The 144179-nt window shown below is 37.6% G+C and overlaps 3 protein-coding genes across 9 annotated transcripts in view; 1 reads left to right on the top strand and 2 right to left on the bottom strand.

The window, feature by feature from the left end:
* Window positions 1–35224, bottom strand: part of VPS37A (VPS37A subunit of ESCRT-I) — a 43572-nt gene extending 8348 nt beyond the window's left edge. The window contains exons 1-9 of one of the 7 annotated variants that reach the window (XM_064585615.1): window positions 34798–35224; window positions 14671–14745; window positions 12684–12798; window positions 11769–11869; window positions 4683–4908; window positions 3093–3163; window positions 357–484; window positions 218–258; window positions 72–140 (exon numbers count right to left, since the gene is read on the bottom strand). In XM_064585615.1, the coding sequence (XP_064441685.1) occupies window positions 72–140; window positions 218–258; window positions 357–484; window positions 3093–3163; window positions 4683–4908; window positions 11769–11869; window positions 12684–12798; window positions 14671–14745; window positions 34798–34922 (951 nt within the window). In that variant the 5' untranslated portion in view covers window positions 34923–35224. Of the gene's footprint in view, window positions 1–71; window positions 141–217; window positions 277–356; window positions 485–3092; window positions 3164–4682; window positions 4909–11768; window positions 11870–12683; window positions 12799–14670; window positions 14746–34797 lie in introns of all 7 variants that reach the window. The other 6 variants (XM_064585613.1, XM_064585612.1, XM_064585610.1 and 3 more) reach the window with 6 other exon arrangements.
* Window positions 35225–35290: 66 nt separating this feature from the next.
* On the top strand, window positions 35291–54156 carry CNOT7 (CCR4-NOT transcription complex subunit 7). Its single transcript, XM_045879732.3, has 7 exons — window positions 35291–35471; window positions 36946–37160; window positions 39069–39262; window positions 45364–45525; window positions 48336–48480; window positions 50785–50895; window positions 52481–54156. Exons 2-7 carry the CDS (start codon window positions 37044–37046, stop codon window positions 52607–52609), a joined length of 858 nt encoding a protein of 285 aa, XP_045735688.1. The 5' UTR covers window positions 35291–35471; window positions 36946–37043; the 3' UTR covers window positions 52610–54156.
* A 5369-nt stretch (window positions 54157–59525) lies between these two features.
* On the bottom strand, window positions 59526–136245 carry ZDHHC2 (zinc finger DHHC-type palmitoyltransferase 2). The gene is made up of 13 exons (XM_045879735.3): window positions 135900–136245; window positions 107324–107350; window positions 106124–106218; window positions 96886–97006; window positions 90510–90579; window positions 89742–89774; window positions 83594–83714; window positions 81271–81403; window positions 75708–75834; window positions 74907–74999; window positions 71163–71275; window positions 62712–62786; window positions 59526–60308 (listed from the first exon to the last, which is right to left on the bottom strand). The coding sequence occupies exons 1-12, from the start codon at window positions 136024–136026 to the stop codon at window positions 62746–62748; spliced, it is 1101 nt and encodes a 366-aa protein (XP_045735691.1). The 5' UTR covers window positions 136027–136245; the 3' UTR covers window positions 59526–60308; window positions 62712–62745.
* Between the last annotated feature and the right edge of the window lie 7934 nt (window positions 136246–144179).

Here is a 144179-nt window from a genome sequence, read left to right as displayed (position 1 = left end):
AATCTTTAAAAAATAAAAAAACAAAAAATAAATAAATAAAAATTCTTATGGTAAAGAGCTAAACATCTTACCTCACTAAGTTCATGTTGCCTTTGCATCTTCTTTTCAAAAGTAGATTTCAGCTGTGTAAGCAATTCATACTAATAGATAAAATAAAAATGTTATTTTATTATATTTTTAAATTGTATGGATTTCTTCAAAATGATAACTAACTCACCTTATCTAAAACAGTTTGCCTTTTGGCTTCCAAGCTGGGCTCTAAAAGGAGATTTTTTCCTGTAAGATAAATTTCTGGTTTATTTCTAGATAAACATCATATTTTTCTTAGGAAATTTAAGAAGTAAGGAAAGACATACTTGCTAGCTCTTCAATACTTTTTACTAAGTCATCTTTGTCAGTAATAATCTGTTTTAGTTGGGGCAAAGTCAGAAACTGTTCTAGTAATATCTCCTCTTGTTCATTCATATCTGTAAGCTGTGACACACTAGAAACACAACAGAAAAGTTAATGAATATCAGTCACTAATTTTTCTCCATGATGATATTCAGGTTTTCCATTTTATTCAGTTGATATGGCTCTAAATAATTTTTGAACTATCATTTATATATCTATATCTATATATAACACACACACATACATAAGGAGGCAAATTATAACCTTAAAAGCAATAAAACATCAACCACAGTGGAACATAAAGTGGTCTGAAAGTAGCATCCAATCATGATAGGATTATGAAGACTAGGGTTCATGAACAATCACAACAATGTTAACCTCTGTGTCTATTTAGCTAATAGGTGTGTGGCTGTCACAATAAAAGGTATATATATGGATATGTGTGTGTACAGATAGTCATAAAATATTTAAGGAAAAGCAATCATGGAGGGCTAAACCAAAGCCAAAAATCAATATCCACAGGGTGAAAGAGGAAACTGGATGGGTGGGATAGAAATGGAAGCTAAACCTTACTGAACATATCTATTAGTTTTGACTACCGATCCATACAAAAGCATCATATGTTTAAAAAAATTTAATTAAAAAAAAAGCAGTCTCTAAAATTCAGAGTAAATGGAAATAAACAAGCACTGGTTTTTTTCTAAGTTACATATCCTCCAGAGAAGTAGTATTCAGACTTTAAAAAACAGTATTTGGCTGTACATGTCAGGTGTGACAGAACCAAAACACAAAAGAAATATAAAAAACAAAACAAAAACAAACGCTTATCTTGAATTCAATAATCATAGCAATAATATTGATATTGTAATTTTGAAAAAGAACAAGTGTCTTTCAGAGAAATGACTTCAGGCCAGGGAAAAGAAATTTCATGATGGCATCTTTGTTTTGTCAGAAAGGCTATAGAAGCCAATGTGAAGAGTTTGTTAGGGACTCAAGATAGAACTGTTTAAGCATCAAGAAGAATAATGACTGCAATATACTGAAACACATCAAATATATTTTTTAAAAAATTTATGAGTTCTTAACAACACAGAAACAACTATAAAAATAAACACAGAAAACCTTGCCTATCAAAAACTTTGGAGCTTGTTTGTGCATTAACTCATTATTCTGAAAACTGAAAAACAAAAAACAAAAAACAAGGATTTATCTTTCCATTCCTATATGAAGTGTATTTCAATAAAACTAAATAGTTGATACAAAAGTTCTTTTCACAGAATTCTGCTTAATTCCGGCAGTAATAATCACATTTGCAATCCTTAATGAAATAATGGATAGCCAATGATTTCAGGGGTTTCATCTGTTTCAATCTTAATGTCACTAAAAATAGGGCAACCAGACATCACTGTTGCCTTATGTGATGTAATAAGTATGCACTAATTACAATGTAAGTATTCTTGACCAAAGAATTGAACCTATTTTTTTTTCAGCATTGAGATATAATTGACATATAACACATAACATCGCGTAGGTTTACGGTGTGCAGCTCAATGATTCGATAAAACTGAACCTAACTCTAATTAAAACTCTAGATCTAGCCACCAAGAGAAAGAAATATAGGAAAGAGAAGAACATCTTCAATGGTACTACAAGGATGCAATCAGGCAAAAACAGGATATAGAAAATTCTCCAAGACAACCATTTTCCTCAGTAAATGTGTAATAATATAGTGTGCATAATATAACATGTATAATAGTATAATGTGACATTTTCATAATAATTTTTTTTTAAAAGAAGGAAGGAATAAAAAAAAGAATCCTTTATAACACTGAACAATAATAGTACCTACTTTCTGGGGTTGCTGCAAGCATAACATGTATGTGATATATTGTAAACCTTCATTGACTATTATTAGAAAATAATGAATCACTACTTCCTAAAAATGATTATAAAACACTGGGTCAGTTAAGGTAAATTTTTTTTTTTTTAACTGTAGGATTTCTCATAGGTATTTGGCTGTATATCCCTGGTGGGATATATCCCAGAGACAAGAATTACAAAAAAAATTTTTTAATTACACTCAGAAGTCTTAGTAAAAACAGCCTTATGAGTATTATAAACCTTCAGTGGGGTATAAAGGATGCAATGCTTCCCAAAGTTGAGTGGCCATAAAACAATTTTTTCATGAAGCAACTTAGAGAAGCAGTGTTCTACGAAAGACAGTACTTTAATACTACAGACTTATGTGTTATCAGTTTGAATACAATTTGGCTCTGTAAAAACACTGTGATTTTTCTTTATGAGAACATTAATGTGTTCCTCTATGTACAAAGTTCTACCTACAAAAGGATAAATGAAAAAGTCTAAAATAAGCCAAAAAATATTTTAAATCACCAGGGATGATGTATTGAGAAATAATTTTCACAATAATGTAAGCCTCAAGAGAGAACAACATTGTTATCCTGGTAACTATTATATCATTTCCAGCATCTAGAAAAATCCCTAGGTACATACTCACTCAATAAATACAAACTACAAGACAGAAAGCTGATTTGTATAACTAAAACAGCCACAGTATAGAAATAGTGAGGATTTAAAAAATCATTTTCTTTAATACAGGTATGAAAATGATGATCTGGTTTGTATTTATCATTGTCAAAGAGATAATGAATACTGACATTACTCTCCAAGTTTTTTACCTTAGTTCTGAGAGTTCTGGAAATGTATCAGGGATATCTGGCATCTTGTAACCAAAACCATCTTGGCTTATCTAAAGAGAAGTATGAAATGGTAATTAAGTTTTAGCCATCTTTTTGACTGCTCCTATTTACTTATAAATGTAATTTTTAATGTACTACATCCCATGTTTCATTATCACCTTCATCTTTGTACTTTACATTGTCCTTATTCTCCCCTTCTTTCTTTACTCTTATTTTTTTCAGTGTACTTTATACATAGAGGATTAAATTTTTTTTTTTTTTTTGGGGGGGTGAGGATCATGTGAGTACCTGTGCTAACCTCTTTCTTGGGCAAGTATATATTAAATAAAACGCTTAAGTGTATCTGTGACTAATGTAGAGAATCATCTGTGGATTTCATTGATACATATGAATACATTTGCCTCAAATAAAAGATACTAAATATAAAAAAAAATGTAGTAAGTTGCAAAAGTCTGAATAGTTACATAACTAAGTCTGACAAGACAGTAGGGTAGATAAGGAATAGGTAATCCATTGTTTTATAAACGACTTTTTAAAACAGAGGATCCTTGAAAACATCTCTTGTAACTTTGTTTATCCTACTAATTGTAATTAATATTGTTCATGATATTCACAGTATTTGTTCATAATATTTCTTACTAAAATGATGAATGGTATTAGAAAAACAAACTCCACTTGGGCCTAATCTAAATTATTACAAACACTAAAATTAGTAAAGTTGGATATAATAAGGTTTATAATATTTGAGTATTACTGTGGGTGATACTCACTTAAGGTTAAAATGGAGGTTTTAAAATCATTTTATGTTTTATTCATAAAGTAGTAGTCTCTCAGTAACATCCCACAGGGCAATAGTTACCAGTTTATTTAAGAACATACAATTTTTTTTTAAAATCAATGAGACACTTGAAGCTCTTGGCATGGTAGAGAGCAGATCCTCCACAATCTGATACCTACTTCTCTTACGTGATCACTTTTTGTGCCTCTGCCTATTTCCTATACGACAGTCAGAGAGATCTATTAAAGGCAGTTTCACAAAAAATGCGATTTGGTTTACGTTTCTGCAACTTTGTCAATAATATTGCCTCTTTATGGAAAGCTTTATATAACCCTTTTCATCCTGACAAATTCATTACCACCTATCAAAATCTGGCCTTAAACATAAACAAATAAATTAATTTATCTGCTCATTTTAAGTGAGCACCTACTGTATGTATCAGGTGTGCTCTGAGGCACTAAGGATAAAGTGGTGAAAAAGCAGAGACACATTTTTTATAAAAGCATCCCTTCTGGTCTACCTCAGTTCCTGGGAGCACTGACCGTTTCCTCAACTGTCTTCACCATGAACTCTAGACTCTCTCTTCTACTCCATTGGAAGTTATTCTTACTTGCAATTATTTGATAATTTGCTGGTCTCCTCTGAGTTTGTTACTTGAGTTGAAAATGTGATTTAATCTTTTTATCTTTTGTGACTTACTTAGTGGCTGGCACAAGAAGGCAGATAATAAATATTTGTCAATTGGATGAGTTTTCAAGGATATAGAAATACAGAAAACTGAAGATACCCACCGGTGCTGAAGTGTCTGTTGTAGGAACAGGTAACGGCAGATTTGAAAGGACACCGAAAGAAGGAGCAGCGGGTTTGGCTGGTGTGTAACTTGTTGTTGAAGAAGAAATAGTGTCAGCAACAGACAAAGAAGTGATAGTCCTGTTAGCTTCTTGTGGGGGATATGGAGGAAGAAATGGGAAACCCTGGGATGCATAAGGAGGCATCCCACCTGGATTACTGTAGAGGCTAAAGAAAAAGAAAAAAACATTAGATTAGACTTTAGGGGTAAACCTATAAAATTATTCCCAAATGGTTCTAAATAACAATGGTCATGACAAAGAGACAGAATCTTGTTATTATAATCATATAATTGAATTAAATATTCTACAAATTGATAATGACCCCACTCCCCCCAAACAGAAGTGTGGTTTCCATGAAAAAAGAAAATGTTTTAGAAAACATATAATTCAACTAGTCAGAGTAGAAGTGAATAGACAGGCTCTTTTTCAGTTTTGAGCATTCCATTAGCATCAATCACTGTCTTCATAAAGAGAACGGAGAACATTTAACCCAGAAAATGTATTCAAGACAGGTTGTTTAAATAGTAGCTCTCACTTTATCTGGAAAAATATAAGTCAAAGTCATGACTGCGTTTCTAAAAGATTTTAAAGGAAAATACTTAAAAGTATAGAAGAACTGCTAAAAATGTTAAAATATAAAAAAGTACATATAAAAAAACAAGTATATAGATTAGAAAAAGTTGTACAGCAGCATGTACTTGGGATTGAATTAGAGAGCAATATTTATTTTTTGCAGTGTAAAAATATCTGGGTCCTGGTTCAAGATGACAATCAAGCAAGACCTTGAAATCACCTCCTCCCATGAACACACTAAATCTGCAGGAATATGGAACAATTTCCTCAAAAAAAAAGCCCTAAAATTTAGTTGTACAACTCCTACAAATCAAGCCAATATGAAAAAATCTTGAAGCAAGTAGGAAAGCCTGAGACACAATCTCAGTGTAAACCGAAACCTCAACAGAGACCTATAATCAGGAGAAAATGCAAAACCTGAAGCTTCTTCCTGAAGAGCAAGAGTTTGAACCCCACACTGAGCAGTCCATCTTTTAAGCCCTGCATCTCAAAGAACAGCCCCCAAAACATCTAGCTTTGGAAACCAAAGGACCTACCCCAGGACCCAGCACAGAAGCAGTCGATTGAGAGGCACCCAGATTTTAGGTGTAAGGGTCTCATTTCCTAATCTTAAAGTGTCCTCTTGAGGGACAGGTACCTAATTTAACCCCCATCCAGGGACCCCCTGGGATTTGCTCTAGGGACAAAGGGTGGTAGGTGCTCTCTTCATGTTCTCCCTGTCACACTCCAGAGCACCGATATCTCTTGGAAGGAAGCTCTCTTGCACATATGGTGCTTAGTTTTTATGTCTGGTGCCCCAGTTTTGGTGGCTGCCATCCACAAGATACCCATTGACTGCATGGCTCTGGAGGCTGAGGGCTTGCATTCCTGGGTCCCATGCGACTGTAAAACAATAAGAGAGTCAGTTGTTGGCAGGCTACCACCCCCAGGGCGCTGCACAGACAGCAGCTCGAACACACCCCTAGTCTTCCTGTGAAAGAGTCTAATAAACAGGTCTGAAAGCTTTGGCTTGATGAGAAGGCTTCTGGTTTGGCATACAACCAGGGGCTTACAGAGGCACTCCCAGGAAACGTAGGTTGGTGGATGCCATCTCTGCACACTCCCTCAGTCTTACTCCAGCTCACAAGTATCTCCCAGAAAGAAGCTTATACAATCATCTGGGCCCCAATTTTGCAATTGTACCCAGGGACCAGACCTCCAGATCTCTGGTGGCCAGCACGGCTTACACTTGCAGCCCCACAGACTATATATATTTGCATACTTTAAAAGCTGCTACCTGAGGGTCTGGCTGAAGGTTTGGCTTCTATTCAGCCTGAATCCAGGTGCTGGCTGAGGTCTTCTCAGGTCCTGGTGCACCCTCAAATACTGGGAGCTATTAAAAATATAATAGGGTCCTGGGACAATACACGATTTTAGAGACAATCAAGAGGTAGGGCAGGACTGAATGATAAGGTTCATCTCCTGGTCCAGTCCTCAAGACTGGGAGAGGTGGCTGCTTCATCTTATGCATAGAAACCAACATAGTCAAGGAAAATGAAGAAGAAGACAAATACGTTCCAAACAAACAAAAACCTCAGGGGGGAAAATGTAATAAAATGGAAATAAGTAATTTACCTGATAAGAGTTCAAAGTATTATACACTTAATGAACTTGGGGGAAGAATGGATGAACAAACACAGTAAGAACTTCAACAAAGAGATAAAAAATTTAAGTACCAAACAGAAGTCACAGAGGTTAAAAAAAAAAAATACACTAGAAGATTTCAAAAGCAGACTAAATGAAGCAGAAGAAATGAGGAGTATACTCAAAAATAGGGCAGAGAAACTCACCCAATCAGAGCAGCAAAAAGAAAAAAAAAAAGATGCTCCCTGATTTGAAAGTATATTACAATGTTATAGTAGTCAAAACAGAATATTATTGGCATAAAACTATATACAAATAGATCGATGGAACTGAATACAGAACCCAGAAATAAACCTATGCATATATTGTAGCCAAGAATATACAATGGGGAAAGGATAGGCTCTTCAATAAACAGTACTGGGGAAAATGGATGGCCACATGCAAAAGAATGAAATTACCATTTCTTTACATCATACACAAAAATTAATTCAAAGTGGATTAAAGACTTAAATTTAAGACCAGAAACCATTAAACTCCCAGAAGAAAACACAAGGAGTAAGATTCTTGAAATTGGTCTTGGTGATGATTTTTTTGCATCTGATACCAATAGCAAAGGCAACAAAAGCAAATAAACAAGTGGGACTCTATCAAACTAAAAAACTTCTGCACAGCAAAGTAAACTATCCACAAAACAAAAAGGCACCTTACTAAATGGGAGAAGATATTTGCAAATAATATATCTGATAATCAGGAGTTAGTATCCAAACTATGTAAAGAAATCCTACAATAGCGAAACACAATCCAGTTAAAAAATGGGCAGGGAATATTAATAAATATTTTTTACAAGATAACATACAGATGGCCAAGAGATACATAAAAAGATGTGCAACATCACTAATCATCATGAAAACGCAGATCAAAACCACAATGAATTATCACCTGACACCTGTTAGAATAGCCATCACTAAGAAGACAAGAAATAAGTGTTGTGGAGGATGTGGAGAACAGGAAACCCTTGTGTACTCTTGGTGGGAATATAAATTGGTGCAGCCACTATGGAAAATAGTATGGAGGGTCCTCAAAAAAATCAAAATAGAATTACCATATGATCCAGCAATTCTACTTCTGGAGATTTATCCAAAAAACTGAAAACAGTAATTCAAAAAAATTAATGGTGACTCTGTCTGGGCTCCTATGTAGTCTCAGGATAGGGTAGTTACTAGAAAGACACACCGACGAAGGGCTGGAACTATTAGCTGCACCCACCAACCTCAGGGAATGAGGGGCTGCAAACTAAGTTCTATGAAAACTCTTGAACAATGAGGTCTGACAAACTTCCTTGTTGGTGAATGCATCCACATGGTGGGAGGATGGTGCACCCCGGCCCACGGGGACAGAAGCGCCTGCATTCGGGGCTCTTCTAGTCCTTGCCCTGTGCATTGCTTCACATGGCTCTTCATCTGTATCCTTCATAATGCCCATTTATAATAAACTGGTAAACATAAATAAATATTTCTCTAAGTTTTGTGAGCAGCTCCAACACATTAATGGAACCTGTGAGGGGAGGCATCATGGGAACCTCTGATTTTATAGTCAGTTGGTCAGAAGCACGTGAACAACCTGTGGATTTGACTGGTGTTTAAAGTGGAGCAGTCTTCTGAGACTGAGCCTTTAACTTGTGGGATCTGTCACTACCTTCAGATAGAGAGCATCAGAATTGAATTATATCTATAGGAAACCTGGACACTGTCTGCTGAGAACCGGAGAATTACTTGGTGGTGTGGAAAACACACATATCAGAGTACTGAAATATGTTCCAAAATATATAAAGCTTGAACAATTTTTAAACTGGAGTATTATTATTTTATTTAATTACATAAATTTACATAAGTTGAAATTATGTTGGAAAACAATTTTATGGATTTTGAAACTAAAGTTCATATGGAAAATTATACAAAGAAAAGTATCTGATGGAGAGTTAAGAAGAGAATAACTGTGCCATCTGGTAAAACAAATTATAAAACCTTTATAATTTAAAAAAAAAAAAGAAAAGCAACTTTTTTTTAGAGCAAATAGTGGTAAATGGATATGCAGATCAATGGAACTGAATATAAAATCCAGAAAAAGCCCGAAACACATAAGGGAATAAGGATATAAGACAGATGTGAAATAAATGGAAAAAAAGATCAGTCAATAAACAGTGTTGGGACAGCTGGAAAAAAATGAATTGGAGACAGATCATTATATTCATAACATGATAAAAACTAAATTCATCAAAGATTTAAATGCTTCGAACTAAATCTTACAAGAACTAGAAGAAATCATTGGGAAATAATTACCGTGGGGTGGGAAAGGACTTTCTGTGATCCCAAATTCCAAAGTCATAAGAGAAAATGATTAATTGCTTGACATTAAGAAAGAACAAAAACAAAAACCTATATGACAAAGCCCATTATAAATAAGACAAATAAACTGGGGGAAAACATTTAAAACTCATATCACAGACACAGGGGTAATTTGTCTAATACATAAAAAGTTCCTACAAATTGATAAAAAGACTAACAACTCAATAGCAAAATGAAAAACAGGATAGAAGACTCAGGTTACAGAAAAATAAAGAAAAACATCTCCAAATCATAGGAAAAGATACTCAACTTCATTGTCAGTAAGATAAATACAACTAAAATTATACTAACATATCATGTTCTACTTATAAATTGGCAAAGATCCATTCCAATAATATACTGTATCGGCAAAGAATATGGGAAAGTAAGCATTGTGCATAGTGGTAGAAATTGGTGCAACTTACTCTGTAGGGCAATTTTGCAGTATTTGTCAAAACTACAAATGTGCATGCCACTATGAGAATGTATCTATGAAATATATTCACATTTGGCTAGAATATTATTTTTAAGGTTATTTGCTGCAGTGCTGAGGGTAAAGAAAGGTGGGCCTTTTAGGAAAGAGTGGAAACAACAAAAATATCCATCAGCACGAGTCCTGTTAAATAAATTACACTACATCTATAAAACAAGTACTTTGTGGTCATAAAGAAGAATAAGGAAATGCTTTATGTACCAAAATGGAAAACTATTCAAACTATACCATTTAGTGAAAAAAAAAGGGGGGGGAGGGGAATGGTATGTTACAGTTTGTGTAAAAAAGGAGGAATAAAATACTCCATGTACATATTTCTTTGTAAGTCATAAAACATCTTGGAAATTCTATGCATATTCACCCAAATGAAAAACTCTGGATACAAGCAAGAAGAAAAACTAGGTTGTAAGGGAGAAGACAGTGGAAGGAAGACTTTTTACTCCATATCCCTTTATATTTTTTGAATTTTGATTCAAGTAAATATATGATCACTGAAAAAATTAAGTTTTCCAGTTTAGCTTATTTATTTAAAAAAATGGCTCATCTTTATGTTAAAAAATTAAAACTTTTATCTAAAGGTATGTCAGTGACATAAATATAAATATAACAAGTTATTTGGAAACAATATGACCAACATGAGAGAGTATTTGTATTATAAGTCTTTATTGTGAACCAATTTTTATTTAGACCTCAGTAGCAGATACAACCTATTAAATAATCTAAGGAATGCATCAAACCTGCATTTTAATAACCTGCACTTTATCACAGAACTTATTTGAAATGAGAATAAGTAAACTTACTGGCTTTTATTTTCAAATAAGGTGAATGAACTTATATCCAACCCTGCCCTGACAGAAAAACAGGATATACAGTTTTTAGATGAAGGATATTAGGAGGCTTATAACTCCAGTACAAAGACACAAGAGAGGAAAGATGAAGGCTGGGGCTGATGCACCTAATGACCTGGATAATCTAGCTAAGCAGATTTTCAGGCAGTGTTCAAAATGCTGCCTGACTCCTGAGCAAGAGCAACTTCTTGGAAATTAAGTAGGAGGACTAGGATATAAAGCCAAGAAGTATTCTGAGAAAAGGAAATAAAAAGACCAACAAGAAGCTGCATCATCATTAAATTTCAGAATACCAAAAATTTTTTCTAAAATTTACAAAGGATCAGAAATCAAAATGGCATTGGACACTTTGCAATAGAAGCCATATAGACAATATAGCAACACCTTCAAAATTCTGAGTAGAAAAGCACTTCGACTTAGATGCTAATGCAAAAAGTGGAACAAAAACAAGTTATCTCCAGTAGTCCCTAAACAAACTGCAGATTCACAAGGAAAATACATGTCGTCAAGGTCAGATGACATGAAAAAATCTGAAAGATATTTTTCAGAGCTGCTAAAAGATGTGGAAAATTAAAAAGATAAAACCACCAATGGAAAAATGGAAGTAATTATTAACTCCAGAAAAAGCAAAAAATTATACCGTAAAGGAAATGTAATCATGACAAAGTCCTTGATTCAGCAATGGGGAATATTTACAGAATCGAAGTGATGAAAATACCAAAAATGAATTTAAGTAAAGATCATGATATCAATCACTGAGAGAATGAGGGGAAAGGAACATTAATGAAAGATAATGGTAACTAAACTCCTCATCAATCATAACAGGAGGTTGGAATATAATACCTAAAATTAAAGAACCAAGACTATGTATATATTATGTTTAAATTATTCAGAAAGATGAAGGTAAATATTGGAAAAGCAACTGAAAAAGAAAACACAGCTGCCTCTGAAAAGTATGAGTGTATCTGTATGAAGGTAGGAATGTGGAATGAAGAGAACTGCCTTTTAACATCATTCGAAAATTTAAACTCTATTATGATTACTTTGATAAAAAGAAGTAAAAATAAATTTATACAAACATTTTTTGGGGTATAAATATACTTACTATGGAAATGCTGTTGAAGAAGGAGCTAAAACTGGAGGATTCTTCCAAAACTCATCCAACAGACTCTGAATAATTTTTCCAAGATCTGAGTGCATTGTAAACTAAAAGTAAGAGTAATACAGGATGATCAAAATCACTTTCAGAATAAGTCTTACTAGGATCATGTCACTGTAAAACTTAATCTTAAATCTACTTCTGCACATCAAGAACTAAATGAAAAACAAAGGATACTGTGCCAAATGACAAGATTAGCAATCTACAACTTAAAATATTTTTCTATAGACTCAATACCATAAATCAGTTAAAAATCTATTTAACCAATAATGGAGCTAAAACATTTCCACATTTAAAAAAATAATTTGAGGGGTGCCCGGGTGGCTCAGTCGTTAGGCGTCTGCCTTTGGCTCAGGTCAAGATCCCAGGGTCCTGGGATCGAACCCCACATCAGGCTCCCTGCTCGGCGGGGGACCTGCTTCTCCCTCTCCCACTCCCCCTGCATGTGTTCCTGCTCTCACTCTCTCTCTGTCAAATAAATAAATAAATCTAAAAATAATAATAATAATTTGAAGGTTCTAAGGTAAATACTGAGAATACGTTTAAGTTATAGTGCTTCAACCTTCATAGTAATCAATCATTTATGTATCCTAAGAACTTTAAGGCATATTTGAATTTTATCCCCTCCTAACAACTATGGAAAATATACTGTGAACCAAAGTTCTAACATCAACAGGTCCTCATCACAGAAAAACAAATAACCTTCAAATCAGTATTATCTATTGGATATAGTGACCTTTTTTTTGGGAAAATTACTTATTCCAAATGAGATTTCAAATGCATTTTAGATTTCTAAAATATGTAGTAATAAAGTAATACACCTGTTATACTACTTTGAAATAAATTATACTATATACATACATTGTTTACTAATGGAGAGGTAACATATACCCCTTGTTTATCCATTAAGTGATGTCGTATTGGTGGATAAACACTGATCACTGGTTTTTCCTGAGGAAACTGTGGAGGGAGCAATCTGTTAAATGTAGAACAGATGGAAAAAACACAAGTGTTATATAGTCATAATTCTAAAACAAAGTTAAAAGCAAATTAAATTTTCATGCTTTCATTCAGAGTAATTATTCACAGTAGTAAGTGCTCTGTTATGGTTGTTGATCGAAAATACACAAAAGGATATACTTTAGCAACAACATTATAAAGCAATTCAATTCAGTAAAACTTTACTATAGAATATGGATACCCTGAGTTATAAGATATTCTTCACACCATCTCAGTTAATTGCTTTCAAACTCAATATACTAAGCTATGTAAAATCTCAGATAAAATCAGATCAGGTATTTGTAACAGGTGACCCATAGTAACCAGTCTGACTATTGGACCACAGGTTCTGGCCATATAATTTTCTTGTGGTTTTCCTACTTATGAAATGCTGCCAAGAATTATTACACCATCTACTGAATTTTTGAAGAGTGTGTAGATAAAAGCAAAAGCACTATGATTAAAACATTGTAGCTGTCATTATGCCTTGGTTCTATAGGGCTCTAATGGTCCCCATTAACACAACTCTCCCAAGTCTGTCAATCACATGGTTTCAAGTAAAGAACAGTAAATTCTCAATACAAGAAGAAAAAAAAGAGGTGAAAATCTTAACCTTTATGAACTACCACAAATTTAAAACTCAGGATTGAAGTCTTAAATGGATCTTACTGGATATGGAACTCTGATTCCTAAATCTCTCTAAACTCAGAAGAATATGACCCTTTAAAACTGTCTCTCTGTTCCTGTTGGCTCTGAAAACGATTTGTTTGGCAGCACGGTCACGAAGAGAACTGGGTCTTTTTGGCTTCTCCTACTTAGCCCTACCTAGGGCATTTGATGGAGATAAAACTACTTCATTTATATAGCTAAAGATGTTAGCCTAGTTTGGTAAAAAAAAAAAACAACGATTGGCCTTTGGAGCCCAACCAATCTGGGTTTGTATCCTGACTATGCTATTCACTACGTGTGTGTCTGTAATTTACCCAGTTTGTAGCCCTGCTGTGAGGATTCACAAAGCTCCTATATCAAGATAACACAGCATAATGCCCGGCACTATTATACATTCACACTTTCATTCACTTGTTCAACTAGGATTTAATAAGGCCTTCTCTGTGCAGGCATTATGCTAGACAATGAGAATATGAAGATGAATAAGCCATGGTTCCTGTCTTCAAGTTAGGTGTTTCTTATCACACCCGAACACCTACTCTAGCACACAGCTACCTAATGCAATTTGAGGTAATAACTTAATACTTTCATGCTAAAGACTAATAATAATTACACTTAGAATTAAATGGGTACTTCCGCAATCACTTTGTCCAATCTTTCCTCTTAAATAACCTCCTGATTATAGTTTTTAACTTAATTTTTTTCTTTAATTAGTAGATCAAATTCAGCCCTGAACTTTCTGGTTGATACAGTATATCTGTTGCTGAAGACTAGAATATTTTCACTTGTTTCTAATGCAGGGGTAAATATATCTCTAATAGTTTTCCATACATGATCCCTTTGACTGTCATCATTTTCAGCCTTTCTTTTAGCCTACCTCCAACTAAGACTTCATGCAAATCAATAAAAACAATGACGGTACTAAATATTATCATTACATCTTTATATTGCATTTCTTCTTGTATAACAGCTTCTTTCTTACAGCAATACACTTTACCATGTCTTTAAAAAATTTTTGTTTCACGAAATTATGTGACTTTGATAATTTATAGTTACTAGAAAAGTAATATTTTAAATATGTTCACTTTAAACAATTTACTTCTAATAACTAAGAAACAAAATAATGAAAAGATTTTTAAAAGTACTAGTACATAAAAATATAGGATACAATCCTACTCACATGTTAATATTAATTGTCAGGTTGTTTACGGTGAACGGCAACCTGTATTCCACATCTTTCTGTATTTCAGCTATACTGTAGGAGAAAATTTGAGAGAAAAAGTCACTTGAAGTTATAAAACCATTAATGTTAAAAAGAATGTTAAATGTTTTTAGAGCCTACTAAAACTATTAATTTTAATCACCCAATCTAGATAGCCAATATAACTTGTATCTTGAGGGAAAAATTATCATAGAGAGATTTATCAAATCAGGCAATAATATTCTGATATCCAAGTGCGTGTGTGTTGGGGGAAGGTGGTAGAGTGGGGATAGATGTTGAGGTAAAATGGCAAAGAAAAACTCTCGTATTAATGCTAGGTTGATTTACTATCACTTTACCTAATTCAACATTAGTAGAAGCAATTGTTATCCCTCTGGTTAATACAAGTCAGCAAGACATCTAGGTTCTGATTAGAACACTGCCACTACCCAGCTATATAGACAGCTAGGCAGGTCTGGGTCTTAATAAGTTAAACTTAAAAGCCTGGATGAGATGTCTCCTACAGTTTTATGACAGAGACTGCTGGCTGCTTTCCAGAGACAAATAACCTCCCCTTCTTCCTCAGTAAGAAAAGTCTGATTCTACTCTGAGTAGCAATGACCTAGCCTTTTTTGCACCTAGCTGTTGCTATAGACTTACGTTCTAGCCAATAAGATAGATATAGGGAGGCTGTGGGATAGAATTACTAGGAAAGCAACTAGAAGGGGGCACAAAAAACTAGTATGAGTCCTCCTCTCCTGCCTCTACCTGATAGCTGCACTTCTAGCAGCCATCCTGGACCATGAGTGATCCTGAGAATGAAAGTCATACACTAGAGAGAGCTAAGCAGAAAGAAAGCAGCAGCCTGGGTCTTTAATGACTATGGAATTGTCAAACTGAATTTCCTTTCTGTCAGAGAAAAAAAGTTCTGCTTAACTCACTATTTTGGGAGTCTTGGCTAGTAGCAGCTGAATATAATTGCCAACTAACAGAATTTCCTTGTATTTTAACATTCTACATTTAGAATTTACTTTATTGTCAATTGCAGGGATACATTAGTACAATTATAATCTAGCAACCAAATCTTTTGGGGGCTCACTTCAAATTCTAATGAACATTCACAGTATTTCCAAAGGGAAAAATGTTAAGTAGTATTCCTGATTTAAGGTTGAGAAGAACTTTAATATTCAAAAAGACATGAAACTTTTTCAAGCATGAATACTGTTGGAAGATCTAGTGTTTACATAATAATTAACTTTTCGTTCTTTTGGTTGCTTCAACTACTGCTCTGTACTGACATCCCATGGAATGGGGTTAGTATGGAGATGAAGAAACAGCTGAGAACAGACTCAAAAAGATACTCAATATTAGGACTTCCATAGTTTTATAGAAGTTTTCTCTGGGGTTCAGTTTTGGACTAGAATACTGACAACCTCCTCAGTTGTAGGAACACCATATAATCAATTAAATGGCTTAAGGTTTCTATTCCTTTATATTATTTTAGGACTCTAAGGTGTAACTGTTTCAAGGGAATACTGGTCACACATGCATCCATCAGTTCTAAGCTAAATAGAACATCTTCATGATTAAAAGAATTTTATGACCTCCTAAGTCAGGCTTCCTGGGTTCAAATTCTCCCTCTAAGCCATTTATTTATGTGATCATATATGCAAATTACTTAACCTAAGCCTTATCTCTCAAATGGAAAACAGGGATGTTAACAATAGCTATCTACCTAAAACAATTGTTAAGATTAAATGAGAGAATACTCGTAAAGCCCTCCGCAAAATGCCATAATAATTGTTCAATACATGTTAGCTATTATCAAAAATGCATTTTGAACATGCATCTAAGTTGAAGCCTGTCTAAATTTGTAGTACCAAAGTTTTAACTCAGTTTTTTAGTGTATTTTTATAGAAAACAAAGTGAATTCGACTAAAATAATTTTTACTTAAATCATTGTCTAGAAGTGGTTTCATTGTCTCTACAATTAGAGTGTTGACATTTATTAGGTTTTGACAAGTTTCCTTCACAAATGAAGTATGATAAATAACTGAAAGCAATACTTGCAGTATTAGTGAGAGGTGAACTCTCGTTAACAAATTCCAGTACAAGTTAGTCATGGCAATTGTTGGAGTCAGGCCATGCTACTGAAATATGAAGTGCAATATATGGCACTTCAGCATCTTGAATACTTTCAGCTGAAGGAGTCTGAGAAAAGAGGAGAAGCAGGAAGGTTACTCTAACCTCCTCTCCGCCTCATACTTCTTCCCTGAAACAAATCATAAAATCCTCATGTGAAATATGCCCTCCTCATACCAAGTAGCATCTTTACCTCAAAGACAAAGGGACACCAAGAAGAATAGTAAGAACCCTTGATCATTACAATTACCTTATATTCCTTAACCCATCATATTCTTCCATGACTGTACACTTTTCATCAAACCTAGCACAAAAAAACTCAGGTCTAACTATTTCTTTGGATCTTTGCTTCCTTAAGTCATCCATCTCATGTAAAACTTACATTAAATAAGCTTGTATGATTTTCTCCTGTTAATCTATCAGTTTACTTAATTAAAACAAAAACTAATCCCTGAATATTCACAATGTGATTTTGAATTTTTTGCTATTTTAAAACTTTTATTTATTTTTTATTTTTATTTTTCGAAGATTTTATTTATTTATTTGACAGAGAGAGCAGGAGAGCAGAGGCAGGGGGAGTGGCAGAGAGAGAGGGAGAGGGAGAAGCAGGCTGGCTCCCCCCGCTGAGCAGGGAGCCTGATGTGGGGCTCCATCCCAGTACCCTGGGATCATGACCTGAGCCGAAGGCAGTCGCTTAACCACCTGAGCCACCCAGGCGCCCCTATTTTAAATAACTTTTAAAAAACTTATTCTAGGGGCGCCTGGGTAGCTCTGTTGGTTAAACACCCAACCCTTGATTTTTGCTCAGGTCATGATCTCAGGGTTGTGACATCCAGCCCCACATGGGGCCCCGCACTCATTGTAGAGCCTATTGGAGATTCTCTCCCTCTCCTTCTGCCCCTCAACCCCGCTCATGCATGCTCTCTCTAAATAAATAAATACATATATATATATACATATATATATAATACTTTAAAAAAACACAACAACTTATCTAAAAATGATTTATTCTCATCGAGGGGAAAAAAAAACAAGCAATGAAGAAAAAGTCAAGTGACTAAAAAAGATCAATTCAAGATACTGATAGCATGCATTTCCCAGTGTTGGGTAAATCAAGGAATGTTTATAGGTGAACCTTGCAAATAAAGGATTCAGATGCTTCAATAAAGATGGTAGATCGAGTTTAGACAACTTCCCTTCCCCACCTAAATCTCTAGGAAATATCGCAAAAGACTAAACAACCAAATCTGTAACAGTGCTGGAAAGCAAAGAGTAAGCAGACAAACTCTAAGGAACCTCTAAAAGATAAAAAAAAGATGGGAATAGACTTAAGGAAAAGGGTGATAAGGAAAAAAGGAAAGAAAAAGAAAGTAAACACAGGAACTAATGACAACCCAAAACATTAGATTAATGCCAAGTAGGAGCAGTTTGAAGGTCCTCGAAGCCCTTGAAGGAAGTCAATCCACACCAACAGTGTGGAAGGCTGGGCAGAAGCATTTCTCAGGGTAATGAATGGGAAGACGTGTGCAACAGCAGGTAGGATAGAGCACTCTCCTCTTTTCCCTGCTTGTTCCAAACCAACAGATGGCACTAGTATCTGTACCAGAAGAACACACTGGGTAGCCTTGAAAGGAGCAGAGACTTAGGAAGCTACTGACTTCCATGGAGCCTCTGTTTCCAGGAGACAACTATCAGCTTGTCCCATATTGGAACAAATCATTCTTTTTCATTTGTCACCAGAGGCAGACTATGATAAAGACTATGATAAAGCTAAATATCCACCAATAAATAGAGCTACATATCCACCAACAAGTTAACAAGGAATTTCAAACACAGACATGAACACATCAAAGAAGTGTGAACAAAGCAAAACCAAGCAAGGCAGCCACTAAACTCAAGCAGCCCAACACACAAAAACTTAAGCTAACAGAGTTAATTGAGAAGACTCTAAATTTGTGTAATTAATATCCTCAGAGAAACAAAATAGCACTTGCATTCACACACACACAGTTGATATGAAAATGAAAAATTAAGACACTGGAAATTTAAAATAAATAGCTCAAATAAATGGTTTGGTGCTCTGTTTGGAAAATGTTTCATACTATATATTCTTTTCTTGGAGAATACTGATGCATTTTAGCATATTAAAGGCTTTGGGAAATTCTAAAGCACTTAATTTTTGTTTTTGTTTTTTTATCTGTTTGACATGGACCATGTATTTCACAGTATTCTTTGAACACTGTTGTGGGGAACACAGGATAATGAAACAGATGTGCAAAGGGCCATAGGAACAGAGAAGAAAGCACCTAACCTCAACAAGAGTGGTGGTGGGGTCTTCCAGGAAATAAAATAATATCTGAACTACATTTAAAAGTCAAGTAAGAGTCAACATGCAGGAAACAGAAATCAGCAAAATAAAGCAGACATTCTACACAGAAGAAACACCATGGGAAAAATTTCAGATATGAAATAACACTGGGTCTCTTAAAGTCTCCATATCCTTTGCCATTAAAAACTTGGGATGGGAGGGATGGGGTGGCTGGGTGATAGACATTGGGGAGGGTATGTGCTATGGTGAGCACTGTGAATTGTGTAAGACTGATAAATCACAGACCTGTACCTCTGAAACAAATCATACATTACATGTTAAAAAAAAAAGATAGTAGGAAGGGAAAAATGAAGGGGGATATCAGAGGGGGAGACGAACCATGAGAAACTATGGACTCTGAGAAACAAACTGAGGGTTCTAGAGGGGAGGGGGTGGGGGATGGGTTAGCCTGGTGATGGGTATTAAAGAGGGCACGTTCTGCATGGAGCACTGGGTGTTATACGCAAACAATGAATCATGGAACACTCCATCAAAAACTAATGATGTAACGTATGGTGATTAACATAACATAATAATAACAAAACAAAACAAACAAAACAAAACAAAAAAAACCCTTCACATCCTCACTGTCTTGTTAAAAAGAAAAACAGAAGCCCAAAATGGAGACACTTAGGCCAAGTCACTACACTGGGGCTTAATACCTAACCTAACTGCAACCTCCTTAGAAATGTAGTCTTAACCAGCCCGTCAGGAATTTTCAGAACAGCACTAAAAAAGGTGATCTGTCACATGGGTCTTCTCCATCCACAGCCCATCCCCCCCATGTGGTAACCCACCTAATTAGACCCCCTACCCTTTACCCCTAGGGAAAGGTGACCCTGGCTGGTACAATCCTTTCTTTTATTTTGCTAATAACTTCCTTGCTCCACCAATCCTTCCTATAAAAATCTTACATTACAAAACAACTATTGGGAACTCCCATTACTCGCTAGATGGGATGCTACCCAATTCATGAATCATTTAATGAAGCCAACTACATCTTCAAAATTTACTTGGTTTTGTTTTTTAACAGATTTGGTGACAGCAATAGGATCTGAAGTGAATTTCTAAAGGCCTTCGGGGATAAAGAGAAACACAGACATGGCACTCTGTGAACCCTTTTGAGTTCACTGTTTTGCCATTCATTTCCAAGGACCTTTGGTGAGCTCCTCTGGGTCTGAGCTCCACTCTCTTGCATTTGAGCTTGGATCAAATTGGTTTTCCAATCCAGGGTTAATGAGTCAGTCTACATAGACAAGAGGCTCTAACAGAGCTCAAGTCCTTTGCCCTTGGTTCAGTTTACAATTCCACACTGGAATCCCTTCTCCAGTTGTAGTCTGCAGTCTCCCTGACCGGCATTTGCTGGTTTAGTACTTTCCCTAGTTCCAATCCACAGTCTCCATCTACTAGAGTCTGCTGGTCAGCTTACGTTGGTGGCCACTGGCCGGAGTTGGAATGGATCTGACTTAAGAACCAGACCGGGTCTGGGAACAGACTGGGTCTGATCTGAGTTGGACTGGGTCTGATCTGAGTTGGACTGGGTCCAGTGTGAGGACTGTGGTATTGTTTTAAATAAAGGCTAATTGATAATGTAAGTCTCAGGAGTAAGAAATAAGGCTGCAAACACTGGTGGGCATGGGTCAAGCATTTAAATTCAAAGGCTATTAGAGCACTTGCTACCTCTAGAAGATTTCTGTGATAATAATGTATAATAAGTTGGTCACATTAATGGGTTAGATTGACACCAGGTCACCCACCAACTGTGCAATGAGGTACACTGCAAAACACCCCACAATTCCCAACATCATCGTATGCCCCTCTTAGTTATTAATCTGACTCTAAGAAACCCAGAGGCCTAGCTAAAAAAAAAGGGGGGTTGGGGGGAGGATCCTTCATATCCAGAGTTGAACAGGCCACCTTCTGGCATACCTGCTTACTTTATGTCTAAAAACTATAGTCCCAGAAGTCACAAGTATTTAAACAGCAAGATCTTACTAAAATCAACCTAGAATTACAACGGCCATTATGGTAAATGCTCTAATTAGAGAAATAATTTAAGAAGTATACTTGAAAGCAAGGGTTCTTAAACAGAATGGGATACCTATTTTATTTGGTATGCAGAAGTAACCAAAAGGTTTCAAAATTCCAAAGTTTCATTATTCAAAAGGACAAAAAGACAATGAAAAAGAAAGGTACCTAAAACAAAAGACTAAGACTAACATATAAGACTGCATTAATTCCTACTGCTCTCCTCTCTCTTTTATTTGGGTACTCTTTCTAGTAATCCTCTATGTGAATTGTCTTTTGACTCTGAAGAGACTATTAGTTACCTTTTTTTAATTATGTTATGTTAATCACCATACATCATTAGTTTTTTTTTTAAAAGATTTTATTTATTTATTTGAGAGAGTGAGAGAGAGAAAGAGCACAAGAGGGGGAGCGGGAGAGGGAGAAGCAGACTCCCTGCTGAGCAGGGAGCCCGATGCAGGACTCGATCCCGGGACTCCAGGATCATGACCTGAGCCGAAGGCAGTCGCTTAACCAACTGAGCCACCCAGGCGCCCACATCATTAGTTTTTGATGTAGTGTTCCATGATTCATTGTTTGCATATAACACCCAGTGCTCCATGCAGAACGTGCCCTCCTTAATACCCATCACCAGGCTAACCCATCCCCCGACTCCCCTCCTCTCTAGAACCCTCAGTTACCTTTTAAGATAAAGACCACCATAGGCTGCAGGCAATCCCCTACAGGTATCTTTTACTCCTGGGTTAAAGGCCAAACTACCAGCCATAGTTAAATAATTTCTTAAACCCACAGAGGATTCTCAAAAGGTTTTATAAATAAATTACCTCCTGAGCCCAATACAGAGGAAAAAAAAAAAAATTCCCTTCCTTTCCAAATCCAGAACTGTTGATTATCGATCCTGTCTCCCAGGTATAGCTACTGCCTTCTTGATTGTCTTTTTTTTTTTTTTTTAAAGATTTTATTTATTTATTTGACAGACACAGCAAGAGAGGGAACACAAGCAGGGGGAGTGGGAGAGGAAGAAGCAGGCTTCCTGCAGAGCAGGGAGCCCGATGCGGGGCTCGATCCTAGGACCCTGGGATCATGACCTGAGCCGAAGGCAGACGCTTAACGACTGAGCCACCCAGGTGCCCCTTGATTGTCTTGTTTTATGTTCTAAGAATTTGGCTTGGCTTTCTGCCTGCCTGGGACAGGCAGGTTTTGTTTAGCTAAATTTGGGAGTGACTCTAGATCTTATAAAAATATTATCTTTTGCACCCTCTCTGAGGATGCTGCTAGGGTCCATGAGGTTGTTTAAAACTGCCAGATACATTTACTCTATGTCCTGGCTGAGACCTGACAAGATACTTGAAAGGATTTACTAACTCTGTAATCAGAAATCTGGCCAAATTAGAAGCTCATATTCAGAGCCTGAAAAGTTTTTTTTTGAGATTTCTCTCCTAAGCTAAATGTACCCAGATGGGGTAAAACACATAGGTGGATGGGTGTGAGTGTCTTTGATACCATTTAGGCAGCAACTTAATTCTTTGAGGAATTAAAAACAGCTACATCTGTTTTATAAATATGTTATCACCTTATACCTGTCAGAATGGCTAAAATCAAAAAGACAAGAAATAAGTACTGGTGAGGATGTGGAGAAAAAGGAACTCTCATGCACTGCTGGTGGGAATGTAAATTGGTACAGCCATTGTGGAAACCAGTGTGGAGGTTCCTCAAAAAAGTAAAAACAGGAATCCTATTTGATCCAATAATTCCACTACTAGGTATTTATCCAAAGAAAACAAAACACTAATTTGAAAAGATACATGCACCCCTATTTATTGAAGCATTATTTACAGTAGCCAAGATATGGAAGCAACCTAAGTGTCCATCAGTAGACAAATGGATAAAGGAGATACGGTAACATATGCAACAGAATATTACTCAGCTATAAAAAAGGATTAGTTCTTGCCATTTGAGACAACATGGATGGACCGAGAGGCTATTATGGTAAATGAAGTCAAATTGAAAAAAATAAATGCCATATGATTTCACTCATATGTAGAACCTACCAAAAAAAATGAATAAACATACAAAAAGCAGAATCAGACCTTTAAATACACAGAAATAATGGCTGCCAGATGGAAGGAGGGTGGTGGTTATGTGTAAAATGCAGGAAGGGGAGTGGGAGATTCAGGCTTCCAGTTATGGAACGACTAAGTCATGGGAATAAAAGGCACAGCACAGGAAATATTGTCAATGATACTGTAATAAGTGTTATATGGTGACAGATGGTAGCTTCACTTGCAGTGAGCACAGCATAAGGTATAGAGAAGCTGACTCATCATGTTGTAGATCTGAAACTAATGTAACACTGTGGGTCAACTATACTAAAAGAAAACTTTAAGTGTAAAAGTTCAAACTTTCATATTATATTAAAACTTAGTTCTAAAATTAAAAAGTAATACAGAAAAACTTAGATGCAGCTTCTTTTATAACTAGTGAGTTTTGTGTTTCTGTACCGAATTCATGGCAGCAATTTAAAGCTATAACCTATGAGGTCTCTATCTGTGTCTGTATGTTTATGTGTGCCTCTCTATATAGTAAATGTATAGTATTTTCTACCTCCAGATGGTATTCTTAAAATTAATTTGTAAATTTAGTTGGCTTAAAGATCTATTTAACTGGCTTAGGGAAAATTAACTGCTTATATAAATTCTCAGAAATATAACAAAAACACCCACATGTTTTTCAAGTACTGGGATAATCTTCTAGTAAATTAAATCTAGTTTAAATTCATTGGTTTAATTAAAACAGGCATGTCTTTAGAGTTATCAACATTGAATATAATGCAGATAAACAAATTTCATTCTGCCTGAATTTACTAGTTTAATTACATCTGTTATAATTTGTCAGCAAAAGTAACTTAGAATCATGGCTGATTCTGTCTAACGTCTCATAAAGTTTTGTGGGTAATCTAAACATGATTGTTGGAGCAAATGATTTAGATATAAGTGGGATAAGAATTTACAGATAAGCTTTTTAGCAATTGTATTTTATGGTATATGTGCTTAAAAAATTTTTCCAAATCTCCTTAGCTTGAAATTTTAGGAGTCTTGCTAAATTAAATTAAATGATGGAAATGTGGGTGCCTGAATGGCTCAGTGGTGGGTTAAGTGACTGCCTTCAGCTCAGGTCATGATCCCACATCCCCACATCAGGCTCCTGGCTTGGCAGGAGTCTGTTTCTTCCTCTGATCCGCCCTCCTCTCCTCTCTGGCACTCTCTCACACTCTCTCTCTCAAACAAATATAGTAATATAAAAAATAAAATCTTTAAATGATGGAAATGTATTGAATATTTAGACCATTTTCAAGCAAGATAAAATACTGTTATTGAACATAGGCTTATTTATTTTGGTTTATTACAGAGAAGCTGAAAGATATTTAGGTTGTTAATTCTACACTGGAAAACTGAAAAAAGCATATGTTTCTAGAAATTATGAAATGTATTCATAATGTGTCAATCTAAAAAATGCTGGTATTACAGTTCACTACTCTTCTTAGTTTTCACTAGAAATGAAGATTTCTAAGGGTTAAGAATTCTAATTAATGTTATTACAACTACTGCAAGTAAAGGAAACAACTTTGTATGTAAAGAAAGTAAAATGTGTGTTTTTGGTACGAGAAGGAATAAGGAATGGAGATGCATTTTCTCGTTGAGGGGGAAAAAAAAGTAATTTTGTCCTAAAGTGAGACTGGTTGTTTAAAGAAAAAGAACAGAACAAAATCTGAATGTGAAAAACAAAAAACAAACTTGCAAAGTTTGTTAAAAATGCATCTTTGGAAAGGTCAGAACTAAGATTAAAATGAATAAGTTTTAATACCAAAAGTAAGCTGGTACAAAAGCAGAATTTTATTTCCTCTGTTAAAAGGACAAAGGTTTTTTTTTTGGACTTGGGGTCTGCTTTTGATAAGATTGTTGAAGTAGCTTTATTTTTTAAGTTTCATAATGATCTGTGATCTTATTTAGGCAAACTTTAAAACCTGTTTTTGATATTTTTGACAAAGTTCCCAAAACTAAATTCTAAATGAAATTTTTTTGACCTGTAAGACATTTTGGAGTGCTTCCAAAAGTGTCCCTGGAACATTCCAAAAAAATTGTTAAACTAATTAGGCTTATTTGATATATTAAATTACTTGGGAAGCATCGTCAAGTAAGAAGTAATACTATGTCTTCCTCATATTGTAATTGTTAAGACTGTGGCTATATGTGCATAAAGTTCATTTTACTTCTACAAAAACTGGCCCCACATTGCCAGATTTTTGCCATCCTGATGTCCTTGTAACAAGGCAACAGTTTGCTCCTGAATCAGAGAAATTAAGATTGGTCAGTAATGGCTGTAAGATAAATGAACAGTTGGGGCTATGGGAAACCAAAGATGGCTGCTTGGTAATTCTCAACTCGCGGGCAAACCCCATTTTTCAGTTTTTGCATTCCTTCACTCACCACAGTGCATTTAAGATGACTAAAATTGTGAATTAACACTGATGGGGATGATTTCTACCAGTCAGGTCCATAATCCTGGAAAAATAATTTTTGTCCCAAGAGGCCGCAGATCTCTCTCTGGACTCTTTGGACACCTGCAGCTGGATTTCATTCAACTGCCTCTCAGTGTGGGTGATCAATACGTTCTTGTTACTGTATGTATGGGTTAAAGCCTTCCCCTGTTGCAAGGCTAATGCCCTCCCAGTGGCAAAGAAAAAAGGGAATGTTTCCCAGTTAGGGTATACTTTCCACAATATCCAGTCAGTGATCAAGGCACCCACTTCACTGGACAAATTATTCAAGCCTTCATGAAAACTCTGCAAACTTCCTGGAATAATCACAATCTCTATCACCTTGAACCAGACAAGGTCAAGAGAACTAATGAGATCCTTAAACTTAAAATTTCCAAACTTGAAACTACTGGACCTCCCTGACCTAATGTATTGCCTTTGATCTTGTAGACTATTCACAGTATCCCATTTGGAAAACACACTCACTCCACACAAGATAGTTACTGGCAGACCAACGCCTATTGGTATATAACCTTCTGTTGATCCTGTGTCTCATGCTAGTATGACCAATGACTATAAATGTCTAATGTCTTATGCTCAAGCCTATCATCAACAGGCTAAAAAATCCTTCCCAGGTCCCAATTCTCTGGTTATAGTCTAGGGCCTGGTGACAGAGTATTCTGAAACCAGTATTAGAGGAAGACAGCACTTGTCTTGTTGGAAGGATCCTTACTAAAGTGCTCCTGACCACTGCTCCAGACCTCTGAATCAAACTGACAAGGAGTAGCTGACATTGAGGTAGACTGTTTCTAAAATTACAAGACAACAAATCAAGGCTTCATACTTTAACTAAACATGAAACCATGAAACCTCTTCTTTTTTTGTATCCTTTATTCTGGCATTTGCTTGCAAAGATAACACCTTCATCTTTATCTCCCTGGCCATTGCTAAAGGGAGTAACCTCTGGAATGTAGAGAAGACTTTTATTTCAGGCTAGCATTTCACAAGCAAAATAAGACATCTCAATGGTTGACTCTCCTGAGTTTCCACTGTTAAGTTAGAAAGGACCTACCAGGAGGCTTTCATGATTTAGCGTTCACTCCTTTTGGCAGGTCCTTACCACCCTGGCTAGGCATAAAGGTAAATGAGATTATGATCAGGAACTTCTTAATTCCTGAAATTGCAGAATCCACTGCTAAAGCAATAGCTGTCCAGTAAAAACCCTTACATTCTCTGGCTAAAGTTCTTCCCCCCCCCCCCCCCCCAAAGTTCTTGACAATAGGATAGCCCATGATTATCTTTTAGCTGAGTAAGGTTATCTGCTGTGAACAACATCACCTGCTGTTTGCCTGTGGATTAATACTTCTGGGGTAGTTGAAACTCAACTGTATAAAAACCACTGAGCAAACCACTTGCCTTAAAAGAGTGACTCCTTCAACAGGGTCTTTCTTTGACTGGTTTGGGTCTTAGGGACCATGGCTCCAAAGTGCACTCCAAAAACTGGGAATTATCCTGTTTAGGGTTATCATAAAAATCTCTCTAGTGCACCGTATCCTTTCAAAAGCTTTAAATGTGTATTTGCAGCTGCTAACTACCAAGTGGATGATCTCCGAGACCAGAACCTTACAGTCAAAGTGAAGAGGATAATCCACTTCTGTGACCTGTGAACACTGTAGGCAGATATGGCTAAAAGTCCCCAGAAAAAGAAAGATGAGGCATAGCTTTGGGGACACAACAAAAGTCATTTTAGGCCCCCAGCTATTTTTATGACCTATGCCCCATCAACTGGCTCTACGTGACCAAGAGCACTTCTTGCAGAACTGCCTAGAAGCCACTGGAATTGCAAAGGAATGCAAAAGCCTCAGGAGTTAAGGATTTTAAGGAAACAAAAAGGAATGCAAAAAGCAACATTCTCTACCAGGCCAGGAAATAGCCCAACCATATCAGAGACAATAAATCAATGGTAAAACTCCCAGTGCTGGTTCAAAAGTGAAAGTTGACCTAAAGTGCATTCTTAAGTCTTTTCTTTTTTTGCAGGATTTGCCTCCTCCAGCCCCTCCCCCCCCCACCCCCGCACTCAGACAAGGGACTAACTGGAGCCAGAGAATTAATGATGCTGACCCTTGCTGGCCCTACTAACTTCAATCAACTAGGAACTTGGACTCTGTCAACTTAGGATGACTTTTGCCCTAATTCGGTACTGAACTCTCTCCTTTAACAAGTCCCTCCACCAATATGCATGTACCCTTAGCTTAAAACTTCCCTAATTTTGTTGTTCGTAGAGACACTGCTTTGAGAAACCCCAGTGTTTTCCTTACCTGTTGCAAGTAAAATTCTTCCTTTTCCACTCTTTGGCATGGTTGTGTCTTTTGACGATGCCCACCAAGAGGTGAACCCAGTTTTGGGTTACAATATCAAGGTGTTAAGCAAAAAAGTCATGACCTATGGATGTCATAAAAAGGAACAACAAAAACTTGGATTCAGAGCCACAGCTGAGAGTGGTGCTAATTCCTTAAATTTTGACCACATCTCTTAGTTAAGCTGAGAGTCTGATCAAAAGGGGAGTAATTGTTAAAAAGAAAACCAAAAGGCCAAAATGGAGCTTCTGATGCCAAGTCACCTTGCCTCCAGAAAATTCCTGATCAGCACCAATGAAGTAATCTGTCATATGGGCCCTCTCCATCCCCCAAAAGGAAAAGAAATAATCCAATAAAACTCCTTGCCCTTCCCCCAAGGGAGGGTGACTTTACCTGGAACAAAGAACAGTTCTTTCCTTTTGCTAATAACTTCCTTGCCCCACTCTCTTTCCTCAAAAACCTTCCATTTCGCACAACTCCTTGGAGCTCCCCTCTACTTGCTAGATGTGAGGCCGCCCAACTCATGAATCATTAAATAAAGCCAACTAGATCTTCAAATTTAACTGCTGAATTTTGTTTTTTAACAGCCTGTTGACACTTTCCATTAGTCGCATCACCATCTTCTGTGAAAACCAGGCCATTAAGCTAAGGAGGCTGGGCTTTTCTGGACAAGAGCTAAGACACTACTGAAAGGAATACACGGTCATATCTGAATTTTAGAATGATTACTCTGGTGGCCATGTGGAAAAAAAAATTAAGACTGAAGGCAGAGAAAATAGAGCCCAGTGGGAGTAGGGATGGACTGAGTGGAAACAGGATGACCAGGTTTTTGGCTCAGGTAGCAGACAGCAGATGGCTTGGAAGGAGTTAAGGGACAGGAGGGGAAGAGTACATGTGGCTGGATTAAACTAGCAATGGAGAAATGACCGCTTGTGTGGTTAATTCTTTTAAGCAAGTATGGACTGATACTACTAAGGGGAAAATTAACGAGAGAGAGTACTTGAGCTGTTATGATCTACACAGGAAAAATTTTCTTAAATGGTTAATATGACATGTCATACTCTGCAATTGTAATTTTTAATTACAGGTTATAAATGGACTATATGATTTAATGTATCAAATTAAGATCCACTTAATTATGGGACTGTTTGACATACATAATTTTAAAGTTCATTCCAAGAGCGCAATGTCCCTTTATAGAGTCACAGTGTTGACATTTTGTAGATTTCTATAGCTTCAACAAGCACAGCAACTTCTTGTAGGATTTTTTATTGCAACAAGCTAAGGTGATTTCCTTCCACAAAGAAGTTTTACTCTCAAATACCTATAAAAGATAACATACTGTTGTTTGTAGCACAAAAGGGAGTAACCGCAAACTGGGAAAATGGAGAAAGGAAAGCCCAGTAAATGAAGCAGCTACTTTTCAGTCAAAGCAAATGTTGCTTTGTGGAGTAACTGTTGTCAGATCTTCCACATATTTCTATTTTAAAAGAAAAGTTGCAGGGGGCAGTGGCTATATGGAAAATCTCTAAACCTGCTACTTAATTTTGTAGTGAATCTAAAACTGCTCTAAAGTCTTGTTCTTTTTCAAAGTTGAAAATTTGGATATTTTAATGAAAAATCCCAAAGTATAAACGCCAGCAATGGATCCATATTTTAAAAAATATGTAATATTGAACAGGTTAAAACACATACACATATCTTCTCATTGCAAATTTGTTGTTACCATCTTTGTGTATGAGTCCTTTTGAGCCAACAATAAAATCTATAGAAAAAAAATTATGGAATTTAAGCTTACTCAGAAACCCATGAGTTTAGAGGAGAAAGTTTTATTAACTGTGAACAAGGTGTTAAACTTAACAGCTATACGGTAGACAACTATACAGTAGCAGACTCTCCAAGGAAGTTATAAGGCTAAAGGTTTGGGCAATCAGAATGAATAATGGTATCCAGGGACTGGCAGCAAAAGAAAAATCCAAAACAATTTTTAAAGACTATGCAGATTGGCACCATTATTTTTAAGAAACAAAAATAACTGCTATTTACCAAGTACCTACTAGTTTCTTTACATGTATTATATCTAAAATCCTTCAAAGCAGGTACATTTCATTTGTGAGGAGACTAGCTGAAATGGACTTGCTTACTGAATGGCAAGTCAGAAGTATTCCTGCCAGAGGCAAATGAGCTGTAGGTGAGCTTGTGAGGGATTCACAAACAATAAGCTGGGCAGAAGCATGCAGGCTAAGAGGCAAAGGTTCCATGCATATTGATTCTATGCAGTGGAAAGAAGGCATATAATTTGTCATATGCTTACTATGTGCCAGGTACTCTAATAAATGCTCATAAATATCACTCAAATATTAAAAATCTTTCATGATAGGAATCACAATTCCTGAATTTACAAATGGGAACTGGAGGCTCAGAGAAGTTGAGTAACTTGCCAAAGGTCACATTGCTATCCTGTGTTGGAGCCAAATTAGAATCCAGGTCAGATGAGAGACGATGGACTCTGAAAAACAAACTGAGGGTTCTAGAGGGGAGGGGGGTGGGAGGAGGGGTTAGCCTGGTGGTGGGTATTGAGGAGGGCACATTCTCCATGGAGCACTGGGTGTTATGCACAAACAACGAATCATGGAACACTACATCTAAAACTAATGATGTAATGTAGGGGATTAACATAAGAATTAAAAAAAAAAAATAGAATCCAGGTCAGTCTGATTACAAAGCTTTCATTCACCTAGGTCATGTTGCTTTTCCTAAGGGCAATAATTTTTTGCTGACTTCCATTTATGTTGCTCAAATTCATTTTGTCTTTTATCTCTAAGAGAGTGCTCACATCCAGGAACCTGAGGAAGCAACACAAACTTTCACAGTTGGGCAGGGCAATAAGAGATCAGGCAATTGATCCTCTTACTTCAAGGGTCCTAGCCTAAGGCGTATTAAGGTTATGTTGCCCTGCCAGTTAATGGTACAGCAGTGTCTCCTAACTTCTGGTTCAGAGCCTCTTTCATTAAGACAATTCATGGAGACTATTCATTGTAATAGAGTGAAAGAGAAAAGAGCAATTCTGACAAACATAATAACTCCCAAATTAGATTTCCTTATTATATATAAAATAAAAATAGCACAGAATTACTATGTAATTATTAAAATGAATGCAGAAGTCCTTTACTTGAGAGAGCTGATACCCCTAAGTAAAATGCAATAAAGATTACTATTTGTAAAACTTTGAATTTACATAGTTAATTACCATTCCCAACACAGCTCCAGGTTACTGTTTTAGAGCTAAGGAAATAAAAGAAGCTAATTAACTTAAATATTGTTAAGAGAGAAGCCAGGATAGTTAGAATGGTTAACTGTTAAGAACATCAGTTTTTAGTATTTTCTGATTGTAGTACAATGCAGGGAAATAATTAACAGCTTCACTTCTGAAGAATCTTTAAATATTGGAATAAGTGAGTATCACTTGGGATATTTTCAATTGCAAGTAATTGAAAACCCAGGTTCAAAGTGGCTTAAACAGCAGTGAGGGGTTACTAAACTTAAAAAGGACTAAGTCCAGAGGCATCAAAGGTTCCAAGGCTGGTTAATTCAATTTCACATCATTATCATGGACATTCCATCATTCTACTCTACCACATTCAGTAGTCAGCCTGTTTTTCATGATCCAAGCCGTTCCAGATGGCCCATGTAATAATATCCAAAACATAAGAATTTCCTTTCGAACATCTCTATTATTCAAAAAATGTTTTGAGCAGCTCCCCAGCAGATTTCTCCTCCAACTCCCATTGAAGAAGCTTAGGTCAAGAGTCCCTCTTCCACGATAACTGGCAGTGAATGATTGCCATAAACAATCGTTATTTGAGCTCGGCCTCCCTCAGGTATATCATTCTGCATACTGGGAACCCAGATAAAAACTGTTCTTTCAAGAGTCAGGGAAAATGGATTTGGGTGGGAAAGCAAGAGTGTCCTTCAAAGTGAACTTCTTTAGGAAGCAGAAGAAACAACAGAACTAATTCTACTCCTGCCCACAAAGACAGGAATGTTAGTGGTAAATTGAATATTGTGATAACTGTTATTCAGAAGGTGGAATATATTCCTTGAGCCTAGTCTACATAACTTCCAGTTTCCATTTTCATAGTAGACAAACATGTTATGCTTTGGTTAAAACTTTTGTTTGTCATCTATGACAGTTTCCCATTTGCCCTGCCTACCAGTAAGATTAACATGAGGAAATACACATAAAATTCAGCTAACCTTTAGGAGAGGCCTGATAAAGATGAGGTAAGAATTTCTTAAGGTAACTAGAAAAGGAGTTTACATTTATTTAAGGAAGGGACTCACACAGACTAGTTCCTAAATGGAATTTTTTGAATTATAAGGAGTTAAAAAAGGTAAGAATTGGAAGGTATAAGAGAGAATAGGGTTACCGAGGAGGGCAGAATTTGAATACTTTCCTTGTTAAGGAAGAGCTGTTGACCTTATATCTGAAGAAGGGATAGAGTATGAAACATCAGGGAAGTGGGCCCCATGCAACAAGATACGGATATTCATAATTTAGGAAATTTTTATATTATTCATTAAAATATCATCTGAAACATTCTTTCAACTTTTGCAGAATGCACCTTCAAAATCACCAATCACAGTGTCTTACTGCACAACAATCTTTAAGTGTAAGTTATAGTACTGAAATTTGGCTACCCAAGCAACGTATTATCATATACTGCATACATAGATCATTTTTACCAGCTACCTTTAAAATGTATGTCATGAGTTCAAATGGTGGATTTAACAAGAATAGATGGATGACACTTTTTTCTGGCATCGTACCATTCCTTGAAAACTGAAAGTATATGACCTAACTGTCTCCAAAAGTATCCAAGTATAGTTTATAAATGTGAAATATTTCAATAAAATAAAACTACAAGTATTTTTATAAAAAAACTTTAAAGCTTAAGCCAATTCCAGAACTTCTTAGATTAGCAATTCTTGTTTTAGGATGTCACCTTATTTGGGAGGTCAAAAAAACACACAAGAAATTTCAGATTAGTCACTTCCCTCATTTACTAACCTTAGCAGTAAGAAGCTTTAGAGTATTTAAGAAGTTCAACTCCAATCTTAAAGAATAAAAATTTGCCAGCAGTGAGAATATTTAACAGGATATACTAAAGGCTTAAAAGCAATTAATTCCAAAGGTGTGGTTCTAAAAAGTATTCTGGTTATACTAGTACTAGTACAGTATATAAACAATCTTCCAAGCTGATACCTTCTCTAAGGAGACAAACTTTTGTTATGCTTGTTCAAAATGAGTCAACTTATTTTATAAGCATATCTTGTAAGAGTAGCTCTTACAGGTTAGTACAGAACATTATTTAGAAAAAAACTGACTTGGAAAAAAAAAAGGAAAAGAGTAAGATTGACTTGAAGAACTCTGTGAACTCAATTTTCCAGAAAGAAAGCCATCATTAAAACAAATAGCATGCCACTCTTCTGTTAAATACCATAAATTTTCAGCTTTTGAAAGTTCTGAACAAGCAGAATTGAGACAAAGAATCAAGAAACATCTGAAGTTCAATCAGCAATAGCCCTTGTTTTAGCCATACTAACTTTGCAGTGAATTTTTCTTTTAACAACATATTTAATTTAAAACTACTCTACACTGTAACTTACTTGCTTGGGAAAAATTATTAAAAGTAACAGATAAAATGCTCCCCAATAGTTCATTCAACAGGAATTAAAGTCTCATAATATATGTTTTTGAAATGTATGAAAAGTCTATTTAAAAAAAGAGGGTTGACTGATGTTGGCATCTTTACAAAGACATGCTGTGACACTGTTAAGAAAATAAACTTGCACAATCCATAAAAGGAGGCAGTTCTAATTTTTGTAAACCATTAGAAGCCACAAAGATTTGCAATATAAAAGGCTGAAGTTTACAGTAAATAATTTGAAATAATTTGAATTGCAACATATTTCTAACCTGACCATGCTGAAAATGAACAACTCGTAAGAAGACAACAGATTAACATGAATATAAGGCAATTCTCGAGTGTGGGAATAAGAATAATAAAATGAGATGCAGAGACTAGTAGTTTGCCAGATTGGGACGAGGCTGCTGAAACCGGGTAAATCTTAAAAGACTTAAGAAGATTGAGTATGTCACTCCCAACCAAAAAGAATTCACTGATAAAACCTCTGGCTTCTCTTTCATGTTACAACAACCCCCCCCCCCCCCAATTTTACACTCTGTGAAACCTGGAGTTCACTCTTTACGATTCTTTTTAGCCAAGTACAGTACTTTAACAATTCTGCTAACGTGGCAATCAGATGGGCAAAGGGAAAGGCTAGTGAGGAAGCAGAGCAAAGCAAGGGCTACTGGATACAGACCCTAAGACAGATTACAGCCAGAAGTGATGTGTCAGGAGGGATGAACAACTCAGAATTGGAAGAGCTGAGCCGTGGTGAGGCAGGAGGGAGGGAGGGAGAAAGGATCCGGAGAAAAATCCAGAACATGGGTCAGAGATAGAAGAGCAAGCGTGTGACCCAAGACGAAGGGAGGTATGTCAAAAGGAGGCAGCTGGCGGGCAGCAGGCCTGAGGAGCTATGCGAGGCTACGACCGGCCCACCCTCCCGCCCTACTTTTTCCTCCGGTCGGAGAGGCAGCGACCAGTCACCTGGAGTGTGAATTCCGGAGGGACTCTATGAGGCGCTGCTTCTGCTGTTGGAGGCTGGTGAGGCCACCGGGGGACCCAGCTGCGGAGGAGGAGGCGCTCTTGGTCAGGGGAAAGAGCCAGCTCATCCTCCACGGGTCCCCGGGCCCGAGGCCCTGGAAGGCTCTGGCCTGCTTCTCCCAGCTGCTCAACCCGGCAGTTCCCCAGCGACAGGAAGAGCAGTCCGAGACGCCAGGGTCCCAAGTGCTGGGGGGCGGCGTCTTCTCTAAGCAAGCCCGGCTGAGGGGTCCTTGGGTCCTGGGCGAAACACTATGACTGTGCGCAGCTAGAGAGAGGAAAGTAGCCGCCCGGGACGGGGAGCTCTACCTTCACGGTCCCGACGCCCAAACCAGTCAGCGCGGTAGCCTGACAGCCAAACGCTCCACCACCCCCGCTTCCGTCACCTGCGTGCTCCGCCCCCTCTGCGTGTCGCGTCATCACCTAGCGCCCCCGCCAGGACGTGCGAGAAGCGACGGCGCAGCACGGTGCGGCGCAGCCCCGGCTCCCCTTTCCCTTTTGCTGGGAGTGAGGTGTCTATGGGGCTCCCGCTGCTGCCGCCGCTACCGCCACCGCCACCGCCGCTGGTTGCTGTCTCTATGGCGAGGAGGAAGAGGAGGAGCGCGGGCTCAGCGACACAAGTAGATCTTCCGTCTGCCGGGGGGAGGGGCGGGTTGGGGAAGTAGAAAGGGGGCGGGAACGATGAACCTCAGAGGGTGAGCGATGGCGCCAGCTGGAACGCGGCTGGCGGAGGAAGAGCTCGACGGCGGGTGGAGGGGGGCAGGGTAACGGGCTGAGGGTATGTCAAGGGGGTGGCGCGGGCTGATGACGTAAAGGCTTTGTACCTGGGGCTTCGACGTTGTTGGACGGAAATTGGGAGTGGAGGGCGGTGGCCTAGATCCTCAGCTCCTCGTATTTCTTCTTGCAGCAGTGCTTGGGAGTCAGTCTGGCCCCAGTAAATGGTTATCAAGCACCTTCACGCTGGCCCTTTGCCGGGGAAGAGAGTTATCTATGACTTGAGTGGCTCTGTTTTGTCTTCGCTTTTTTGGGAGCCTGCAGTACGGAGATTGTATCTCTAGTAATGAGAAGGCCTCTGGTGCCTCGTCGGGGCTTCTGGAATTGTAGTAGAGAGAGAGGTGGAAAAAGCAATGTTAAGCTACAGGGTCTTTCTAAAGTGTGTGTGTGTGTGTGTGTGTGTGTGTGTGTGTGTGTATAGCGGAGTGGGGAGGGTAATAAGGGAGGGGTTCCCTAGATCTTTGGTTTCTGTTCTTGGAGGACTTGAGGTTACATTTGTGACTGAAGTGCTTGGGGGGGTATCATAATTCCCTTTTTTACCCTTGTTAGGATTCTTTCAAACTGAAAAATGAAGGAGCATTTGGAATTTTTCTGTCCAAGAATCAAAATGTTGGTCTGTACTCTTTATGTGGCATGATACTCTGTTTATGGACCAGAAGCAATAGATGTATGTTTATGCTCAGGTTTTTAGGAAATTAGAAATAGTTTGAAATGCTTACACCCTATTGCTTCCTTTCTCCCTTCTGCAGTTATGGACATTCAGTTTCTGTGGCTGTTACTTATTTTTCAGAAAGAGCTTTTTCTGGTTTTTTGTTGTTGTTGTTGTTGTTGGTTTACTAAAAAGTCCCTTCTAATCGGACTTGAATAAATGCTACTGAAGTAGATTTTGTAATCAAATCAGATTTTGAATGTTCTGTTAATGAGTAAAAGCAAACATTACCTTTGTCCTAATAATATCTGATCCCGTCACATTATATCACTATTTAACTTTTCATTTTCTATGTGGAAATAGATGTCTTTATAAAGTTCTTTTTGGAGAGTGAGTTGCATTCAGAGTAATCTTTAATGTTAAATTTTTAAAAAATGATTAGTATGTACACATAAAAAACACTGTTTTTACTTAACATTGATATTAGAACCAGAAAACTTATGTTGCAGTTCTTTTTTCCCTACTGATTAGATGTGTGATTTTAGACAAGTCATTTCCCAAACTGATTTTCTTACAAATCAAGGATTTTGAATAAATAATCTTTTAGGTTTGTATCAACTCAATTCTTCTATGATTCATATTTCTATTATCACTGGCTTTTATTTTGACAGGTACAAAAATAAAGGATAAAGTATTTTATGAAACAAACAAATCTTCAATCAAGTATAACATTTTGATGCTTGGCATCTAGACTTCTTGTGCCCTCACTATGCCAGCAGCAACTGTAGATCATAGCCAAAGAATTTGTGAAGTTTGGGCTTGCAACCTGGATGAAGAGATGAAGAAAATTCGTCAAGTTATCAGAAAATATAATTACGTTGCTATGGTATGCCTATCATCAAATCCTTAAGATGCTTCTGATAAAAGAGGAAGAGGGATTTTTTTTTTTTTTTAAGAGGAAGAGGGATTTTAAAAGTCTTGAATTCAGTCCATTTGGTTACTACTGTAGAGATTAATTTAATTATAAAAAGAAAATTTTGTCAGTGTCCTCCAACCAGAGACCACCAGGAACACTCCTGCAGTGTGACAAATTGGGTTTATTACTCATTGGAGGGAGGGAAAAGGCATACCACTGGAACCATGGGGCATTTGAGTAAGAGTGTTAGAAAGGACTTTTAGGATTTGAGCTTCTGTCAGGTGGTTTTAGGGAGGGATTAAGGAGGCAGTGCCTTGCTCTGAATTGGATGCTGTTGAGAAGGGTGGTAATTCTATAACAGGGTATCTTAATAAGTCTTGAATGAGAGAAAACTGGAATGAGACTAAAGCTATAAAGAAGCAACGGTTACTTAACATTAGCCAAGATAGAAGGATGTTTGGTCATTTTTGTGGTTTGGGCAATGTTTATGTTTTTGTCTATGCTCAGTCACGATTACAGAGTGGTTTTGTCTGATGTTGAAGTGTGAAACTGTTCATACTCAACAACAGAAGAACATTAGAACCTAGCTGTGAGTGCCAAGTTAGCTCCCAGCAACACTTAAGGCTTAACTGATAATACCAGATGAGCACACAGAAGCTAGGGAGCTCCTGCATGTCTTTCTCAAAAAAAAAAAAAAATCAGATCTCCCAGTGGAACATTGTTAATCTGCAGGTTTTTTGTCGTTTGTTTTAATCATCAGTGGAGTTGGATGAACACACTGTGCTGTTAAGCATCTCTGCTTTTGCATTTAGTATTCAATCTACCTAGGCCATCTATTCAGTTAATTATTTTGCTGCTTTATCTGCTGTACTTTGTACATCTATTATAGTTACCGTATTGTTTTCCATATTGTAAGTTCCGCTAAGCAAGGGGTTAGTGCCTTAGTCATCCTTTCTCTCCCACAACACACCTAGCATAACACAAAATATCCAGTAAAGTGGTTGTTGAGTTGGACTGACTTTAGAGTTTTAATTTCTTTACTGTTTCATAGTGATTTGGTATTCAGATTTTGTTCTTAGCTTCCCAGTTTGAATTTTAAAATTAAAGTGATATAGTATCATTTCCTCAGTATTTTTAATGCAAATAAATAAATGTACTTCTGTGGGGAGGGGCAGGTTGGTGAAAATATGAATATTCGAGTGTACATAGATAACCTATTTATAAAGGTATACTTACCCATAATTAGAATTGAAGTTGTTTTTTATCCCACAAAAATACATAGTGATCATTTCTCAGATGATAAGGAGTGACATTATAGACATGATAACGTTCTTCAGGAATAAGTGGGTATCATGTAATTTTTGATGACATATTTTCTCTAAAGTATAGAGAGAGTGCTATTTTAGCCCAAGAAATTAAGAGAGTTTTGATATTTAGAAAAACCTTGCCTCAGAAGTGCTTGGAAAGTATGATGCATTTTCCATTCCTTTTAACCAGTTCTTCATTTGTTTTAACACTGGCATACGGTTAGCATAGTTTCACATACCCTTTGAGAAACATGAATTTATGATTTTTTTCCCTTCCTTGGGAATAGAGTACTTGGTGCATTTATCATTCATGTCTTCTACATAATAATTTTTTACTGACACAGTATTTAAAGTAAGAAAAAGTCATTAAGTTTGTAGAGTTTTATTTTATGGATCTAAAAAGTAACGCTCTTCATAGTTAAAAGGTAATTTGTATTTGAATATGATGAATGTGTAGAATATTATCTATAGCAGTATTCTTTGACTTGAACCAAAAATTAATTATTCTAAGAATTTGTGGATTGTGGTTTTCACCATTTAGTAAATAATGAATCTTAAAACTATTTTACAGGACACCGAGTTTCCAGGTGTGGTTGCAAGACCTATTGGAGAATTCAGGAGCAATGCTGACTATCAGTACCAACTATTGCGATGTAATGTAGACTTGTTAAAGATAATTCAGCTAGGACTGACATTTATGAATGAGCAAGGAGAATATCCTCCAGGAACTTCAACTTGGCAGTTTAATTTTAAATTTAATTTGACGTAAGTGGGAAATAAATATAACCCAAACTTTTTTTAGCTTAATTTTAGGAATTGATTTCCCTCAAGTATGGTGAATGAAATGCTAACTGAATTTGGCGCAGTGATCCTAGAAATATTTAAAACCTAAAATTTCAAAAGACTAGATTTCTTCTAATGGGACAAAAGAACCAGGCTGTATATTCAGATACTTTGAATTTTAAAGATGTTGTTTGAAAAGTATGACTGCCACTTTTTTTGAAATCTGAAAAACTTTGGGTATTGAAAACACTTCTTGATAGAAAAAATAATCTTACATCAGTTTTACTTTCAAACTTTGTGTTCAATTTGAAATATATACATCTTTGTTGTAGTAATTATCCTTCTTGTGAAGAGATTTTTATTACAGTCAAACTCCAGTTTGTGAGTAGATTATGTGTCAAGGGCAGTAAGACATTTCTTGGAAACTTGGGTGCATTTTCCTGTCAAGTCAATATAATTATATAATAGCTACAGTCCCCGATCAGCCCACAAAACCTCTTGTAACTTACATATAAGAGAGGTAATGGTATCGTTAAATTTGGTATTTCTTTCAGAAACTGTTCAGAATCTGAATTCTAACTCAAGCCCAAGGTTGAAACTCAGTTTCCTTACTTGATGTCTTGATAGCTTAGGGAAGCTTAGTGTTTTGGGGTAAGAGCAGTTTGTTTACAAACTGACTCTAAGGTGAGTTTAGTTCTGATTAAGTTACAACATTGCAGTGTCCTTCTATTTGACAGCTTGTACTTGTGTGTTTGTACTTGTGTAATATGATCTTAAATCTGGTTCAAAAAATAGTTAAAGAAGCTATGGGACAATTAACAGTAGTGCCAATGTGAGAACCTCCCATTCTCTGTACGGTAATGTGATATTTAGCATATAAGATCTAAAAAGCAGGGCTGATGATTTTAGAGAGTAGTGTTGTCAGTGGTACAGTACTATGGCTTATTGCGGTTAGCCTCATTTTCTGTTTTACTTTGTTGGATTTCATAATATACACCAGAACCTTGTAAAGGGTAAAAAGTACTCCTCTCTATTCTAACTGGTAATAACCTTTTATAAGTACTATAATTCTGAAACACTGAAAATTGTCTTATCCTTTTCTCAAAAGATAACCATTTTTAAAATTAGCTCATCACCATTTCATTTGTTCTATGTTACTTTTTTCCCAAGTTGGATCATTAAAACACTTTTTTAACTGAGATACTGTTGTGATATAAATACATGAGTAGGAAGTGACCCATCCATGTCTCCCATTTTGGTAAAATTGGTATTTTCCTTTTCTAGAAACACTATGTTATGATAACAACTGCCTTATTATTATAATCTTTGAAAGACATTTTTTTCTTATACAGAGAGGGCTACTTGTTACCAGGTTTTGCTACCATTTATACTAATGTTAATGTCTAAGAAGACATTTTTAAGAAGGATGTAGTAGAATGTACTATTTAAGTGGAAACAATTATTTGGAAGATAAAACTGGGACTACCTAATATGAAGACAGGGTACCATGAATAGAATCTTGGATATTTTGAAGAAAGATGAAAATTGACTTTTTTATTGAGTACCTAGAATGTGTCAGCAGCTGTGTTAGGTGTGAGGGATATAGTGTTGAGGAAGGTTGGTCATGGTCTTTACAACTTAGTGTTCCTGTAACATTTCTGTCTGCTCTCCATTGCCAAAGTCCAAAAATTAGAATTGCGAGATTGTTAGATAATGATCAATGTATTCTCCCTAAACTGAATTTGGAGTTGATGTGTAAAATGAAAATTGAAGTAGAATATTGATGAGGTGTGCAGAAGAAAGTTATCTCAAAGGAGATGAGAACGAATTTCTAAAACATCAATTTGATGATTGCAATAATTAGTATTTGAATCATTTTAATAGTGTAATAGAGATTACAGGAGATTGTGGGTTCAGTGGTAACAGAAAGGAAGCTGATAACTCATTTAAGGAAAATGGTAGAGGAGAGGAGATATAGGGAGGACTGTAAGTGGAAAAGACAGAATCAAACAAAGGGTAGTTTTGATTTTGTTCTATGGATAATGCATAGGCATTTGAAGGCTAAAAGGCAGTTTTCAGGTATGGAGTTGCAGGCTGTTCCTGTTGTCTTTCATATAGTCTGCAGATTTTTTTGAGCATCTTTTTTTTTTTTTTTAAAGATTTTATTTATTTATTTGAGAGAGAGAGAATGAGAGAGAGCAAGTACATGAGAGGGGGGAGGGTCAGAGGGAGAAGCAGACTCCCTGCCGAGCAGGGAGCCCGATGCGGGACTCGATCCAGGGACTCCAGGATCATGACTTGAGCCGAAGGCAGTCGCTTAACCAACTGAGCCACCCAGGCGCCTAGATTTTTTTGAGCATCTTATGTGTTCTTGGTTTGAGTTCATTAAATATTAAGTTTAGTGACCATTTATGCATTTGTGACAGTCTGTATCCTGGTTTGCCTTTGCTCATGATTTTTAGCAAAACTTAAATATATAGGGTGCATGTTTTAAAATATAAAATGTATGGTGAGCCAGGAATGGATTGAGGTTGGAAAGCATTTCCAAATTGTAAAATATTTAATCTGCTGTGTTTAAAAATGTCAATTTGTGTAGTAGGCTAAGTTTATACTTGTAGGTAGGTCAAAAAGTAGGGGCGCCTGGCTGGCTTAGTCCATAGAGAGTGTGACTCTTGATCTTGGGGTTGTGAGTTCAAGCCCCATGTTGGACGTGGAGCCTACTTTAAAAAACGGTGAAAAATATATTTATTGGATTTAACATACCTAGTTAAGTTAGTTTCTGTTTTTAGGATATAGTTTGAGTAGCCTTGTATCTCTGCTTTTTGGGAAAACATTTTTTAGGGATTTGTATGTGGCTTTCACTCCCGTTCAGTTATTATACCTGGATATTTTGCCACCTTAAACTTCAGTAGTTGGTTAGTGTTAGGAGCAATTACATGACTGTTCATTGCTGTTCTGAACAGACTGTTCTAATCAGTAAGCCAATCCCTGCACCTGCAGCAGTCCTTACTTTTTTGACTAAACAATGTTTTGACGACTTTTTTGAGATTTGCATCCTTTAATATATTCCTACATGTACTAGGATTTTTGAAGGTGAGGAATGATTTCAAAACTTGAAGTGGTGGATACTGTGGGAAGGGGACAGTCTGTTGATTTGGAGAACTAAATTGTAACAATTATGGAGTTTCCCTACCAGCAGGAAATTTTCTTTATCCTATTTAGAGTTTTATTAGCCTATCTGTATGGAGCTTTCAGCTTTCTCTTCTAATGAGTTGGGCATTATAAAGCATGGAATTGGTTCCAAGTTTTAAAATATTTACTCCAAAGAAATTTAAATGATAGTACATTAGCTTAATCTGCATTGAGTTATGTGAACTATACAGAAAAAAAGAGAAGTTGGGGCGCCTGGGTGGCTCAGTTGGTTAAGCGACTGCCTTCGGCTCAGGTCATGATCCTGGAGTCCCGGGATCGAGTCCCGCATCGGGCTCCCTGCTCGGCGGGGAGCCTGCTTCTCCCTCTGACCCTCCCCCCTCTCATGTGCTCTTTCTCTCTCATTCTCTCTCTCTAGAAAAAAAAAGAAAGAAAAAAAAAAAAAGAAGTAATTTTACGCATTTTTTTTTTTTTTAAACCAATCTTGTTGATCATTAAACACCTGAGGTACTTACCCAGATCTTTTTCCTGGATGTTGTGATTCAATAGGTCTAGGTAGAGGACCTGGGAATCCATATTTTTGGTAAGCTCTCTGGATGATTGCTGTCATTGGGCAAGTTTGGGAAATTCTGACTTAAATAGTGCAATACTCACTGTTCTACTTCATATGTTTTTTGATGTGGTGATAGACATTAAACAAAAGAGACAAAAATTAATTGCCGTCTTGAAGCTTACATTCTGGTAGAGTGTACTAAAATAAAGATAAAGTGAGTATATGGCCCAGAATAATGTAAGCCTAGAGAAAGAATCTTACACTCTGGGTTGGTTATAATTTGCTAAAGTATGCCTCTCAATGTGAGCATCAGAGCCTGATGAGTGAGATTTTAGTTGTTTAAGATACATATTTTTAGTGTAATAAGGCCAATGATATCTGTTGTTTAGTATTAGATTTATTCAGATATCCTTCCTAAAGGGTTTTCCTGGGGGAAATTTTGACCTAAAGTGATGATTACAGTTCCCCTCTGTTTTTTCAGATGTTCCAGTGGCTAGTTTTTGTTTGTTTGTTTTTTAAATTTTTATATTTAGGTATAGTTCACATACGTTATATTAGTTTCAGGTGCATAACATAGTGATTTAATGATTCTGTACATTGTACAGTGCTCACCACAATAAGTGTATTTACCATCTGGCACCATACAACATTATGTTTTGTTATTTTTCAAAGACATTTAGAAGCAGACCGATTTCCAAAGAATAGACTGTAAAATACCTTTTCACCTAAATTAATTTTTCTTTTGGCTTAGTTTTGTTAAAGCTTTTAATAGAATTTTCTTTTAAGTGGTGGAAACCAGTATTCTTGTAATTTAAAAAGTAAATTAAAAAATGCAGTGGGCAATGCATAAAATACTTTTCATGTATTCTCAGAAACCTATACCTTTCTTTTATTCACCCATAAAAGTATTAGAGGCGGTATTTCTCTGGTGCCCAGAAGCCTGTCCACAGGCGCAGGGGCACCTGGGGAGACCTGACCCTGCCAGGGAAGGGTGCTCTCTCCTCTTGGTGGCCAGGATCTGTGTGGGGTTGTGGGAGCCACGGGCGGAGACTGGCCTCTTGCAGGCACAAGTGCCTCATTCTGATGTGCTAATCCCTTGGTTTAATTTGTGCCTTATGCCTTCATGGGGCTCACTGAAATCTGTGTTTATTTCACCTGTGATTCTTCTTTTTCCCTTTCTCACTTTAACTGAAAGAGAATTTTGTATGTTGTGGACATGTAATCATTTCATGTTTTCAGTATCAACTGGTGTTTTTGTTAAATGAATAATTTGTTCATGCATGCTCTACTTTGATATTAGAACCTGTGTCACACGTTTAATAAATGCCATATATTTTGTTCTAAAGAAAAAAAAAAAAAAGAAACCTATACCTTTCTTTTGATCCTTTTTTTAATTTAACTTAACATTTTGGATACCTGTGTGTTTGTGCTTAGAAATTAGGGCTTTCTTTTTTTTTTTTAAGACTTTATTTTATTTATTTGAGAGAGAGAATGAGAGCGAGCACATGAGAGGGGGGAGGGTGAGAGGGAGAAGCAGACTCCCTGCCGAGCAGGGAGTCTGATGCGGGACTCGATCCAGGGACTCCAGGATCATGACCTGAGCCGAAGGCAGTCGCTTAACCAACTGAGCCACCCAGGCGCCCTAGGGCTTTCTTTTTGGCTTCAGTAAAATCTTGAAGGGTTGGTTTATATTTAGATTTCCTGGCTTGATTTTTGGGAGGTGATTTTCTAGGATTAAGATTGTTAGAAGAAATTATTGCTATTATAGCACAGTCTTTCATTTTAAACATTTTACTGTTTATTGGAGCCATTTGAAAGGCTCAACATTAGTGAGAGGAGGAAACTCCTTTTTCTTTAGGATGGAATGCAGTTTTAACTTAGCCATATAAGATGTTTTCCTCTTGGTATCCTTACCGTTGCTGCTGGGACATGGGAGATGGATATAGGCTGTCGCCCCTGTGGCTACAGCTCCATCTGGCAGCAATAAAAAGGCTGCTGAGACTAAAGCCCCTGAAAAGAACATGTCGTTCACTTTGTGGTGGTAGCTCCTGGTGAGTAGAAGACCCTTTTTTCAAACTCAGTTAAATATATTTAACTTGTGAAAGGCTAATGACATTGAATCATAGTAAAAATTAAAATCTCACCCTTGGACTGTTTTGAAAGATGATTTACTGAACACTTTTCTAAAATAATAACCTTATTACATACAATATTTAAATTGTATTTTCCTTTCTATATGTGAAACATTGGAATAATCGGACCCAAGCCAATCCTCTGTTTTGTTGTTTCTGGCACTGTAGGTTGTAGATGTAAGTGGGAGAAAAACAGTTTGTTTGAAGTATGGCACATTTGAAGGTTGTCTTTCTTTTTCCCCTGCCAGGGAGGACATGTATGCCCAGGACTCTATAGAGCTACTAACAACATCTGGCATCCAGTTTAAAAAACATGAGGAGGAAGGAATTGAGACCCAGTACTTTGCAGAACTTCTTATGACATCAGGAGTGGTCCTCTGCGAAGGGGTCAAATGGTTATCATTTCATAGGTAAAAAGATTGCATTGAAAATAGCATTTGTGTTTCCATTTCCTTGGTGTGGGTCACTGTTTCAGTACTTTCAGGCTTAGTTCTACAAGGAACTGGCTGCCATGTAGCAGTCTCCTCTCAAGAAGCTAATGTTGGTCTACTTAAGGGTTAATTTAAAGGTATGTGTTTCATTTTTAGCCAATGAGAGAGACAGTATTGCATAGTGGAAAGAGGCTGACAAAGTAGATCTTGGTTTAAATCCAGCAATGCCATTTGGAATCAATGTTACCAAGGGTTATTTAACATTTCTGGGACTTAGAATGAAACCATTCATTCATTAAGAAAATATTTATTTAATATCTACCAATGCCAAGCACTCTGGTATAAGATTCTAGGAATTATGCTGTGAACAAAACAGACTAAAATCCTCATCCTCGTGAAGTTTATATTCTGGTGGTAGTAGGCAATTTTTTTTAAATGATGAAATTTATATTGTGGTTTGTTAGATGTTCATAAGTGCTATGGAGAAAAAAAACAGCAAAGAGAATGTTAGGAGTGGGTGGGGGTGGTGGATTTTAATGTTTTTTTAAAGAAGAGTTATTAGGTAGACATCACTTAGGTAAATATCTTGCTGTAATGACCAATAATATATTTAGAGCATTTTGGTAAAAGGTTTTACACACAATAAATTTTCAGTAAATGGTCATTTTTAATTCTTATTATAAAATAAAACTGGATTGTTAAAGAGAATTTCTAGAAAGGGAATTAGTTCCATTTTGTAAAAATAGACTTCCAGGTAAAGAGTTTTTCTATTGAGGTACACTAAATAAACAGGAAGCACAGGGACTAAAAGTGGCCTTGGGAATTATTTTATTTGGCCTTCTATTAATGTTCTTATATTAGGTCCATTTCAGACATTTTTTAAAAAAATAGAGTCTCCTGCATGCTTTAGAATTTCCAACTCTGGCCTCTGGAATGAGTATAATGAAGGACTGTTCATATTGCAAACTCTGATGTAGTACTAGGCAGTAATTTTTGAGTTGAAGGTATTGAACATACTAATTGTCACCTGTCATCTTTTCTTTCTGTTCTCCATTTGAGCCTATATCTCAGGAGACAAGACTGAAGTCTCTTTTACTTGAGCAATGTTTTTCAGGGGTTTTTTGGTGGGGTTTTTTTGTTTGTTTTTTGGTTTTTTGACTTTTCTGGTTATGAATAGAAAGCATCGTCCCGTCCTTTTGCTGTATATGACTTATTCTTTCACTCAAAAAATACTCTGAGCAAATACTGCATTCTAGGCATTGGGGTTATTAAGATAAACAAAAACAAAGGGTTCATGTCTTCTTAGATTGTAGACTCTAAATTAGACTCCAGTATTTGTCAAGGTATGTTAAGATTTTATTCTAAATGTCATTAAATATTTTCATCATATTCTAACCTATTTCTAGGAGATAAAGACTAGTTTAAGATATTTATAAATCCTGAATTCTTGTACAGTCTTTTACTAGTAGTAAGCAAATGCTGTATTGACTTCTCTTTAGTTAGATAGCAGTCACTTTCTTGCCAATTACTGGAAATTTAAAGGTTTCTGCCATTAATTGCTTATTCCTTAACGGTCTTCAGTGGTAAAGCTTCTTTTTTTCTTTTTAAAATTAGAAGTAATTCTGAATATTAATAGAAATTTTGTTTGTATCCCCCCAAAAGATATGTTAATACCATCTCTCACCAAATACATACTGATTTCAAGCTATTTGAAGTAAAAGATTTTAAGATATTTTTAAAAATGTGATTCCTCCTAGACTAGTGGAGAAAACAATAATGCATTTTAAAGGGTAGTACAAGAAAAGAGCTTGTATAAGAAATCACTGGGAGCTAGACTCTTCAGGGAAGGCATCTTGTCCTTGAAGGAAAGGTAGATAGGGAAAAAAGTGTGTAATTATGGCACAGGAACGTGGGGACATACACAGCTATGGAACAAAACAAACAATAGAGATGGGAGATCTTGATTTGAAAGTGTGGGAGTTGGTGTTTTATTCTCTGGATAGTAGTTCTCAGTGTTTACTACTTTTATTTCTTCCATGTGCAGCATTTCCATTAGTATATCTTGAGGAGCAGTATGAGATAGGAACAATTTTGAGGGAAGAGAATGATAAAATCATTTAAGGAAATGAAAATACTTCCATTAGGGAATTACTCTTTGGGTTTTTGTTTTTCTGTTTTTAATTTTTAAGTAGGCTCCACACCCAGTGTGGAGCACAACAATGTGGGGCTTGAACTCACAATCCTGAGATTGACCTGAGCCAAGATCAAGAGTTGGACGCTTAACTGACTGAACCACCCAGGCACCCCACTCTGGGTTTTGAAGCATATGACCTCTTTATGTAAAATATGGGAAGAGTTGTATTATTTTTGCCAATTCTGCTACCTTTTGACATCTTTAGCCACGTTTCCATTCATATTTATTTTTCCATTTCCGTATTTAAAATTTTTTGAGACATCTGTGGGTGGTTTGATAATTTTTTAAAGAGTTCTTCCTTTAGAGATCAGCAAAATAGTAATCTAGTGACTGCAGGCTTGAGATGCTAGTATAGATTTGTATGCTGATATCTGAATAATAGTGACAAGTTCATATCACTGTTGGTAAGATGATGGCATTTTCCCATTATCATTACAAACATGTCTGTTTTCTCTTTGTGTGTGTGTGTGTGTGTGTGTGTTTGGTTGATTCCTTTTTTGACCTACAGTTGTGGCTCACTTAAAATCTGTATCAAAATATTTTTTCATCTCTGTGGTATTCATATGTCTCTGTTCTGTATTTAACCCTTTTGTAGTGGTTATGACTTTGGCTATTTAATCAAAATCCTGACCAACTCTAACTTGCCTGAAGAAGAACTTGACTTCTTTGAGATTCTTCGATTATTTTTTCCTGTCATTTATGATGTGAAATACCTCATGAAGAGCTGCAAAAATCTCAAAGTAAGGCTTTTTTAAGTGGCTATTTGTAATCTACACACTATTTAGACTGAGTGACTAATAAGTAAGATTTTAGCCTGGGATGTTGTTTTAAGCCATATTTTAAGTTTTATATTAAATGCAATTACATTATCTGGTCATTTGATTCTTTTTGTTGCATAAATAATTTGTAGGAAATCCTTTTTCAAAGTTTCAGCATATATTGGCAGAATAAGTTTTCAACAAAATTCAAACCAAGAATCAGATTTTCATCATTGCCAGATTAAAATCATAAACCTGCACAAAAATGTGAGGACTAGCGAGGCTCTCATGCACAGAAGTGCAAGTTCACACTGCCCAACATGCGCACAGTCTATCCATGCAAGATAAAATCGGAGGTGGCTAGCAGTGTAGTTAGTAATGTAGTAAACAGAGTTTTCCCTGAAAAAAATTATTTTGTTGGTTCTAGTCATAGATCATGTTCCTAGGATTAATTTACATGGCTAAAAGATTTTTTCCTGGCCCGAAAGATGTCAAGATGTCAAGATCTTAGTGCTACTGTAAATGCGTAGGTCCTGTCTAGACAGAAGCTTACATTCTGACACTGATGAATGCATGTGTAATAACGTTACTTCTGAACATGAATTCTCTCAAAAGGAACATTTCTTTAATATGTAAAGTGCTCCTTCAGTTTGAGAACGAATTCACCAGTGGTGGCACAGACTCCCAAGGAATAGAAGGGCTTTTTTTTTTTCTTTTTCCCTCCAGCTGTGTTTGTATTTAAGCTGCAACTAAAATGCACATTTAGGTAAGTGGCTGCTTGGTAGAACCTACATCAGGTTTATCACATTCTCCTACCAGGTTTTAGAAGTGCAAATAAAGTTACACTTTTAGGAGATGGTAAAAATTTAAGAGCTTTACTTTTAAGCAGAAAGAAACAATGTAGGAGTTGAATAAGGAAACTTTGCTTTTGACAGATGAACTTAAAATCTGAAGAGAAGTAGTCTTTTGGCCAAAGTTTGCTTGCCTTATTAGAGAATATGGCATATAACTGGGGAAATTTTTAAGGAAGATTACTCCATGTTTGTAGCACCTAAGAGCAGTAGGATTGTGTGCAATTTGAAGAGACTTCTCTGTGACTCAAGTGAACTTGAAGTAGGATAGCCTGATTACTGTAGAAACTCAGGCCACCCCCTGAAAGCATTACATGCTGAGAATCCATGGTCTAGATGTTTTAATCTGGCTTTGGAAGTGTTTTTTAAAATCTGACCTGTCTCTACAATGACATATTTTAGGAACAGGATCAAATTATTGCTCACTATGTGTATGAAATTGGAAGATTTCTAAGTACACCAGGTATTCTAAATATGCCCTGAGTGAGCTGTAGTGTTAAATTTAGGTTAATGACAAAGGTGCTTTTTGATCTATGGTCAGCCATGCTGAATGCCCCTATTCTGTTGCTCTCCTAAGCAGCTGCTAATGATACTTAATCCTCATGTTATTTTTAGCACAGAAGTAAGAGCTGTCTGTGCAGAGCACTGTTTCAAGCTGTGAAGCAGAGGAGGTCTCCTTTGCCTTAACAATTAGGGAGGAATTTGTGTCTGTTTTGTTTGTCCTGATCTTTCTTGCCTTACCTCCTATTTCCCCCCCCATTATTTTCCTTCCCTCTCTTCCTTCCTTCCTTCTGTCTTTTATTCTTTTTCTCTTCCTCCCTTTCACTCTCTTTTCTTTTTTAAGCCTGGCAATGTTAAAATAAGCAACTATTTAGACCCTCCTAAGGAGTTGTATTCTTAAAACAGCATACTCTTCTTTTTAACAAAACCATAATTAAGCACTTAGTGGATTTTTAAGGATTGGGTTAGTCATAATAGCTTTGTTTTGTACAAATTATATAGATAAACTACTTAGAGATGGGTTGGTGAAAAGCTTAGGAAAGTTTGAGAGGAACTGCCAATGGTCATTTTTATACTTGATGGATGGATTGACTGAATGTACTTGATAAATGTTCCCCTGTACACCTGTTCCCTTGTATAGGATCTGCTTCCCCCAAATCTTTAGGAATGTTATTTGTCTGTCACATGCCTTAAAGCGTATGATGAAGATAAATTTTCCCAATTAGGATCTCATTTTCTATTAAATTATAAACTTTTCCCATATTCAACAAATACTTCAATTTGTAATTCACATTCTTTTTTTTTCTGATCTTCATAAGGTCCATCTTTACGTGCTAAAGTCCATTTATATTTTGGTCAGTGTCTAGGTTAGGTAACTTGTGAATTTGGGCATTGTACTGTTCCTGTGTTGACAGGCAGGTTTTCTTTCTTCTAGGGTGGTTTACAGGAAGTTGCCGAACAGTTAGAGCTGGAACGGATAGGACCACAGCATCAAGCAGGATCTGATTCATTGCTCACGGGAATGGCCTTTTTCAAAATGAGAGAAGTATGAAGACATCAGTGCCTTTTTCTCAGTTGGTTGTTAGGTTGAGAACATTTAAAATCTAACGGCAAAAGTTTTTGGGCAATAAGTGCTCATTAAATGAAGATCTGGTTAGAGATGCATGTAGGCTGTGTCCAACACACTTGAATGAGTGTTCAAAAATAAGTCCTCTTGAAATGTAGTTCACAGGGCAGTGAAAAAATGATTTCTTCATAGACTGAAAAATGAAACAGTTTAAACTACCTTAGGAATCATGTAGGTCCAGCCATACTATTTCTTGATGAGAAAACTGAAGCCAGAGGCTAGTAACTTCTCTCCAAGGACACACACACATCACTAGCGGGAGAACTCCAGAATTCTCTCTGTAGGACCACATCAGGGCTGCCGCTGCCAAGTCAAGGAATCTACATGTTAGGTTTCCCCGGCATTGTCGTCTTGTAGGCATTAAACTGTTGGTAAGATACCATTTGCTCGTGCCATTTTTCAGCACTTTGAGGGTTTATAGAGTAGTGCTTACATAGTGCTTTTTAGTAGATTGAATCTTACTAAGAGGTTCTGAATTCTCAAGTGGTTAAGTAAATCTGAAGTAGTTGAATCAAAAATCATAATGAGCACAGCCCCTTAAGTGGCAAAGGCAGTACTGAATATAAAGCTCGGTATGGAAGCGTGGAATTGAACAAACCCAAGTCTCCTCCTAGCTTATGTAATGGAGTGATAGATGCAGGCATACCTCACTGTAAATTAAATGCAAAGAAAAGAAAGTTTTCCTTTTTGTAAAATACAACTATAGAATTCTTTTGAGTATATCCTCTTAGACACTCAAGAATTGACTGAGAACTATCTGGAAATTTAAAACTTTTGTAGCAATTGTATTAATAATAGAAAGCATAATAGTTGTTCTGCCAAGTATTGATTCAGAAGCGATTTGGACTGTTCTTTTCATGACGAGTTAATACTTTGTACTTCTTTCCAGTGCCACGTTAGAGAATTAAAACAATTTTTTTGAATTTTCAGCTTTCATTTTAAAAAATACCTTAATGGTTCAATTAATGGTGGATTCTCTGCTACAAATTTATCTTTATATTCCTTGGCTGCTTCAGGAATAACCTAGTGTGGATGTTCAGATTTTTACTGTCCAGAACGTGTTTAGGGTTTGACTGTTTTCAGCCAACTCAGCTGTGCATGTAGACTCAAGGCTACTTATAAGGCTAAACTTTTTTCTCCCGTCATTGGCAATATTCATTCATTTTCACCGTTGAGTATTGTTATATTAATGGAATAAAAATGCCTGCCATTTTTCCATGATTACAGACTCTCATAAAATTGAACTAAATGTTAATAGGAAAGACACGTGTTTATGCATTTTTTTTGTAATCTTTTTCTTTGGTTTCTCTTGAGCTCTGTACTTCTTGAGAACATTAATCTTACTCATTGAATTTAAAATGTGTGGCCTCAAAGGAGCACCACAGAAAAGAGCTGTCATTGTAGTTAATGAACAGTCAGTACTTACATTGCTGAAGTATAAGTTACCAGTGGTACCTTTTGGTTAAAATTATCTTTTTTTTTTTCCCCCAAAATTCCTTTTTAGATGTTCTTTGAAGATCATATTGATGATGCCAAATATTGTGGTCATTTGTATGGCCTTGGTTCTGGTTCATCCTATGTACAGAATGGCACAGGGAATGCATATGAAGAGGAAGCCAACAAGCAGTCATGACATGAAATAGTCCTTTTATTTTTATTTGAGCTATACACAAGCTTGTATATAGGTTTTATCTCTGGTTGAATCCCTTGAACAATAGATAATACTATTTTTTTTTTCATAGCCCATTTTATTTTCTGCCTTTCAGTAGTAGTATGACCATTCCTATCTCAGATCTTAATAAATAGAAAAGCATTCAGGTTAAATTTGGCCTTAACTTAATATACTTGTTAGCAGGCATGTGTGACAGAGAGTGGGGAAAACTGCATCATATTGAATATTTTGATAAACTTTACCTGCTTGGGCTTGGTTTGTTTTTCCCCCTTCCTAAATTAACTAGCACTGACTGTAATTTATTTCCCTGTTTCATGTCTCCCTTCCATTCTGCAGGAAAATTTTAGCTATTTGAGATTGTGGACCATCAATTTTGCACTTTAGAGAGTGATTCTGACTCAAATCCTCTGTTTTATCAGAAACTTTCGCTTTTCTTGCTCCTTAGCTGGAAAAATGACCATCTGCCAACCTTATACAATATTTACTTGTTTTTGACCCACGGAAATAGCACATGCATTGTGCAAACGGTTGATTCAGCAAGACTACAAAAAAAAAAAAAAAAGACAAAAAACTACTGAGGAGCTTAGTCACTGCTGTTTCTGTACGTAGTGTTTAATCTTCCAAGCACATCTAGTGTCTGTCAGTTTCTCATTGGCATGTGTAGGCTGCTCTGTGACTGAAGAATTTTTCAAACCAGCTTTACACCCTTCAGGAAAGATCCCTTGTGATTGGATGTTTAATGTCTGCCGGGAAACTGGCATCCAAGATAATTAAAGCTGCAGTTATTTTATGATAGCACACTTCCCTTTGATCTGCTTTTTATTCTGTCACTGTTTACCCTTATTTTTAATTTTTTAAAAATTTTATAGCCATACTTACAATGCTCTTGCTTTGTAGATTCAACAAATCAATTTCATTAAAGTCCAAAGATAGCAAGTCTTTAGGTATATTTTGTACCAAATTAAATTAGAAGACAAAAAATTGTGCTTTCATAGTTGTTACAAAGATAAATAATGGAGAGATTTGGTGCAAAACAACAAAATACAAAAATATATTCTATATATAAAGCCGTATATGTGTGTATATATATGGCTATCTATATATAGCTAATTAAAATTACCTGAGGAGTGTAATGCTTGTTTATTTTTTTGTGTATATCTTTGCAATCTATTTTATATATATTGACAAAAGAGACTGTGAAATATTTAGCCATGCAGAATATGTGACCAGACCAGAGCATGTGTAGGAAGACATTTTGGTAATCATTAACTCTTCCCTGAAATGATAGACTACAAGTTATGATGTGTGTTATCTACATTTCAATCAGTAATACTAGCAGATCTTAAAATGTTAGCCACATTGGTTTGTTTCCTTTGTACATTCTTTATTCATGGTATTACAATGCTGTAACTGGGTGGTCCTTTTTAAACAAAATGTTATTTGCAAAACAGAGGGTATTGTTTGTTTTTAAAGCTTTTGTAAATAAAGGCTTCAGAAATGGTTTCTTATATATGTCAATGACTGGTAATTTTGTTTTAAAAATACTTATTTGGGAGATTTTATTTTTTTTTAATTTGGGCAGCTAAACAGAACTCAGTAACTTCTTTAACTGTAGCTAATTATTAGTCTCTTAATCGAGCCTTCTGCATTTCAACACTGTCAGCTTATTCTTTATGAATACCTCAACTAGATGTTAAGAGTTGATTTTTATCTCCTTTCCAGGAATGCATTTATTCTGAAAGACAAAGTAAACCCATTTGATATGACTTACTGTGGCTTCTTTTTAAAGCTGACACAATATAGCAGATCTAATTGGTTTCTTATTTTGATTTTCACCTCCTTAAAAAAAAATAGGAATTAAAGATTCCCTTTTGAATAGCTACCTAGTTGCTGAATTTCATAGGTTGTGTCAGTTTTGGTTTTTGCCTCTTAAGCAGTAATACTATTTTATAACTTCTGTAAGAGGAACATTATGACCTTTAGTAAATCTAGCTTTTGGACATGAGGTATTTGGCTGATAATCTGTAATGTTCCCGAGCCATTAATTCTGGACTCACCATGTTCTATTAAACCTCCTGGAGCAAGGGTCCTCAAACTATGGCCTACGGGCCCCAAACCAGGCTGTTGCCTGTTTGTGTGCCAGTGAGATGAGAATGGTTTTTGCCATTGGGGTTGGGGGAAGAAAAATCAAAAGAATAATACTTCTGACATGTGAAAATTATGAAATTCAAATTTTAGGGTCCATAAATAAAGTTTTATTGGAATGCAGCCACACTCATCATTTCTGTAATGTCTGTGGCTCCTTTTGCACCCCAGTGGGAAGCTTGAAGAGCTGCTACAGAAGCTGCTGCTGGCTTTCTCATCATTTCACATTCCTTTTTGGTTTGCCGCAAAATCAGTGACACGGGTGACGTGAAAGCATTTGGAGTGCTTAGTCTGTCTGTACAACGTTTTATTATTTTTTCTGTTACCAGATCATACCCATTATGTCAAAACAAGAAAACGGCAGTTTGAGTGATGTGCCTTGAAGGCGCACTGGAATGTGGATTATCTTACCAAATGATACGGCAAAATAGCGTGTCAAGCAATGACACTGTAACTGCTAAAACACACAGTATACGTTGACCTAACCAGACCAAGCACTCAGCACCAACTATCGGGAAAGCAACAGAAATTTTAAAACGGACTATCTTAACACAACATGATTTCTTCACAAAAATAAGAAATGAAAACGAGGCTACAACCAAAGTCGGTTTATGACTGGCCCATTTGTTAAGCAAAGCCATTTACTGATATGTAGGGCGTGGTTTCTGAATGCAGTAGCCCAGAGAATTGTGTCTAGAGAAAATAAATTTTAACGACTTAGCCTCTTGGAAAGAACAGTTGGTTGAAGAGTGAGGACACTGGGCACACTGACGGTTAATTAGAAAACGACAAAGGATTTTGAGTATTTTTCTTTGGCTCTAAATAAGTCAGATGTTTTAGTGCTTTCCCAGCTGTTGTTATTTATTTGAGAAATCAATTTTAAGTTTGCAGTGACCAAAGAATTAGTTTCTTTTTGTAGTCTGTATGGAAATACAGGTGAGACTCTTCAAAGAAGCTGAGACACCACTACATTAGTGCAACCTGAAATCTACTCAAATGTGTTAACTCTGAATATGTAAAAATATGCATGGAACAGAAAAAGGTTGAGTTGGTCAAATTTAAAACCTTGTGAAAGGGACACCTGGGTGGCTCAGTCCGTTAAGTGTCTGCCTTCGGCTCGGGTCATGATCCCGGGGTCCTGGGACTGAGTACCGCAACGGGCTCCCTGCTCCCTCTGCTTGTGCTGTCTCTCTGTCTCTCTGTCTCTCTCTCTCTCTCTCGCAAATAAAGATAAAATCTTTAAAAAAAAAAAACCTTGTGAAAATGTACGGTGTTCTGGTTCGGCTGGTACCCATTTCACTTGTCACCTTTGTTTTCTTTTTTCTAAACAGGAATAAACACTTCATTGTTAGCTGGTGTCTTACTAGTGCAAAGACCATGTGAAAAGAGAGTAAACAAAAACATCATACTTGAGCTATATATGTGTGTCCAGAATCTCCTCCAGTTGATTCTTTGTAGCCATTTCTGGGCTCATCCACAGACTCTGCTTGCCTAAGGATATTTTTTAAAGAACTTAGAAACATGTTTGCATGTTACATTAACATTAGTGTGTAATTAAGGTTGCTTTTTATTAATATCCACCTTTCACAATAAATGTTTGATTAGGTCATTTAAGATGCTTTTAATACTAGACTTTAGGAGGCTATACTTAATGAAAAAGATACGAATTCTAAACTCTGACAATAGCTCTTCTTTCATAGTTGAATAAAAGACAACTGAAGCTTTCTGTGATAATAAATTTTTTAATTTGGATCAACAGGATTCTACTTTGGAGCATTTTTTTTCTTCTCATTTTAATTAAGCACCTTTATCTGTCAAACAAGAACTATTAAGTATTAATAAATTCAGGTCAGGAGAGCTCCTCACACTGTAAAACCTTCTCTGGAAGATGCAACATAAAGGATAGTTTTTTATAAATCATAAACTAGTACTGTCCTTTCTGAGTAATGAGGAGCTCCTTTACATAGGATAAACCAGAGCTTAAAATCACTTATCAAAAGGCCCCCTTTGGTCTCACTGGTCTCAGAGATGAGTCAAAAGATGAATCATCTTAACACATTTTCCCCCCAACAGTAAGCTAACAAATACTGAATCCTGGCTACAAACAAGAACAAAGATCTACCTTTGGGCATTGTCACCAGTTTTCTGCTGTCACTTTCCCGCCATGAGAAAAAGCTGCACGTGATTTGTTTGGCATTGCCCAGTCCTATTTTAACTTTTTGTTGGTTTAAGAACAGTTAAAGGATGAGCTCTTAGTCACCTAGACTGCCTTATGGTAGAACATCCTCTTTTTCTGAGGATGGAAATAAACGGAACATTGTGCTGTGGGACACACGTTAAGTCAAAACAGGGAAAATCTGCTAGTTTATAATGGGGGGGTGACTGTTCTCACAGGTGGTTCTTGAAGCATGAATCACATGATTACTACCTTCATTTTTTAAGAACACGTTCTATAAATCCTTTGCATTTGATTTCTCTAAGAGAACATAGTTACTGTCGAACATACCGTATTCCCCAGTTACCTGTTGAACAGTGTACTCAAGCTTTGCAGTCTTTTTTTTTTTTTTAAAGATTTTATTTATTTATTTGACAGAGAGAACACAGGTAGGCAGAACAGCAGGCAGAGGGAGAGGGAGAAGCAGACTCCCCGCTGAGCAAGGAGCCCGATGTGGGGCTCGATGTGGGGCTCGATCCCAGGACCCTGGGATCGTGACCTGAGCGGAAGGCAGACGCTTAACGACTGAGCCACCCAGGCGCCCCTTGCAGTCTGTTTTTAAGTGTCCTCAGAAGCATTTTACCAACACATACTTATCTCCTCCTGTCATCCACCTCTTCTCAAAAGACCTATGTTCTGACCAGGTTTGTCGATCCATTTTGTCTGTAGTAGCTCTGGTAGACGATTAGGAAAAGTGTATCTTTAAAGCGATTCCGATTGTCAGTGCAAAGGCAATTTCATTTAGACAGCTAGTAAAGGTGATCAACCAGACTTTATTATGGTAGAACAGGAGGGAATTCATGGATAAGCACTGCCTTGAATGTCCCATCATTGTATTTAGATGCAATAAGTTTATCTTTGAAAATACAAACCCTCTTTTGCACAATGGCAAATAGTGAACTAAAGTATATGAAGTATTTGTACAATATTTAAAAAAAAATTCTTAAAAATTTTACCTATATGGTAGAATTTTTAAAAACAGGGAAAAAATCAAAATTATCAGCTAAATGGACTATCCGGATAGTTGAAGTGTAAGTGTCTTCAAGTTTGAGTCGAACAATTAAATGTTTTAAAACAAAATGTTTAAAGTGTTTTTAAGGTATATTTTATAAATATGTACAAAATGTAGGTCTATTTGATGCTTTATTCACTCAGGTAAACTTTACACTGTATATCTAATGAGATATGCCATCATCTCTAAAAATGATAAACCATCTAGATTAAAAACAAAACAAAAACCCTTAAAAGATTATCCACTGTATGAAAACAAAAGGAACCATTACAACTTAATGGAAAAAATTTATTTGTAAAAGTTTTTTTTTTTGAATCTGATTCTAATGTGTACCCACTCATGTATTTCAATAATTACACAAAAGGCCTAAAGGAAAAATTTAACAGTACTCTAGCAAGGTAAGGAATAAAAACCCCTCTTTTTTTTCTTATCTTCTATTTTGACAAGAAGGAACATACCACAGAATCCTGTCCACAAAAATGGCCATAGTACTGTGCTTTGAAAATAACTTGGCTGCATATAATTCTTAATACATCACGTGATGCTGTTGTCCTTAAGACTTTCAGCAGTACCTACAGGTTCCAATCTGGCACTTCAGGTAATAAAACAATGATGACCAAAAAATGCTTTAAGAGTAAAAAGTAAAAAATGCATCATATCTTCTGAGATTTCCTGAAACAGATTGTCAGATCAAAGTCTTTAGCTTTTAAAAAAAGAAAAAAAAAAAATCTGAAAAGAGTGCCATCCTATTATTCTAAGAATTACACTCAAATGATCTATAAAATGGATTTGGCTGATGTTGACTGTTTCACAAACTCATTTAAATATAAAACTTTACATTTTTAGAAAGAATGAGTATTTGCAAGGATCTTTTTTACTCCATTATCCTCTGATCTACTAGTCTATTATGTGTTGCATTTTTGTCTAACTCAGATTTTAAAAAGTTTAATACCATTTTCTCTTTGATTAAATACCAGTTCCTTAGCTGTGTAAGTTTAAAAGATAATCTGCTTTAAATTCTCAAAATCAGTACCAAAAAATGTTTACGGCTTATTCTAATCTCTAACATTTACAAAACTTACACTCCACTCAAAAAAAAGAATAAAACTTTTTCAAATAGTGCATACAAGGCACGAGAGCTTCCTAGTATATTTACTGAAGCCGAACATTTTGGCATCAACAAACATGCCACTTTAGTTTGTTTACCTTAAACTCAATTTCCAAACAGCACACCATTTAGTTCATATTGAACTAAATTTCTAAAAGTATATGATTTCTTTTAATGATTTGCATAATTTAATCTTAAGTATCTGAAGAACTATAAAGTTTAACTGTCATACTTTCGATGAGGGGACACAGAAATAATACAGATATCAATGGAGGATTAATCTAGTGGCCCATTAAGAATTCTCAACAAATTCAATATTTTTGCAATGTTCAAGAGAACAAATAACCTAAAAAAATTGAGGTTTTTTTTTTTAAAAAAGACGCAAAAGAACATCATAAACCAATCTTCGTAATTGTTTTTATAGATTTTCCCCCAATTTAAGAAGGTCAGAAGAGATGAAAAATAAATTTTGGATGTAATAGTAATGTATTAGTCGTGACAAAAATTTGGATGTAATAGTAATGTATTAGTTGTGACAAAAATTTGCTAGCTAGTTGCTTATCAGTGAGCTCAGGCTTCAATGATCGTACTTCTTTTCCCGCGGTGAACAAAGGCTAGAATTAAAGTCTGGCAAAAATGGTGGTAATCTTCAAGGCTACTTAAAATTTGCAATGAATTCATAGTCATTCTAGTTCACTCAGTCTGGGGCTGGATTCACAACAGAGGGAAGGAACAAGTCTGATAATGCTACCTCCACCTCACAGGTAACAAATAAAGCTGTCATTATACCATAATTTGAAATCTTTTAAATTTCAGTATCTTAATAGGCTCAATTTTCTGAATCAGAAAATCAGATGATTAATGGGCTTTTTATGTGTATACACTGTACTACCCAAACATTTGGTTGAAAATTAGCCCATGAATTTATTCCAAGTTTTTATGATAGAAGATATTTTTGCCCTTGATCCATAAACTTTAATTACTTCTAATATTTAACAAGAATTTGTGTTAGTTGAAACAATCTGTATATTGGATTTAAAAAGGTGTTATGTTTTAAGCAACGGCTTGGAGAGAACTAACCAATTCATATTCTGCATATCCAGCCAAAGGGAAATGGGAACAACAGGCCAATGGTGCCTTCCAGTGGGAAGCCTCTTCCATCCACCTACAGCATTGATACCTTGAAATGAAACAGAAATCATGAAACTATTGTGTGAACTATAAAAAACAAAAAACTAACCAACTCATTCAACATTTGTTGAATAGCATTCTTTGTTCAAAATTAAATGTTTTCTAGGCTAGAAAGCTCAGATATGCTCTTGAATACAGACCTCTACAACAGTGCTTCTCAAACTATAATGTGCATATTACAAGACCAGAGGATTTTGTTAAAATGCAGAAAATGCAGATTCTGATTCAGTAGTTCTAGGGTAAGGTCCAAAATTATACATTTCTATTGAGCTCCCAGCTGATGCCGATGCTGCTGGTTTTGGGGCCCCGATTTGAGCGGTAGGGTTCCTTTCTATGTGTGTTTGAGGCCAGTAGGAGTTTAGGAGTGACAGCTGAGTTGGAATAGGGATTTAGGAAAATAATTTTGAAATTTCATGTGCATACAAGCACAGCATTTTTTACTTGAATAAGAGGGAAGGTTGAAAAGGCTAAATGTAACTTACATATTAGTGTTGCTATGGGTCTAGGTACATAACTATCTGTAAAGTATGATGAATTAATATTTTATAAAAATCCCACAGATAATTTACTAATGTACTTCAAAAAGAAAAGAGAATATGAAAATACCATTTGGTAATATAATTAAATTAAGCATAGCAATATCAGATAATATTATTCAATATAATATATAATAATATATAACTTGAACAAATTGCAAGTCTGAAATGTAAAGCAGGAAAAACTGTTTTTGAAACTTTTAAAAACCATTTGGAATAGTAGCTACCTTGGGAAAATTCAATTTTTTAAAGAAACATTTAAATGTCACTGGTTAGATCAATAGAATGAAAACATTACATCACAAAATTATTGTTTTTTTTACACCACAGCTGATTCATGCTGCCATTTGGTTATTATGACCACTAATGTCATATATTCATATGTAATAAAATCAAGTTTCTGTGAGATTTTTAATTTTAATGATGTTATTCTATCATTTATTTACAAAATGCTTATTTAGAACCTACTATGTGTCAGGTATTGTGTAAAGTGTTGAGAATAATGATGATCAAACCACATTGGTCTTGTGTCAAAATACTGGGAAGTCTACATGACTTACACATAATATTACTATGTAAACTTGTAAAATATTTAACATATATGACCTCACAAACATTGGTAATTAGAACTAACGATTCAAAACACTGAAAAACAATCCTGTGAAACCTTATATGCTTTATAGAATTATTTCTGTAAAATATTTTATTTGTGGTATTAGTGATTTAGATTTGTGTATTCATAGTAACATTTTAAGAATTACTTCAAGAAAATTAATATTGTCTCTTTGCTGCTTAACCAAATTAAGATTAAATTTTCACTATCCTAACCATAGTTATGATTAATCTGATCAACTACACCATCACTACAGTGACCCAAAACCAAAACAATAGTCATCTGGCAAGCTGCCAGATCAGTATTTTGCTGATATTACATAGCTACTCATAAAAACCAAAACAAAACAAAGAAACATTTAAAAAACAAACAGATTTTTGGGATTAAAAACAAAGAAAAAAAACAGATATTGGTGAAGTACTTTGACACAAATTATTTTGTTTCAGATTCCCCTCTCTTGCTTTCTTTAGACTTTAGGATTCAGGATTGCAGTTTTATAAATAAAGATTTGTCTTGATAACTTTACTGTGCAACTCTACACTAGGTTTATTCTAACAATACATATAGTTTGTTTTGTTTGGGTGTTTATGGCCTTTGTTCCAAAGGGGCTCTTTATTGTATTGACTGCAGGTTTATAAATAAATAATCTCTTAAAGATTATTTAATTGATTTGGAGCAACAGGTTTAAAAAAATTTATGGTTTAAAGAAAATGATTTGGGAACACTTGTTATTTTAAGGATAACACCTGCTATGGGGTCCTACTGTAACCAAAAATAGGGATGAGGGAGGTTTTCACCAACAAGATATAATTATCTTGCACTTAGACCCACTGAGATTCTACTGATAGACGGTGAAGTTATAACCACTGTATATTGGAAGGATAGAAAAAAATAAAAATAAACAATTGCAATATCCTATCATATGACTAGAAAATCATCATGTAAAGTTCAATATTTTAGAAACAGTCCTTGCCATTTAGTGCATTTCTATAAAAAATGAATTTTGTTCATCAACTTATTTCTATCATTTGTCAAGTTAACATTACATACTAGCTAACACCAAAGTTAGGTCCACATTCAGAAGTCTCCAGCATGATTAATAGTATCCTAAGTGTGAACTAAAGCATCTTAAAATTTCAATCACTCAAAAACAAATAATAATGTTTATGGTAACTATTTGCCCTAAGAGAACTGAAAAGCTGTTAAAAGTATAAAACATAACAATAAAGGAAAATCAACTTACTTTCATAAAGTATGAATTTATTTTGTTTGAAGAGTTAAGTCTCATTCTCCATGGTTAATGCAGGATTGCTCATACCTTCAAGAAAGAAGGTAAATTAGCATTTTGTTTGCAAGGGGGTGTTGCTTTTGAACAAATAAGGCAGAGACTTGTTTATTCATCCCTGAATCCCCCCAATATGATTCCAGAGGTGTCCTGCACATAACACAGGTTTGTAAGATGGTCACATAGAAACACACACACACACACACACACACTACAGTGTTGGCAACTACCAGTGTCACAAAAGGCACTTTAAAAAGGGATATATAGGGGTGCCTGGATGGTTCAGTCGGTTAAGCATTGGACTCTTGATTTCCGCTCAGGTCATGATGTCAGGGTCATGGGATTCAGACCTGCCTGGGGCTCCGCACCGGGCGTGGAATCTGCTTAGGATTCTCTCTCTCCCTCTGCCCCTCCCCCTGTCTCTCCCTCTCTAAAAAAATAAATACATAAAAAGAGACATACACCTTAGGAAGTGGGAGGGGTGAACAAAAACATGAAAGATACACTGGAGCTGGCAATTCTCACATCATCTTAGAGTGCTCTTCCTAATTCTACATTTCCCTCCCTCATTCTGGTGAAACTAATCTTTGAGCCCTTTCTCACCTCGTCCTTCTCACGTTTGTCTTCCTTGTTTTATAGCACCCTTTAAACTTTATTTTTTTTTAAATTTTATTATGTTATGTTAGTCACCATACAATACATCATTGGTTTTTGATGTGGTGATCCACGATCCATTGTTTTCGTATAACACCCAGTGCTCCATGCAGAACATGCCCTCCTTAATACCCATCACCAGGTAACCAATCCCCCCTCCCCTCTAAAACCCTGTTTGTTTCTCAGAGTCCGTAGTCTCTCATGGTTCATCTCTCCCTCCGATTCCCCCCCTTCATTTCTCCCTTCCTTCTCCTAATGTCCTCCATGCTATTCCTTATGTTCCACAAATAAGTGAAACCATATGAGAATTGACTTTCTCTGCTTGACTTATTTCACTTAGCATAATTTCCTCCAGTCCCATCCATGTTGATGTAAAAGTTGGGTATTCATCCTTTCTGATGGCTGAGTAATATTCCATTGTATATATGGACCACATCTTCTTTATCCATTCATCTGTTGAAGGGCATCTCGGCTCTTTCCACAGTTTGGCTATTGTGGACATTGCTGCTATGAACATTGGGGTGCATATGGCCCTTCTTTTCACTACATCTGTGTCTTTGGGGTAAATACCGAGTAGTGCAATTGCTGGGTCATAGGGTAACTCTATTTTTATATTTTTGAGGAACCTCCACACTGTTTTCCAAAGTGTCTGTACCAACTTGCATTCCCACCAACAGTGTAAGAGGGTTCCCCTTTCTCCACAACCTCTCCAACATTTGTTGTTTCTTGCCCTGTCCATTTTTGCCCTTCTAACTGGTGTAAGGTGGTATCTCAATGTGGTTTTGATTTGGATTTCCCTGATGGCTGATGATGATGAACATTTTTTAATGTGTCTGTTAGCCATTTGTATGTCTTCTTCAGAGAAGTGTCTTTTCATATCTTCTGCCCACTTTTTGACTTGATTATTTGTTTTTTGGGTGTTGAGTTTGAGAAGTTCTTTAAAGATCTTGGATACCAGCCCTTTATCTGTAGTGTCATTTGCAAATATCTTCTCCCATTCTGTGGGTTGCCTCTTTGTTTTGTTGACTGTTTCCTTTGCTGTGCAGAAGCTTTTTATCTTGATGAAGCCCCAAAAGTTCATTTTTGCTTTTGTTTCACTAGCTTTTGGAGATGTATCTTGAAAGAAGTTGCTGTGGGCGATATCAAAGAGGTTACTGCCTATGTTCTCCTCTAGGATTTTGATGGATTCCTGTCTCACATGGAGGTCTTTCATCCACTTTGAGTTTATCTTTGTGAATGGTGTTAGAGAATGGTCGAGTTTCATTCTTCTGCATGTGGCTGTCCAATTTTCCCAGCACCATTTATTGGAGAGACTGTCTTTTTTCCATTGCATGTTTTTTCCTGCTTTGTCAAAGATTATTTGACCATAGAGTTGAGGGTCCATATCTGGGTTCTCTATTCTGTTCCATTGGTCTATGTGTCTGTTTTTGTGCCAGTACCATGCTGTCTTGGTGATCACAGCTTTGTAATATAGCTTGAAATCAGGCAATGTGATTCCCCAGCTTTGTTTTTCTTTTTCAACATTTCCTTGGTGATTCAGGCTCTTTTCTGATTCCATACAAATTTTAGGATTGTTTGTTCCAGCACTTTGAAAAATGTCATTGGAATTTTGATCGGGATGGCATTGAAGTATAGATTGCTCTGGGTAGCATAGACATTTAACAATGTTTATTCTTCCAATCCATGAGCATGGGATATTTTTCCATCTTTTTGTGTCTTCTTCAATTTCTTGCATGAGTGTTTTGTAGTTCCTAGAGTATAGATCCTTTACTTCTTTGGTTAGGTTTATTCCGAGGTATCTTATGGTTTTTGGTGCTGTTGTAAATGGAATCGTTTCTCTAATTTCTCTTTCTACAGTTGCGTTGTTAGTGTATAAGAAAGCAACTGATTTCTGTGCATTGATTTTGTATCCTGCCACATTACTGGATTGCTGGAGGAGTTCTAGTAATTTGGGGGTGGAGTCTTTTGAGTTTTCCACATAAAATAATCATGTCGTCTGCAAAAAGAGAGAGTTTGACTTCTTGCCAATTTGAATACCTTTTATTTCTTTTTGTTGTCTGATTGCTGTTGCCAGAACTTCTAGTACTATACTGAACAATAGTAGCAAGAGTGGGCATCCTTCACGTGTTCCTGATCTTAAGGAAAAGGCTCTCAGCTTTTCCCCATTGAGGATGCTATTCGCTGTGGGTTTTTCATAGGTGGATTTTATGAACTTGAGGAATGTTCCCTCTATCCCTATACTCTGAAGAGTTTTAATCAGGAAAGGATGTTGTATTTTGTCAAATGCTTTTTCTGCATCAGTTGAGAGGACCATATGGTTCTTCTCCCTCCTCTTATTAATGTGTTCTATCACATTGATTGATTTGCGAATGTTGAACCACCCTTGCATCCCGGGGATAAATCCCACTTGGTCATGGTGGATGATCCTTTTAATGTACTGTTGGATCCTATTAGCTAGGATTTTGTTGAGGATTTTGGAATCCTTATTCATTAGGGATATCCATCTGAAATTCTCCTTTTTGACGGGGTCTTTGCCTGGTTCGGGGATTAAGGTAATAATGGCCTCATAGAATGAGTTTGGAAGCTTTCCTTCTGTTTGTATTTTTTGAAACAGCTTCAGGGTAATAGGTATTATTTCTTCTTTGAATGTTTGGTAGAATTCCCCAGGGAATCCATCAGGCCCTGGACTCTTGTTTTTTGGGAGGTTTTTGATGACTGCTTCAATCTCATTACTGGTTATTGGCCTATTCAGGTTGTCAGTTTCTTCCTGTTTCAGTCTTGGCAGCTTTTAGGTTTCCAGGAAGGCCTCCATTTCATCCAGATTGCTCAGTTTATTGGCATATAGTTGTTGATAATAATTTCTAGTAATTGTTTCTATTTCCTTGGTGTTAGTCATGATCTCTCCCCTTTCATTCATAATTTTATTAATTTGGGTCCTTTCTCTTTTCTTTTGGATAAGTCTGGCCAGTGGTTTATCAATCTTATTCTTTCAAAGAACCAACTTCTAGTTTCGTTGATCTGATCTACTATGTTTCTGGTTTCTAATTCATTGATTTCTGCTCTAATTTCAATTATTTCTCTTCTAATGCGTGGCTTAGGCATCGTTTGTTACTTTTTCTCTAGTTCTTTAAGGTGTAGAGTTAGTTGGTGAATTCGGGATTTTTCTGTTTTTTTGAGTGAGGCTTGGATGGCTATGTATTTCCCTCTTAGGACCGCCTTTGCAGTATCCCATAGGTTTTGGACCGATGTGCTTTCATTCTCATTGATTTCCATGAATTGTTTAAGTTCTTCTTTGATTTCCTGGTTGACCCAAACATTCTCGAGCAGAGTGGTCTTTAGCTTCCAAGTGTTTGAATTTCTGCCAAATTTTTTCTTGTGATTGAGTTCCAGTTTTAGAGCATTGTGGTCTGAGAATATGCAGGGAATAATCTCAATCTTTTGGTATCGGTTGAGACCTGATTTGTGACCCAGTATATGATCTATTCTGGAGAAAGTTCCATGTGTGCTCGAGAAGAATGAATATTCTGTTGTTTTAGGGTGGAATGTTCTGTAAATATCTATGAGGTCCATCTGGTCCAATGTATCATTCCAAGCTCTTGTTTCCTTGTTGATTTTCTGCTTAGATGATCTGTCCATTGCTGAGAGTGGAGTATTGAGGTCTCCTACAATTAACGTATTGTTATCAATATGACTCTTTATTTTGGTTAACAGTTGGCTTATGTAGATGGCTGCTTCCATGTTGGGGGCATAGGTATTTACAATTGTTAGATCTTCTTGTTGGATAGACCCTTTAAGAATGATATAGTGTCCTTCTGTGTCTCTTAGTACAGACTTCAGTTTAAAATCTAATTTGTCTGATATAAGAATTGCTACCCCAGCTTTCTTTCTTTTGAGATCCGCTGGCATGGAAGATGGATCTCCATCCCTTCACTTTCAGTCTGGATGTATCTTTAGGTTCAAAATGAGTCTCTTGTAGACAGCATATGGATGGGTCCTGTCTTTTTATCCAGTCTGCAACCCTATGCCATTTTATGGGAGCGTTTAGGCCATTCACGTTGAGAGTGATTATTGAAAGATATGAATTAATTGTCATCATGTTGCCTGTGGAGACGTTGTTTTTATAGATTGTCCCTGTAAATTTCTGTTGTAGATCACTCTTGGGGTCTTTCTCCTTTTATAGAACCCCCCTTAATATTTCTTGCAGGGCTGGCCTAGTGGTCACATATTCTTTCAGTTTCTGCCAGTCGTGGAAGCTCTGCATCTCTCCTTCCACTCTAAATGAAAGCCTTACCGGATAAAGTATTCTTGGCTGCATGTTCTTCTCATTTAGTACCCTGAATATGTCTTGCCAGGCCTTTCTGGCTTGCCAGGTCTCTGTGGATAGGTCTGACGTTATTCTGATGTTCCTCCCTCTGTACATAAGGAATCTCTTCCCCCTAACTGCCCTTAAGTTGGTTTCCTTGGTTCTAAGATTTGCGAGTTTTACTATTACATGCCGGGGTGTTGGCCTGTTTTCCTTGATCTTAGGAGGGGTCCTCTCTGCCTCTAGGACTGAAATGTTTGTTTCATTCCCCAGATTAGGGAAGTTCTCAGCTACGATTTGCTCAAATACATCTTCTAGTCCTCTCTCTCTCTCCACCCCCTCCGGGATTCCAATTATTCTGACATTGGAATGCTTCATGATGTCACTTATTTCTCTGATTCTATTTTCATGGATTCTGAGTTGTTTTACCCTGGCCTCCTCTTTTCCCTTTTTATCTATTATATTGTCTTCCAGGTTGCTTATTCTCTCTTCTGCCTCAGTTACCCTAGCTGTTAGATTATCTAGATTGGATTGGATCTCATTGCCGGCATTTTTAAGTTCTGCCAATTCACCTTTTATTTCTGCCCTTAGAGACTCTATGTTGCCATTAATTGATTTCTCCATTCTAGCCATTGTCTTCACAATTGCTAGCCTGAATTCCATCTCTGACATCTTGGTTATATCTGCATCCATTTGTAAATCTGCAGCATAAGTCATAATCTCTGAGTCTTTTCTATTTTGGGGGCTCCTCCTCCTAGTCATTCTGTTGACGGGTGTTTGAGGGAATATATAGAGTCCAAATTATTGACCAGAACCCAAGCAAGATGCACCTGTTTTCTTGGGACCTCAGGGTTGCTGGCCTCTTGTTTTCCTAGCCTGTCCTCTGCGGGAGGGGCCTGCTGCACTGTTACTCAGGCAACCCTGTTTGGGCGGAGTTGCCCTGCCCCCCTGTGGTGGGGGATGGGCTCAGTGGGAATCAGTCTTTGGGGCTTTTGTTCTCTGGCGCCTTTCCCTGGTGGCTTTCCGCGTCTCTTCTGTGAGTCAGAGCAGAAGAGACCGTTTCCAACCCTTTGCCTCGGAGTGGAGAGATCGCAGTCTGTTCTTCAGTGAGCTCTCCTGCCCATACCGTCTCCGTTTCTGTCCCTGCTGCTATAAACTGCAGCGTCCTGGGTTGTGCGCCCCTCCGCGGTGCTCCGGGTCCTGCCTCCAGGTCGGGGCACGTCTCTGCCCTTTGTGCTTCTAAAACCGCCAGCCGCTCCCAGTTCATGCGCACGTGACCCCACCGCTCCGCGTTTCCACCCTGGGGGCTGTCCTAAGGTCCTTTCCCCGCAGCTACTGGTCTGCGAGTCTGTGCCCCGTCTGCAGCGCGTGAGGCTGTCACTCACCAGTGGTGTAGGCTCCCCATGGCCAGGCACCCTCCCGCTGCCGTTTATCCTCCGATATCTGCCCGCGGAATCACGGCTCCCCGCTTCGGACCTCAAAACCAACCGCCTGCGATATTCTGCTTGTAGAGATCCAGATCTTCTTACATCTCAGGCTGGTTTCGTGGGTGCTCAGAGTGGTCTGGTAGATATCCAGCTCAATTCTGGGGACCAGTTGAAATAGGGTCCCCTACTCCTCCGCCATCTTTCCCCCTACCCCAGCACCCTTTAAACTTTAAATAAGTTCCCAATTCATCCATACAAGTAACAGAAAATTAACCTAACATGCCAAATGATTAACAGCACACAGAAACTAAGAAATCGCTTCTATGTTAATACAGAACTATATGAGGCAACATGAATCCCTTCAGAAAGAAAGGGAGCTCTTTGTCTTTCTACCCCCGGAAAATTGACCCCCAACTATACATCACTTCTTTGCCTCTAAGGAAACTGATGGATTCAAAGGGCTAATAGGTGGCATCAATTTCCGTTTAGGCAATGTCTAGTTCTTCCCATAGATTGGAAGATGGAATGGCAGACTTGAAGGTTAAGAGACCAAATTATGGATACCCACACGATGGGCACCTTTGGAGGGCATTTATTTTCCTTAAGAACAAGATTCTTTAAAGAAAGCCTGTATTTTAGGAGAATATGACTGTATATTAATTAGTGACTTTAGAATTTTTACTTAGGACTATTTTTCACTATCACTAAATCCCAAAGAGATTTCAAATAAAACAACAAACACTTTAAAGTGCACGGAGCCGGGGCACTGGGTGGCTCAGTCAGTTGAGTGTCTGCCTTCGGCTCAGGTCCTGATCCCAGGGTCCAAGGATCAAGCCCTGCATCAAGCCCCACATCTCCTGCTTCTCCCTGTCCCTCTGCCCTTCCCCCTGCTCGAGTTCTCTCTCTCTCATGCTCTCTGTCTCAAATAAATAAATAAAGTCTTAAATAAATAAATAAAGTGCAGGGAGTCAAAGTCAGGCAGCACTAGGAGAGAGTTTGAAGAAAGGACTAGAAATAAAGGAGAGATTTTTCTGGCTAATAGTGCCTTAATCATGGATGTATGGTTTTATACTTATTTATAGGGACACAACATACATATATACATACACCTGCAGGTATGATCACACATTTTGGTTAATCCTCACCAATCCTGAGAAATAAGTAGCATTTTAAAGAAAGAAAGCTACATCTAGGGGCACCTGGGTGGCACATTCAGTTAAGCGTCTGCCTTTGGCTCAGGTCATGATCTCAGGGTCTTGGGATCGAGCCCCACGTCGGGCTCCTTGCTCAGTGAGGAGCCTGCTTCTCCCTCTCTCTCTGCCCCTAACCCCACTCATGCTCTCTCTCTCAAATAAATAAATAAAATCTTTTTTAAAAAAAAGAAAGAAAGCTACATCTAAAAGAGGTTAGGTTACTACAAATATCACACACAGATTAGGTGTCCAAATTGGGATTTAAAATCAGGTCTGACTTCAAAGCCTTGCCTTTTCTTTGCCAATAAGCTATATTGACTGAAGTAGTCAAAGATTAAAATCAACAACGATAACAAGGGAAATGTGAGTGGAATCTGAAGAAATAACAGCTGAAGTTATGGTAATTACGCAGTAACTTTACTTTGACGTTTTGAAACTGGATGGAAATCTTTGAGTAAAAGAACCATATAATTTAAGATCCGTTTTACCAGATATTTTTCAATCTTTTGTCTGAATTGATTACATTTTCCATTAAATATGTATAATTTGAGTATATGTATCATTTTATTAAATAGGCAGTATTTGAAATTATTGGTTTCTTAAGCTGGAATAAAAGCAATGCAGATCTTTCACAAAATGACCTTCTGCAGCTAAGAGACCTTAATCAAAGTACTTTACAAACAAAAGTTCCTGAAGATAATTCTAAATTTACAATGGGAGTTCAACTCTAAAGCAAGAAAGATTCTGTAGGTAATATTCTGGCATTTTTGCACTCCTTTCACCTTTTATAAATAAAATCTATTAAAAACAGCCAAGTTAAGCAGACCCTTACCAGCTTTGCCTTTCCCCAGGTTTGTGCTGCTCTCTGTCCAAGACTGAGAATCAGTGAGAAGGTGGCTCTGGGACTCTCGCAATGGCTTTGCAGGAAACTGATGGTTTTCAGGACTGAACAATCATAATCATCATCATAATCATATGTTAGTTCTTGATAGTATTGAGTGGAGTGTTTCTTAAAGTGCAGAATTCAAACCACTTCCCAAGAGAATTTGGGGCATAGAGAATAAGGCATGTATCACACTGACTCGCAACGAGAAAACCGTTCTTCCTTCCATTCTCTTTTCATTCTTCTGAATACAGTAAGATGACAATCTGTAACTTTGGCAAGTCTCCGTTTTTAATACAGAGAATAGGCTTCTGCCTCTGGCTTTAGCATGTGAGGGAGTCTAGTTAGAATTTAATAGTATTTTATTATCAATTTTATTTTTTTAAGTTATATTCTATTTATGGCAAATTATACTAGTTTTCATTTATGAGAGTGACATAATGTTTGATTTAAAAATAAGCTTCAATGCCAATTTAACTAAATATATAAAATAAAAATATTAGTTTTATAAGTGGTATGTGGATATGGAAAAAAATATATGAAAGTAATGGTAGGAAGACAAGTTTGAGAAAAAATGGCCTAGTGTTTCTAAAGTGGCCTAACTAGTCTTGAACAAAGAATTCTCTATCTTCCTCTATGAAACTGAAACAACAAATTTGAGCACTGTCTTGCAGAAATGTTGAAAACATCTGACATCACCAGGTCTTACAAATGTGACATTTAATTTGGGGAATAAAGAGTCTTAAAAGAAGAATATAAGTTTTAAAATTTAAGTAGACATGCTACATATCAACATATTGAATGGCATAAAAAATATAAATTAAAATAGCATTTCACTTAGATAGAAAAAAATATTGGCATAGAAACTGTAAGTGTAGTTTTAGAACACCCTGAAATAGTAATCACAATAATGTTCAAAAGAAAAAAAATACTTAAAATTCTTCCAAGAATAATTTCACATATGTGAGTTGACTATACTATATTTTTGAAAGGATATGCTTTTGTTCCTTAATAATTACCTCATATCTAAAATTTGAAAATAATTCAATTTTGTGCAACTTTAACATCCCCTTATTGAAATTTTAGAGGTAAATCTTAAAAAAATAAAAAGCATGTCTATTTATATTAAAAAAAACCCCTCTTTTACTCTAATTTTTCTTCAAGAGAGGGACCATATACCAGGTACAGCATACTAACTAGGTCCTGGTTTAGGGACTCCTTTCATATTGGTTACTACTAATAAGACTAACAAATGGCAAAGAAGGATCCATTCATTCAACAGTATTCATTAAGTACCGATTACATCCATGAATATAGTCTTTGATCACATGGAAATGTCATTGTAATTGAGGAGGAATAATAGTAAATAGCAAATATATAATAACTCAGTAAGGTGACAGTAAGAGCCATGACAATAGAAAAAGAGAGGTATGGGGAAGTTGAGGAGCTATTTTACAAAGGGTTTTCAAAGATGGCCTCTATCGTGAAGTTACACCTGAGCTAGAAGTGAGTAAGAGAAGGTCAAAGAGCATTCAGATACCTGGAGGAAAAATGGTTAGGAAGAGGAACTGGCAAGTACAAAGGCACTAAATAAGGGACAAGCTTGGTATATTTGAGGACGAGCAAGATCTGTGTGTCTGAGGATGGTGAGTGATGGGAAAAGTGGCACGGGATGACATCAGAGAGATACTGAGGCCAGATTAGACCCAACAAGGTAAGGACACGCATTCACTTTTATGCTGATTAAGATAGGAAGCCAACAGAGGGTTCTGAGCATGAGAGTGACACAATCTGATTCTTAATGGAGAACAGACTGAAGTAGGGCAAACATGGAATCAGAAAGATCAGTAAGGAAGGCATGGAAATAATCTATGTGAGAAATGATGGCTCGGACCAGAAAGCAGTCTGAAGGTGGTAAGAAAGTACTGGGATTATTGGCATATTTTGAAGGGGCATGTGAAAGGATTTGCAAATGGAGTAAATGCAAGGTAATTGAAAAAGGAATCTAGGATGACTCCACAGTTCCTGGCCGGAGCACCTGAGAGACTGAGGGTCACTAATATGACATACGGAAGAATGGGGGAGAATCAGATTTGAGCTGAAGGTGAGGGTGTCAATGTCTGGCAATCAAGAGTTCTGCTTTGCACCTGTTCAGTGGGAGATGACTTTTAGATATTTAAGTGGGAATGTGGAGTAGACAGCCAGACATAAAACTCTAGAGTACAGAAGAGACATCATCACTTGCCATACCAATTTTATATGGGCTGATCAGGGGAAATGATAGAATTATGTAAAAGATACTTTAGCTGTCAAAATTCAATCCCAAAATTTAAAGGAAAGGGAAGAGAAGCCCATAGTGGTTATGAGATTACCTAACTGGGCAACAGTGCCACAACTAGGATTTCTCCTAAAGCCTATGGTACACTTAGTAGAAGGAGAGATACTACCTCAGAAACCCAAATCTCCTTGAACTATAAAAACCACTCAAAAGGCAAAAAACATTATTGAGAGCTACTAGTAAACTTTATAAAAACCTGAAAACATTCCAAATAATCTATTCAAATGAGATTTTTCTGCATCAAGATATAAGAAAAACCCTTAACCCTTGAATGGTCAAGACAAAACTCAGAGGGCATGCCCCAGTGAGACTCTGGTGCCTTTGAATGTCCCTATAAATCACATCAGAATGGCCTCCTTATTAACTTGTTGAGTCTGTACAAAGGTCACTCTAGGGATGGGGTGGCAAATAGGCTTCATCTCGTGACAATTTAAAATGTTTTGGAATGGCGACCAGGGTCACTGACTCAAGAAGAACTCTGGGGTCATGACAGGCTCCACCAGAGGAAGTATTGTGGATCGATAAGAAATCCACATGAGATGGGAGGAGTGTAGATACAGCTGTTACGTGCATGACATTCCAGCAACTGAGAACATTTCTAAAATTAAGAAGGATATTATGGTTATGCTCTTGCTATCAGCTTTCATTTAAAAATTAGAGGTATGGCCATATTCAAATAAATCTATCTTAAACATATAAAAATTAGTGTTTCAAACTTACAAATTCATACATAGCATGTAAAAATTTTAAGTAGTTTTGCCTTTTGCCAGTTAGTACCAAAGTCGAAACCAAATTTCGAGATATTCCTCAAATTCTTGGAAGACTGGAACCAGAACAGACGTCACGCAAGGGCAAAAGTCTCCAGATACTAAATTCCCAAGACTCCTTCCCTTCTCTTTCCACCAAAATGGCTCAGATAATGTTTACAGGTTTTTAACAAGCATTAAGAACATGGTGCACTATCAAGCAGGTGTTGGGGATTCCATTTGATCTCCAAAAGCTTAATCCAGGGACGTTCTCCTGATCTTGTTATAATGTTACAATTACCACAGACAGAAAGGACCTGGAGGGTCAGAGGGCAAGTTTACCGTCTGCTCACCTGATCACTAAGGGAGCTAATTTGGACTTTAATTCTCTTCTTTTAAGCACTACCTTTTAAAAATCAGTTATACTTGAAGCTCTCTACATCCCCTTCCCCAACCGTACTTTCCTCTCTCCCTCATTCCCCAAGTGGGAACCATTATAGTAAATTATCTTATGTTCTTAAACTTTTTTCAAAGAAATATATAGCCAAAGGACATAGGAGGATAAGACATATTATTTGAAAGTAAAACAGAAAAAAAATATGGAATTACTTTTTCGACGTCGAATTCAATCCTGCTGGAGTAGATGCTTGTTCAGGATCCTGATTAACAAGGCAAGTTGGAAAGGAGCAGCCATCACCTAGACTATAATGAAAATTAAAACTTACAATTGAGCAGTAAACAAGGCAACAGCACTGAAACTGCCACAATGTGATGTCTGCGAGCAGAACACAGTTATCTTGTGGATACAGACATTGGCTTCCATATGGCATGTGTAAGGAGATGATGCGTTAACTGACTTTTGCATCCATGTAACAGTGAATCATAAAATAATTCTTTAAAGAACAGGGATTCTGGGGCGCCTGGGTGGCTCAGTTGGTTAAGCGACTGCCCTCGGCTCAGGTCATGATCCTGGGGTCCCGGGATCGAGTCCCGCATCGGGCTCCCTGCTCGGCGGGGAGCCTGCTTCTGCCTCTGACCCTCCCCCTCTCATGCTCTCTGTCTCTCATTCTCGCTCTCAAATAAATAAATAAAATCTTAAAAAAAAAAAAAACATTACAAATCCCAGGGGTGCCTGGGTGGCTCAGTCGGTTGAGCGACTGCCTTCGGCTCAGGTCATGATCCTGGAGTCCCTGGATCGAGTCCCGCATCGGGCTCCCTGCTCGGCGGGGAGCCTGCTTCTGCCTCTGACCCTCCCCCCTCTCATGTGCTCTCTCTCTCTCATTCTCTCTGTCTCAAATAAATAAATAAATAAAAAATCTTTAAAGAACAGGGATTCCTCTGCAGGGTTATAGTTCTTCTGTCGGTTTGCTTTCACTGATTTAAAACCTCAATATTTTCACCACAAAGTACCTTGAAAAAATGGGTAGCAACCAGTACTTCTTTTCATCACCGAAAACTTGTCGCATGTTTTTACTGAAACCCAAGCTGAATCCATTCTTATCTGTTCCGTGTCGGAATACAGGACTTCTAAATGCCTCTACAAAAGATGGTAGAGCAACCAGGTGAGTACAGAACGTGTCTAGGAACCCCCATAGTTAAAATTATTGGACTAAATGAGGGAACTCTAAAAATCGATGGCTAGCCTCTTGTGAGTGCTTATGGACATATAAATAGCTCTGCAACACAGATGGTCTGTTTTAAAATAATCATAAGATATGATTACATTTATTTTAGTTTTTAAAGAATCATTTAACTATTACAGCAGCACAGTGCATTGCAAAAAAAATTAGAAAACACAAATAAGCAAATAAATTAAAACTTTACGTCTTCTGGGCCTTTTTTAGTTAGATGCATGGATGGATAGATGAACGGATGGATATAGATATACACAAATCTACACAGTTGCTTTTTAACCGATGAGACTGTACTTTACATACATTCTACAAATTCCCTTTTTCAGTCAATACATTCCATTTTCCAATTTCATTTAAATCTTATCTCCAATCATACATTTTTTTTCCAGCTGGCCAAAAATTTACTTTAAAGCTGGCTTATCTGAAGCAGGATCCAGTGCAGAAGCAAACACTGTGTCTGGTTATACCTACTCTGCATATGGAAGTCGAGGTTCAGAGAGGCTGTGGGATGTGTCCAAGATCACACAGCAAATAAATGACAGAGTGGAATGTGAACAAGGTGATCAATGTCCCTTCCATTATGCTACAAATGCTTCTTAAATAATGCTGAGAGACAAAATCTAAACTTTTATTTGGGGAACAAACGTAGAAGTATAATGATTTTTTTTATCCATCATTTAAAAAAGAAAATTCTAACAGAGTCATAGTACTATGAAAAATGTGACAATTTGCAAGATCCTTAGCATTTGTCACCCTGGGTTATATAGCTCTTAATAAAACATTATTATAATTGTAGGACCGTATCGTCCAAAGGAAGTCCTTTCAGTGTTACAAGTTAAATCTAGAAGTTCCTAGAAATTAAACACTTTTAGAAATAATTCATTTTCTTCTGGTGAATTATAATTTCATTATCCAACATATAATTTGAAATAAGATGCTTTGTTTAGAAATTACTAGGTCAATATGTTCACCTGAACGATATTTGCTGTAGTAAGATTTCACCTGAATGTTAAAAATTAACATTCACTGACTATATACTATAATTAATCTTCACTACTATAATCATGGTGTCTCTTAGCTTGAAGTGTCCTTTGAGATCATAAGGATTTATAAGTCCTGGTTGCATTCCCGAACTCCTAATCTTAGTCTAGAAGATACTACTTAGCTTAGTCCCTACTTACTTCTCAAACCTCATAGTATATTTTCCATTCTTTAGCTTTCTATGCTCTCGCCATGTAGATAGTGTTACAAATATTTCTAGCTTTTCTCCTATAGGACTTTTTTTTTTTTAAACTGGACTGAGATTCACAGAATACAAAATTAACTATTTTAAAATAAACAAATCAATGGCATTTAGTACATTCACAGTTCTGTGCAATTAATTACCAAGTTCCAAAATATTTTCATCACTCCAGAAGAAACTCCATATCCATTAAGCAGTCTCTCCCTATTCTCCCTTCTTCTCATCCTCGGAAAACCACCAATATGCTTTCTTTTTCTATGGACTTACCTAATCTGGGTATTTCACATAAATGAAACTATATAATATTAACCTTCTGAGATCAGCTTCTTACTTACTTAGCAATTTTTTAAGGTTCATGCATGTTGTAGTGTGCATCAGTATCTCATTTCTTCTCATGGCTGAGAATATTCCATTGTCTAGAAAATATCACATTTTTTCTATCCATTCATCTTTCATGGACATTTGGATTGTTTCCATCTTTGGGCTATTGTGAAGAGTGCTGCTATGAACACTGACATATAATTATCTGTTGGAGTCACCGCTTTCAGTTATTTGGGGTAAATATCAAGGAGTGCAATTGCTGGGTCATATGATAATTTCATATTTAACTTTTTAGGAGACAGCCACTGTTGCTTACAGTGGATTCACCATTTTACATCCCTAGCAGCCAAGGGTGAAGGTTCTGATTTCTCCACATCCTCAGCTATGCTTGCTTTACATTTTGTTGATTTGGGTGCGAAGCAGTACCTATGGTTTTGATTACCCTGCCCTAATGATTAATGATGTTGAGCATGTTTTTATGTGCTTTTTGGCCAGCTGTATATTTTCACTGGAGAAATGTCTATTTAAATGTCTATTCAGGGGCGTCTGGGTGGCTCAGTCCGACTCTTCAGCGTCCGACTCTTGGTTTTGGCTCAGGTCGTGATCTCAGGGTCCTGAGATTGAGCCCCAGGTCAGGCTCCACACTCAGTGGGGAACCTGCTTGACATTCTCTCTCCCTCTCTCAAATAAATAAAATAAATAAATCTTTAAAATAAATAAATAAATTCCTACTCAAATTCTTTGCCAATTTTTTGAATTGGGCTGTCTTTTTCTTGTTGAGTTGTATGATTTCTTTTTATATTCTGAATACTGGGTCCTTATCAGATAAATTATTTGTAAATATTATTCTCACTCTTTAGGTTGTCTTTTTACTATTTTGACAATGTCCTTCGATGCACACATTTTTAAAATTTTGGTGGAGTCCAATGTATCTATCTTTTTCTTTTGTTACTCATGCTTTTGGTATTATATCTAAGAATTCATTGCCATATTAAGGTCCTGACGGTTTATCCTTATGTTTCCTTCTAAGAGTTTTATAGTTTTAGCACCATTTAAGACATTATTATCTTCTTCATTGAATGGTCTTGGTACTCTTGTGGAAAATCAATTGGCCAAAGGTGTATGGCTTATTTCTGGATTGCTCATTCTCTCATTCTATTCCATTGGTCTATATTGTTATCCTTGTGCCAACACCACACTGTTTTGATCACTGTCATTTTGTATTAAGTTTTAAAATCAGGAAGAACTTTGTTTTATTTTTTGGTGGATACCATTTTGGCTATTCAGGGCGCCTTGCAATGTCACAGGAATTTGAGGATCAGCTTTGCCATTTCTGCAAGAAAGGCCACTGAAATCGTAATCAGGATCATCCTGACTCTGTACATCACTTTGGGTCATATCGCCATCTTAACAATATTAAGTCTTCCAATATATGAGCATGGGAAGTCTTACCATTTACCTAGGTCTTTAATTTTGTTCAGCCAAGCTTTGTAGTTTTCAGTGTCCTACTGTACCTCCTCAGTTAAATTTATTCCTAAGCATTTTACTATGTTGGATGCTTTTGTAAATGGAATTGTTTCTTTAATTTCCTTTTGGATGGTTCCTTGCTAGTGTATGGAAATACAACTGATTTCTTTCATATTGATCTTATGCAACTTTGCTGATTTTGTTCATTAGTTCTGTTTTTATTATTGTATCTTTAAGGTTATTTATATAGAAGATCATGTTATCTGCAAAGAGAGATAGTTTTACTTCTTTCTTTCCAATATGGATGGCTTTATTTATTTTTCTTGACTAATTTTCCAGGCTAGATTTTCTAATACAGTGTTAAATAATGCTAGTAAAAGTGGCAGTCTTTGTTTTGTTCCTGGTCTTAGGGGTAGGATTTTTGTTTTTCACCATTGAGTATGATACTAGCTATAGATTTCTCATAAATGCACTTTATCATTTAAAGCTTGAGGAAGCCCCTTGTGTTGAGGAAATTCCCTTGTGTCCCTAGTTTGTTAAGGTATCTTAAAAGGGTGTTGAATTTTGTCGGATTAACATAAGAATAAAAAAATTTAAAAAAAAAGGGTGTTGAATTTTGTCAAATACTTTCTCTGCATCAGTTGAATTGATCACGTGTTTTTTTTTTTCTTCACTCTATTAATGTGGTGTATTCTATTAATGTGGTTGATTGATTTTTGTATGTTGAAACATGCTTGCATTCCTGGGATAAATCCTATTTGGTCACAGTATATAATCCTTTTTATAAACTGCTAGATTTGGTTTGCCAGTATTATATTGAGGATTTTTGTATCTATATTCATAAGGGATATTGGTCTATAGTTATCTTGGACATCTTTGTTTGGTCTTGGTATTAGAGCAATGCTGGCCTCATAGAATGAGTTACAAAGTGTTATCCTCTCTTCTAATTTCTGACAGAGTTTGAGAAAAATTTACGTTAATTTTTTTTGGTGGAATTCACCAGGGAAACCATTTGGTCCTGGGCTTTTCTTCGTTGGGAGGTTTTTGATTACTGATTCAATCCCCTTCCTTGTTACAGGTCTGTTTAGGTTTGTTGTTGTTGTTTTTTAAGATTTATGTGTTTATGTAAGAAAGAGAGAGAGAGAGAGCAGGGAGAGGGGCAGAGTAGTTTGCGTGTTTCTCAGAGTCTGTCCATTTCATCTAGGCTACCTAATTTTTTGTTGTTCAGGGTATTCACTCATAATCCTTTTTATTTCTGTAAATTCAGTAGTAATATCCCCCTCTCATTACTGAGTTTCATTGGCAATGTCTTCTTTATTTTTTCTTTCTAGCTAATGACTTGTAAAATTTGTTGATATTTTTGAAGAACCAATTATTGATTTCATTGAACTTCTATTTTTAGTTTTTAAAATTTATTTATTTTTAAAGATTTATTTATATATTTTTTAGAGAAAGACAGAGTGCAGGGGAAGGGGCAGAGGGAGAGGCAGAGAGAGTCCCAAGCAGACTCCCCACTGAGCATGGAGCCTAACACGGGGCTCGATCCCAGGACCCTAAGATCATGACCTGAGCCAAAACCAAGAGTCTGATGCTTAACCAAGACTGTGCCACCCAGGCACCCCATGAACTTTTATTTTTTTAAATTCTCTGTTATCTCCTTTCTAATCTTTGTTATTTTCTACCATTTGCTGGCTTCAGATTTACTTTGCTGTTCTTTTTGTACTTCCTTAAGATATAAAGTAATTGATTTGACATATTTCTGTTTTAATGGAATCATTTATAGCTAGGTATACATTTCCCATTGAGCACTGTTTTAGCTGCCTGCCCCCTCTGTAGGGCTTTTGAACATACTGTTTTCTCTACCTGAAATGTGGTTCTTACCATGACTGACTTCTTAGGTTAAATACTTGTTGTTTTGGTGAGCTCTTTCCTGACCGTTCTAAGTAGGTTCCCTTCCATAGTCCCCAGCCGGATCCACACCTCAGCATCCTGTTTGTTTCCTAGATAGCACTTTGCATTTTGCAATTACTTTTATGTTTGGTTATTGATTTTTGGTGCCCCTCACTAGACTATTTTGTCCTTGTTCACCACCATATATACACAATGCTTTACACACAATGGACAGTCAATAAATATACAGAACAAGTGCATTTGTAGGTGTCTAAGTCGCCATCCCACAAAACAGTGTGGGAATAAAAATGATTTTTTACCACATCAGGGAGGGTTGGGATTTAATCATATGGCAACTTTTGATGAGTATCTATTTATGCCTTTAAAGTTCTGTTAACTACAATAATGGAATACTCACCTAATGTAGATTTATTTTTGCTGACTAGCCAACAATGATAGCCAAACAGAGAGGACAAGCTGACAGAAAACATAGCTGCAGCAAAGAATAAAAACATAATATGGAACTTGGCTTGAGTATCGGGTAGGCCATTCTATAAAGAAAGGAAGAAAATAAGATGTTTTGTCAAAGGGATAAGTATTCCCCTACTTTTGTAAGTAAGATTTTTTTTTTGCTCTACTTTTTTTTTTTTTTTAAATTTAGATATGGAGAAAGATACATGGCTTTATGTTAAAACTTTGAGGAAAAATATATGTCATAAGCTTAAAAAATGTTTACTATTAATGAATATAGATATAAAAAGATATTAAAATTTGGGATATTCACTTTGTTTTTCATAACTGAATCAAAGAAAAGTTATGGTAGTATATGTGTAAACTATAACACTAGGAAGCAAGATAAAAGGAACTATAAAATATAGTTTTTTATTTACTTCCTGAAAATGTTTTAACACACTAACAGTTTTACAAATATTTAAATAGTTTTATTATAATGCCTGAAAATGAAGGTTAATTGGCACAGTTAATTACTATACTTACTGATGTTTTACATTACTACAAACAACAGCGTCAACTACAAGAACACATACAACAACACATCCACAATAATGCTTCAAGCTATTTTAAATAATAGCATCACAGAAAAGATCAACACTAGTGCATAACACTGGTCTAAAACAAACCTTACAATATACAGGTAACAAAACAGGCCGTCTCAAAGCAAAACCAGTTTGTCTCTTATTGTATGTATTGTCCAAGAAGACCTAAACCCACTCTAGAATGGCAGGCTTGGGCTACGGATACTTAGTAAAGCAGCAGAGCTGTTAGCAGGTGTCCCCTTCTGATAGACGGTCATACTATTTCAATATCCTTATTGACACAGGTCACCAGCTCTCACTCACAGCTTCTGACAGCAGAGTCCTCACAGTGAAAACTGGTCACTCCTTTACATGTATATTTATGGTTTGGAACTAAAACCATCCACAGGAATGAGAAGCAGGGAGGTAATATTCTTTCAGACATTCATTAGGGATCATTCTTCATGCTAGACACTGAAGTATTCTTGAATGCTAGGAGCATGTCCATACACCCGTATATTCCTAGTGCTTGGCAATGTCACCGGCATATAAAGGCATTCAATAAATCTTTAGTATTCAATGTGGTTCAGATCTGACCTCAATTATCTAGGAAATTAGAAAGTTCTTATCATAACAAAGGATAATTTAATGAAAACAATAAAGCAATCCTGGCGTGGGATAACTGTTTTTTTGTTTTTTGTTTTTGTTTTTTACCATTGTTTGGGGGCCCCAAGGAGTATCTTTGGATATTTATAATACTTGATTTTACTTTTGTTTTGCTTACATTTAAAATATAGAGCACAGAAAACAAATGAATTACTTAAAGCCTAATCAAGCAATACCTAATAAAAACTCAGGATATTATAGACATAATAGTTTTAAAAAACAGTCTTTCTACTCATAAAGAAAACACTTCAATTTTTAAATGCTGAAAATAAAACTTCGAATATAGTCAATTCTCATTATTCACATGGTCAGGTCCTGTAAAGGTGTCATGAACGCTGAATTTGTAAATATGGAACCACTGCCCCAGGGAAAATACAGGGTTAGGTTCCTATGAACCTCTTCTCACAATATTCTTGTCAAAGGATCAATGCACAACCTTGTTTTATGTGCATTTCTGCTTAAAAACACCGTACTGACATTTAATATACATTATTGATTCATTACTTAGAGCCAACAGCAGCGGGACTCATGTCTGCAGGAAGCTTACCTGACACATGGATTTTCTCCATAAAATATGCTATAGTCTTCTTTTGCTCAGAAACACCAGTCAGCACTTCAGCGCTATGTATGAAGACCATTTTAAATGGCAAAATCACCAACAAAAAGTACAAACAATGCAAAAAATGTGACCCTAAACAGACTGAAAAGCATACTTGTTTACAGTATAAGAGACTAAGAACAAACAAGAAGGCGGTATGTTGTGGAGCTCAGCTGGGAATGTGCCCACGGGGCGGGTCAAATTTTTCCCACGCTGTGCATGTCTGCAAAGGACCACAAAAGCCCTGTGAGTACTGATTTGGGGATTACAAATAAATTTCAGCAAGTAAGAGAATTCACAAACACAGAATCTGTGAACAGTGAGGATTGACTATATATAAATGAGCTCTAGTCTATAAAATCAGCATCTGAAATAACTCAATTACTGAAAATCTATTATATATTTTTGTATGCCAGAAAAAAATCACCAAGGTATTGACTTACTGTCCAAAATTTGATAAAATACTGTAAATCCGTAGCAGCAATAAAAAGGCAATACAGCAGAGAATAAGCCAAGAAAAGGAGGAAAAATTTGTAATTTGAAAATCCAACACAATTGTTCACCCTGTTAACAAAACAAAAACAACATTTTCAGTGAGCTGTATGCTTTCAACCTATGTCTGCATATGCTCATCTTTAACACAGTATTTGGTTTCCTATCATTTGAAATTTACTGGCATTTCTTTAAGCAAGCCTCATAAAATTTCTTTACACTTACAAACATTAAAAAAAATCCATTTCGCTAAAAAAGGAATTTGTGTTTAGATTTTTAAATTTGATATGTGATACTGCTTTAATCAGCCATGAACCGTATAACTATATTTCATGTCCAATTATGCAAATAAGCACATGCCTAAAAACACAGAGCTGGTGAGAAACCTAATGAAGTAAGGCAGATAAGAGGAATTTACTAAGTTCTTCATTACCTTTGGATATTTCTAACTATGATTAGGTAATTTAAAGTCTTTCAGATTTTCCCAAATTAGATGAAATATCTTCACAAACTACATGCATGCCATCAGCATACCACTGATTATCGTGGGGAGGTTTAAGAAAAGAAATAGGATTGAGAGCCAGACAGCCAGGGTCATAAGATGCATCTGACACTCAATAATCATGTGGCCTTGACCAAGTGAAATAGTCTATAGGAATTTCATTTTCCTTATCTGCAAAACAAACATCCCAGAGAGCTGGCTCCATATCCTTTGATTCTAAACAGGATTTGTAATTCTCAGTTCTCACTCTAAAGTTACTATATTTTGGAGAGGAGGAGTATGAATTCAAACTACTGTATCAAAAAGCATAAATACAAATACAACTCAGACTTTATGGTCACACTTTTCCATCAACATGTTTTTATCTTCCTTTTGACAAAGACAAGGGAATTTCAGGCTGATCTTGTTGTACACGTGACACAACACCTAAGTGGAAATGGCGGGTATCTTCACTGGTTGAGGTAGCTGTGTTAACCGGTATAATAAACGTACTGCATGGAATGTACACATACTGTTTTCTCTCCTCAAATGTCTTTGTCCTACTCTAATGTTGGCCAGGTAGTCTCAGTCTCTATTGACTTTGCTAATAAACTGAGACATTTTTCTTTTTATATTTTTAAAGTGAAATAATGTACACATGAAAATGTTTACTCAACTATGCAAGATAAATAAGCTCCAGAAGTCCGCTATACGACACTGTGCCCATGGTTAACAATACTGTACTGTGCACTTAAAAATTTGTGAAGAGATTAGGTGCCACGTAAGTGTGCCTACAATAAAAAAAATTAATTAAAAAAACTAAAAAGGTAAATATTATCTGGCTTATGAATAAACTGAAAATTTGGGGGGAAAGAAACAGAAAAGTGCTTATATCATCTACCTCAAGAAACATAAGGTAAAGGAACCAGGACTAGATTTAGTACCTTTGGAACATAAGGGTATTTTATATGGCAAATAAGCTCATAAAGAAGGCAAAAATTCTAGGTGCACATGATATGAAAACGTGATGGTTCTAGTGTGAGTGCAAACCAATTACTGAGGTTGCCTTCTTTGACATCTGAATGAAATAATGGCAAGAAATCATACTGCAGAGTTCCAAACAAGCCTAGTCTAATTGCATTCTGTCTCCAAAGGATACAGGATATTCCCCTTGCTTTCTTTCTTTTTTTTTTTTTTTTTTTAAGATTTTATTTATTTATTTGACAGAGAGAGACATAGCAAGAGCAGGAACACAGGCAGGGGGAATGGGAGAGGGAGAAGCAGGCTTCCTGCCGAGCAGGGAGCCCGATGTGTTCCCCTTGCTTTCTTGTGTTGGTTTCCAGAGGAGAGAATGCATAGACAGAAGCTGGGGAGCCATTAACACTTTGGAGGATGAGGGTGAAGACAATGACTCTTTTGTGGACTGGGGGAAAATAAGAAGGGATAAGAAAGATTGTTTCTCTTCCTATGAGAATGTAAGAAGGCAGCTTTTATATTAAATGATACATAGCATTTTTATAAAAAGTAAAATGATTTTGATTACAGATTTCATAACATCTAATTTACTTTAGCTTCTATTTAGGAGCATGGTGTAATGTAACTTATCTGTCACTTAGGAAACAGAAGAGAAAGTCAGTAAATAAAAACCAAGTATCTTAGCGTTTGATATGTACTTTACACTTGAGGAAATATAGTAATAAAATGTCTCTTCATAACAGACAGTGAAATGTTTTAACTCCCTACTGCTTTGTAGACTCAGTTTGAAAAGGAAGAGATGTATTCTGAGTCTGAATGATTTTATATGGAGAAACAAAACATGCTCAAGGTAAATATCCCTTATATGCTGCTTAAAATTCAGTGCAAATAGGGGCACTTGGGTGGCTCAGTGGGTTGGGTGTCTGCCTTCGACTTGGGTCATGGTCCCAGGGTCCTGGGATGGAGCCCCGCATAGGGCTCCCTGCTCGGCGGGGAGCCTGCTTCTCCCTCTCCCTCCACCCCTCCTCCCCTCATGCTCTTTCTTGCTTGCGCTCTCTCTCAAATAAATAGATGAAATCTTAAAAAAAAAAAATCTTAAAAAAAAATAAAATTTAGTGCAAATAGCAATTGGCCCTATTTCAGGGCAATTGCTTTCTGATTCTAAATAGGAAAAAGAACATAATATAGAAAAAAAAAAAAGACAGAATGTGGACTTTGGAGTCCAAAAAAACATGCCATGTGACTTTAAGCCCACTCTTTAACTTTTCTGAGCTCCACCTCTCCCTTTTCTTTAAAATGGGACAAATAATTTCTGTAATTTCTGTCACTGTTGTAAGAATTACAGATTTTATATATATATATATATATATATATATAGTCTCTAGCACATTATAGGCACTCAGTATGAAGCTAAAATTATTGAATTTAATAAGTGTTACCTAATCTTTGGCGAGCATGTCAAAACATATCATTAATATAATGAATGAATGAATGAATGAATGAATGAATGAATGAATGAAAATTTTATATTAAAAGAAAAACTCTTTGATGGGAAACCCAATAAGGCAAATACTACAGGATTTCTATTTTTTTTTTTTAAAGATTTTATTTATTTATTTGACAGAGAGAGACACAGCGAGAGCAGGAACACAAGCAGAGGGAGTGGGAGAGGGAGAAGCAGGCTTCCCGCTGAGCAGGGAGCCCGATGTGGGACTCGATCCCAGGATTCTGGGATCATGACCTGAGCCGAAGGCAGCCGCTTAACAACGGAGCCACCCAGGCACCCAGGATTTCCATTTCGGTTAAAAGACAAGAGCAAGGTGGATCCCCAGCACCCTGATGGGTCATCTTAACTGGCCTTAGCAGATAGGCTGGAGGCCCTGACAACAAGGAAGCATAGTTTTCTGCTTTTTCAATGCTCAAAGTTGACAGATACTGAACTTCAAAATTATATACAAGACCTGCATAATAAGGTTGCCCCACAGTTTGGGAACATCCTGAAGATCTTTTAACCAATGACTGTTATATTGACATAATGGCTATAAAAAGAGATTATTTCTATCTTGATATGGAAAATGTTCCAGGATATATTAAGTGAAGAGGGAAAAAAAAAAGGCACAGACTCAGTCCATAGTGGAACCACTTCTGTTAAAAAATGTGTAAAATGGGGGCGCCTGGGTGGCTCAGTTGGTTAAGCCACTGCCTTCAGCTCAGGTCATGATCCTGGAGTCCCAGGATCGAGTCCCGTATCGGGCTCCCTGCTTGGCGGGGAGTCTGCTTCTCCCTCTGACCCTCCCCCTTCTCATGCTCTGTCTCTCTATCTCATTCTCTCTCTCAAATAAATAAATAAAATCTTTTTTAAAAAAGTGTAAAATATTTTTGTGTGTGTGTAAAAAAATGTAACACACACACACATACACATTTATATCTGAAAGCTACTCATGACATTTAGCGATACGCTCCCTGTGAGGAAGAGAAGAAGCGGGGGAGGGGGGCCTAGGACGAACACTTGGCACTTTTTTTATTTTTGAATTTAGAACCATGCATATGCATTATGCATAAGTTTTTTAATTTAAAATTTTAACTTGAAATTTCAAATACACCAGGTGAACACGAGGCCCTTGGCACCAAACCCTTCCCAAATCCACCCGGCTTACTGCCTTCTGCAAGGGCCAGAGCTGAGACAGTGGCTGACACAGTGGGCAGCAGGGGACGCCACAGTACAAAGAAGCAATGACATGGAAGTTGAAAGGTACTGCAGTCGGTTCATTCAACAATTCCCACATTGCCATAGAGAGTGAGCGTGATAACAGGGAGTCTATGAGTATGCAATCTGCACCCATTTTTAAAACCTCTAGAGCTTTCTATCCGTTCCCTTTCGCTTATTCAACAGATCTGTCAAAATTTGAAAGATTGTCAAATTATGCTATAAGTCTCTTATAAAGGCAAATTAATGGCAGGTTTAGAAAGACTGCTATCACAGTAAATTATTATTTCCTATTTTTGTGCTTTAGTGAGGATAGCAAGGGTACGTCACACTTTACAGGTGTGTAAAGCTTGGAATTAATACTGGTTGTTTCCACCTCTCCATTCCTTGTCATCACCATCTCATATTTATTACTCTAAGTCAGAAAAATCGAAGTCAACTCTATGTCCTTGATTTCTTTCCCATTCTGCTAAATTATACTGAGAATACACAGCTACTTAGAAAAGAAGGGTGTCTTTGCATGCATTCCCCCGAGAGCAGACCCTGAGACAAGAACTTGGATACAGCTTATCTGAAACAAGGAGGGGAGAAAAGCCCATAAAGCGTGTGTTGTTGGCCAGGCCCTCGCTGGTTGAGGGTAGCCTCTGGAAGCATTCATGCCTGGCACCTCTGGGCTGCCCGGCTTCTCAGCGGACCCAGCCTCCTCAGGTGGAACAGAGAGCCCGCAGGCAGATAAAGAAACAGTGGGGCCTGAGGCGAGGAGCCGCCATGGGCATGGGAACTGACTGCGGCAGGTGCAGTGAACACAAGGCGTATGGTGCAGATGTGGGTGTGGCACTGACATGTGAGCTACTGGAGGGATCAACAGAGGAATGTGCGGAGCACTAAGAAAACTTACAATAGAAGATATTGGGGGGAAAAGCTACTTGCTGAGAGAGAGAACGGAACGAATGAAAGCACGAGGAAAGCAAAAGAATGGCTACAAATGAATATTAATACCAAGTGAGGCTATTCATTGAGATCTTTCTTTGATGAGAACGTTACTCTCATAGGAGCTAGCTGGCCTTAACATCGGAAAGAAGAAAATCTAGCTGGAGAAAAGTGAGAGTTATCTAGAGAGAGAAAATACGGTAAAGCCGACATTCCCCTATTATTTCCTACAGCTAAGATCATTATTCCCTATGTTTCCACCTACACCCAGCACACATTTGTGGGCATGTCTACCTTTTTCTAGGGCCACCTCTGAAAGAAGGCAAGGCTGGTAGAATAATCCCGCCTCGTGTCCAAATCCAACCTGGCTGGCAACCTGAGTGTAGCTGTCACTGCTATGTGCACATGGAGAAGAAAAATTACAGGGAGAGGTAGGAAAATCAACCTTCATTAGTTAATTAGAGCTTTCAAATCATTCTCTGTTAAGGTGCCTGATCTAAAATTATTCTTTAAAATATTAATGAGCTCCAAGTGAAAACCCTTGTTTAAACACGTATGTATTTGTGTATTTGCTCTTCATACTCCTCAATGTCAAGTTTTATTTAAAACAAATTGTTAAAGCTTGAGATGAATTAATTCATTATTCAAAACTTCCAGTGAGGTATTGTGTATAATTTATGAATACATTTTGGTGTAATTTCTGGGAAGTGTTTCAGAATCTCCGTGTTGATGCATGTGCATACAAAGAAAACCATTTGTTCTAAGCAAATATGACAAATTAACTTTCATGTTGTTGGTCTACTTCATTTTAAAATTATTCTATGGAAACTCTCCCAAATAAAACCTTTTTGGTGTTAATTCAACAAACACTAGAAACTAAATCTGAAAGTACCTCCTGGGTCAGCTAAGGCAAGATTTCATCTATAAAAAGATTTAAACAGATAAATGATTCAATTTCTTAAGTTCTAAGGGACAGAAACATGTTTAAGTATAGAGCCATACTCACCATGGGCAGTGATGATCCATCTTCAGAATACATCTAAAAAAATAATAAACACACACACACACACAACTTAACACCTCATAAAATTTTAATCCCATTAAGTCAAAGTTATTTAGAGTTGTGCCAAGTAAAATATTGCAAAATTACTTACCTAAAAATTAAATAAATAATACTAAAAGTCCTCATCTCAAATACTATAGCCAATTTCAGTTATGATACATAATTATAGAATTTTCAAAATCTACATACTTTAAAGTAGAAATCAAAAAACTCATTTCCTAAAACAATTCATTATGTTAATATACAATTATCTTATGCTAAAGAAAGTGTAAAATGTCAACAGATTTACAGAAAGTCTGGATAAAACTTCTCTTTAATATCAATCTTTAAGCTAAGTAGCACAGTCCTTGTGATATATTACGTATCTAAAATATCTGATTATCATGTAGTCATATGAGCTATCTTTATAAAGGTGAAAAAAGAGTCAGAGAAGTATTTGGTAAACAGAGCTAGCCAAGTCTGAGCTGCCAAAACTCATGCACTTCTTCACATCAGTGTGAATCTGGGGGGAAAGGGGGCAATTAGGTGACTGTGGCCCTAAACCACACTCGTATCAATGCAAGGGACTGTCCAGTTCTATGTCCTAAATAAAGGTCTCAGAAATACGACTAAGGAAAAAAGGAAATAATCTGGAAAACAGTGAGGAAAGAAACAATATTAATTAAAAAGACCACCAGCATGTAGAGATTTAGAAGTAAAAGGTTTTCTTACTTATCACAGACGGAACAGTGATGGCAGCGGTCTGGTTTTATGAGTTGGCATCTGTCACAATATCGGATTGCTAGGGACAAAAAGCTCCACTTAGTCTTAGACTTAACACTGAATTGAATATACATTAAATGGCTTTTATCAGCTATCCAAATTTAACTTCTAAAAAAGCAAAGTGAATTTGAATTTGGTAAAAATGAGATATTCTACTGTTAATACAAAAATAGAATGACTTGCCTACAGCCTCAGTTTTCTTTCTTTCTTTCTTTCTCCTTTCTTTCTTTTTCTTTCTTTCTTTCTTTCTTTTTCTTTGTTTCTTTCTTCTTTCTTTCTTTCTTTTCTTTCTTTCTTTCTTTCTCCTTCCTTCCTTCCCTCTCTCTCTCTGTCTCTTTCTTTTTTTTTTTTAAAGTAATCTCTACACCCAACATGGGGCTTGAACTCATGACCCCGAGATCAAGAGTCACTCACTCCTCTGACTGAGCCAGCCAGGCGCCCCCAGCCTCAGTTTTCTAATGAGGCTTTCTCAAGAATAGAGAATCTTTGGGGGTAATTTTTCTAAGGCATTCCTAATTGTCAGTAATGATAGTAAGGCTCACAAAGGGTACAAATATGTCCATTTCTATCAAAGTAAACAGAATGTCTCCCTCAAATAAATCAATTTCTTTCCTGTACCCTACCAGGATAAGTACCTGAAGATACAACCATATTTTAAAAGTTTTATGAGGGGCGCCTGGGTGGCTCAGTTGGTTAAGTGTCTACCTTTGGCTCAGGTCATGATCCCAGGGTCCTGGGATTGAGCCCCACGTCAGGCTCCTGGCTCAGCAGGAAGCCTGCTTCTCCCTCTACCTCTGCCTCTCCCCTTGCTATGCTCTCTCTCTCTGTATCTCTGTGTCTCAAATGAATAAATAAAATCTTTTAAAAAAATAAAATAAATAAAAGTTTTATGAGAAACACATTTTAGAAATTTGTGAATAAACTCTATTAGTTGTTTAAATTGGGAAAAAGCTCACATGTTCTCTGTAGGGTGAGATACAAGACTAGAAGTGAGTATTAGAAGAAGTACTTCCAGGGCGCCTGGGTGGCTCAGTCATTAAGCGTCTGCCTTCGGCTCAGGTCATGATCCCAGGGTCCTGGGATCGAGTCCCACATCGGGCTCCCTGCTCAGCAGGAAGCCTGCCTCTCCCTTTCCCACTCCCCCTGCTTGTGTTCCTGCTCTAGCTATCTCTCTCTGTCAAATAAATAAATAAAATCTTTAAAAAAAAAAAAAAGAAGAAGTACTTCCAATACTGAATTTTAATTCTTGTAATGGAAATCCTGATCCTTTCTTTTCTAATATATATATCAAAGACAATTATGTATGTCTGATTTGGAGATGCTATTTCAGTACACAGACATCTTACAAGATACAAGCAGTCTACCAAAATTACAGGAGAACAGTTACTGGCTGGGCCACAGGATCAGTAAAAACCCAGACAGTGAATTTAAAATCTGGAAAAAGTACTTGCAACAAGTAATTATCACTGTTATATTAACTAATATTATGATCTCTGAAAAAAGCAACAGTTGCTTATCCTAAGATTAAGTTGAGCTTTTTTCAGGCAACAAGACCTATATGGAATTGTTTTCAATATTAAGAAAAGTTCTCAATCATCCCCCCTTACAACTCTCCTTTTTTGGGAACTACAGAGATTAATGGCATGGCTGGCTCATCTCCTGAAGGAAGAAGTCTTGCAGTTACATTCCAGAGAAAACTACAAAGCACCACTGGCTCACTGAGAGCATCAAAGTGAGGCAATATTATCCAGAAGAAATATAATGTGAGCCACATGTGTACTTTTAGATTCTCTAGGAGCTATATTAAAAGAAATAAAAGGAAGCAGGGAAATTAACTTTAAGAAAATATAATATTTGACCTCATACATCAAAAATATTATTTCAACATATAATTAATACACAAATATTAATCACATATTTTACATTTTTTCATACCAAGTCTTTGAAAACTATTATATATTTTTTACACTTATAGTCGCACTTTAAGTGGTGAGTTTGGTGGGCAATGCTACATTCTCTCCAGATGATTATCTCTACTTTAAAGCACACTGGGAAAAAACAAACAATCAAACAAAACAACAACAACAACAGCAGCAAGAAACCTTCTCAAATCAAAGTGGGTGAGAACTCGCCAGAAATTAAAACAATGTAGAAATAAGCCTTTTGCTTATAGTCTTTCATAAACAAAAATTTAGTCTCTTAGCAAAAAAAAAACAAAACGAAAAACAAAAAATGCCCCACAATCCCATTTACAATTGCACCAAAAATAGTAAGATACCTAGGAATAAACCTAACCAAAGAAGTGAAAGACTTGTATTCTGAAAACTATAAAACAATGCTGAAAGAAATTGATGACATGAAGAAATGAAAAGACATTCCATGCTCATGGATCAGAAGAATAAACACTGCTAAAATGTCTATACTGCTGAAAGCGATCTACACATTTGATGCAATCCCTATCAAAATAAAAACAGCATGTTTCACAGAACTAGAATAAACAATCCTAAAATTTGTATGGAACTACAAAATATGTGAATAGCCAAACCAATCTTGAAAAAGAAAAGCAAAGCTGGAGGCATCACAGTACCACACTTCTAGTTCTATTACAAAGCTGTAGTGATCAAAACAGTATGGTACTGGCACAAAAATAGACACATAGATCAATGGAGCAGAACAGAAAACCCAGAAGTAAGCCCACAATTATATCAACAATTAATGTATGACAAAGGAGGCAAGAATATGCAATGGGGAAAAGACAGTCTGTTCAACAAACGGTGTTGGGAAAACTGGATAGTAACATGCAAAAGAAAGAAACTGGACCACTTTCTTACATCATACACAAAAATAAACTCAAAATGGATTAAAAACCTAAATGTAAGGCAGGGAACCATAAAAATCCTAGAAGAGATCACAGGCAGTAATTTCTATGACATGGGCCATAGCAAGTGTTTTCTAGATCAGTCCCCTGAGGCAAGGGAAACAAAAGCAAAAATAAACTATTGGGACTACATCAAAATAAAAGTTTCTGCACATGAAAGAAACAATCAACAAAACTAAAGGGCAACCTACAGAATGGAAGAAGATATTTGCAAATGACATATCCGATAAAGGGTTAGTACCCAAAATATATAAAGAACTTACACAAAGCAACACCCAAAAACAAATAAACCAATTTAAAAATGGGCAAAAGACATGAACAGACATTTTTCCAAAGAAGACATGCAGATGGCCAACAGACTCATGAAAAGACGCTCATCATCACTTATCATTAGGGAAATGCAAATCAAAACTACAATAACGTATCACCTCACACCTGTCAGAATGGCTAAAATCAACAACACAAGAAACAGCAAGAGTTGGTGAGGATGTGGAGAAAGGGGAATCCTTGTGCACTGTGGGTGGGAATGCAAACTGGTGCAGCCACTGTGGAAAACAGTATGGAGGTTCCTCAAAAAGTTAGAACTACTCTACCATCCAGCAATTGCACTACTGGATATATACCCAAAGAAAACAAAAACACTAATTCAAAGGGATATATGCACCCCTATGTTTACACAGCAGCATTATTTACAATAGCCAAGATACAGAAGCAGCCCAAGTGTCCATCGATTGATGAATGGATAAAGAATATATGCCATATATATACATACAATGGGATATTACTCAGCCATAAAAAAGAATGAAATCTTGCCATTTGCAATGGCATGGATGGAGCTAGAGAGCATAATGCTAAGTGAAATAAGCCAGTCAGAGAAAGACAAATACCATATGATTTCACTCATATGTGGAATTTAAGAAACAAAACAAATGGACAAAGGCAAAAAGAAAAAAAGAGAGAGAGAAAGAGACAAACCAAGAAACAGACTTTTAACTATAGAAAACAAACTGATGGTTACCAGAGGGGAGGTGGGTGGGGGGGATGGGTAAATAGGTGATGAGGATTAAGGAGGGCATTTGTCATGATGCGCACCACGTGATTAAAATAAAAACTAAAAAAAATTCCATGTGCCGTATCATATTCAACTAAAATTATTCCGCCGTAATTTAAAATGAACCATCTGCTTATCATTTAAGAGCTCCTAACAGCCAAGGCGAATTTTAACTGTCTTGCTTTAATTTTTTCAGAGTTTATTCACATATTACTTATGTAATTTAAAATCTTTTTGGGTAATGTTGAAAAGAAAACGTTATCAACTTCTGTGTGCAAAATGATAAGCTCCATCACCTCTAGTTGTTACCTTCTTAGTCAAAATCTACAAAAAAAAAAAAAAAATTGTAGAAAAAGATGAAAGGCAAGAGAGAGCTAAAAAAAAGCAAAGAGTCCTCATTAATAACAGTAAAAATCAAAAACAATATGATCAAGTTTGGCGATCCCTGTAAGAAAGCCGAAGACAAACAGGCAAGATGAGCAGTCTTGTTAATACCCTACTTTCCTACCCTCCACGCGCAAGTGTGTATGTGGTCGAATTTTTCTCTGTGTAGGGCAATCAGTTTACTCTAGGGAGCTGGCATTTTTCTCTTTGGGGTTTGGAGGAAGTACTGTGGATTTAGAATGGATCGTAAAATCCTGAATTATATTACGATCCACTTTCTTCAATTCTCTCTATCAAATATAAAGTGCATGCACATCAACTGAACTTTTCAGCTGCTTTCGTCCACAGAATTTCTCAGGGTGAAGAAGAAAGCTTTCCAAAGAACCCATTGGTCTTGGCTGTGGGTGAGGTAAGAAGATCCTCTTTCACAGTCCTGCCTTGGCTAAGTACTGTGGCTGATGCACTGAGCGTCCATTCTGTCTCGTGTTTATCTTTCCATTCTACATAGTCCACAGGGGGATCAATCAGACCAACACAATCTATTTATTACACTTTGTGTGTGATTTAATTTAGTCAGTGACTCTAGTCAGTTAACATTGATTTTGCAGGCATCCGGAATTTTTGCACTGAAAATATAAACAAAGAGTATGTTAGGAGACCAGGTTATATGCCACAGTCATAAATCTGAAGAACCCTAAGTTCATCTCAGGAGATAGGGATACAATACCTGAGAGGAACAAGAGACTGACAGTCTTAACATTATGTAAACTACACGAAGAGATGACTTATAAATCCAAAGTGTAGTTACTATTAATGGGAATTAATACTTTGTTGCGGTGTGACTTGTGCTTCCTTTTTCCAAATCCAGTGTGTCAAGGGATACAGTAGAAGAGCCCTGAACTACGAATGAATGTGGAGACTCGTTTTTCATACCCGATACTGTCATGGTCATTAACTAGTTTTGGAAACTTGTGCAGGAATTTATTTTTAGGGGGCTTTAATTTCCTTGATATTTGCCTAGACTTATATATAGGGTCAATATACATAAACGCATATAAGCACAGCTCTGTCTTTGTGGACTAGAACCCATGGCATTAAAATTAAATCAGGGAACTGCCACTCGCCCATTGAGAAACAGGGAAAACAAACAGGAAAAAACTGTGAGACTTTGACTTAGATTCAATAATGATTCTCAAGGGAGTTAGAAACAAATATAAATAATACATAAATATTAATGGGATATTTTACATTCTTTTTTCCACACTAAATCTTTTGAAACCAGTTGTGTATTTTACACTTAGGGCACACCTCAATTTGGAGTGGCCACATTTTAAGTCCTCAGCAGCCACATGGCCACCAAAATGGGTGGCGCAGGCCTCAAGTTACAAAATTTCTCGGTGAGTCTTGGTGGACAAATATCAGTAGTCTGTGTATGTCCATTTTTAAGGCAATTCTTTAATTAGATAGCTGTTAAACTACCTAAACAAATCTTGACCCAGGTAAAAGAGATTAACTGAATTGCATTTGTAAAAAAAAAAAAAAAAGGGAAAGTAATGAAAATTCCCATACATTTTAAAGATAAATTATATCAATACCTTAAGTTTTACACACTTTATACAGTTACTGCTTTAAATTTATGTAAAATTGCCAATGTTATGTTCATTATAGATATTGTTCCCTTCAATTTAAGAATAGGAAGATCTATAATTAAAACTTTAAAACTTAAAAAAACAAATACAACTAAAAATCAAGATTTCAGCAGTTCTAACATCTCCACTGAGTCCCAAGTAAGTGACTAGAGAAGCCACAGAAGTAACGTAAGTGAGGATGTGGTTGAGATCTCTGTGCCATGCTATTATTCACGTGTCTGTTTTATGGAATTGTATAGGAAAGATTTAATAACTACCCAAGACAGAACACAATGATTTTCAATAAGGGTTTGACAGTTTCAAGTATATAAATATGCTGACAGTCACCATAACAATGGTGCCAAAGCACTCATAATTGTGTACCTCCAGACATGGTCCTGGTATAGATGGGAAGATCTTTGGCTGCTCGCCTAAGAACTTCCTGATGGGCTTCTCCTCTTGGCTCTCTCTCCAACAATTCTTTCTCTGCATAAGAGAGATGGAACTGTGGGAGAAAATTAAATTTAAGTCAGTGTTCTCAAGAAATAGCACAGTGGTCTACTACACCTACAAAAAGGTATATATAAGATATTAATGGTATCGGGCGCCTGGGTGGCTCAGTTGGTTAAGCAACTGCCTTCGGCTCAGGTCATGATCCTGGAGTCCTGGGATCGAGTCCCACATCGGGCTCCCTGCTCGGCGGGGAGTCTGCTTCTCCCTCTGATCCTCCCCCTCTCATGCTTTCTGTCTCCCATTCTCTCTCAGATAAATAAAATCTTAAAAAAAAAAAAAAGATATTAATGGTATCTATCATATAGATTCAGAGTGGTAACAGAGTTTGAATCTGGGCAAGTCTGTTAATCCGGTGGAGCATTAGTTGATGAATCTAGAAAAAGGGAGTAATTAATAATACCTACTTCCTCAGATGTTTGTGAAACTCAAGAGGAATAGAGTATGTAAAATTGTTTTATAAACTGTAGAGGTCTCCCCTAATATTAGTTATGTTAATAAATGAAATGGCAAAATAAACAAATTTGGCTCAATGGATAAATTTTCAACTGGATATTACTAGGAATAAAAATAGAAACAAACCCATCAAACATGTTTTCTCACCTAAGTGAATTTTAACTTAGGGATAACCATTATCTGAATTCTCTAGCACTCGAAAGAACTAATCATGCATTTTACTTTGTAAACTGCCAATTTGGCCTACCCAATTAAAAAATACTTATTTGAGAAAAATCAAATTGGTTTGGGCTACACACACACACACATACACACACACACACACCACAAAAAACAGTTTTAAAAGTCTGTATAAAAAAGTATAAATGTGTTCCAGGAGACATGTACAAGGATATTCAGAGCATCGATGTTTGAAATGTAAAAAATTAAACACAACCCAAATGTCCATCAAAAGGATAACAAATAAGCTGGAGTATGATAGATCCACATAACTGAATCCTATATTACACTGAACAATTAATGAATCACAGCTGTGTGCAACAGAGAATCTCACCATACTGTTGAAGAACAGATCCTTTTACAGAACATATGGGATTCCATTTATATAAAATTTTAAAACCAGAAAGCTATACACTATAGGGATGGATATATATTTATATATACATATTTATATATTTTATTATATATAATTTATATAAATTTACATATAAATTTATAAATAATATATTTATATATAAATATATAATAAAATTATTAAATATAAGTATATAATTATATGTAAGTATATATTACATAAGTTTATATATAAATATATATAATAAAATTATAAGGAAAAACAAGAGAATGATTAACACAAAACTTCAGGAGAGTAGTTACTTCTTCAGGAATGCAGGGAAATGCAATATGAAGGTACATAGGAAATACCAAAAATATAAATAATGTTTTCTATAATACTTGGGTGACTTTAGGTACTTTCATTTTATTATTCTTTAAACTGTGAATTATACATTCTTTTTTGTATGATATATTTCACAATTTAAGTTTTGAAAAAGTGATCTAATTATGTCAATGAAGGAAAGAAAAGCAATTTGTTGAAAATGAGGTCATGATACTTGAGCCCAAATCTTTCTCTTTAGAGAAATAAAAATTAAAAATATATGTTTAGAGGTTGACAATTCTACCGAGGTTATTTTATTTTTTTTTTAGATTTTATTTATTTATTTGAGAGAGAGAGAGACTGAGAGAATGAATGGGGGGAGGGGCAGAGGGAGAAGCAGGCTCCCCACCGAGCAGGGAGCCTGATGCAGAACTCGATCCCAGGACCCTAGGATCATGACCTGAGCCAAAGGCAGAGGCTTAACTGACTGAGCCACCCAGACACCCTACTGAGGTTATTTTAAAAAGAAAAACAAATCTCCAGTTTTCAAATGTAGATAATTTCTAAGTTACCATAATATTCCCATATGCATGACACTTAGTTAAATATACTATAAAATTTCAGACCTATTAAGGTAAAGAAAATAAAAAGTTTTCTCTAAGTATAAATTTACATAATATAAATTATTCTAAGTTAGTATATCAAATTTACTGGCATTAAACTAGTAGATAGGTTATAGTTAAATCTTTAGGAGTTTCCAAGGTAACTGAAAAAAGTATTCTCCACATTAAATATCCCTTCTGTTGAAATCCACAGCATTTGCTTTCCTATCAATTAATTTCATAGTGTTTCAAAATTATACTTCAACCAGTCCTCTCTCAAATGAATACAAATAACAAATAAATGAAGGTCACATTTATGTGCATTTTTTCTGTCAGTTGCTCTTCACTTGCTTGCTACCTTACATCTCAGTTTTTAAAAAATGAGTAACAGAACTGAAAGACTCCTCAGATGTTTAATGCTTTTATTAATAAATAAACAACACACTGTATCAGGTCCAGAAAACCAAATACAGGTTGGTAGAATTATTACTCGTATAGGATGGATGTCCAAACATCTAATTCTACCTTGGAATGCACCAAATATACAGTCCTTTCCCCCAGAATACTTTGATGTGCAAAGGTATGTCATAGATTTGAAGAAAGACGACATCTGTAGAGATCTGAAAGAATGGAAGATTTCCTAGGGTGGAAAAGATAACGTCCCTGACCTACCACCAACCTACAGGTTATGGGAGTCCCCTGGCCAATTAATGCATATTCTTTTGTTTAAATTGTTTTATCAACTTTGAAACACTTTAGATTCATAGAAAATTTGAGAAAATATTACATGGTTCCCATATATCTTCTCACCAAATTGCCCGCATTATTAAACATCATATATTAGTACATTATGACACATTTACCACAATTAGTAAATAAATACTGATACATTATTATTAACTCAAGTCCACAGTTTATTCAGATTTCTTAAGTTTTCTTTAGTTTTTACTGAATTTCTTTTTCTGTTCCAGGATCCCATCCAGTATGCCACAGTACATTTATTTGTCCTCTCGCTTTAAGTTCCTCCTGACTGTGAGTTTCTCAGATGTTCCTTGTTTTTATTGACCTTGAGAGTTTTGAGTATTCTGGCCAGCTATTTTATAAGATGCTTCTCTATTAAAATTTGATGTTTTTCTCATGATTGGTTTGAGATTAGTTGTCAGGGGGATGAAGACCCCAGAGGTAAAATGCCATTCTTATCACATCCTATCAGGGCATATGGTATCAACATTGCCTATCAGTGCTGACGTGAACCTCGGTCACCTGGTTGAGGCAGTGTTTGTCAGCTTTCTCGACTCCAAAGTTCCTCATGATTTTCCCTTTTCTATCCTGTACTCTTTGAAAGAAATTCACCACATGCAACCTACATTTATGGAGTGGGGTTTTTATTCTTGTCCCTCTTAAAGGCAGAGTATCTACATTATTTGAAATTCTTCTATGAAAGAGACTTTTCTCCCTGTTTATTCATGCATTTATTCATTTACTTTTATCAGTAGACTCACAGATATTTATTTTATACTTTGGGTTATAATCCAATAGTAGTTTATTTTATTGCTCAAATTGTTCTAGCTTTGGTCACTGGGAGTTTTCAATTGGCTCTGTGTCCCCCTGATAAGCCACCATCAACCTACAGATTGTCCCCAACTTACAGCAGTTCAACGATTTTTTGGCCTTTACAATGGTGTGAAAGTGCTGCGCATTCACTAGGAACCATACTTCAAATTCTGAATTTGTATCTTCTCCCAGGCTGGTGATATTCAGTGTGATCCGCTCTCACGATGTGGGGTGCTGGCAGCAAGCCACAGCTCCTGCCCGTCACGCGATCACAAGGGTAAACACCCGATCCATGTAACAACCCTTTTGTCCCCACACAGCCACTGTTCTTCACGTTCAGTATTCAATAAATTAAGCAATTTATTATAAAATCGGCTTTGTGTTAATGATTTTGCCTAGACGTAGGCTAATGTAAGTGTTCTGAATATGTTTGAGGTCGGCTAGGCTAAGCTATCACGCTCAATGGGTTAGACGTATTAAGTGCATTTTTAACTTACTGTATTTTCAACTTACAATGGGTTTATCAGGATGTAAACCCGTCATAAGTCAAGAAAGTACTCTATTTTATTAACTTGTGAGCACTACCTTACTTTTCATCCCTGTAAGATATTCTGGTTCATCTTTTTTAATTTTAATTTTTACTTTTTATTTAAGCATAATTAACATACAATGTTGTATTAGTTTCAGGTGTAGAACATATTGATTCAACAATTCTGTATATTACTCCGTGCTCACCATGTTAAGAGTTGTCACCATTTGTCACCATACAACATTATTACAATACTATTAACTATATGCCTCATGCCGTACTTTTTTCATCTCTGTGACTTATTTATTTTATAACTGGTAGTTTCTAACTCTTAATCCCCTTTATCTATTTCACCCATCCCTCCACCCACACTCTTATTTCCTGCCCTAGTTCTAGAATCAGCCATTTCTCCAAGGATTCCTCCTTCCTTACCTAGAGAATGATATTAGAAACCAAGATCTGAAATCAGAGTTTTCAGGTTAAAGAAGAGTATAATTTTAAGAGGATATACAAATTAAGAAAAAAAACCTGAAATCTATTTAACAAATAGAAAACTCACAGAATGGTATTTTTTGCTAGTTGTTTTTCACATAGGACAAAAAGGAACACACAATTTATCAGTATCTAAAATGTACAACTTAAAACATAGAACAGTCTTGCCCACTGACTTGGCAACCAACGGCTTTCTTAATGACAACATGCAAAGCCAAAGTTCTGATAAAACTGTTGGCACTGTAACTTGTGATCATTTTCTTTTCAAACAATTTGGCAAAGTGACTTAAATTTCCTTGATCTAGTAATTTGACTTTTGAGAATTTATATTAAGGAAATATTCCAAAACATAGGTAAAAAGTGTGTACAAAACATGTACAAACATGTTAACAAAATTATCTGTAATACAAAAAGTTGGGATCAGCCTAAAATTCCAACTTGGGATGTGACAGAGTAAATTTTTACATATTTCAGTGAGAAAAATATGCCATTATTAAAAATGACCGTAAACCAATGATGGACTACTATGTGGGGGAAAAAAAACCCTAGAATATGTGCATGTTGAATACAACTAGGAAAAATAACTCAAAAGAAATTCAGCATGTAAACTGGCTATATTAGCATGGAGTGATTTTTTTTTTCCTTTCTCTTTTTGTTTAGTCTCCATTTTCAAAGTATAATTTAGTATGGTTATCTTACTTTCATGCGAGAAAATCTCATATATTGAAAAACTATTAGCAATTTAACCATCCTGTTATATAAAAAGGTAAATTTTATTTTCAGATTTCTTAGCATTCTCTCAATAGTAACAAGAAAATATTAACATTATTTTCTTTTTTCTTTTTTTTTAAAGATTTTTTTTATTTCTTATTTATTTGAGAGAGAGAATGAGAGATAGCACAAGAGGGAAGAGGGTCAGAGGGAGAAGCAGACCCCCTGCTGAGCAAGGAGCCCGATGCGGGACTCGATCCCAGGACTCCAGGATCATGACCTGAGCCAAAGGCTTAACCAACTGAGCCACCCAGGCGCCCAAATTATTTTCTTATACTACCCACTTCTCCTGCTATTTTAGTCCCATTTTTCTAAGATTTTTAGCAGTTGAGAGCACTTTATTGTCAATTTAATTAACAAGGATCCCTCATTTTACAATGGGAGGGTCTCTGGCTGCTGACCAATTGAAAGATTAGGGTGAGATCTTGCATTTTATTAATGGAATAACTCAAGATTCTTAGCCAGCAAGTCAGGACTCTTTCTTTCATAATAATGGTCTCCAAATTCTTCTGATCATGGACCCATCAGTAAAAAAATAATTTGAGACTGATATGCATATTTATTTATATATTTATTATTAGCTATTATATATGAAGTGTATATATATACTTTATATATTTTTTATATATTTCATATATATTTCTATAAATTTCTATGCCTTATATATGTAACTTAATTTTAAAAAAAGAAACACTAAAAACATAATTTATAAATGGAAGTGCTGCTATTTTTTCCCCAAGCTCCAACTGACGTCCTGGCTGCACCCCTGCCCCCAACTGTGATGTGCACTTTCCATACTAGAGCATGGTATGCTGGGAAGAGTGTAGGCTTGATGGTCAGAACAACTTTGCTTTGAATGTTAGCTCTGCCACACACTAGCTTTAGATGCCCTGGGATGCTTAGCCAACATTCAGAGCCTACTGTTCCATTTGTAAAACAGTAATAAACAGTATCTATCTCACACAGTTGTAGGAATTGAATAAAGGGTATGGAGGTTTTTTCTGTAGAAAAATCACCAACAAAGCCTGCTACAGGAATAAATCACTGTCCTCAATCTCAACTGTTCCCTCAATACTGTGTCATTTCTTCTGTGTTTTTCATTTTACTTTCCCACTCACTTTCTCCAACCACTATTTTGAACATCTGCTCTCCCCAACCTCAGTCAACCTACCTCCCTCCCATTCGTAGCCAATGATCTCACATATACTTTTAGGGAGAAATTAGAAGTTACTTCAACTTCTGCCAAAGCTATAAACACAAACCTGCATCTGTACACACCAGCTTCCGCTCTACGTTGAATCATTTAGCAAATACTTACTGAGTACCTTTTATGGGTCAGATATTGCTCTAGGTACTAGCGATGGGTCAGTGAACAAAACAGATAAAGTTCATGCCATTGCAGAGCTTACATTCTAGAAATAATATAAAAAATGAATATGGAATGAGTTATAAAATGCTATGCTATGGAGGAAAATATAGCAAGGTTAAGGTTTATAGGGAATTCCGGGGATAGGATTTTACCATTTTATACAGAGTGGTCATGGAAAGCCTTAAAGATAAGGAAGGTATCATTTGAACAGAGACATAGAGATAGGAAGTAAGTAAGGGACCTGGCCACACAGTTACCTATGGGAAGAATGTTCCAGATCAAGGAAAAATACCAGGTTTCAAGACCCCTGAGGGAGAAACATGCCTACTGACCTATGGGCAAGGAGACCAATGTGACTAAGGCAGCACTGAAGAGGGTCAGAAAGGTGGTGTGGGGGCAGGGCATGCGCAGCCTTTTAAGCGACAGTAGAGAATTGTTTTTACTCTGAGTGAGCTCCGATATCAAAGGAAAGTTCTGAGCAAAAGAATGATATGATCTGTCTTATGTTTTGAAAGGATCCCTGGATACTATGTTGAAAATACACAGAATAGGGAAACTGGTTGAAAGGGCTCTCAGATGTAGAGTGGGAAGAGTTAAAGTTGATTTTAGACCTCCAGTTTTGGGGTAAAGGATGAAATTTTGCAGGGCTCTGGGAAGGGAATGTAGGCAAGACTGTAAATAGTGAAACCGAATGGGAGACTGCAATGTCTCAGACAAAAGAGATGATTGAGACCCCGAATTAGGGTAATGGTATGAAAAAAAGAAAGAAAGGAAGAAAAGGGGGGTTGTTGGAACAAAAAAAGAAAAATTAGGAAATAAAAATATCAGCAGGATTTGGATGTTGGGGGAGGGACAAGGAAGCGGGAGAATTCCAGGCAAGGCTGCCAAGCTTCCAGAAGGCTGGAATGTCAGGAAGGATGAGCTGGATGGCAGTGGCATTAACCAGTATAAGAAACAGATGAGTCACGGTTTGGGAAGGGGGATGGGGGTGACTTCAGCTTTTGATGTGCTGTGTCTGAGGTGTCCGTGGATTAAGGAGCTATGTTTGGCAGGGAAATATGTAAGTTTGCAACAGGAGAGGTCAGAGTTGGAAATAGATTTGGGAATTGTCAATACAGAGGTCATAGGTAAAGCACCAGAGGATGAGATCACCTATGACAGGAGTCTGCATTCTTCTTCATACTTACAACTAAGATCAGGATGGGGGTAAGAGAGATAATAGGAAAGAAGTAAACATGGCAGGAGGAAGGGAAAAAAAAGGTAGGAAAAAAAATTAATGGAGAGTAGAAGAAAAACAGGCTACATGTAAAACATTTTAAGCCAAGCATAACACTAATTCTGTGCAAATATCTGTGGTTTTATTTTTAATATCCTTTCCCAGGTCATACAGCATATTTATTGGCCTTTTTGACCACAGCTGTGTTTCTTAAACAGATTACTTCAGGGAACAATTTGCAGTCATGCCTAGACCTTTCTTTTTTCTTTCTTTTTTTTTAACTTGGCTAACTAAAACTCTACTATTATTACTGGAACAAAGTTTATTTCAATTCAACAAACATGTACCGGAATAAGTGCCAACAATACAGAAATGAGTAAGACATAGTCCTTTGCTCCAACAACTTTTAACCAGGGTGAAAGACAGAAACAAACACTTAGAATGATCTTTTCGAAGTGTAAATTTGACCATATCACTCTACTTAAAACCTTCTGTAGCTGAGAATGCTATTCCGCCCTCCCCCATTATCCACAATTTCTTTCTGACATGGTTAATATGGTTAACATGGCCACTGAGAATAAAGACTACATTCCCAACCTTCTGCACAAAGAAATGTGGCCATATAACTAAGTGCTAAAGTAAGTTGCCGGCATCAGCAACTTCCAGAAAGTATCCTTGAAGAGAAGGACATTTACTTCTACTCCTCTATCCTACTTTCTCTGCCCTGCTGTCTGGAAGGTAGACATGATGGCTGGAACTGAAACATCCATCTTAGGCCAAGAGGTGATGTTGGAAATGGAGGCTACACATGTCAGAGCAAAAAGCTGTGGACTAGCTACAGACTTTGAATGTAAGAGAAGATTAGTTACATTGTTATTTTGTTGTTGTTTCTGGTGGTTGACAGCCAAAGAATCTACTGTTAGTATGATAATTGATAATTATAATATAGCAATGTCTACCTTCAGCTCTATCTATATATCCATCCATCCACCCTGATGTCTGACTCTAAAGTAGAAATGGAACACACAACAGATATAATATCAGATATACAATACTCACTCAGTGCAAAAAAAATATTTGCCAAGTGAAAATTCAAGTATTTACCAAAAGACACATTAATAAAAACAAATCAGTACACTCACTCAGTAAGTTTGAAACATTAACAAAAAGACATAAAATTCATTCTTCAGACATCAATATTATTGATGTCCAACTTTAGGATAACTCTACTAATATTTTAACTTACTTCTTTTGAAGGATTCATTGGTAATGTAAAGATAGTTTTCCAGTATGACCAGACAAACATTGCAAAAAGTAGATGATAAGCAATCAGGCACACAACTAAAATGAGAAGAACATAATTATCATTATAATATGCAAATACAAATTGAAATCATGTTATTCACAGATCTACTTGTTCTAAATTAACCAAATCCTTTAATAATTTAATTATTTAATATCCCATGAAAGGAAAGCTCTCATCTGTAGACAGGCCTATCTACTGGCCAAAAGGCTACAGCGACCTTTCCTAAATTATAAAAGTAAGGAAACACAGAATTAAACAAATGTTAAAACATTCAGACTTTAAGAACTTCATTTCACTGACAAATAGCAAAAGCAGTTCCTATTTGAGAAGTTCTTTGCTAATTTTGCTTAGCAGTGGTCAAATCTGTTGGCCCTGATTGTTTAATGACTACATAATTAAACAGAGACCATCTGGACGAAAAGAGATTTACTCCAACAGGAGTCCAAGTGTCTTGTTTATCACATGGAACAACTGTTAAGAAAAGCATACTTTTTTCAGGCAAAGTATATAAACACACTTTATATGATGTTTTAGTCTTGAAATGTACTATGCAAATATAAAATACTAATTTTGTATAGAGTGTCAATGATCAATTCTGGATAATACATTAATATATAAATTAATTCTGTAAGACACAGTTGAATAAAATATGCCAATTTAAAATACAGCATGTTTGGTATCTTAAAACTGTGTGGCAATTTTTTAAAGAATGGTGATACTCTTCATTTATTATTTGTCTTCTTTTTAAAAAATGATTATACTCATAGAATCACTTAAAAATTCAATAATCCATTAAGGCACTTAAATCAGTGTGAAATGACTAGAGCTAATGACATTTTCCACAAACAGAATGGGTGACTCAGGTATGGGGTAATATTCTGAGTTGAAACAGGAGATTGTTGATATTCCTATATCTCAAAACCACAAGAATCTTTGGCACAATGGCTACCACTTCAAGGGAGAGGTCTTTGCCAAGTGCCTGAAGAATTCAGTCTGGAGACTGAGAGAAGTCTTTAACCCCACCTTGACTGCACAATCTCAAAGTATAATTTATTAATTCCAACCAAATCTAAACGAATACTATTTTTTTAAATTCTTTTTAAAATTTTATATCTAAAACAATAATAAAACATATCTTACCTTGTTCTCCAACGTTTTCCATGGACACTATAGAAATAAACAGAAAAAAAGAGATAAGTAATAGATTATGACAATTATGGCAAACACAGGGCCTGAAAGAGACATAGGACTCTCGAGTAGGTTAATAATTTGGCGTCCCCGGCGCCTGGGTGGCTCAGTTGGTTAAGCGACTGCCTTCGGCTCAGGTCATGATCCTGGAGTCCCGGGATCGAGTCCCGCATCGGGCTCCCTGCTCGCTGCTTCTCCCTCTGATCCTCCTCCCTCTCATGCTCTCTGTCTCTCATTCTCTCTCTCGCAAATAAATAAAAAATTTAAAAAAAATAAAAAAAATAATAATTTGGCTCCCCTTCAAATCAACATTCTTTAAATATTTGTTCAACTTCATTTAGAGGAGAGGTGAGCACTGTGGGAGAGAGGGGGAAGAAGGAAGACTGGTGTCTGCATTCAGTCCGGGCTCTGTTGGCATTTCAGCCCTGAATACCACACAGAAAACAAAACCCATGAGGCGCGCTCCTTGTGGGTCTTAATCCTATAGACGGTTTCTTAGTCTGCCTTCCAACTTGAGGTTCAGATAAAAGCAGTATTCTTCAGATCACTACATTTCCAGAGACATTTATTGCACTTTATAAGTTGGCAACTGTCTAGGTAACTCTCTAGAAAGAATAAAATGTTGTGTCCATGGCACACACTCTTCTTGCCAAATTTCTCTAAGTATAAATTCTTATGCCCAATGACGAATAGCTCCCTACTGTACAATGAGAGAGGCAGGTAATGTGCCTGAGAAAGTGCTATCCCTTCGGGGCTGTTGTAAACACCCAAGGTAGATGAGGACACTAGATTAGGGACCACATAGCTGAAACAAACTGGGACAAGAAACTGTATTGAGTAATGACCCGGACATTTTCCTACCTTCTATATTGTCTACTTGTTCTGTTGCCCATTTGGTCTTCCTCCATTTGTACTAGCCTTTTTTGGAAGTTTTGGCCTATCTCAAAGTTGGAAGTTTTAGTGAGCAAAGATGTGGTATTTCCTGGAATTATGATTTCATTGCCTTAAGAAGCACTGGACTCAGAGGGTAATGTTGTGAGAGATTTTTAAGATTAACTGATCCAACAAACATCCTTCCTAAGAGAGCTACTGAATGTCAGTTTAGATGTTTCTAGAAACAACAGGAGCCTATAGGTTTGGAGTACTGTCCATTCCATTATTGGATTGCTCTAAAGAATTGTAGGATTATAGGTTGCTGAAATTAGCCTCTTTATGGCTTCTTCTTATGGTATCTAGGCTTCCAATCTCTAGCAACAAACAGAAAATCTAAATGGCAAACCTTTACATAAAGTTATTTGTGTCTCCCTTAAATATTCTCTTTTATTTATTTTTTCTAAGATTTTATTTATTCATTTGAGACACAAAGATACAGAGAGAAAGAGAGAGCATGAGCGGGGGGGGGGGGGGGCAGAGGGAGAGGGAGAAGCAGGCTCCCCGCTGAGCCAGGAGCCCGATGTGGGGCTCAATCCCAGGACCCTGGAATCATGACCTGAGCCGAAGGCAGACGCTTAACCATCTGAGCCACCCAGACACCCTTGAATATTCTCTTTTAGTACAAATGATATATGACTTCCAGATCTCTCACCAACCTTGATGTGGCTCCTTTCAATGTTTCCTAGGCTCAATTTCCTTTAACATTTCTAATACCCAGAATGGGACAGGCAGACACAGATGGTGTTAAATATATACCAGATTAACATTATGGGGTCACAATTTTAATTTTCACTTCAAAAGTTTATTTGCCTAATTTTATCTTGGATTAGCCTAACTTCTTTCTGCTCTGTGGCCTAGAGTGATATTATCTTGCTTTAGAGATTTCTACCTTTCCAGTATTCCTGAGAACTTAAAACTCTTCCCCAACTAACTGTGGTACAACTAGGCAACAAAGACTGATTTGTTGAAAGATCCTAAGGCATCAATCACAACACTTTCTTGGCACTTATAGTGGAAAGAGAGAAAGTGGGGATTGTAAATTATTACCCGCCTTATCAAAGATGGTCCTGTTTGCCAAGAGCAAAATGATGGCCTTTAAGGATTACATCTTGGAACCTGGAACCATCATAGACACAGCAAAGCTGGTAGACTAGGTTGCCAGTTGTGTTTTCCTACTGCCCTGTCCACCTAGTGATCTCTTCCCTCATTACTCATTCCTCTAAGGAAAAGAATGGGGCATCAGAGAAAAGACTGACTGGTCAGTTATCAGTTCAGAATTGATAAGAGTGAGACTTTCTGTTGCAGTATATAAGAAACTCTTGGGGGAGGGGGCACCTGGGTGGCTCAGTCAGTTAAGCGTCTGCCTTCGGCTCAGGTAATGATCTGAGGGTCCTGGGATGAAGCCCCTCATCTGGCTCCAGGCTCAGCGGGAGTCAGCTTGTCCCTCTGCCCCATCCCCCTGCTCATACTCTCTCTCTCAAATAGACAAATAAAATCTTTTTTTTTTTTTTTTAAAGAAACTATTGGGTAAAAATAAAACATGTAAAACCCAAGCTAAAGATTGAGACTATCAGCCAAAGTAATAACCCCTAATACACAAAAGGATGACAAACTGCTTCTTGAAAAAACATCCTTAAAAGTGTGTGTGTATACACACCCTCCCTTATCTCTTTGGCATGGATTATCAGGCAAGTACTTAATATGGGGGTCAGTAAACCACAGTCCTGTTCAAAATACAGCCAGCCACCAATTCCTGTAGATTAAGTTTTTACTGGAACACAAACACACCCATTCATTTACATGACTATTTTTTGTGTTAAAATGGCAGAGTTGGGGTAGGTGTGACAGGGACAGTATGGCCTGTATTGCCTAAAAGATTTATTATCTGGTCCTATATGGTCCTCTATAGAAAAAGTTTTCCAACCTCTGTATATTAGTCAAGGTTCTCCAAAGAAACAGAACCAACACACACACATTGGCACATAGAGATAGAGAGAGAGAGAGAAGTGGGGAAGTGATTGACTGATTTTAGGGAATTGGCTTACAGGATTGTAGGGGATGACAAGTTTGAAATCTGCAAAGCAGGCTGGCAAGCTGAAAACCCAGTGAAGAGTTAACATTCCAATCCTGGGTCCAAGGCAACCTCAAGGCAGAAATTCTTTCTTCAGAAACACCTGGGTGGCTCAGGCGTCCGTTGAGCATCTGCCTTCCGCTCAGGTCATGATCCCAGGGTCACGGGATTGAATCCCATATTGGGCTCCTTGCTCAGCGGGGGAGCCTGCTTCTCCCTATCCCTCTGACTGCCGCTCCCCCTGATTGTGCTCTCTCTCTCTCTCTGGAAATAAATAAATAAAATCTTAAAAATAAATTAAATAAATAAATAAATAAATAAATAAATAAATAAATAAATAAATAAATAAATTCATTCTTTCTTCAGGAGACCTCAGTCTTTTCTCTTAAGGTCTTCAACTGATTGGATGAAGTTGGCCCACATTGTGGAAGGTAATTTGCTTTACTCAATGTCTATTGGTTTAAACGTTAATCACATCTAAAAAAATACCTTCACAGCAACATCTAGACTGCAGTTGAACTAAACAACTGTCCATCACAGACTACTCAGATTGACACAAAATTCATCATCAAACCCTGAATTTATAATTGAGTTTTATTCTGGAAATCTACTAAGAAGGTAAGTGTTGATCTTTTATATCAGTTCTCAAGCAAAGGTTACTATTTATTATATATTTATTACTTATTATAAGTTAATAAATCAGAACTATAGCTAGCAACTTAACTACAGTACATCTTTATGCATCTGCTAGAGGGAAACCAATAATAAAATCCCTTATCATACTCTAAAAACCTGACTACCAATAATCCCACCCAAATTAAGTTTATTTATACACCCATATGATTGTTTAGGATGCTATGAAACCTATTATCTAAATAGCTCTAAAAATATTAGAGCAGATTTAGTCTTGATTGATTTAAATTCAGTCTTGATTTAAAGCAGGGGATCATCTCAAAGATCATTCTAGTCTTATATTTTTACCGACTGATTTTTAAAAATTTGGCTTTGATGATTATACATTAAGAGTTGGTTGTCAAAAAGTACATCTGTTGATAAGAAGCAGCTCAGTAAACTGCTGGTAACTTAAATCTAGTTCAACTTTTAGTCATAAGAACATCCAAATTCCAAAACTTCAGATACTAAAATACGCCCTCATAGTAGAAAAAGAGTACTTTCCCCCCTTAAATTAGCAAAGAACAGTTATGTAATTATTGCTGGAACAACTGGTTTTTAGGTACTTTTATTGCAAATGTGTATTGCTGTGATCTTTCTATTTCTTAGTCTGAATTTTCTTTTTCTTGCCTCCAAATTCAAACTCTCTTTTTTGGAGGAATAACTTACCTACAATGCATATACACAGTAACTTTTCTATATAAATCCACAATGCTATTTCCAAATTCAATTTGACACAGATACATCTTAGCCCCAGATATGCAGTCTGATGATGAAGAATGCCAAGATTAAAAATTTGGTTCTCATGAATGAATTGTAAGGACAACTTTATAGGCAACCTCTTTTTTTTTTTTTTGGCTTATCTTTAACTCATTTACTGAAAAACATTCACTAACTACACTATGTTTATACTATTGAGGATAAAATGGCAAATATGATTCCATCCCTGTGCTCAAATAGCTTAAAGTTTATGAGATCATCTTAATTCAAAGTTAAAACTAACAAAAAACAAGGACACATTAGTAAGGCATTTTCAATTAAGCAATCAAAGCAGCTCAGGTTCAGAAGATTAAAACAAAAACAGTAGTAGCAGAACAAATATGCTTTAATATCTCCCATCCTAACAAAGTCTCTCCTTTGACCTCATGTCTGGCTGCTATCCCATTTTTCTGGCCTTTTCATGGGAAAGCTGATTTTAACAATCTTCCAAATGCACTGTCTCTACCCCCTCCAGCTTCCTTACTCCCTCAACCAACTCCAACTGGCCTTTCACCCCAGATCCCACTGCTATCACTCCCCTTAAGGTCACCAAAGCCCTCCCTTACCCTCATTCTCCATACTCAAGTTACTCTAACAGAATTAATGATGCTCTTTTTGAAATAGTTTGTCGAATCGACAGTGAATTCTCTGACTGAAGTGGCCTGTGGGACCACCTTGAAGTAGGATCCTTTGTCCTTTCAGCTACTTTCCAAGAAGCTGTGGCTCATTGTTCAGGTATTACAGATCAAAATTAGGGAGGTAGGAGGTACATGACAAATCATTCCCGTGAATACTAGTGACGTTGCAGCCAGACCATTTTAATGAAAGACTTAAGAAAATATATTATTCAGATCAATAATGTCCATTTGAATTCCAACTGTATTCTTTTCTTCCTAACAAATGTTTTTAATTAATTTTCTTTATAACAGATCTACTTATATTTTTAAGTCTTTATCAAGCTGTGTTTTCCTTTATTATCATTTCTCATTGTAATTTTACTGACAACTGCAGTACCTCCCTTCCTTGCTAACCTTATCTCATGACACTCCCCAATCTCATGATACTCCCATCTCATGACATTCCCCAGTCTTGTGCAGGATGATTTTGCCACTCCAGGCTGCCTTGCTTCTTCTTCCTCTTCTTTTTTTTTTTTTTTTTTTTTAAGATTTATTTATTTTAGAGAGAGAGAAAGTGTGTGCGTGCACACATGGGGGTGGGGAGGGGAGGGGCAGAAGGAGAGAATCTTCAAGCCAACTCACCGCTGAACTCGGAGCCTGACTTGAGGCTCCATACCACGACCCAGAGATTATGACCTGAGCTGACACCATGAGTCAGATGCTTCACCAACCTAGCCACCCAGGCGACCCCAGACTGTGTTGCTTCTTGAACGTACTAACATTTTCCCCTCTCTAGATCCTCTGCACTTGCATTTAACTGGATGGTAGAAGACCTGGACTCTGGTCTAATCCTCCCAATATGTGTGACCTCGATCATGACATTCAGCTGTTCTGTACTTCGATTTTATTGTTTAAACAAAAAATTTGTACTTTATCTTGACAGTTCCTCTGGCTCTAAAATTATCCTCAGTGCTACTCAGATGTATTCTGAAAAATCATTGACTTTTAAAAACCAAGGACAAAAGTCACTCTCCAAATAAATTTATCAGTGGGTTTATAGGAGCAGTTTTGTCAAGGACAGAATGGTAGCTTCAGAATAGAAACAAAGAGTAAGGATAAGGCTTCATAATGAAGACTTCCCAACACATGGCTTCCAACTGGAATCAAGACTAACATCCCAATAGCCCTAACCACAAACATCATGCCAGGCAATCTACATTCCTCACTGGATCCTCATACAGTTCCTTAAAAACTCATTTTATAGTAAGAAAGCCATGATCTCTTTTAAAATGTAAACTGATAGCATCATCTCACTAAAAACCCTCCTATGGTTTTGCACTGAATTTATAATAAAGTCTCTCCAATCTCCTTACTTAGGTCTCTGGGTCTCTGGGGTCGAACATGATCTGGCTCCTACTTACCTCTCCAAAATCATTTCTCATCATTCATCCTCTTGCTCACTAAGTTGCAAACAGGCTGGCCTTCTATTTCTAGGACATACTAAACCTCAGTGTCTTTATGCTACCTGAAAAGCTCTTCCCCAGCTCCATTCTTGGCTAGCTCTTTATCATTTTTCAAGCTGCAATTTCAGTGTCAGGTTTTTTTTTTTAAAGATTTTATTTATTTATTCATGAGAGACAGACACAGAGAGAAAGAGAGAGGGAGGCAGAGGGAGAAGCAGGCTCCCCAAGGGGCAGGGAGCCCGATGCTGGACTTGATCCCAGGACCCTGGGATCATGACCTGAGCCGAAGGCAGACGCTTAACCATCTGAGCCACCCAGGAGCCCTCAATGTCAATTTTGCCCAGGGGCTCTCAGGTCCATTTCAACCCTGCAATCATTACAATACGCTGTTTCTTCCTTAGCATTTACCACAATCTGCAATTATTTTCATTTGTTTCTTTTCCATGTCCCTCCCTGAAGTTTGAATCCTGGCTCTGCTGGGATTGAGTTTTTTTCTTGGCCGAGTTACTTAGCTTCTCTGAGCCTTACCTCAATATTTATCCCATTGGGCTGTTTTGTGAATTAAACAAGGTAACGTAAGTAAAAGCACCTAGAATAGAACCTGGCACTAAATATTAGGGGCTCAATATATGTTAGCTGAATATGGAACATAAATATGACAAAAGAGGGAAGTGTTAGGAGTTCCCTAAAGTTTGGTGTTAACTGTGTTATAAACAATCTGGAGAGTTTGATAAATTCTTTACAGATTTTGGATACTAGCCCTTTATCTGATATGTCATTTGCAAATATCTTCTCCCATTCTGTCGGTTGTCTTTTGATTTTGTTGACTGTTTCCTTTGCTGTGCAAAAGCTTTTTATCTTGATGAAGCCCTAATAGTTCATTTTTGCCCTTCCTTCCCTTGTCTTTGGCAATGTTTCTAGGAAGACGTTGCTGCGGCTGAGGTCCAAGAGGTTGCTGCCTGTGTTCTCCTTTAGGATTTTGATGGCCTCCTGTCTCACATTGAGGTCTTTCAACCATTTTGAGTCTGTTTTTGTGTGTGGTGTAAGGAAAAGGTCCAGTTTCATTCTTTTTCATGGGGCTGTCCAATTTTCCCAACACCATTTGTTGAAGAGACTGTCTTTTTTCCATTGGATATTCTTTCCTGCTTTGTCAAAGATTAGTTGACCATAGAGTTGAGGGTCCATTTCTGGGCTCTTTCTTCTGTTCCATTGATCTATGTGTCTGTTTTTGTGCCAGTACCATACTGTCTTGATGATGACAGTTTTGTAATAGAGCTTGAAGTCCGGAATTGTGATGCCACCAGCTTTGCTTTTCTTTTTCAACATTCCTCTGGCTATGCGGGGTCTTTTCTGGTTCCATATAAATTTTAGGATTATTTGTTCCATTTCTCTGAAAAAAGTGGATGGTATTTTGATGGGGATTGCATTAAGTGTGTAGATTGCTCTAGGTAGCATTGACATCTTCACAATATTTGTTCTTCCAGTCCATGAGCATGGAACGTTTTTCCATTTCTTTGTGTCTTCCTCAATTTCTTTCATGAGTATTTTATAGTTCTCTGAGTACAGATTCTTTGCCTCTTTGATTAGATTTATTCCTAGGTATCTTATTGTTTGGGTGCAATTGTAAATGGGATCGACTCCTTAATTTCTCTTTCTTCTGTCTTGTTGGTGTATAGAAATGCAACTGATTTCTGTACATTGATTTTATATCCTGCCACTTTACTGAATTCCTGTATGAGTTCTAGCAGTTTTGGTGTGGAGGCTTTTGAGTTTTCCACATAAAGTATCATGTCATCTGCAAAGAGTGAGAGTTTGACTTCTTTGCCGATTCAGATGCCTTTTATTTCTTTTTGTTGTCTGATTGCTGTGGCTAGGACTTCTAGTACTATGTTGAATAGCAGTGGTGATAGTGGACATCCCTGCCATGTTCCTGACCTTAGGGGGAAAGCTCTTAGTTTTTCTCCATTGAGAATGATACTCACTGTGGGTTTTTCATAAATGGCTTTTATGATATTGAGGTATGTACCCTCTATCCCTACACTCTGAAGAGTTTTAATCAAGAAAGGATGCTGTACTTTGTCAAATGCTTTTTCTGCATCTATTGAGAGGATCATATGGTTCTTGTTCTTTCTTTTATTAATGTATTGTATCACATTGATTGATTTGAGGATGTTGAACCAACCTTGCAGCCCAGGGATAAATCCCATCAAGAAATGGGCAGAAGACATGAACAGACATTTCTGCAAAGAAGATATCCAAATGGCCAACAGACACATGAAACATCACTCAGATTCAGGGAAATACAAATCAAAACCTCAGTGAGATACCACCTCACACCAGTCAGAATGGCTAAAATTAACAAGTCAGGAAACAACAGATGTTGGCAAGGATGCGGAGAAAGGGGAACCCTCCTACACACTGTTGGTGGGAATGCAAGCTGGTGCAGCCACTCTGGAAAACAGTATGGAGGTTCCTCAAAAAGTTGAAAATAGAGCTACCCTATGACCCAGCAATTGCACTACTGGGTATTTACCACAAAGATACAAATGTAGTGATCCGAAGGGGCACCTGAACCCTAATGTTTATAGCAGCAATGTCTACAATAGCCAAACTATGGAAAGAGCCTAGATGTCCATCAACAGATGAATGGAGAAAGAAGATATGGTGTGTATATACAATGGAATACTATGCAGCCATCAAAAAATGAAATCTTGCCATTTGCAACGACATGGATGGAACTAGAGGGTATTATGCTAAGGAAATAAGTCAATCAGAGAAAGACAATTATCATATGATCTCACTGATATGAGGAATCTGAGAAACAAGACAGAGGATCATATGGGAAGGGAGGGAAAAATGAAACAAGACGAAACCAGAGAGGGAGACAAACAATAAGAGACTCTTAATCTCAGGAAACAAACTGAGGGTTGCTGGAGTGGAAGGGGGTGGGAGGGATGGGGTGGCTGGGTGATGGACACTGGGGAGGGTATGTGCTATGGTGAGCGCTGTAAATTGTGTAAGACTGATGAATCACAGACCTATACCCGTGAAACAAATAATATATTATATGTTAAAAAAAAAAAAAAAACAACCTGGAGAAAGAAGTACACAGTGCATTTTTGGCTTGCAGGAATGCTGGAGAATGCAATGTGAAGTTGGGGGGAATAAATTGCTGGAAGACATTTTGAGTGTGAATAAGCAAAAAAATGCAGGTGAATTACAATGTGGGCAAATTAATATGAGAAAAACTAAACAAATGATTTTTTAAACTATATTTTCTTTCCCTACCCCTTCCAGAACTCCTCTGCTCTCAATTGCTCCCCACCCGCATTGCCCCACCCCCACCCCCCATGGCCAGTAGAGGTTCTGATAGAGCCTGACATGCACCAGATTCTCAGTATGAGGAGCTGTGTCATTGTGGGGAAAAGTCGGACTTCCCAGGTGGTCTGATGCATTCCTCCTGCTTCTAACCCAGAATTTATATCTAACAAACTATACTGAGCTAAACTATGTGCTAGAAATTATCAAACAACCATGCAAGATGGTTGAGGAATTGCTGGAAAACTTTTCCCGAAGAATGGCACAACACAAACTCAAAGACAAAAATGAACCACAGTAAATCAGACGATTTTAAACAAGATACAGGAAGTCTCTTATGTAAGAATAGGTTACGGTCCAAAAGATTATGCAAGGCATTTGTCATCTGGGTGCTTAGGCCTCCATACTGGCCGCCAAAAGCTTTTCTGATGCATAACCCACCTGAAACAATATTGCAAAATTATAAATTAACAATGTTATAAAAATTAGTTATTCTGTGAAGGGAAGGCTTTTGGGTTTGCAACATCCATACTCATGTCCTCTCTACAGTAGGCATTCACACCTGTTTTCGGCCATGACCCCCTGGATTATTCAGCTTGGGAAAGCATCACACTGAGTGGTTTAAACACCTGACAGCTAGTTTCTCAGTTCTGGAGATTAGAAGTCCAAGATCAAGGTGTTGGAAGCATGGTTTTCTTCATAGGACTCTTTCCTTGGCTTGTAGATGACTGTCTTCTCCCTGTATTTCACAGTGTTTTATCTCTGTACACATCTGTCTACATCCAAATGTTATCTCTGTACACATCTGTCTACATCCAAATTTCCTCTCCCTATAAGGACACCAGTCAATTTAGAGTAGGGCCCACCCTAATAACGTAATTATTTTAGTTAATTATTTCTTTAAAGGCTCTATCTCCAAGTACAGTCACATTCTGAAGGCCTGCAGGTGAGGATTTCAAGCTATGGATTTTGGGGAGACACAATATAGCCCATAACACTCTCCAAAATAAGACTGAAGCTTGAGCAGGGTGAAGGCCGGTGGGGGTGAGAGGGCATCTGCCCGGGCTGGGGATGGGCAGGAGTCAGATGGCAGGGGGTGAGGAAAAACTAAAGAAAGGGATAGTTCCTTGAATGCTTACTATATGTCAGGGATTGGGCTAAATTTTTTCAATGTTTCTCTCAATTAAACCTTACAGCAATCTGGGAGGGAGGTATTATTATAATTTTAAAAGTTAGGAAGACAGTCTTACAGAGGTAAAATAACTATTCTAATGTTATTCAAGTCATAACATATGGAGCTAGGATCTAAATATAAGTCTGCCTGACTCCAAAATTCTTTCAAGGATTCCACGTGGCCTCCTGGGCTCTGATTGCAACCCCCACCCCCACCCCCCACCCCTGCCCTGGGTTTCTCTGTCCAGGCAGTCATTCCTTCTTTGTTGCTCTCATGTACTCCTGGCCTGTCTAATACCATGCTACCACCTGTGACCTCTGATTCAGGATGCACCGGAGAGCAGGGTTTAAACTGTCCTCTTGATCACCTCTCCTCCAGTAACTAAATTAACCGTAACCTCGAAACAGATCATTTTACAGACTTTGGACACAAATTATTAAAATATTTGGTCATATTGGGGCACCTGACTGGCTCAGTCCGTTATGCATCCGATTCTTGATTTTGGCTCAGGTCAGGATCTCAGGGTCTCGGGATGGATCCCTGACTTGGGCTCCATGCTCAGCTGGGAGCCTGCTTGAGATTTTTGGGCTCCCTCTCCCTCTGCCCCTCCCCTCCTTCACATGCTGGCGCTCTCTCTCTCTTAAATAAATAAATCTTAAAAAAATATATATTTGGCCATATTTCAGGGCAGTACGTGGAGCTGGGCTTTCCTGAGCTCTCAATTCAGTAACCTGGGAGGGAACAGAGCTTTGGGTTGATGGGACAAGAGGGAGATGGTGATACAGGAAAGATTAGGAGATGGGCCAGGGGTTTGCTGACCTCCCTCCTCAGCGGTAGAAGGAAAGAAAGATCATTCTTGAGGTCAGCACTGCTCATTGTACACACTTCTAAGGTACATCTCCCACTTGTAGAAACTGGCAATGAAGAGAGATGGAACATTCATTTGTCCTGAAAGGGTAATCTGCGATTCTTACAGTTATCAAAATCTTCCAAGTTAGAAGTATTTTTCTCTCTCAATAACATTTTTTTCGCAACTCAACCAAATCGTTGTTCCAAATATCTAAGAAGCTCTACTTTACAGAAACAGACAGTGTAAAATCCAACTTCTCCAACTGAAAGCTGGGGAACATACACTTAAATCATTAAGAATGTGTAGGTCTTTCAATATATCAGTTTTGAAAGGGAAATAAAAAACTGTGTCTCATGAGTATGGCCCTGAAAAACTCACTGCCACTTTTTCCCTTGGCAAAGGGAAGGGCAATTCCTGAATCATTCACTGTACGAAGCTGTGAAGTTAAATAAGGAAATCTGATTTCAGGGCTGGTGTCTTGATCTTAGTGTCCTCATTTCAAAGCTTACTCAATGGAATCCTATAATCCCCTGTCTCAAATTAAAATAGAAGAGATTCCCGGTGCCAGCAAGCTGTGCAGGTTTCAGTGCAGATGAGTTTACTCATCCCATTAGATAGAATTGTCTGGGTCCTCCCTCTTCCACACATGGCCACAATCCACTCAAATACCTGCAGTGCCTGGATCTTTCAAGATCAACTGCCTATCTCTCCAATTCCAGATGCCCTTCTTTGGCTTGGGCCTGACAGGCATGACTGACACTTCTGAACCATGCAAGTCTGTAGTGAACCCTACACCCCTAGCAAAGTTCTACCTGGCTCCCACATGATGGTTGTCCACTATGAGGGAGAAGTTCAAATAGGGATTTTAGATCCTGAAAACATTTCCCTCATTAGTCAGAACCAAAGTTTTAGAATTGGAAGGGCCTTAATGATTATACTATCATCTTTCTTATACTTGTATGTACATATTTATTTATTGGTAGCAAGCAAAAATGCTACTTGGATTTTGCTTATTTCAGCATTTAAAAAATATATATGATAAGATGGAAACAACTTTTGTAGTATATATATTTTTTAAGATTTTATTTATTTGACAGAGAGAGACACAGCGAGAGAGGGAACACAAGCAGAGGGAGTAGGAGAGGGAGAAGCAGGCTTCCTGCTGAGCAGGGAGCCCGATGAGGGGCTCGATCCCAGGAGCCTGGGATCCTGACCTGAGCCGAAGGCAGACGCTTAACGACTGAGCCACCCAGGCGCCCCTGTAGTATATTTTTTAGCATCATTAGATCAATCTCATTATCTGGTATACTCAGAATTATCACAGAGGACAATATTGAGAGTGCTTTCTTTTCACTACCAAACACTGGCTGTCTGATTAAGTAGAAAAATTAATGCTTCTTACTTGTTTTTCCAAGGAAACAGACAACCTTTGAAAACCTCCCTGACTAGCAGCAACATGCCAAGTACTATCTGACCAGGGTACATATTACAAAGCACATATAATACATTTAAAAATTAAACCAATATTTCTAGGTTCGTGTAAATTATTTGGCACTTATGTAGGACCCCAGAGGAAGGAACTGTAAAGCTGTAACTCCAACCTTTGTGTCTATGATGTTCATCAGAATAGAATTTATAGCAGCACCCCTGAAGGGATAACTCAGAAGATTTAAAACAACATTAGCACTAGCAATAATTACTGTAGTGTTGCATGATATCTATTGACATCTGCAAGGGTATCAAACTGGGTATCATCCTTCAGTACTGAGTCACTGGGAAGCACTATTTTCTTTTGTAACTTTCCTGCCACAAATTCATGTAGTAAACTCACACACACAATCTTCCTTTGATCTCAGCTTGAATTCGGGTTCCCTTTCTAATGTGCAACCAGTCATACCCTTGCCCTATACTGCATTTCCTACAGCACCAGCAGTCTACCTGACAGTAACTGCAGTAATGTATATTTGGTTGTAGCAAATTTGGTATAATTAGATATAATCATAAAATGGCAGCCCACACACAGATGAAAAATGCACACTGCCTCTGCCATATGATGCAGTATATTACAATAGTGCAGTACTATACAAATACCACCTGATTGTGTGGTAGATGTATTCATTAATGTACGTGGGAAGTTCTAAAATTTGTGTACAGAATCGAGTAAGACAGTCATCAATATTTGGACTGAGGCTTTGGACTCTGCTTGAGCTGCATCTTGTTTCCTGCCTGGCTCTCTCCCCAGGTGTATGAACTGATTTTTGCTTCTGTTTGTAAACCATTTTCATTTACCCTAGCTCTGCAGACCGTACAAATGCCTTGCGATTCATTTGTGAATCATGTATTCCCTGTACTGTGGATAAGGATCTAGTTCACGATTAATACCACAGGTTACTGATGCAGCCACAGAAACAGATATGTGACCGCCACTTCTCCCCACCAGCTCCTGTTTACCAAGTGTGTGTAACCATTTACACTTGTGAACATGTTGCTCTTTAAAAGGATAAAAAAATAAATAAAAATAAATAAAAGGATACAATTTCTGCCAGTTAGCAGTAGTGCTCTGGTTCCTTAAGAACTGTTGTTGAATTTTAGACTATGTACAACAGGCTAGCAGCTGTTAACATTTCTGCCTTGGGCATACCTGACGGCCAGCATTTCATGAGAGACGCGCTCCCCAGTAACGAAGCCTGCCTCATGGGCAAAATGGGATTATTCACGATTCCCTGATCACCAACTTTCCTGCTGCACCATGAAAGGACAAGGTAATTAAAAATTGCTACAGTGGGGCGCCTGGGTGGCTCAGTTGGTTAAGCAACTGCCTTCCGCTCAGGTCATGATCCTGGAGTCCCGGGATCGAGTCCCGCATCGGGCTCCCTGCTCGCTGCTTCTCCCTCTGATCCTCCTCCCTCTCATGCTCTCTGTCTCTCATTCTCTGTCTCGCAAATAAATAAAATCTTAAAAAAAAAAAAATTGCTACAGTGACATTGGGATGGACCTTGCAGATACCTCTGGAGACCTTCAAATTTGGATATTTACAAGGGGATATACAGGCTTCTCTGGAATCACACTTTGATCAAAAATCTACTATTCCAGGAAAAGTGCGTGGAGATCCTTAAAAAAATTAAACCTAGAATTACCATATAATCCAACATCACATTTCTGGGTACATACCCGTAAGAATTGATCTCAGGGACTTGAACAGGTATTTATTTGCACACCCATGTCTGAAGCAGCATTATTCAGAATAGCTGAAAGGTGGAAACAACCTAAACGTTCCTCAACAAATGAATGGATAAACAAAACGTGGCATATACATACAACGAAATATTACTGATCCTTAAAGGGGAGTGAAATTCTGACACATGCTACAACACAGATGAACCCGGAAGACATTACGCTTCGGTGAAATAAACACACACAAAAGGACAAATATTTGATTCCACTTACAAGAATTACCTAGAATAGTCAAACTCATAGAGACAAAAAGTAGAATGATGGCTGCCAGGGGCTGGGGAGGGCAGAATGGGGTATATTGCTTAATGGGTACAGAGTTTCAGTCAGGGAAGATGAAAAAATGCTGGAGATGGAGGGTGGTGATGGCTGCACAGCAATGTGAATGCACTTATACCCTTGCCCTATACTGCATTTCCTACAGCACCAGGAACTGAACTGCACACTTAAAATGTACAGATAAAATGGCAGATGGCTAGGGGCTCCTGGCTGGCTCAGTAGGAGGAGCATTCGACTCCTGATCTCGGGGTCGTGAGTTCGAGTGTAGAGACTGGGTGTAGACACTCGGTGTAGAGATTACTTTAATAAATAAAACTAAAAAAAAAAAAAAAAAGTGACAGATGGCCAAAATGGTAAATTTCTATGTTATATATATTTTACCACAATAAAAAAATAAAATAAAAATCACCTGCTCTACAGCCTAGTCTCAAATGACAAATTAAGGTAATATGCAGTTTGACCTAAAGTTTTCTTTCCCACCTTTGGTTATTGCCACAATTGAGGGTTTTTTGGCTTAATCTTTTCAAAATAGGAATCTCTGAAGTGGCAAATAGAGAAAAATCTTTGTTAAAATGTACATGCCTGGCTAGGCTTTTCCACTGAAGTGCTTCATTCATGAGCATTCCCAGATTCTCAATGCCTGAGATTCAAAAGAATGTCCAGGCAAAATGACAAATTCCACTCCTTCTTGACCCTTTCAGTCAATAGGAATTAGAAGAAACTGGGAATGTAAATCCGAGGACATCAAGAGTCTTGGATATCCACTTCATACATATATCTGTCTCGGATTGATAGACTTAACTCAAAGTTAAATTATGTTCAGCATACTCTATTTGAGAAAGGTCGGGGCAAAGAAAGGGGGAGTTGAAACATTTTAGAAGGCTTTCTTTTTTTTTTATCTAAAAGGGGTAAAAAAAAATGGCAGCACTTCACAGGGAGATTTCAGTTATCTGAAAATTATTAAAACAGTTTGAGTACTTTGTGCAAAGGTATTTCACTTATTTTTTAGTGATTATTTTTATATTAGTGATAATATTTAATATAGTCTAAATTATTTTTAATTGTCCTTTAAATTTTCAAATGGATTCTACAATTAATTCCATGTAAATCCTTATTATAGATGATCAATCTCAATGTCCAGAAAGAAAAAAAAGGCATCTGATTGTTGTATTTGTGTATTAGTTTGCTAGGGATGCCATAACAAAGTGCTGCTGAGTGCTTGACCTAAACAAGAAAAATTTATTTTCTCACACTTCTGGAAGCCAGAAATCTGAGGTCAAGAGGTTAGCAGGTTTGGTTTCTTCTGAGGTCTCTCTCCTTGGCTTGTGCATGGCCTTCTCCCCTCTGTGTCTTCATATGGTCTTCCCTCTCTCCTGTCTGTGTCCAAACTTCCTCCAATCATACGGTGTTAGAACTCATCCTAATGACCTAATTGTAACTTAACTGCCTCTTTAAAGGCTCTATCTTCAAACACAGTCACATTCTGAGTTATTGGAGGTTAAGGTTTCAACTGAATTTTTTGAGCAGGTGGGGAGATTTAGCCCATAACTTGAAACCATAAAAATATTATAAGCTTGTTTATGAACATCTGAGTGATCAAATAATAAAAAGGTAAAATAGATAATGCTCTCATAAAGGATTCATGTTCTTTGATGCTTAAACTGTCTACTGGGCTCACAAAAGCCTCAACCAAATAAGTTCAGCTGGTATTCTTTCATTTAAGAAAAGTAAGTATTACATGCTATGTGTTGTCCTCTCTGTCAGGGCTACAATGTTAATCAGATATTGTTACTGCTCTCATGAAATTTTCTGTAGATTATCTTCGTATAATGAGAAAGTTAAGCTTGCCTAATAGAGTAAAGCCTTTTTAAATTTGGATTGAATGATTTCAGATTTCCCAGCAATCCACACACTGGTATATATGTTTCTTCTTGATAAATCTTTTAAGTTTGGGGTCTTAGTGTATAGTCAGTAATAAAATCAAAATAAAAGTTCAATATCCACAATATTAAATTCTCAGGCCTTTTTATTGGACATATGAGTCTATTTGCTGATTCCTACCCTCCTCCTTGAACCCCCTTCCTCTTCAGGCTTCAGGACACTGCATTCTCAGTTTTCCCCCATTTCATGCTGGTACCTCCTCATCTCCTGAACTCTCAATGTTTTGTCTCTGCTCACTTTCCATGTGTTCCTTCGGTGGGACAAATGTATCCAGTGTTAATTCTTTAAATCCATTTTTATGCTGAAGACTCCCAAATGTATTCCTCCAGTCCCGACTCTTTCCCAAGTTATAAATACAACTGCTCACTCAGCATCTCTATTTCAATGTCAACATACCCATGACTCACCTAAGGTTACCTCATTCTACCTGCAGCTTTTCCATCTCAGCTGATCGCCATCCTTCCAGGTGTTTAGCCCAAAAAACTGGAATCATTTTTACTCTTTCCTTTTCTTTACAACTCACATAAGTCTGTCTGGAAATTCTGTGGTCTCTAAAAATGCATCCAAAATCCGACCACTTCTCACCACTTCCACTACCCCCACCATGGTGTGACATACCATTTTTTCCTCACCTGGACTGATGAAGTAGCCTATGTTACTCAGCAGTAAGTACGATCTTTTTAAACATAAGGCGTAGCATGTCACTATACTACTCAACATCCTGCAATGGATCCTCCTCTCCCTCCAAGTAGAGCGAAAATCTTCACAAGGGCCTAGGAGGCCCTATATAATCTCCGCCTTTTCCACATCCCTTTGACCTTGTCACCTACTTCCCTTGCCCTGTTCCCTCCACTGCAGACAAAATGATCTCCTTATTCCTCCTCTAACATGCTTGCAGACTCCGGCCTCAGGAGTCTCCCCTTTAGAGGGACTGTTCCATGGACCTGAGATGCATTTCTTCCCCACATCAGCATGGTTAAATCCCTCAGCATCATTACTCAGATTTCATGAGTGCCCATATTTAAAATGCAAACCTTTCACTGGCATTCCCAATCCTCTTTGCCTTGCCTTTGGCCATGGCACTTACAACAAGTTATAGAAGCTACTTACTTATGTTTCTTATCTGTTCTCCCTACCCCTGCAACTAGAATTTAGTAAACTCTAAAAGGAGTTAATATTTTTGAATGAATGAGTTAATATTTTTGAATGAATGAATAAATTATGGATGGTTGAAATGCACTCAATTTTTAAAAATTTTTTATTGTTATGCTAATCATGATACATTACATCATTAGTTTTAGATGTAGTGTTCCATGATTCATTGTTTGTGCATAACACCCAGTGCTCCATGCAGAATGTGCCCTCCTCAATACCCATCACCAGGCTAACCTATCCTCCCACCCCCCTCCCCTCTAGAACCCTCAGTTTGTTTTTCAGAGCCCATCGTCTCTCATGGTTCGTCTACCCCTCTGATTTCCCCCCCTTCATTCTTCCCCTCCTGCTTTTTTTTTTTTCTTAACATATATTGCATTATTTGTTTCAGAGGTACAGATCTGAGATTCAAGTCTTGCACAATTCACAGCGCTTACAGAGCACATACCCTCCCCAGTGTCTATCCCCCAGTCACCTCATCCCTCCCACCCCACTCCCCACTCCAGCAACCCTCAGTTTGTTTCCTGAGATCAAGAATTCCTCATATCAGTGAGGTCATATGATACAGGTCTTTCTCTTTTTGACTTATTTCACTCAGCATAATACCCTCCAGTTCCATCCACGTCGTTGCAAATGGCAAGATCTCATTCCTTTTGATGGCTGCATAATATTCCATTCTATATATATATACCACATCTTCTTTATCCATTCATCTGTCGATGGACATCTTGGCTCTTTCCACAGTTTGGCTATTGTGGACATTGCTGCTATAAACATCGGGGTGCACGTACCCCTTCAGATCCCTACATTTGTATCTTTGGGGTAAATACCCAGTAGTGCAATTGCTGGATTATATGGTAGCTCTATTTTCAACTTTTTGAGGAGCCTCCATACTGTTTCCAGAGTGGCTGCACCAGCTTGCATTCCCACCAACAGTGTAGGAGGGTTCCCCTTTCTCCACATCCCCGCCAACATCTATCATTTCCTGACTTGTTAATTTTAGCCATTCTGACTGGTGTGAGGTGGTATCTCATTGAGGTTTTGATTTGAATTTCCCTGATGCCGAGCGATGTTGAGCACTTTTTCATGTGTCTGTTGGCCATTTGGATGTCTTCTTTGCAAAAATGTCTGTTCATGTCTTCTGCCCATTTCTTGATTGGATTCTTTGTTCTTTGGGTGTTGAGTTTGGTAAGTTCTTTGTAGATTTTGGGTACCAGCCCTTTATCTGATATGTCATTTGCAAATATCTTCTCCCATTCTGTCGGTTGTCTTTTGGTTTTGTTGACTGTTTCTTTTGCTGTGCAAAAGCTTTTTATCTTGGTGAAGTCCCAATAGTTCATTTTTGCCCTTGCTTCCCTTGCCTTTGGCGATGTTTCTAGGAAGACGTTGCTGCGGCTGAGGTCGAAGACGTTGCTGCCTGTGTTGTCCTTTAGGATTTTGATGGACTCCTGTCTCAAATTTAGGTCTTTCAACCATTTTGAGTCTATTTTTGTGTGGAAATGCACTCAAATTTGTAAATATTTGTTAAAATGCAAGTTCTGCGGGGCCTAAAATGAATCCCTACTCTTTCCCCTCCTCCAATTGATATCCCGTTCTCAGTTGTTAGCTTTTGGTATGTCCGGGTCCTGGAACAGGCTGCATTTCATTACAAATAAGCCATGATCAAAACCCTAAGTCAAACTGGTCTCTGTGCTTCAACCCCTCACATTAACTGACCTCCCTGGAGATGCCCTGGATAATCACCAGTCATATCCAGTCAAATACATACTTCTCTGACTTCCCTTCTTCCTAAAACATGTCATAAGGAGTTGCCTACTTAGAAATAACTTCAATCACAGATTAGCCCCTGCAATTCACAGCAGGCTTATAACTTTCAGTTTGGGGCTTATTACTGAAATCTTTTTCCTTCAGGGCGCCTGGGTGGCTCAGTCGTTGAGCGTCTGCCTTCGGCTCGGGTCGTGATCCTGGGGTCATGGGATCAAGCCCCGCATCGCACTCCCTGCTCCACAGGAGGCCTGCTTCTCCCTCTCTCACTCCCCCTGTTTGTGTTCCCTCTCTGTCAAACAAATAAATAAAACCTTAAAAAAAAAAAACAACTCTTTCCTTCTCTGTAAGTGGTATCAAGTGTCTCTCATGACAGCTTGACATCAGCTGTTTTGGAGCAGGCTGCTCTTCCCACTTGTACCCCCGATGTGAATAACATGTACAGTATAGAGACTATATTTTAAGTCACACCATATTTCAGATCCCTACAAATTTGGTGAAAAGCCACACCTCAGATTTAGCTACCTACCACTTTGAGATGACCCTTGGGCCCCCAACAGGATCAGAGACAGACTCCTGTCTAAGTTTTAAGACACCTCATTCTCAACATACCCTTCAAATATGGTGAAAATCCATTTTTCACAGAATGCAATTAACACAGAGACAGAAACTTGATTTTATCTCCATATAAGAAAATATGTAACCATGACAAAGCATTTTAGTTTTCCAAATTTCACTGAATTATAATCAAATAAATCTATAAAGTTCTTGGAAATACATGAACTGCTTTTTTACAAGGATTATATCTATTATAAGATGATCATGAAGATAACTGCCTTGAAACTACAGTATTCTTGGGATATTGGATTTGAAGGATGTTTTTTTAAAAAAAAAGGTTTTTTGTTTATTGGTGTTTATTTTGCTGATGCACTCCTCTGGATCATTCTGCTGCTCTAGGATGGCAATGCTAGCAAATAAATCCAAAGAGGTCAAATTAAGTATAACAGGAATGCTTCACTTACACTTCATGAGAGGAGAAATTTCGGGATGTCATGGGGAAACTCTGGCAAAGAAATAAAACTCAATCATCTATAAAAGCACTTCTCCTTCATTTGCATTTTTAAAATGTAATCAACAACATATCTAAAAGGAACTACTGTCAAGTATGCATTTTAGAGTGCTAAGAGGATCAATGCAGCACATATTTTTGCTCAAGAGTGCCTCCCAAATAAAAGTAGATTTTGTAACATTTCTGGCACTAATATTTCTAATTGAATTTAAAAGTCATAGTCAGATGAAAAGTCAAATCAGGAAAAATGCTACACAAATGTTTCAAAATGTGACAGAATTTTGAAAGGAAAAATTTCAAGCCATCATAGCTTGTTACTTTATTGCTACCATATGCTTCTTAAGAAATCAGGTCACCTACCTCCTCCCTGCTGCCCTCGCCCCACCCCCTGCCCTGCAAATTCCACCCTTTTGCACTCCCGGCATTTGACTGAGATAAAAATGAAGACATTACAATAAAATTACCCTTAAGGGAATTAAAAGATATCTCAATAATTTTCTAACAGACTATGAAAGAAATTAATTCAATTATGTTCTACTTTTATTATTAGTTCCCTGTGGTACCTCTAAATGGTAATATAAAATCACACAGTTCCACATCATATTAAGACTGTCTCTCTAAATGATCTTTCTTTGGAAAACTGTTTTCCCAACTGAGAGCATTAAGGATCCAAGCCGTGTTCTAATCTATCATTTTGCAAGTTAGAGACTGTATTTCTACAGTCATGACAAACAGTGCTGGCATCTCAGGGGACTCATGAACTCACCACTTCCTAGAGAAAAGAGGGCTGAGGGATGTGATACAACCATCAGAATACATGGAATCAGTAGCATAAACTAAAAAAAATGTAAGTTATGGGTCCATTTTCTTTTTGAGACAAAAAAGCACAAATTTTCCATCAAGATGAAAAATAAAAACATACAAAAATATTGCTGAGAATCCTGATCCATGTTAATCTCCGGGATGTGTGTGTGTGTGTTTTGTCTTCCTGGCACTTCTTCCTATGATGGAAGCCAAAAAGATCAAACACCTGCTCTTGCTGAACCCTGTTGCCTGGGACATAGGCACAACAATCTCAGCTCAGCCAGCTGATGCTCCTGGAATCATCTTTACAAAGTCACAGGGAGGAGCGCTCTGGGATGGCCAGACACCACTGCAGCGCTCTTGTGAAAGACCATTCCTCTGGTATAATGTCAGCTTCACCTCATCCACCTTCGCTTCATTTTCACCTATTTTTTAAGCTAGGTTCTCCAGGCTTTCCATAGATTCAATGAGTTGTTTTCAGGAAGTTCTCTGCTTCCTCGATTTCACCCACCAAATTACAGGCCCTGAGCTGGGAGCAGAGTAGAAGTTGCCCAGGCATCCGGTACAAAAGGAGGGAGCTCGAACAGCCAGCTCAGTCGTAGCAGGAGCAAAAATTGTTGGTTGTAATCTTACTCTGAGATAGTAACATGTGGCATGATTTATAATATAATTAGAAATTCATTACTACTGAAGTGCTCTCCATCAGCTCTTTTTACCTACTTCTTTGATTACTCTTTTATGCTGGTCCAGCAACCAATTCACAGGCTCCTAGGAGTGGGGTATTTTGTTTTCCATTTCTGCTTTCCTGCCTTTTTGCCCTGGGAGTGGCATTCTGAAAGGGAACACCCCCTTCTCCTTATGCCAAAGCTGGACAGAAGGTTTCAGGGTTTTCCCCCACCCCGCCAGAGGTAATTTTTTTCTTAGCTATTAGGAAAAAATCTCCATTAAGTTTTCCTCTAAATCACCTCTGTAGGGGAAAATGCCTGGCACAAAACAGGATTCAATAAATGTTTTTGAATGAACCTTCCTCAAACCCTTCTGAAGCTCACTTCTTTCTAACCTTATGGAAATGCACTATCTCTAGAGACAATTATCGTGATTTAAGAAACCATCCCTTTGGCTTCTGTTTAATTACTGGGAACACTGGAGCACGTATTTAATTTAATGGCATGGATGACATTCTCAGTAAGCATTTGAAAGCAAAGTTTCTATAACGAGCCTTAGTTTAAATTGAGTTTTTACTACCGGATCCTGTTCTTGTACTTATTTAGATGATCCAACGCCCATGTCCTTACATTAAAAATGGATCGAATAGACCTACTCAAAATCACAATGAGATCAATTCATTCAGTAATTATGGAGCACCTCTGCATGCTAAGCACTGTGATGACTGTTTGTTATCTCTATTATATAAGATATGTTATCTCTAATAGGATTTAATAGCAAACAGTAATGCTGCATTGTCCAATACATCAAAAGAAAAAGAATTCTCTGACACACTGAATGGAACCAAGAAAGCATTAAGCAGCGTCTTCGTTCCTCCTGTTTTCCCAGGGACCATTTATGTTAAAGTCAAATGGCAGGAAGCACAGATCAAGAATTGGGAGCATATCATAACTTATACATTTGAATTTTAGATTTGATGAAATGTTGAGTTTTTATCCCTCTTTCATATAATTTAAAATCTTCAAAATATTTGAGAATGTCCAGAAGTCACAGAACTGATATATTCTGCATCATTATTGTCAACAAGAAATGATTTCTAAGTCATTTAGGCATTAAACATTTACATCAGTTTTCTATGGGTGTACCTTCTATGTCACTTAAAACTACTTTAATAATTATGGATAGTAACACTTGCATTCCCAAGATCATCTGTCTGTAGTTTTTTCAAAAGAAGCTTTAATGTCCCGGAAATTTTTTTAAATGATAATTTGCCAATAACAAAAACACACTTCTATCTCTGTCTAGTTCAAATTCAATTCATGAAGGAAGGTAATTTAGAGCCCTGTTCAGTCTCCATCCTTGAGCTTGCAATGACCTTGAATTAATGGTGGATCACTGCTTAATGGTATCCAAGTATGAGATTTTATATATTCTATCCTTAAGGATGTTTGCTTAAAAGAAAGAAAACGTAACTGTATCTCTCCCAAATTGATCTCTAAGTATGTAAACTAGTTCGTTTAATTCTTCAACATCTTCAATAATCACTGTGGAATATAAGAGATTGTAATCATTTCTGAGGATTGTTTATTAATAAAGATTTGCAAACCTGTAACACCAGTATTCTAAGGGGCTCACTTCTTAACATATTCCTGAGTCAGCAACCTATTGCCTAAGGGCCAAGTCAGGCCTGCCGACTATTTTTGTAAATAAACTTTCCCTGGAACCCAGTCACACCCACCTGGTAAGGTACTGTCCGTGACTGCCTTTTTGCTACAGCAGCAGAGATGAGTGGTTTTAACTATATGGCCCAAACTATAAATCATTCTAAAACTCTGAAATCATTTTGTAAAGATTGCAGGCTCACTTTCAGTGCTGTGTTGATTCGTATTCAGCAGCAACAAAGTTTAACGGACTTGCTAAATAATCCCATTGGACTAGAGAGATTTGGGGAGGGGTTTGAAGGGAAAGGGAGACAGACATTTTAACATTCCTACCGCAGCAGCTGAAGTCACAGCTGACACCTTTATTGGTTAATTTGGAGAAAGGACACAGAGCTTGAAAGTTTACCTTCATCTACAAATGCGGGAGGGGGTCAGCCTAGATAATCTCTAAGCTTGTCAAGCTTCATGGTTGCTTCAGATGACTTAAGCCATAAGCAAACTCAGAACCATGTGAGTACACAACTGAATAATAACTGTTTCATGGCACCTGCCTAAAGTGAGGGCGGAGAAGTAGCACATTTTAGAAACAGGAAGCCAAAATGGTAAAATGAGGGTATGTGGAGGTTTCTTGTACTGTTCTTGAAACTTTTCTGTAAATTTGAAATGATAACAAAATAAAAAGGTAGAAAAATAGTTAAAACAACTTCGAATGTTAGCACTTAATAGGGAAAACTCCAGTTACTTTCTTCAACAAGCAAAGTTAACAAGGTAACTGCCATTAATGGATTTGTAAAACATATAAACCATGTCTAGTATGTCCATTGAACCAAGCATGGCTGAGACTGCAGACTACCGTTATTCCAATTCAGCATCCTGAAGTACCACCTTACAAATTTTACTCTTTGAATTTATCCAATTCAAATTAACTAAAGGGATCAAAAGGCAGATAAGACACAAAAGAAGCAGGAGGAGAGTGAGGGAAGGATGGAGGAAGAAATATGAATAAAAAATCCTAGTTAATCAACAAACTATATAAACATGTTCTGACTGTTCACAAGTATTAGCAGACCTCTTTTATCTTTTCTTTGGTAGACTGCAAGGAAACTTAACCAAAACATTTGACTCTCACACAACATATGTATATCCCATATATTTTTATATACACATATTCCAAGAAGAGATATGACTTTATAATTTTATAAAATACAACCACTAAGCAAACATCATGCTAACTGAAAAAGTGACTAGAGAGCGCCACACACATTCACATTGTTAAATATAGAAACTAACTGTAATGAGAATCATTATCTCCAGTTTCCAAGGATACCAGGATAAGCACTACTCCTAAATTGCAGTTCATTCAGCAAAGGGCACAAAGTAATTTATATTCAGGGTCATCCTCAGCTGACAGCAGATGTAAAAGGAGGACTAGGGCAAATCACCCTGTTTATTCTATTCTATTCTATTCTGTTTCCTATTTCAGTTTCCAATTACCACCACCCTCTAGCCCCAACCCTGGCCAATGTTTTGTAGGTGAAATTTGGAAAATCTGATTGTAAATAGCAACTTCCAACAGAAAAAGAATGCACAAAGGGCAGAGCAGTCTGAGATGTGATTAATGCTGGTGGGGGGTGGGTGGGGTTGGGGGTGGAGGCAGGGAAGGTTGGCATTCCCATTTGCTTTGTTCATGACAAGGAGAGGAGGCTGGTTTTGTGTGTCTGTCATACTATTCACCATCTTTCCCAGGGCTTCCAAAGGAACTGTATGGTTAATTTCCACTTCCTACTCAACCAAGGCTATCTATCCACACTATTAGAGCTTACCACTCCTAAACTGCTATACTTTCTAGAAGGAAATTTATTTTCGATTTGTTCTGTCTTCTAGGCTCTACAGTCTAGACTTTCATATGATTATTATCTGTTTCTATAGTAATAAAAATAGAAAAAACTACTTTCTGACAACCTCAGAGATTTTTACCTCTGCATCATCTATTTGTTTATTCAGGACCATTTATCGATTGCTTTCAACATGACAGGCATACCAGGCCACATAGGCAGTGACAGGAGGTGATACAAGAATTCACTTTTGATTACCAGGTAAATAATAACAGGCCATGTCACTTAGGCAGTTTAAAAAGAGTCAAATCTTCACTTACTAAAATGGTAATATAGATTTCATGCATACTTTAGATTTATCTTAAATTTCCAGAATGTATATATAAAAATATGATGCCAATATAATTGTGATTTTCTACTTATTCTTCCCCTATGACCCATCTATCCAATACAGTAAGACCTCCCATGTTGCACTTTAGCCGGGACAGAGGTAGATGCAAGGAAAGAAAAGCTCTGCCTGCCTTCATATGCTTCCTCCTGTGCTATCCTAATGGACATGAGACAGTGTATCAGGCCAAGCTTCTTAGCTTAATGTGATCATATAGGAAAATAAGCTCCTTCCCTGACTTCTCTCTTTTGTACCAGTTACAGTAATTGAAACTGTGCACTGCTTTTAAGAGGGCGAACCAATGCAATGCAATGAAGGTTTCTAGTAGTTATGTAACCTATACAGTATATCTCAATGAGACAAGCTGTTTTGATAGTAACAATTAATACAAAAATTAAACCATGTTCGTGAAAACCTTCTTTCTATACATTTTGGATGACCTGAATATAACATTTAGATTTTATGTCTTGACGATTTTAGTGCAACCCAATCCTTTTCTAAAACAGAGTCACTTCTTTTGTCCTGAAATCATTTCTAAATTCAATATATAATAGTATCACACTTAAAAACTATATGTTAGTCTCAATTCTCTTGAAAGTTACGCCAGTAATGACTTTGGGATATTATTGTGATACCTGTTTCTTTCAAGGAGCAACATTTGGAGATAAGATGGCTTCAGACAAGATTCTATGTCTGAGTCTTGAAGTTTTGAAATACTTTAGTTGATAAGGTTCAACTAAACAGGCCACTGTTTGACCTTTCTCTTTGTCCAACCCCAAACTAGTGCTGGGTAAGGCAAAAACATAGACACTTTCTTAGGCGAAACACCAAACACAAAAAGCATTCAGAAGTCACCGGCAGAAAGGTCATCTTCTGTTACAACACCTTTTCCGATAGCACAGATCAGCCTTCACAAACCTCTGAAGGTAGAAGCCTGCTTACATTAAGGAACATAATTGTATTCCCTAATTGTGCATACTCAACTTTTTCTTCTTCCTTTTTTTCAATCTTCAGCATTGACAGTACCCTACCCACCAATGCAGGAGCCTAAAACTTGGACTTGAGCCACTTGGCTCTCTGGATGAAAAAACCTCTCCCCACCCCCCACCCCCAAGTAGTGTAACGTCTAAATTACAGTCCTGCGTATTGCATATGTCTTCAAAAATACTTCCCAATAGCTCACCCACCTTCGCCTCCTTATAACCAGAAAGTGTACAACTGGCAATCCCCAAATCATAAAGGCAGCAAAAACGCCCCAGACAGAGCACTGTCACAAATTTTCAGAAAGTGGATTAAGGACAACCAGAAAAAGCTAGCTCTGACACCGAAGGCCGAGGCCACCAACCCCCGCGCGGGTCTGGCGCAGCTGGAATCCTGGGCCCAGCCCGGAGCCCTCCAGCCTCCGGCGCAGCCTCCCCGGGCCTCACTTCTCCGCCGAGGCTGCAGGCAGCGGAGACCGTAGCTCTCTCGGGCGCGGTCCTGCCGAGGCAGGGGGTGTGGCTGCGGTGGCGGTGGAGAGCGGAAGCGCAGGGGGTGGCTCGGCCGCGTACTCGATGGAGTAGGGGTGACACAGTAACCGGAGTTGTAAGGGGCAGGCAAGGGTAGTGTGAGTGGGGCGAGGCTGCCCGGGGGCCGTTTTCGGCCGCGGTGGCACGGGACGCGAAGCTGGCGGGCGGCCCGGGGGGCGCAAGGGGGTCTCGCGGGTGGGGCGAGTGGAAGCGCCGCCGGGTGCGGCGCGCTCTCGGCGTCCCGGGACCGTCGAGGGGGCAGCGTAGGGGGCGGGGGGCGAGCGGGGAGGCTGCTGACAGGTCCCTGCCCTCCCTCCGGGGGCCGGCGGGGTGGGCCCGAGCGCGGGCGGCGGCGGGCGCGGCGCGCACTCACCTATGCACAGCTGGATGGCGTAGGCGTAGTAGGACCAGCCAAGCAGAAGGCTGATGAACAGCACCGGGATCCAGTACAGCACCCGCCGGCACCGCCGCCTGACGCTGCCCGGGCCCGAGGGCGCCATCTTCCAGCCGCATCCACCTGCCCAGCTCTTGCGTCGCCGCCGCCCGCGGGCCTGGCTCCGGGGCGGGACAGACCCGGGGGCGGCGGCCGGTTGCGCTGCGGCCACTGCCGCCGCCGTGCCGCTAACTCCCCATCCCGCAGCCCCAAGCCAGCGCCGCGGACTCCCCGCTCCTCAGCCGGTGGAGGCGGTGGCGGCGATCGGAGGGCGAGGAGGAGGAGGAAGAGGGGGAGGAGGGGGAGGATCGAGAGGAGGAGGCGGGAGCCTCCGCCCCCGCCCGTCCCCGCCCCTCCGGCCCCCGGCGCCTCCCCCCGCTCGGCCCGCGGCGCCCTCGGGCGGGCTCTGCGCGCGCTTCGGGCGCTCTGCGCTGCACCCCCGCGCCTCTCCTGACCCGCGCCCCCTCGCCGCTGGGTACCCCAGGGGCGCCCGCGGTGGGAGTGAAGCTGCCCACCTTGGCCCTCCCGCCTCCCCTTCGGAAGTGGGATTCGGGGTAAAGTGGCGGAGGCGGGCGCCGCGGCTCGGGTCGGTGGCGCTCGCCCCGGGTGTCGGGCGGGGGCCGAGCGCGCCCCCCCCCCCACCGAGTCCCGCCGTCGCCCGCAACTCGGCGCGGTCCCGGAGCTGCAGCGGCCGCACGTGGCGCAGAGAGGCTCGCGGGGGAGGGGAGCGTGACAGAGCCGCCCCGGGAAGCCGGCCGGGGCGCACGGGACCCTTCGCCCGCCGAGGCCCGTAGGGGGCGGGTCGCCCAGCCCGACAGAGGCGCCGCTGCAGAGTCTTCGGGCGCTGAGGCAGTGTCCCGGCCTCCACCTTGGAAAATTCCCGCTTCAACTTGTGGGTCCTGCAAAACAGGCAGAGGGCAGCAAGGGCGGGGCCGACTTCCCAGACCTGCTGCACTGTCGTGTTTGGGCGACGAAGCCTACTTCGCTACACGTTTTATTGGGGGGGGGGGGTCGGGGGTAGGGGGGGCGCGAATGAACCACTCAGAAGGGCTGTGAGGCTGTCTTCTGGCGTGGAAGGGGACTGTGGAAGGGTGAAGAAGCTCTGTGTTTGTGAATCCAGAGATCTCCGGAGTTAGAGTGACAAATTACCTGCCTCGAGAATTTGAACTCTTCCGTCACTTGGTGATGATACATCACCATTCCCACCGCCCCCTGACCCGAGTCCGGGGCTTCTCCCGTGTGCTTTTCCCAGCCCATTCTTCACCCAAGGTGTTCTTTTGTGGCGGCAATTCTAAATTTAGCGTGTAGCTGGTTCTAAAGTGGTTGCTGAAAATCCTGGGAGGGATTCTAAAGGTAGTTAGACCAAAGCCCTGGTTTTATGATCGATGAAACGGAGAAAATACAAATGCTTTTGAGATTGTTTCCGTTTTTCCCTTCATTTGATTATGAACGCACCTGCTTCCAAACGGGAACACCTCAATAAATGTACTGTATCTGAATTATATGCATAATTTCCATGTATAGTGTGCACAACTTCACTTAACATTAATGAATGTATGTAGTCACACCACACAGTAACCACATTGACTGAAAAAAAAAGTACTGAGTGGCATAAATTCAGTCAAAGAAATCTAGGGCGCCTGGGTGGCTCAGATGGTTAAGCGTCTGCCTTCGGCTCAGGTCATGATCCCAGGGTCCTGGGATCGAGTCCCGCATTGGGCTCTCTGCTCCTTGGGAGCCTGCTTCTCCTTCTGCCTCTCTCTCTCTGTCTCTCATGAATAAATAAATAAAATCTTTAAAAAAATTATATAAAAATTTTTTTAAAAAAATTAAAAAAAAAAAGAAATCTAAACTCTCTTGTCTTTGAGATTATCTTTCTGATGACTAGATTAAAAGTAAGCTAATCTCCCCGGAAGTAGTTACCGAATGACACACCGCATCAAATCTCTTTGCACTTCTATTAAAAAATGCATAGAAAATGCCAGTCAAATGTCTGTGGGATTTTAAATAATTGAAATGAGAATATTTCTGTCCCAGTGAATCATTTTATTTTGGTGCAGAACTTTATACTCTTTATTTGATATCCTGTAGGGTAGATTAGTATAAAAACACAACTTCCCTGGAATCCTCAACTTTTCCATGAATATCAACCTTATGCTCCCAACCAGAAGAATCTAAAAACAAGAAATAAAACTCCCTGCCGGGACTGAAATACTCCCACAAAGACTAGCAAATCTGTGATGGAAAGTCACTGACGACTACTAAAGTACGAAAACTAAAGCCGCACTTCCCATTCTGGAGGCAGTGGAATAAAGTGCAAAGTGTGCCTGTGTAGGGAGTAGATGCTGCCCCTCTTCTGACGGTCTTACCAAGGTCTTTGGTCTGAAATGGAGTAGCATTATACAGTTTGCCACATCTTTGATCATTTTGGAAGAATATGCAGGTGTAACTTCTTCGAAGGAGGCTACATTGTTATTACTTATCTAAAATGTTAAGTGTTCACATTTATAATAAATATTTGTGGAATAATTACAACCTATTTTTAGCCATTTTAAGAGTACTACCGTGATTGAGTTCTTCAAGGGTATCACTCTTATCTTGAAAAAAAAAAAAAAAAAAGTCTAACTCAGGAATAATCATCTCCAAAGCTGCAAAATGACAAGACTTATCTCTGCATAGGCTCTAATTAGGCAGGCATAAGCAAGCATGCACAAATGTAAGCTCTTTGGTGAGTAGCCAATCTCTAGATATTAGGCTCCGATGAGAGTGGAGGTATAACTTTAATTTTAGAATAGAAAGCCTTTGATTTTTTCTTTGCCTTATTTAAGGCTGTGCATCAACAGGAAAACAATTTGAAGGTCACAGACAATTAAGAAGAAACTTCACTAGAGACTTAGTCTTTTTTTTTTTTTAGAGAGAGAGGAGAGAGAGCATGTGCATAAGGAGAAGAGATAGGGGAGGCATGGGCGAGAAGGAGAGGGAGAGAGAGAATCCCAAGCAGGCTTCATGCCCCAACTCTGAGCCCAAAGTGGGGCTTGATCTCAGGACCCTGAGATCATGACCTGAGCCCAAACCAAGAGTCGGAGGCTTAACCAACTGAGCCACCCAGGTGCCCCAAGACTTACTCTTTAGCTAGGAATACAGCAGGTTCTCACAAATTTTAGGTACTCAATAATTACATCAAATTGTGAATTTCATGTAATAATTTTGATAAAACTGCTATGGCCATTTATGAAAAAAAGAATCGGCTGCAGCTAAAGAGGGAGAGGGCAACACTAACGGAAAGGGGATGGCCAGGCAGGCAGGAGGCCAAAGGGGGCATACAAGAAGAGGAGAAAGGCCCCCTTACCTGGCTTACCCAGACCCTAAGAACAGTAATTCTGTCATTACCAGGCCTCTACCTGGAAGCTCCGCCCACTCAGGAGCTTATCAAAGTCATTCACCTCCAAACTTTCAAAACCCGTTATCAGACCCTCTTCCCACGAAGGAAACTTGATTTTTCTCTTCTCTCTCCAGTTAAGATTTGAACCGCTCCCCCAGATTCTTTAGTCCCCAAATCTCAAATCTATTCTGCTATTATGGTTAATACTCCAAATCTTCTTCCTTCTTCCAGATCCAAATTAAAATTTTTACTTACTTCCATTCATAGTGTGAATCAGGAATAACATGGCAACCAAGCCTGGGGAGCCATGGACCCAGCCTGTCTCTAGGACGTCCATTCATGCTGCCTCTACTCTCATCTTTTCAGCCAAACCGCCTACCAGAACTTTTATTAGGTCACTTGCTTGATAGTTTCTCTTTCCTTTTAAAAGTGTTCTTAGAGGGAACCATTGCATCTTTGAAGTGTAAGGTCAATTTTATTACTCTCAGCTATGTGAGAAATTGATTATATTGATTTTGCTATTAGGGTATAGTACGTGACAAATACACAAGGACAGAAAGGAATGAAGTTGAGATCTGGATGTATTCTTTGACTTACGATTCACCTATCCTTCCTCGAGTGGTCTGCAAAAATACTGATAATCCTCTTTTCATGTTTTCTTAAAGTAAACTTACCAGTTTTTGAAAAAAAAAATCCTTTTAGAAGTCAGCAATCCATGACATCCATGACTCTAGTGTTAATTTGCACTTTTATAATAGTGGCCAAAATATTCTCTGTAGGAGAATAGTGGCATGCCCAAACCACATATTGTTTCTGGACACACATAAAATAAAAGCTGTCTTAGAACGGGAAACTAGTTTAGGGAATGTGGTTTCAGGTGATACTAAGATACACTTGGGATCTCAGAGATCTATAGTTTGCAATTAACATGAAATGTTATTGAATGTAATGGAAGATAATTCTAAAGGCTTAAGAAATGTATGGTTGATTGGGTCAACACACTGGGAAAATTGTAAAGCGGGAAAAACTGTCTACGGGGAAGCTGGCTTTTCAAGCCCTGTAGGATCTCCATGATGGCATTAACGTGTCTAGCCACTAGGTGGCAGGCGCGCACCAAGCAGTGCGGCTCCAGACTTCATTCAGAGATTTCAATAGCATCAAAGATTAGCTTAACCAAGGCAATTATAAATTATGAATTTAACTTCATGAACAATTATATGCAATTATAACTAATTATAATTATACAATTTATGTTATAAATCAGTGGCTAATGATTAATTAATAAAAACCATATTCAGAAAATTGAAAAAAATTGAACGAACCTTTTTCTATATAGTAAAGTTAGTCAGTTTGATTCTACTTCCATTTCTTCACAGTTTGCACGAAGGTTAATTTTTTTAGAAACAAAATTGGAACTTTTCACCAACCCCCCCCTCCCTGGCCCCCCAAATGGGAAGAAAGCAGTGTCTATGAACCCAAAAGGCAGGCAAATATTTCTACCCCATGGACTGGCAGTATGTTTAAGGAGTGACACAATGACAAAAGTTCAGTGAGAAATGACTTGAAGTGGCCATTGTAGAGTTGAAAGGTCAATGGCGAGCAGACCAAGGGCAACAGAATCCTGCAGCATGGTGGCAAGTGTCCAGTAATAGTGTCCTACTCAGACTGTTCTTGATGGCAGGATCTTGACCATGCATCAGATTCATCTGTGCTAGCTCTAACTTCATTCTTCAGGCTTCCTATTGATTCTGTGGGGTGGTCTATATACCTGCAAAAATATATTTGTGCATGTAAGTCAACTAGCATTGACTTGTGTTTGCAACCAGGAATGTTGACTGGGTCATAGTTTTAATTTCATTCTGCATCCCATGTCTTAAAGGGTCGCTTTCAGCGCATGGAGGTTGAGGCACTTTGAGAAATTAGGGATATAGGAACTGGGGACAGAGAAACCTACCTGGTGCCTTTCAGGTCCTAATGTCTAGACCTGCACTGTCCAATAAGTAGCTGTGAGCCATCGGTAGCTATTCAAATTCAAATTAATTTAAATACAGTAAAATTTAAAAATCCAGTTTTCTTAGTTGCAGTAACCACATTTCAAGTGCCCATAGCCAAATGTATCTAGCAGCAACTGTATTGGACAGTGAAGATCTAGAACATTTCCATCATCACAGGAAGTTCCACAGGACAGAACTGACTAGACATTTTATCTTGTCTGAATATTCATGAGGCAGGCTTTCTATATATATAAGTGCAAAAAACAAAAAGGTCCCCTCACGAATTCTATCTCTACTGTTTTAAAGAACCAAAAAATGAGGGGTAGTAGAAAGTTGAAAACATTTTTTGGCTAGTAGTGTTAAGAGCTTTCTTTCTTTGAAAACATTAAGTCTAAAGATAAGGAGCCAGATGGTTCATAACAGAGAGGGAAGAGGTAACACTAGATATTCTTCAACCTGAGGCTTGTGTACAAATGATTACTTTCGAAAGATATGCAAGGAGAAACTTACCAGAATACTATACTCAGGGGAGCCTGGGTGGCTCAGTCATTAAGCGTCTGCCTTCGGCTCAGGTCATGATCCCAGAGTCCTGGGATCAAGCCCCACATCGGACTCCCTGCTCAGCGGGGAGCCTGCTTCTCCCTCTCCCATTCCCCCTGCTTGTGTTCCCTCTCTCGCTGTGTCTATCTCTGTCAAATTAAATAATAATAATAAAAGAATACTATACCCAAATTCCTAAGCTTTCTTCCTGGATAACTCCAGCCTTAAAGCACAGAATTGTCTATCTTCATCCAGTGGGTATCAGGACCCTTTCTCTTTTGTTGTTTGAGCAGATAATCATGGGGGTGCCCCCAAAATAATTGGCTATATGCAGCTCTGTCTGTCAAGCTGTAGGGTAGATGATTAGTCATGCTGGATTTTCTGTGTGGCAGATGTTGGGGGAGAGGAATTAATGTGTCTTGCCTAGTGGTCTGTACAAACCCACATTAGCTCTGGTTCAAGACATTCTCTTCGGAAAAGATAGATAAATAAATAAATAAATAAATAAATAAATAAATAAATTTAACTTAAAAAACGTTTAGGGTTTAATATTGATGAGTATATTTAGCGGTTGTCAAAGACTTTAAATGTAACTTGAAGATCAAGCTCACATTGCAACTTATCGTTGTGGAAAGAAAAAAAATTTAACTGGGGTTTTCTCAGGCCTATGAAAAGAACGGGAAAAACGAAGAATAAATATTTAATGATGACATTAAAAATAAAGGCATGTTAGCTTCGGATTGTAGTAGCAAAATTTTGATTGTCAGGGATTCTTCCAACAGCTAGAATTTACCCAGTGTAAATTATGTCTTATGCAACAGTCTTTGAGTCTATAATTTTTTTCAAGGGATTCTTATACACTCCAGATTCTGAATTTCTTTGGATTATATCAGTGGTTGATAACACTTTTCTCCATTGGCTCACATCTCAGTCTCTTTGTTAATGGGTCATGCTATGAAATGCTAGGATGGAGAATATCAATGACTTTCCCATCTGGAATATGAGACAATGTACGTTTTTGTTCTTCAAACACTCAAAATAGTGGTTGAGGGTTCAAAGTCCAAATGACTAGAGATTTTGGATTTTGTGCTTTGAATCAAATAATAGGCTTGGATAATAAATTTTCATTCTTTTAAGCTTTCCTTTGAATTCAGTAAAATAGTAAAAATAACATTTTTTAATTTCCAGAAAGTAGGAAAGACTTGACAACTTGGCCTAGTCACTTTGTGAATTGTTGGAAAATATGTTAATTTAATTATAATGTAGAAATTACAGAGTTTTAAAATGTTTTTAATGGGTAGAAAAGTTAAATTGGACTTTATTTATACATGATGTGCTAATGAAACTTTTCCAGTGGTAAAGATAGTGACATATAGGAATTTATCATTACTCTTTCATTAGAAACATCTTGGATACAATAAAATACACATATTGGAAGGCAAATTCCAATGACTTAAACTAATGTTATAAACATCAACATTCCATTATTTTGTTAAATAGAGTAAGCACTGACATGACTTATATGCTTCCAACACTGGAAAAAAAATATCTAGTTTGGCTAAAAGTACTAATTAATTTTCTTTATAAAAAGGTCAGTTATAAATAGCTGAAGAAATGTAGAAAACAGCAGAAGTTTCCAATATGTTTACAAAATTTAAACATCACGAACCTATTGAGGCTGCTTTAGTATCAGCCTAGGACCTTTTCAAAATTCTTGCAGTGTATTGTTTAACAAATATTTATTGATCACCTGCTGTATGCCCAGGTACTGGGGGTATTCAAACTAAAGAACATGGTCTCTAGCTTCGAGGAGCTTATGGGTCAGTGAGACCAAGATAGAGATACTTTCAGTAATGAGATAAATGTACATTGAACACTGTACCAAGTACATCGCTGGTAAAGGAGAGTGCCTCAGAGTGCCTGGAACAATAAAGGAAACTTTCAGAAGAAGAGTGGAATTTGTGCTAAAGTACAAAGGATAAGTGGTAGCTTGCATCGTGGAGAAATGAAAGGGTGGTTTTCTTGCACAGGAATGCCTTCTTCTCTTGAGAGGCCTATTTTGGGAACTAGAAGGGAAGGGAATATATGAGTCAAGATCCAGCCAGGAAGGCAAAACCCACACAAGGGAATTCAGTGGGAGGAATATGGGAAATTAAATTTAAAAAATGTTGGAAGGTTGAAAGAGCAACCATGGTGAGGCAAGACAAACAAGGTTGGCAATGGCAGGAGGTCACTACCAGCCCAGGACCGGAAGGACAAAGGGGAGGTGTTGGGGCTGCAGCCCAAGATGATGGGTCACCTGGT

The sequence above is a fragment of the Mirounga angustirostris genome, unplaced genomic scaffold (assembly GCF_029215605.1).
Source record: "Mirounga angustirostris isolate CCGP_5_RB_7025 unplaced genomic scaffold, mMirAng1.0.hap1 SCAF_2, whole genome shotgun sequence".
NCBI lineage: Eukaryota > Metazoa > Chordata > Mammalia > Carnivora > Phocidae > Mirounga > Mirounga angustirostris.
The sequence above is the reverse complement of the archived record's forward strand: the minus strand, read 5'-3'. Positions and strand labels throughout refer to the sequence as shown.

Excerpts from the sequence above, each read along its gene's own strand:
- CNOT7 (XM_045879732.3), top strand. The coding sequence starts at position 37,044 with ATGCCAGCAGCAACTGTAGATCATAGCCAAAGAATTTGTGAAGTTTGG. Across the intron at positions 45,526-48,335 it reads AAATGGTTATCATTTCATAG|TGGTTATGACTTTGGCTATT; the intron begins GTAAAAAGATTG and ends ACCCTTTTGTAG. Across the intron at positions 48,481-50,784 it reads AGAGCTGCAAAAATCTCAAA|GGTGGTTTACAGGAAGTTGC; the intron begins GTAAGGCTTTTT and ends TCTTTCTTCTAG.
- ZDHHC2 (XM_045879735.3), bottom strand. The coding sequence starts at position 136,026 with ATGGCGCCCTCGGGCCCGGGCAGCGTCAGGCGGCGGTGCCGGCGGGTG. Across the intron at positions 75,835-81,270 it reads CAAAAATAAATCTACATTAG|AGGCATTTAGAAGTCCTGTA; the intron begins GTGAGTATTCCA and ends CATCTTTTGTAG. Across the intron at positions 75,000-75,707 it reads TTGCTACCCATTTTTTCAAG|TCTAGGTGATGGCTGCTCCT; the intron begins GTACTTTGTGGT and ends TTTTCATTATAG.